General features: G+C 41.1%; 1 protein-coding gene across 1 annotated transcript; it reads left to right on the forward strand.

Moving 5' to 3' along the window:
* Positions 1-20,416: 20,416 nt before the first annotated feature.
* Positions 20,417-119,243, forward strand: LRRK2 (leucine rich repeat kinase 2). The gene is made up of 51 exons (XM_063134126.1): positions 20,417-20,588; positions 20,886-20,971; positions 23,700-23,809; positions 28,433-28,521; positions 29,956-30,090; positions 34,996-35,130; positions 37,887-38,018; positions 39,009-39,128; positions 41,237-41,361; positions 43,141-43,220; positions 44,381-44,487; positions 44,962-45,091; positions 46,164-46,288; positions 50,151-50,272; positions 52,645-52,789; positions 54,085-54,224; positions 57,135-57,263; positions 57,390-57,560; positions 59,159-59,417; positions 60,310-60,489; positions 63,014-63,132; positions 65,516-65,582; positions 66,555-66,775; positions 69,354-69,604; positions 71,070-71,218; positions 72,469-72,562; positions 73,534-73,720; positions 75,245-75,426; positions 76,644-76,873; positions 77,811-77,938; positions 80,681-80,899; positions 83,613-83,814; positions 84,841-84,929; positions 86,600-86,787; positions 87,031-87,185; positions 89,932-90,078; positions 90,214-90,405; positions 92,603-92,749; positions 93,875-93,975; positions 96,295-96,485; positions 97,904-98,064; positions 99,097-99,267; positions 103,411-103,511; positions 105,480-105,674; positions 107,081-107,274; positions 107,692-107,764; positions 109,938-110,122; positions 112,094-112,246; positions 114,654-114,862; positions 116,206-116,280; positions 117,974-119,243. The coding sequence occupies exons 1-51, from the start codon at positions 20,417-20,419 to the stop codon at positions 118,093-118,095; spliced, it is 7,590 nt and encodes a 2,529-aa protein (XP_062990196.1). The 3' UTR covers positions 118,096-119,243.
* Positions 119,244-121,896: the final 2,653 nt, after the last annotated feature.

A 121,896-nucleotide genomic window follows, 5' to 3' on the forward strand; every position in this document is an offset into this window, starting at 1 on the left:
ATTGCCAGTGCAGTTGAACCCACATGAGAACTAATGCTTTTTCCTTTATAACTCTTTCTCCAGGAAAGATACGGAAGCTTAATCTTTGTTCACCCTTTTAAGAACGTTAAATGAAGAACACCAGGCAGATGTCTTGAAGAGGGAATGATGACCTGCAATTATTTAGGCTGTAAACACAACTGGGGCTTCTCTCTCTCTCTCTCTGTCCTTTGCTAGACTTACCATTAAATCCGCGATGGAGGAGGGGAAAGCCCATGATGCAACTATCGCGGGCTGTCGTGCTAGTCCAGACATCACGCGTGGTGAGCTCAAGAAGAGAGCAGTCACGTCTGCCATTTTTTTTTTTCTTAAAGGGATGATGCACACGAACGCTCGTGCGCACAGGTAATGGTTTTTAAAAAAATTAAATTGATTTTCCTGCTCCCCCCACCCTGCCCCCGATGGGCGCAGCACTCCTGGGGAGCGCTGTGCCCTGTGCGCGACTCCCAGCTACCTGCGAGTAACTGCACGGGGCCGGGGTCAATCCACAGAAACGGGCCACACCTTCCGCGGCCCTGGGCTCAGCTTGGGACTGTGGAAAAATCGGGCCCACAGGCCTTTGCTAGACCAGGCTATATCCCTGGCTTATAACCGGGATCACCCCTGTGTGTCCAGATGATGCACAGGAGATCTCAGGCTCAGGCAAGGATCAACCCTGCCTTGCCTCAGGATATAGCCCTACACTTTGGGACTGCTTTTTCCATGGTGCCGGGCTGAGCCCGGGACCACGGAAGGTGTGGCTCGTTTCCGTGGCTTGTCCCTGGCTCCACGCGGTTACTCGTGCGAGGCTGGGAGCCGCGCACAGGGCGCAGCACTCTCCAGGAGTGCTGCGCCTATCGGGAGCAGGGTGGGGGGAGTGGGAAAACCTATTTAATTTCTAAAAATAAATTACCTGTGTGCACGAGTGTTCGTGCGCATCATCCCTTTAAGAAAACAAAAAAATGGCGGACGTGACAGCTCTCTTCTTGAGCTCATCACGCATGACGTCTGGACTAGCGCAACAGCCTGCGATAGTTGCATCGTGGGCTTTCCCCTCCTCCGTCGCAGATTTGGTAGGTCTAGCAAAGGCCTCTGTCTCTGTCTCTCTCTCTCTCTCTCTCTCACACACACACACACACATGCCTGACTCCAAGCAGAAGCACAGCCTGACTTTGAAGTGATGAAGCAATGTACTGCATGTATGAAAAAAATTATTAACATGAGTAACAACGTGTTATATTGTACATTAAAAAAATATAAAGGTTTTATTGACTTCAGCTTCATTCTGTTTCATTATTACTGTTGGATCCTGGATTGGATCTGGTTTTTCTTTTTCCACTATTTTTCCAATTACCTGGAGACCTGAAGAAAATGAGGAGTCAGCAGAACGTGCAATTCCCTTAAATGTCAAGGTGTCAGCTGGACAGTTATTGAATTGAACACCACAGGAGTTAACAGAGGCCAGATCAGAGTTAGAAACACAGCCAGAACAGAAAGAGGAGGAGGCATTTATCCCCTCTCACGCTCAGAGAGCAAATAAAGGAGTCCCGCCAAAGCGGTTTGCCTCTGAAGCCTTTAATATAAGCTTTGAGCCGAATTCTTATGCAGATGTACAAAGATTAGGTTCTTTAGAAATGCAGAGATGGCTAGAAGCCATGGAAAGTGAGTTGAAAAGCCTAAAAGAAATTTTTCAAGAAACAGTTTTGCCTCCAGGGCAGAAGTCTGTAACATGTCGATGGGTTTTTAAGCACAAACAGTTAGAGACAGGGGAAGAAAAATTCAAAGCCCGACTTGTCGCAAAGGGTTTTAATCAAGTTAAGGAGGTAGACTATGACGTCATTTCCCCCCAACTGTAAAAGCAGAAACTTTAAGATTATTTTTAACTATTGCAGCAAAAGAAAAGTTAAAAATTAGGCAATACGATTTCCAAACTGCATACCTGAACGCCCCAATTCAGGAAAAAATATACATGAGAAAACCTGAAGGTTTTGAGTCAGATGACAACAAAGTTTGGTTCCTGAAGAAAGCAATTAATGGCCTTAAACAGAGTGCCAGGTGTTGGAATTCTGTCCAAAACACCACTTTGGTAAGTGAGATGGGATTTGAAAGGAGCCTGGCAGACCCGTGTCTGTACACAAAGGGGAGTGGTAAGAATTATAAAGCTCTCATCGTTTTTGTTGATGATGTTTTGATTGCTTGTCCTAGAGATGCAGAGGTCCAGAAAGTTGCAAATCAGCTTGGAAGCAGGTATAATTTGAAATCCTTAGGTCCAGTGAAGAATTACCTAGGAGTAGAAGTTAAACTAGCAGAAGATGGAGGTTTTTTGCTCAGTCAGAAGCAAAAAATTCTAAATCTGCTAGAGGATTGTGGAATGCAGAATTGCAAAGGGGTCAAAAGCCCCATGGAATTGGATATCCAGAAAAACCTGCAAGGAGAAAGTTTCAGTGATCCAAGCCTGTATCACTCTGTGGTGGGTATGTTATTGTTTTTTGGTAAGCTGGTCAAGGCCAGATCAGTCTGCTGCGGTTGCTATCTTAAGCAGGTTTGTTGCCAAGCCAACAGTGCCTGCTTGGCATGCAACCAAGAGAGTGTTAAGGTACCTCAAAGACACCTTAAATTACAATTTGAAGTTATCTGCCAAGCCAGATAAAAAGCTCTTGAGTTATGTGGATTCGGATTGGGCAGGCTGTATAGAAGACCGGAAGTCAACGTCTGGAATTGTGCTAATGTTGGGAAAAGCACTAACCTCTTGGAAGTCCAAAAAGCAGGCTTTTGTCTCCATATCTTCCTGCAAAGCAGAGTATGGGGCACTGTCAGAGTTGTGTGGAGAAATCACTTGGCTAATGCAATTAATAAAGGATTTCAAAATCCAAATTGAAACGCCAATCACAATGTTCTGTGACTCTCAGGCATGTATTGCGTTGGCAAACGCAGACATGTTCAAGTCAAAATCCAAACACATTGCTATTAAGTACCAAAATGTGAAAGAACACATAAGTAGTGGAACTCTGAAGTTGTGTTATTGTGAGTCACAAGAAAACATTGCTGACATATTCACAAAACCTTTAGGAGCTACAAAACACAGGGAGATTTGTGAAACACTAGGTTTCAGGCAGGCTGAAATGTAAATGTCTGTACAAGTGTTGTGTTGTAAAAACTTGTGTAAAAATCAAAAGAAGGGGTGTTGGATCTTGAAAAAAATGAGTCAGCAGAACGTGCAATTCCCTTAAATGTCAAGGTCTCAGCTGGACAGTTATTGAATTATTGAATTATTATATGGAAGCAATTTCTGCAATTAATCAATTAGTGATTGCATCATTGTACAGGACTGCCTATATAAGTAGCTGTGTTTTTCATGTTTCTTATTCTTCATCTTACCCCATCTTGATGTATATTGATCGTCTGTGAGTATTTGTATATATGCTGCCATAACTAAATTATTTCAACTGTCAGTAAAGGGTTTGCTTTTAACTTACAAAGAATCCTTTGCCTTATCGAGTCTTTGCTGCGTCCTAAACTGAGAGCTGCTGCTACTTCTGCTCAACTCTGGTTCAGAGTGTGATTTCCCAACAATTACATATATTGGTTTGGGTATTTTCTTGTTTTGGTTTGCTATGCCTATTGGTTTTATATTTTTTAGGAATTATTATTATTTTTGCTCTGAACCACCTTGACAACTAAAGAATGAATGAATGGATACATACATTATATTTGCACAGGAATGAATTGAAACAGCAACTACAGTTGCTTTAATTTGCTTAACAGCCCACTTCACATGCATATGGAAGAGGGATCCTTCCCATTTAACATAAAAAATAATTTAATTATTACGGCTGATTTTCCATTTTAATTCTGTGTTCTCCTAAACTCTTAAGTTACTTTGAAGCTGTTGCTTTTATTTAAGCTGGGCTGAATATCACACCCTTCCCTTCCACAGGACCATTTGTCCCCTGCAGAAGGGGGGAAATGCCCTTAATTTGGGAGGGCAGGAGGGAATTAAATCAAATAACTTTCTGCAGTGTTTCCCATATAACTTTAGACACAATACTATTTCATTATCAAAACACGTGTTGGTTTAAGACCAGGGTTAAGGCTACCTCATGTTGCTCGAGTTTTGCTAGAGAAATCCTGTAAGGTGACCTCTTCCTGTTTATTACTTACCTCAGTAGCTGCAGGATGGGTTGCTACCTCGGACTAGAGTGTAACCTGTACCTTTAAGGTACAGGTAGATAAAGGCTAAAGGAACACACCTGTCTGCAGAACTTGCCACCATTGAATCTGTTCAATAGAGTTGCTGGGATTGAGGGTTGAGCTCCTTAACGTTCTTTCATTAGGCTGTTAATTTTATCATGTTTCTGAAATTTTGTATTTGTTTTGCAGCCAAACTTCCTGGGGTGGGACAGATTCTGGGACAGAAAGATTACTTAAGGTGTTTCAACTTTCCCTTACTCCCACTGCATTGCTTGTGAATTTCAGTGAGTCCTAACAGAAAAGTCTCTGAGCCTTATCTGTTGCTATTTGCCAATAATTTTGTCTTATGCATGTTTTTTTTTCCACAGATTACGTTGCTTTTCTGAAGAAGCCAAAACATGGCAAAACAGGACTGAAATGGGTGCATGTTATACTTTGCCTATCTTGTAGAAAACCTGTGTTCAATGCATGCTCTCATGTTCTCACTGTCGCCCAGCTGTTAAACCTCATTGCTTTTTGCACTTTATTTATGTCTTCATTTCATACTGAGTGTCTAGCATGTTTTGTGTAGACTCGTTCAATTTACTATTTTCTGTTTAATTGCATCATTCCTATGTTATGGTTTGTCGCGCATTATAATATTGTTTGTAGAGTTGTGTGCTCTTTAGCATTTATTTTTAATTGCAAATTCAACTGGTGCCCCCCTTTTATTGGACTGATGATTGGTCCTCAAGCCAGGAACGGGTGGGGGAGGAGGACACTGGAAACTCTGTGCTCCCTCCTTGGCGTGAGGATTACCAAGCGCAACCCTGTAGGAGGAAAACTGCGGGCTTTAGGGGCAACATGGTGTCAATGTGGTGCCGTCAAAGCAGCCCTCTTTTCTAGGAAGGAGCTTTATTAGTAGCCTCTCCCAGGCAAGCTTTTTCATGTTACTGGAGCGGGGTTGGAAATGACCATGTGGGAGAAGCTCCTCTGCTCTTCTGACTTAAGGCCAGAAGAACAGTTCTTAAAGAACTAGAAGCCAACATGGATTTGTCAGGAACAAGTCCTGTCAGACTAATTTGATCTCATTTTTTGATTGGGTAACCTCCCTTGTGGACTGTGGGAATGCTGTGGATGTCATATATCTTGACTTCAGCAAAGCTTTTGACAAAGTGCCCCATGAACTAGCTAAAAGTGGGCTAGATGGAACAAGTATTAGGTGGATTCACAGTTGGCTACAGAATCGGACTCAAAGAGTACTTATCAATGGAACCTTCTCAAACTGTGGAGAGGCAACAAGTGGGGTGCCGCAGGGCTCAGTCCTGGGCCCAGTGCTCTTCAACATTTGTATTGATTTGGACGAGGAGGTGCAGGGAACACTTATCAAATTTGCAGATGACACAAAATTGGGTGGGACAGCTAATACCCTGGAAGACAGAAACAAACTTCAAAGTGATCTTGATAGGCTGGAGTGCTGGGCTGAAAACAACAGAATGAAATTTAATAGGGATAAATGCCAAGTTCTACATTTAGGAACTAGAAACCAAAGGCACAGTTACAAAATGGGGGATACTTGGCTCAACAATACTACAAACGAGAAGGATCTTGGAATTGTTGTAGATCGCAAGCTGAATATGAGCCAACAGTGCGATATGGCTGCAAGAAAGGCAAATGCTATTTTGGGCTGCATTAATAGAAGTATAGCTTCCAAATCACGTGAGGTACTGGTTCCTCTCTATTCGGCCCTGGTTAGGCCTCATCGAGAGTATTGCATCCAGTTCTGGGCTCCACAATTCAAGAAGGATGCAGACAAGCTGGAGCGTGTTCAGAGGAGGGCAACCAGGATGATCAGGGGTAGGGTGACCATATGGCTGGATTTGCCTGGATTTGTCCAGGTTTTTAATGGCAAATCTGGGAGGGGGAATCTGGATTTTCTTTCAAAGAACAGCTCTAATGGGAATTAACAAAAATGCTTATAACTCCGTCATTTTTTTTAAGATAAAGACATGAAACTTGGCACAATGGTAGGTCTTAGAAAGGGCTTTAGTCATACCAAATTTGAAACACATCCATTCATCCATTGATTTTTTAGGAATTTTTTAAAAAATGAGGTTTTAAAATTATTATTTTTTAAATCATCATTTATAAAGATAAAGAGATGAAAGTTGGCACCACAATAGCTTTTAGGCAGAGCTTTAGCCGTACCAAATTTGAAACAGATTTGGGGCAGTAGCAAACCCTGTTAACAACAACAGCAGCTTGCCATGAGTGAAGATACAGTCAGAAAAGATATTTGAGGGAAGGGGAGAATGTAACACACAGAGTATAGCAAAAGCTTCAAAGTACAGCAAAACCTACAAAAGTAGGAGTGAGTGAAGTTAATTTCAGATACATTGAATCTCTCACTTGTTCTTTATTTCAGTGGTTTTAACATTAAGATGTTATGTAGAACAGATTTGTCTTAAATGTGTGCTGTAAAATCAGACATGTGACCAAGGCTATGTTCAGGTGGGCACGCCCCCTTGGTATTGGACACGCCCCCTTGGGGGGCGACCATGTTGTCCTCCTTTTTGGTTTCCAAAATATGGTCACCCTATTATATAAACATTCCAGCAACAACTGGTTGTTGCTTTTTAATCTGTCACCACATGAGACCTGTGATCAGGTGGCACCGTTGATAGGAACGCATGCAGAAAAGAGAAGCACCACCCACTAGCTACCACATTGAGTATGTGGACTGTGCATATGTATGAAAGAGTGGGATGTGAGTCGCAGCTGAGAATATGTAATAAAAACTATGGTTCCGTATCTACGATGATATGGTAGTGTCAGGTTGTCTTTGGATTTTTGATGTTCTGTTGAATCATAATTTCTGTTAGGATCAGGCCTGTTCATCCTAGTGTGGGGAAAGGGTTTTCTGGAGGTCAGCCAGACTCAGAATATGAAGGAGGACCAGGAATTTACCAGCCAATACAGGAAGGAGAGGAAGAGATTCTCCAAGGCTCATCAGGAATCAAAGATTAATCTTCCCATGAGCTTATCGACGAGAATGCAGACAGCTCAAAGACCATTCCCCTCTCCTAAGAACATAGCCTCTGTCTGAGGGGAAGGGGACATCGGGGTAGACAGATCCCAAAATCCACCGCAGGGTCAAGCGGGTGGAGTTGAGAGGAGGTGGGAGGCAGTCCCTTAGGGTAGCAGCTTGCAAGAGGCTTCTGCCGAAAGACCTTCCCTGAACTAAAGTGTGTGAACAGAGTGCTGGACTAGATGGATCCTTGGTCTGATCCAGCATGGCTCTTTTTATGTTCTTATGTAAAGTGTCTGTTAGACTATAAGAAAGAGTCCTGGTTTAGTTGAAAGCAACTGCCAAGCTTTGTTGTCAATTTAAGCTTAGAGGATAGTTCCTAGCATTCACACTCCCTTCAGGTGTGAAGAGATGTTTACTTGTTGAATAAAACTTTGTAGATTGCATAGCAGACGTCTTTATTGTCTCGCATCAGCAGGAGGGCTTGGAATCACGACAATTTCTATGCTGTGAAGTTCGAAAGTGGGGCTAGAATGTTCAGCAACCCCCTCTCTTGGGCTGCCATATATTTAGCTCTGAAGTTGGAATTGTGACCATTTGCTGAATTAGAATGCCAATGCTGCCAAGCTCCAAATTGTTCCTGAATGAGAGGCGGGGGCGCTCAGTACCACCACACTTGGTTCCCCTTTGTATTTGTCAGAGGTGAATGGCAACTGTTAAAAGTGTTGCACTGGGGATCAAACTCATCCCAATGAATGAATCCAATTACCACAATTTGAGGGACGAATTGTGGGATTTAGTTCATGAATAGCATTGCTAGCATCGATAGGTTTATTTTGCAAGAAGTTAATAAACAAACCTATTGATATAGCAATTATTATTATTTATTTATATAGCACCATCAGTGTATCTTAGCAATGCTAAGATAGTACCATTTTAGTAAACTAACTATAACCCCACAAATTATGGTAATTGGATTCATACTATCAGAACTTCTTAGAGCCTTGGACAGCTACCCCATGTGGTGAGCCACTGAACTGAAGGTGGCAACTTCCCAGTGAAGAACCTCCGGGCCCTGGACTAATTCCACCTATCCAAGCAGGCTGCCTGCCTATTGGATTCTCCTGGACAGGAAGCAGTAGAAGAGGACTTCCTGTACCAGCTGAGATTTGCTTAGGCAACAAGGTTTTTCTGAACTCTAGTATGTTTCTTTATTCTTCATTACACTTTAGTCCTGGTTTGTTCCTCAGTCCTGTCTCATGGCTTCTCTTCCAGCACCTGACTTGAGGTGCTTTCAGACAAGGCCTTTATTCTGCAATCACCTTACTTCGAACACAGAATTTTACAGGAAGTCAAGATGTAGTCATCTTCCATTTGTAACCTGCTCATGTTTTACCACTGTTTCTTCCAAACTTTGTCTTACTGGTAACGCTGAGAGCCCACAGTCTGGAAACACCCTTGATCTGTGGCCCTGACATCTGGCATGCTTCTCAGTCCTGCCTCCATGTTTGTGCTGTGATTTTGACTTCCCTTTGGTCTTGACTCCTGGCTTGTCCCATTGCTCCTCCTTTCCAGCTCCTGGCTCAGCTCAGACTGCTATCTGTGGCCCAATCCTGACACACTCATAATAATTCATGTACATAGGCAAGCACTTCCTGGGACTTTCCCTGAGTTGCTAGACAGTTTCAGCTCAGGAAAATATGTTTACTTTGGGAAAGAGATGGTATCCTTGAATATTTTCCCAATGTGGGAACGGCACACCAAATGTCATTAGTCCCAGGCCTTCAGTGTGAATGTGTGTGGTGTTGAATGGGATATGGGTATAAAAACAGGGTATTAGACACACAAATCACATCTTCACATTTTGGTGGGTTTCTATTAATACAGAAATAGGCAACTGGTCAGGCACTAGTACACGCAAGACACTTTTGTCATGCTTGCTGGGGATGATGGGACTTTTATTCCACCACATCTAGAGGGCCTGAGGTTAAAGAAGGCTATCTTAATAGAATTATCTAATATGTACCATAATGGATAAATTGTTCAGTGTTTTTTAGTGGAGAATCTGAGTGTGATCTCCCCCTCCCCGTCTTCTGCTAGGAATCTTGCTTTTGGCAAATTGTTACAGGCTGAATCTATCCAGGGTTCTGGCTTGCTAGTATTGCCTCTTTTCAAAATTGTGCCCGAGGGCAAATTATTGACCATTGCTGACCCTTGCTACTTTCCAGAGCAGCTTCCTATCTAGATCTGTTTAAAAGTCCTCATGTTGCCCTCATCATTTCCTTAATGTTACAACTTTTGTACAACAAAAATAATAGGCCAGAGGTTTTTTACATGTTGAAAAAAATGGAGCAAACAGAAAATTTTTGGTTGTTTTGTTTTTAATTAGGCAGAATACTGCATATTTTACAAGTTTTCAGTCTTCTTTTATTATATTTATGAAAGATACAATTTCAATATTGATGGATTTAGGATTTTTTTTTATGGTTTAGGTCAAATTAATTCACTCTGGTAGTTAAAAGATATTTAAATTGTCCTACTATTAATTTTGCAGATATATTATGGTATTTATTATATGTGTCTTATTATCATGATATTAAGAATTTGGATGGTAATTGATTAATCAAATAAATGGAATATGAAGAAAATACCAATGTGCTTGCCTGGAAAGTATTGCTGGGCTGTGAGACGTTTGTTTTATCCCACTAGATTGCTTGAATCACCCTGGGAATCTATACCGTATTTCTTCAATTCTAAGATGTACTTTTTCCCATATAAACATCTCTAAAAACAGGGTGTGTCTTAGAATCACGGGTGCGTTTATTAATTCTTAGGATCAAAGCTTTTTTTCTGTTGGTGGTACTAAAATTAGTGTGAGTGTTACAATCGTTGGCATCTTAGAATCGAAGAAATACAGTAGTTCCAATAATACTCAGGGGATGTATATTTTGCATATTTATTTATGTATTTCTTCAGTTTGTATGTAAACATTTGTAACTTTTCCTCATGAATGGCACTTAACAAGAACTCTTAAATGCTGCAATCCTTTACACACTTACCTGAGAGTAAGACCCATTGAACTCAGTGGGGCTTACATCTGAGCAGATGTGCATAGGCTTTCACTGCATGACAAGTACAACAAAGTAAAAATATCAAGCATAAAAAAGAACATTAATCCAGCACTAAACTGCAGATAAAACAAATCAACATGGTTCTAGTAGCCTATCTGTCAAACTCAAGCAAAAAAGAATTTTTTTTTAAAAAAAAAACCAAGCAAACAATAAATATACATTGAACACCAAATGCCCAGGTAACTAGGATAGCCTTCTCATGGCACTGAAAACAAAGAAGGTACCAGGCACATTTCTTGTGGGAGGGAGTTCCACAGATGCAGAATGCAAGCAGGAATTGCACAGTTTGTCCAGATATTAATAGGCAAAGCATCATAATCCACACCATTAAAAAATGCACGCATGAAACACTAGGTGTCACTCCAAAATAAGACAAATTCATAGACATGGGAAACACACCTTAGTGGTAGTTTTATCAAATTATCTGGTTCAAATTCTAAATCAACTTTTAAAAAAAATCCCTGGGGTTTTTGTTGTTATTGTTGCAGGCAAAACATAGTGTTTCCTTTGCCTACAAAATTGGATACACTGAGCCTTTCTACCCTATATGTCTGTGCTTTAAATCCAGATATGTAATTTTGTCACATCTATTTTCAATATTATGCATCATTGTCCAATAAAATACATATACTGAGAAGAGAGACTGTGGCTGTGTTCGTTGGCCCATGAGGTGCAGTATTTTATGGGTCAACAGGTTTTTCTTATCCTTATCATCCAGTCCTCATAACAGAAAAAAGTTACAGAGAGCCTGATTTCTTTTACACAAAAGGAGGCTTACATGTAAGAGCTGTATACCCAGAAATCCAGGACCTGCCAAAACATCTACCCTCTCTGTTGGTAACTACTGAGCTCCAAAACTTCTGAAATTTAATAAACTACGTTCGTAGCACCTTTGATTACTTGCTGATGAAAAGAATGCCCCCACCCCAACTCTTCAAACAGGTGATTCACAGTGTCAAAGCAGAGAGCATGGCCAACTGCTTGACAGTCAATGAGAAATGGTGGATCTCTCTATTCTAGTACTGTGGAATGGATAGTGGGGGTCCCTCTTTCTGCATCTTATGATACACACTGGATCCAATCCAGACTGACAGATTTCCACATTCAGATCTCTCCTATTGATCAGGGTGATATAATTTTAATAAAGCCTTTGATTCAAAATAAAGGGCAGTATCCTTTTGGACACTACCAGGAACATAAATTATGTTGCACTAGCATAAGTGCCCCTAATGCAACAGCGAGTTGGCATGACAAGTTTCCCTGGAAAACCCATTGTGCCAGCAAATGTTAATTGTGTTTGTGCTAGAGATCACTTACGCTACCACAATATAATTTACCTTAGTGCTAGTGCCAAATAGGATACTTCCCAAGGACTATTTATGATAGACCTTTGATAGAAATTGGTTGTATTCAGGTTAGCTCAGTGGGGACATTTGACTTTTTATATCCTTCTGTCTGCTTTGCCTGGTAAAGAGAACAGACTATGAATGGAAATGTTTAAGATGACACCCTGTTTATATATTTTAAAATGTTTGAAGTAGGAACACCCATGGCTGAAACAGCAGAAAGGACTTTCTACCAAAGTCTGATAGATTCTGTTTTAACTTTTGGGTAAAACATGTTTGTGCTTGGCATGCTGTAGTGATCTAATTGGAGCACATTGTGCGATCTAATTGGAACACATTCTGGCTTTGTCCCAAAAATATAAGAACTTACATTGCTGCTGTCCAAACATTCAACAAGGTCTGTTCATTCAGTTTCACTTCTTATATGAATCCTTGCCTAAGTATTGTAGACACAGGTTTGTTTTCTAGCACTTGAACAAATAAATAAATGTAAAATAAAATTTCACAAATTTAGTCGCCATTTATGGACTCTAATTGTGAAACAGACAAGCATTCTTTGTGTTTCAAGCCTTATAAATGTGTGATGATGAAACAAAACTGTCCCACTTTTCAGAAATGAGAGGACACTGCTTATGTAACAATATCTGCAGACAGCAGCCATTTAAACAGCCACTGACCAAATTTCCAGCTTAAAAGAAACCCCAACCATTTAAATACAGGAGTCATGGTGGAGTTTTCTCAACTGGATGTCCTAATGACTTGGGATAGGACTGCATTTAAAAGGAATAAACCAGCACTTTACATAGTATTTTTTATCATACACTTATCTCTTTTACAGAAATCGATTCAGGAAATACAGTGGATAATTATATTTGACAATGTTTACTTAGTAGTTTTAATTACCTTCTGATCCATTTTTGATGTTACTAGCGAACGGATCTGGCTTTGCATGGGTTGGAATAGTGAAGCCTTCAAGCAAACTTCCACAGCTATCAGAATTGGATACATTGTACCCACCATGTCTGAGTGAAGCCATGTCACTGGCACCCCTAAGCACGGTCCCTGCCCTGGTGTGTTCCTATAGCCCCCTGATATAGGCATCTGTCCATTGCATTCCACTGAGGGGGGCTGCTGAACAGCCTGTTGGTGGTACTGAAATTAGTGTGCGTCTTACAATCGAAGAAATACGGTAGTCCACTCCACAGATGACTATAAGCATGTCCTGTTGTGATACCCCCAACTTTGCGAAGAACAAGTGTGGGGTGCAGGAGGAGATCCCTCCATCTTTCCCATTAGTGGGTATGGGGTACATGAAGGAAGACACTGTCAGAAGAGCTGAGGAGCTCTTCTGATAGCATCCCCCCTCGCACACCCCATACCTACCAATGGCAAATGGAGGGCATAGTGGAGATCGATGCTGTCCTGACATGCTGTCAGGAGAGCCTCCGCCTCCGCCATGCCCTCCTTCACCATTTGTGCATCTCAGAGCCTTTTCTCTCCTTCACATCATCCTGAGATGCAGAAATGGCGAATGGGATGCAGGTGGACGCTTTCTTCCTGAGCCCCACCCTCATCCTCTGCAAAGAGCTGGAGAATGGGGATGCTAAGAACTCCTGATGCTGCAGTGAATGATGGTGGGGGTGCAGGACACTCTCAGTGGAAGGATATTTCCCACAGTTTGATGTTACACATGTCAAGCCGTCGGAGACAACCTTCCCCCTCCCCCACGTTCAATTTTGATATAGGCTTGAGGGGATGGAAGGAGCTGATATCCAGATGTATCATGGGCCGGGGGGGTGCAAGGGATGTGCACATCCTTCTAAACATGTGGGGCACCGTGATTGGTGGCACCCCACTCAAGGACGGCATGTGCACATCCTCGGAAGTGTGCGGGGAGCCACCGATCGCAACGCCCCACCAAGGGACAGCACAATTGGCTGGGATGGGATAGAGCCCTGCTGGGCAACAGCTGCACGGGTTTCTGCCGCTCTTGCCTTGTGACTCTGTAGGCATGTGAAATAATCAATGGAGCCTGACACATGACACAAAAATCAACGGTTGTGCAGGTAGTAAACTCTGCACACCGTTGATTATTTGTGTTGGTTATTTGGGGGAAATAACCAACTGTGGCATGGAAAAGGCTCAAAAGACAACACAATAGTCAATGGTTGACTATTTAAGCAAACATTGACTATGTAATCAACCATTGACTATTGTGTCATCTGAACCCAGTCTCTGAATCCTGGTGCTGTTTTTACTTTTAGTTTTATTATCAGCTACTGCTAATATGTAGTTTCTTGCTTTTATTTGGCTTGTTTTAGTGTTACTTTGTATATTATATTTTTAATTTGTACACCACTGGGAGAACTTGGCTAGGGGCTGTCTAAAAATGTAATAAACAAATAGAATGAGATGGCAAACTGGCATAGTAACAACTTCGAAATTATATTGCAAGCATAATGTTTAAGTTCATTAAAACACTTACTTAACAATTTAATGGCTCATTCTAACAAAGTCAGCTCTTCTGAAAATCCCTCTATGGGCCAATCTTAAAACCAAACTCAACAATATACAAGAAGGCTCTTATATTATCGGGGAGAGTAATGTTTAATCTAGGAAAGAGTATAATGTATAAACCTAGTAGGCAAGTTCATCAATTGCAGATAAGAATACTATAATAAACAAATAAGACTTCTGTTTACAAGGAAAATAGCAAGACATGTATTAAAAGTATTTTTTTACTATGAACAATTGACACAAACTTTTAATAAAGATACACTACAACAAACTTTTGTCAGTTTTGAAAGAGGCCCCTTGTGGCTCACCAAATCTGATTTGAAAGCAATACAGTACAATCACATTATTATGCAAACCCCATTTAAATACTCCTTAAGAGAGATAATATTATCATGTCAAAAGATTAGTCAGTGGGCTCTCACTTCCTTCATACATTGTTACTGCTTAAAAAGTGGTGCTATTCTGAGAGTACTAACTTCCTGTTTCATTTTAAGTGCTTAAAAAACAGGTATACAATTCTAGCTACAATTTCATTAAAATATGGGAAAAGATTGACAATGCAAATCTTACCTACTGCAAGATGTATATGGAAATAGAGTGATTGTATAGGGCAGAATTCCCCAACCTAGTGCCCTCCAGGTGTTTTAGACAACAACTCCCATCATTGCTGATCATTGGCGATGCTGGCTGGGGCTGATGGGAGTTGAAGTCCAAAACATCTGGAAGTCAGCAGGTTAGGGAAAGCTAGATTAGGTCGTGTAAGGTAAGGGGTTATTTCCACAACCATTTCAGTACATAGTGTCACTCACTATATGCAGAGGATACTGTGTGACTGAGAAAAATGGATTTAAGCCTATGTCATAAACCTGATTATGCCAAATTAAACATGGGCTTAAATAGTAATGTGGCTCATTCTGGATCATGGAGATACCTAGCTAGAATCCGCCCCCCCCCCCTTTGGTCTTAGCATTCATGCCACAGTGATAGCTTTTGGACTTCTGAAATAATACATTCTGATATAATACATTCTGGGATATCTCAGGAGATTCAAATCCTCATTCTTCTTACAGAAGACCTCTATTAGGCACAACACTAAATCTATATTACAAAATCAATCCACTTTGCCAAGGCACCGCACCTAACATGGTTGTGTGAATAAGCTCTAACCTAGGACACATGAAACTGGCTTATATGCAGTAAGGCCATCTGCTGTACGGTCTACTTTAAGGTCCCTTTTGCTCTCTGAGAATCTTTAATTGGAGATGTCAAGGATTGAACCTAACACTCTCGGCATACACCATATGTGCTCTACCACGGTGGCTCACTCCAATATACGTTTATAATATATTTGTTCTGCAACTGTAACCAAACCCCACCTCATGTGATCTGTTCTCCTTACTTCAGTTCCACTCATCACATTACAGAGATGGTAGGGCTGGTATAGGTTGGGAAGCTGAGGGCCCTCTGAGCAAGTTGGAATGCCTGAACATAGCTATTTGTGTGTGTGTGTGTGTGTGTGTGTCTGTGAACAAGTTAATGGCCTTAAGGTATTTTCCTAGGATAATAATGATTTACTGTTCTGTTGTATGAGAGTCCAAGATGGCAGTTCTGGATCACTGGTTTGCACTGCTCTCTCCCCTTTTTTTCTGGAACAAGACATGGGGCTTATTGAACAGTCCTGAGATTGCTTCTCTCAAAGGAGAAGTCTCTCCTCTCTGGCTACTATTTTCAGTTCCTTTCAGGTGGACTTAAAACACATGCACAAAATGATTATATCCTTTACATGGATCACAACATAGTTGTCTCTCGTAGATATCATAACTGGGCCCAGCTCCTTAGAACTCTTGAGACACATACTACATTTAAGTGCTAATACTATTTTTTCACACTTCATTTGGTGATTGAATTGGACTAGGGCATCCTTTAACCAAAGTTCTCTTCCTATCTGAAACAGCACCATGTGGAGCTTGTTGAACAGGCTTCAGATCACTCTGACGTGCTTCTCCCACCCTGACAGAAAGTCTCCTGTAGGCTGCTTGTCCATTTAAGAATTGAGCAGGCTGTTCTTTGGAATTGTGCTCCCCCAGCTTGCCTCATGGCAACTCATTTTAAGTATATGAGTTAAACTGCTCTCTAAGAAAGCTAATGCCTTGGATTCTGAAGTGACCATGTATTCCCTCCCCCCAGTCCAAACACACTACTATCTCAGTCTTCTGTTTTGCCAGTCAACTTAATTGCATATAATTAAGTAAAGTAAAATGTTTAGAATTCCGTTTTGCTAGACAATGAGTGGGTTCAGTAAAGGGGACAACAAAAACATTATGCAGCTGATCTACCAATATTACTGAACTTATACTTATCTGGAACTATAGCTTATTTAAATGCTGTATACCTTTCTGTATACCTTTCTGGGTTTTTTAACGGTTAAAAAGTATTTTTGTACATAATCCTAGTTTCCTGGCTAAAGGAGTTAGTAAAATGGGATTGCCTTTAAAAGGTTTGTTTGGTTGAGAACACAGCAATCAGACTGCGGATGGGTTTGACTGGTGTCAGCATGCTACAATTCAAAGGGCTTGTTGTGACCTTTAAGCTGCAATCTTATTATTTATTTATTTATTACATTTAAATCCTGCCTTTTTTACTCCAAGGAGCTGTACATAATCCTCCTCCTCTCCATTTTCAGGGTGCCTTCAACTACAGAGGTTAAGCAGGTTGCTACCAGAGGGATGGCATTTTCTGTGATTGGGCTCTATGGAAATCTCTCCCAAAGGAGATTCATCTGGCACCTTCTCTGCTATCATTTAGGTGCCAAGCAGTTTATCCTTTTTATTTGGCCTTTGGGTATGTGTGTAATTTATTTTATTGCTTGTTTTTTATATTTCACTGTTTGCTCCTGCTTATTGGCTGCTGGCAGTATTTAACAAATGCATTTTCTTTGTATTATTAATATGTAATGGCATGCCTTTTTTATCATGTCTGGTCTTTTTTTATGGTTGTTTAATGTATGTAGATATTTATTTTTATATAGATTTCTTTATTATACCTTCTAGCCCCTATGCACAACTCGGGGCAGCTTACAACAATTTCTAGAGGAGTAGCTGTATTGGTCTAATGCCGCGAATAGCAAAATGTCTTGTGGCACCTTAAAAACTAACACACTTATTAAGTTTTAATGGACTATAGCATCTGATGAAGTGGAAGGCTTTTGCCATAATAAATTTGTTAGTCCTTAAAGTGCCACAAGGCTCTTTAAAACAATGTAAAATCATAATATATAAAACAATATATTCAACAAAATAGAATAAAATACAACAGAGGCAGGGACCAAGATAAAGCATAACCTTTAAATAAAATGTCAGTTACGTAACAAGGAAAAATCTGCTGAAATAAAAATATCTTCACCAACTGGTAAACGATAACCTGCAATAAGGTCACCCCATACTTCACAGGGAAAGGTGTTCCACGGTGACTGTGCAGCCACTGATAATTATGAATGTAATTACACATACAATCCTGTATGTGTCTACTCAGAAGTAAGTCCCAATGAGTTCAATGGGGCTTACTCCCAGGAAAGTAAGTATAGGAGTGCAGCCTAAGCCAACTTGAATTTGTTATGGCAGTGGCGGGCAGGTTGTGGCCCTCCAGATAATTTGGCTATAACTCCCATCAACTCTAGCCAGCATGGCCAATTGCGAGGGATCATGGGAGGGCCAAGTTTCCTATGCCAAAAAAGACAACATAGCCATTTACTCATGACACTCCTTGACAGTTATTTTGCTAATATTTTAGAAGTAGGTGTGTGTGTGGTGGGGGGAGTAGATAGGAGGGGAGTGGACAGAAAAGCATGGAGTAACAACTAATGATACTCTGGCCTGATAGCAGAGAACCCCTGCTATTGTTGGATGTTCATTGTGAACTGTTTGTTCTTATTCATGTCAGTCTTACAGTAAGTAGAGAAAATAAATCATGGGACAGATACACATTGCCCATCTAAGAGTGTCATCAGATGGGTGAATTTTCATATTTCCCTACCCTCGCTATGGCCCCCTGCTGCTGTCCCACGATAGTGACAGGCTCTTTCCACAGGGAGAAAAAGGAAGCAGCAACGACCAGTTGGCCCATTCAGGAGTGTCGTTTATATTGTGCTGCTTTTCTAGCACACAGCAGGAAATAGCAGCACATTCAATTTTAAAAAGAAAAAGACAGATTAAAAAGGGTCTATTTTGTTATAAAATATCTCCCAATATTTTAACAGTCTATAAATTAATTTTAACTTTGCTGTTTTAAATTTGTATTTTAAATTTGTATTTTTGCATTGCTGTTTTTTTATCTTAGTTGTGCTTTTATATTGTATTTTACAATATGGTTTATTATTGTTTTGAATTGCCTTAAATTTGTAAACCGCCCAGAGAGCTTCGGCTATTGGGCAGTATAGAAATGAAATGAAATAAATAAATAATAAATACGTAAAAATGAGCAGAAGGAGAGGGAGGTGGACGTCATCTAAAGGACATGCGAACATCTGTAAGTGGGCAGTAGCGAGCGTGTGATAAAACGCTCATCTGATGATGCTCCAAATCTACTCCCTTTCCCAGCTCCTGGCAGAAAACTTCTTATACAATGTGCACATCAAAAATGAAAAGGGCTTACACAAGCATCTCGCTTTAGATGCAAATGCTTATTGACTAATGAATTATTCTTCACATAACAATTTGTCCTCTGATACAGATATCAAAGTCTAAAATACATATTCATCACTTGGGAAGGGTTTATCTGTGTAGGAATTGCCATTTCCCCCCCTTCATGCTAATAGCAAGAAAACAGAGGCTCAGCTGTTTCATTCGCAATTCTGGCAACCAGTCAAGAGGATGAAAATGTGGCCAGCTGGCAACCATATTCACTGTTCATTTGATGGATGCCCCAGTGGTTTTTAGCAGAGAAGGACATTTGACATATTACAGAGGCAAGGATAGGACCCCTTTTTAAAAAAAGATACCGGGTCAAAGAAGGCAGGGGTGTCCTTTATAGCCAATAAAGAGCCATGTTGTGACACTTTAATTTATCATTGCTGCTGACTAAATTAGCATCAGTAATGAGACAGAAAACCATTGCCACTTTTCAAACCCAAATGAACAGATTTTAATTCCTTGATAAATTGTAATCCAGCTGTTTCACACTGGAGTTTCCCTTTGAATTTAAGATCAGTAACAGAGTGGTCTGGTGGGTTGAATTGTTTTCCTACTAGTCGTGTCTGAATATTGCTATATCTGATCTCAGAGATGTCCTTTATGATCAGGAATACCTGGCGGTGCTCTCTGGGTGTTTTCGACTACAACCCCCATAATCCCTGCCCGCTGATTGGAGCTGATGAGAATTGCAGTCCAAATTATCTGGAGGGCACCCTGTGGCCTATTCTGGTGGATTACGTCGCCTTTCCTCACGGGCAGCAGCAGCAGCAGCAATGATTCATCGGAGGCGAGAGCCATCCGACCTGACGCCCTTTCCCTTCAGCCTCGACACTCATGACCACGAAACAGAAAGCCTGGGCTGCCCCCCCCTTCCAGGAATGGCCGGACATGGTCACGGCCTGCCCGCCTCAGCGAGGAGGCCACCCTTCTTGTGACACACACACGCCTCAGTTCCCCTCAACTTTCCCGCTCTCCTTAATTGCTAACTGGTTCGAGCTGAGGCTCTCTTCTGCTTCTCCTCCTTCGGCGGTTTCGCCTCATGGGAGGCACGGAGGAGGCTGCCAGCGGCGGCCTCTGCTCCCCCATCTGCGACCCAGAGGCTCCGGGGAGCGCAGCTGTCAAAGCCGTTGGACTGATTTCCCGCCCCTTTCTGCGGCCGCTTCTCCTCCTCCTCCCCCCCTCCCTCCCTTTCCCGGCCGTCCTGTAGCGACAGTGTCAGCGCCATCTATGGGCCTTTGGCGCGCATTGCACCCCCCTCCTTTTCCCACCCAAATCCTGGCACCGTGAGGGGAAGGAAGGAGGGAGGGGAAGGCAAAGGCAGAGCGAGAGAGGCTTCAAAATAGTTTGAAGCCGCCTCCTCTGGTGTGAGTGAGCTGCCTGTGTTTACCAGGGTTCGAGTTGGGCTGATGGGGCGGAAGGCGAGGCAAAGCCTCAGCGCCGGCCAAGGGAGGACATGAGCTGCCCAGCTCGTCCTTAGCCGCGGGCGCGTGGCGAGGAAGAGCGGGTGGCCCGAGAGCCATGGCCAGCCACAGGAGCAAGAGCTGCTGCGAGGACGGGGACGACGAGGAAAGGCACGAAGCCGCTCTCAAGAAGCTGATCGTGCGGCTGAAGAACGTCCAGGAGGGCAAACAGATCGAGACCTTGGTGCAAACCCTGCAAGACCTCCTCTCCTTCGCCTCGCTGCAAAGCGGTAAAAGTTCGGCGTGTCCGTTTCAAGTTTGCACGTACGCTGACGCGAAGCCGTGGGGAAGCCACAGCCCTCCAGATGTTGCAGGACTACCAATCTCATTATCCGTGACCACGGGCCACCAGAGCTGGGGCGGATGGGGAACTGTAGTCCGTCGGCATCTGAAGGGCCGCGGCTTCTCCGCCCCTGAAATAAGCGGTGTTTTCCAGCTCCTTAAAGTCCCATGCGTGAGCTGTGAGTAACGTGGCAGATTCACTTTTTTCCCTCTCCCTTCATGATCTTTTTCTTCGTCCCACTCAGGTCCCAAGTTATTCAGTGGCAAAAATATCCACATGCCTTTGTTGCTGGTTTTGGTTTCTTACATGAGAGTGGCAAGTGTGCAACAGGTAATTAACTATAAGTTTTCTCTCCCCCCCCCCACAAATTTAATTTCTCTAATCCTGACTTACTGTGGGGTAATACCCACTGCCAAGCTTAATAAAGGATACAAATTAATAAAGGAGCCCCTAATAAACGTGTGTGTGTGTGTGGTGGTGGTGGTGGAGGTGAACTGAATTCATCTCAAGTCTGGATTGCTAAAAGGAATTAAACTTCAGCTCTGGAAGCTTACTCCTCTGAAATAGTTCCTATCAGAGTAAATGCAAGTGATTCGAAAATGGGTATGCTTCCAAAATAAGGGACTTGAGCATTGTAGGCTAACTATCTACAATTATATAGTACATGGAGTTGACCTTACCACCAGAGTAAGATTGTCTCCTTGTTACTGGTCAAGGCTCCTGAGCCCTTTAGCAGTTACATAACAGGCAGAAATTCGACAATGAAGGTTTTGCCTTCAATTTATTTCCATGTCAGAAAAAGGTTTAACTCTTAAATAAGTAATACCATAGTATACTTAGGCATGGTGGAACGCCAGAAGGAAATGATCTCATACTTAGGCAGCTACTCTCCAATTTTGATTAAGTTTAAAAAACATGTAAGATTGGGAAGGGGGTGTGAACTTTTCAATTTTATGTCTTATTAATGGCATTTGCTATTCTAACAGATTAGCCCACTTTGTTAAAAAAATGCATGAAGTATTCATTTATTTATTTATTTATTACATTTTTATACCGCCCAATAGCCGAAGCTCTCTGGGCGGTTCACTTTCTTTTAAATAAGTGTTATTTAAAAGAAAGTTACTTGACTTTGCTTGATTTACAAGTATAATTTGTCATTGAAATATGAAACAAGTCTTTTCAAACAAAATTGCTGGAAAACATGCATGTGAAATTATCTGAGACTGAATGTTATGAAATTAACTCATGTTTCATCCAGTGTGCCTCTCAATGAACTGAATCAAATGGTTTCTACTTTAAGAATGTATTTGTATGACATACTGTTTAATGAGCAAAGAATATTACATCTCGAACAGTGATTTGAAATACAGGAAACAGCTGAAATGCAAACCATGCATTTTAAAATGAAAGTGGTGTGGGTATGTTGTTAGCATAACAAAATTTTATTTATTATTTATTTATTTTATTTATTGCATTTATATACCGCCCCAGAGCTGAAGCTCTCTGGGCGGTTTACAAAAGTTAAAAACAGAAGAGGATTTCAAACTAGAGGCTGCCTTGCCCCCACTTTTAGAAAAAAACCACGCTTTTGCTGCTGCGGGAGGGGAAGCATTCAGCTCTCTGGGCCCGCCCCCTCCCTCTTACCCGGCTTCCGGAGACCAATCCCAGGTTGCCTTCTACCCAGGAACATCCCCAGTGTGACACTGGAGTGAGGATAGATGGCGGAAGAGCCATAGTCAAGTCGCACTGGCAGGAAAACTCGGGGTGAGTCCCCAACTTTTCCATTGTGCAGCTTCATGGGAAGGCCCTGTGGTAGCTGCGAGGTGACTGCTGCGTCATATAACCGACATCATACCGCTGCGCAGCCACCATGGAGTTTTTAACCCGTATAGACAGCCCTGTGACACAGTAATAGGTTGTGTCGTAAAGTCAAAGGAGCATCCTGCATAAGGCAGTCCTGTCATTTGTGATTTTAAACTCCCATTCAAGCCCTTTGTTGGGAAATCAAGTGGTAAAGTTTTCCTTTCAGAATGTGAAGGGAGGAGTCTGAAGGAAGATGGGCCAAGACATGTTTAACCTTTACACTGATGAAAATAACATGCATAAACATAGTATGTCAGGGAGAAGGCTAGACTGAATCATTTCTCCAACCTAGTTTTTCTTTATGTGCAGGAATTTACTTTTTGTAGCATACATACATGCAAACAACCCACCTGCAGCCTGAAGTGATAGATTCCAGGAGACATTTTACCCATTGATTCTGCTGACTGTATGAACTGCCCCTAAGGTGTGTTGTCACTAAGGGAACAGGGCTGCCTAGAGGCTCCTTCAGTTTTATACAAGGCATTTCTGGCAGCCCTCACAGTCACTTTACACCCTCGCCATGCACTAAAAGCCTTTGGAGTAGCTCTCTTGAGAGGCACCAGGGCTCTAATGCCACAGTGCTTGTAGTTCAATCTTCCAACGCCCAGCCTGTTCCTTTGAAGCCAGAGCTAGCAGCAAAGCTCCTGATGCTGCCACCACTGCACAACATAGAATCAACATACCAATACAGAAAAACAACAACCCGTGGGCCAATGTCACAATATTGTGTGACCAGTTAGCTTATGTTTATTGGAGTGTAGTTTTAAAAAACCCAAACCGTCACGCCCTCAGTTTTCCCCTGCTATCTGTGACCTATATCATCAGTAAACTATCATGCTGAAGCCCCTGTTACAAAATATTGTGTAATGTTGGGGAAACCCAATACATTTGAATGAATTCGTTCTCCTAGACATCATATGACTGAATAGAAGTGGCCATGAATAACACAGTTGATGCTTTGGCTATTTATCTAAATGAATATGCAAAGGCAGAATAAAAACATATAGATTGTGCTACAGGAAAAAGTCTTGAAACATGTGTTTGTGAGAATAAATATCTATGTCAGTTATAATGTATATGAACGGAGACAAAAATCAAGAAAACTCGAACTGGTACCCTAGTTCAAAGTATGTAGACTAGCGCATGGTTCTGATGAGTTCTTTAAAGACTAGATGTTCTGTTTTTGTTTTTTAAGATGGGCTGGTCACTTCTTTGCAAACTTATTGAAGTTTGTCCAGACACTCTTCATAACTTAACAGCTCCTCAAGGTGTTGGAAAGGACTGGGAAGTGCTTGGTGTTCACCAGTAAGTATATTCATGTTTGAAAAACTGTAAGGTATGGAAGTCATTGTTTCTACAACATTGAAGTAGAAAGGCCCCAACTCATTACTAGAGGAATTGTAAGATTCTCTCCTCTAAACCTTTGTAATACCATTTCAGTTGCTTAGCAAAACCTAGTGAAGCTTGTTTCTGACATTGTATTTGGGCCAAGTAGTGTTTAGAACAGGATGCAATATGCAAAAACCTCATTAACAATTATACAACAATAATCAGATTTGTTGACTTTTGAACTGGTACATTATATATGATTCCCCCTTCCATTTGAGCGTTTTGGGCTTGTTTTCTGGGTTTGGAAAGGAATGCAGTATATTAAGAAATCCCTAGTATAGCATATCACTTACCATGAGCAAATGGTTCTAAGTTATGTTTCGTTCTTCAAGCTTTGGAAAATGTCTTCTGTATAAATGTCCTTTTCCATACTAAAAAGAAGAGGAAAATGCATTGTCATAAACTGCTGGCAGCAGAACTATATCTTAGTATGTCAATATCAAACGGTGACGTGAGCTAGACAACTGTAAGACGTTTTTTTAAAGCAACACTACAGTGCTGTACTGCTGTCTGATGATAAATCTCACAGAAGGCATCTATCCCTTTCATCTCTTGTGGCATTAGGCTTAACTGATTGAAAAAAAAGTTTACCAAAATGAACAGCAATGTTGTTACTTCCCAAGGCTGAAGATTTGTGGTAAATAATAATCATTTCTGGGAAGGGGGAAATAGGAAATTATCCTAGCATTTCCTAGTTCTTACTGAATGCTGATAAAAATTTCAACACCTATTTGTCACATAGCTTTCAGGAAGTAGGAGAGGTCTCAGTGTTTCACTTCTCTCTTTAAACTGCTTTTGAGAAAGTCTAGTAAAAGTCAGTGGCAGCTTCCTCATTATATTCTATTGCAGTGATGGGCAACTTGTAACACTCCAGCTATTGGTGAGGGATGATGGGATTTGGAGGCCAAAACATCTGGAGAGCCTCATGTTTCACACTCCTATTCTACTCTGGAGCAGCACTGGAGACAGTATGGGGGAATCAGTGAATATCACCTCCCCTATTTCTGCTTGCAGAAGCTTTCACTTGACCCAAGCCTTTTCTGTTGTCAGAAGTGTATGTTTGGATCCAGTCCAGAATGTTTTACGAAGTAAAATAAAAGTCCACTTCCTGGAAATCAGGGAGACCATACGTGAATCAATCAAATGAACATAAGGAAATTCACCAATAGAAAGATCGATCCAATAAGCACTAGCAGGTTGATGCTTTAGCTGTGTAATTCAAGAGAGAAAATTGCTGTTTATACTATCTTAATTACCCACTCTGTATTCATACCAAGATAAATAATGTCAAGTTTGACTAGGAATTCAACTTCCATGTTTTGTATATGTGGCATTAAAATTTGAAGTTAAATTGCTGCACTTACACAATTTTCTGGATGTCCATTGGTCTTGAGAAATTGCAATACTTACTATAGATGTCTCTGTGTTTGTGTCATTTTAAATAAAGAAGGCAGCCCGCCTAAAGCGTTAAGAGAAGGGTAAGGCTAGTAGTTGAACAAATTGGTATATGTGTGAGGCAAATAGTGAATCCAAGATCACACTGCAGGAGAAGGCTCCACTGTGGGATGTGGCCACTGTTAAAACATTATGTCTGTATTAACCCTAATAATAATTTAAAAAAAACAGAAAAAGTACAGTGTACTGTTCATAATTGGGAATAGGCTGCAATTGTCATGAACTTAGAATACATTCTCTGAAGGGATTAGAAGAGCTCTAACATATGTCTGAGCCTTGGCACCCATCTTTTTAGAAATTAAACACTGCCTCTCCTTCCTAGATTGTATTTGAAAAGAAATCCTTTGTATGTAGTCCAGGGGTAGGCAACTTCAGGCCCGGAGACCAAACCTGGCCCTGCTGGGGCCCCATTCTGGCCCTCGAGGCTTCTCCAGATGGCCGCATCCCCTTCCCCACAACCACCAATAATTTGGTGGTTTGCCAGTGTTTGTGCAGCATTTTCCCCATTCAAAAAGGTTGAAAACCTTTTTCTTAAAACTCAGTTACTGGTAGTAAGAGCTTTAAGTGATAATATGCTGGATGTTGTTGTTGTATTTTTGGCCCCATGCCTTTTGCCTCTGGACGTGCCCAGCACTAGAATGTGCCCCCCCCCCCCCAGAAGCTTCTCCAAAATTGAAGTCATCCTTCGGACTGAAAGAAGTTCCCTACTCTATGCATACCAGTTGCTGTGGAACATGGGAGGGAGGGTGTGGTTGCACTCATTTTATTTATTTATTTATTATGTTTTTATACTGCCCAATAGCCAAGGCCCCCTGGGCAGCTCACAATTAAAACTCATATCCTGCTTGTGGGTTTCCTCTTGACAGCTGGTTGGCCATCGGATGAAAGGAATGCTGGACTAGATGGTTTGATCCAGCATCACTCTTTTTACGTTCTTACATACCCCTGATGTGGCTTATAATGCTGCTGTCTTCACTGCTGCTTAACCTTATACAAATACTCAATTTCTGACACTGTCTGCTGGTGCTTCACAGTTACTGCACATGATCTGTCAGAAGGGTGAGTTTAAGGGGTGCACTACTTACGTTATCCCAGGCACGGGGATCCATAGCCTGCCCAGATTGACTCCACAGATTTGGGAGGAAACTTGTCCTTTTCCCTTTCTTCTGTCCTCTCATCCCTTTGTAGTTTATTGAAGCTAAGCTAATAATTGGACCCTTTGGGGAAATTTCACCCTGGTATGTGACATGTTTTTCTGCGGCATTGACTCTCTGTTTGGAGTGTGGCAGTACAGTGCAGGGTAATGATACAAGGCAGCTGCCCAGGTGACAATTTTGCCCTTGGAATATGCTGTGCAGCGTAATAAATATTGACAAGACACTATGGCAACTTAACAAGTATCGCGCTTAATTAGTGCGTGAGCTGAATTTTTCTTTCTAAATGTCACAAACCTCTTTAACAATGACTAAATTGCTCCTTCACTAGTTAATGCAAAGAGCAGCTAAAAGCCTACGGATGCTCTTACTGAAACCTCACAGTGATTTTAAACATGAATAACTTCATTGCAAGACAGTATGTACGTACGTGTCATGTAGGTGCTTTCAAATACATTGTATTTCATCAGTGTACACAGGTAATTGAGAACCATCATTTTATGAATACGCTGCTATGTAGCAATTCGTCTGGTGGACTGTGGTTAAATCTGGGCCGGGTGATTTGACTGTGAGCTTCTCCACCTCCCCAGTGGCAATACCAATTTATTCCGCCAGAACATATTTTGCTTCAAGGGTGTCCGTATGTTGTGGCACAGTGGGGGAAGTGGTAATAGTTTGTACAACATCTACCTCTGATTATCCAGCAGCTCTTTATTACTTACCTTATTATTGTCATCTGAATCAGCTCCCTGTGAGTAGCCACATGTGTCGACAAAAGAAAAACTCCAGTGGTGGTTTGAAAGAAACTTTACTTTAGGAATACATAACTTTCCATCCTAGGGTAGGATGGTTCAGTTCAGCCATGTGGTCAACAACCCATCAGGCAGGGAACAACAAGAAGAAGGAAGTAGAGGGAGGAGACAGGAAAGGGAAAAACAAACATCCCAGCAATTCCCTCCCACCTTGTTCAGGTACATCTTAACTCTTTAGCTCCAGGTTCAATGACCTGTAGCCTGAGTTCTGCAAGCACTTATTACGTTCATAGCACACCAATTATCCAAAGAAGTCAGGTGGAGTACATAGTATGCCCTTCTTTTAAATACTCACAACAACCCTGTGAGGTAGGTTAGGCTGAGATATAGTGATAGATTGGCTTCAAGGTTTTTGAGCTGCATGGCTGAGTAAGGATTTGAACTCAGGTTTCCTTGGTTAGGCCACATCTTTTGTTCACATGGGTACGTGAACTCACATGTCATGCTGAAAGTGAGAAGGGATCTTTTGCTGAAGTGTCCTGTAAGTGTAGCAACCCCCTAGCACATGGGCCAATATACTATTTCTAATAGTGGTAGCATAGAGACAGAAAGGCAGAGGCAGGGGGATTAGCTTTTGCCAAATGAGGCGTGAGGAGAATGCTATTGAAGTGGCAACGCAGAATTTGGAAGGCTGTACGATGGGGAGCTTGGCTGGGGTTGTACACATGTGGGGCAGAAAGAATAGATAGAGGCACAGCAGGAAAAATAGAAGGAAATGGCATTGAAGTGGTTCTATTTACCTTCCTTCAGAGTAGGGGGAGCACAAAGGACCTCATGTCTTGGTTGGTCATGGATATTTGGAGACTTTGGCTGGTTGCAAAACAGAATTTGGAATGGAGAGCCAAAACAAAAGGTGTCTCTCTAGCGGTCCAAAGTTCAGTGTATAGGTCCAGATTTGATGACGATTGCCTGATCTAGCTAGTGAGATTTGTGTGCAGAAGGATGTAGATGCACATCAGGATATCCATCTTGTTTGTGATGCTCACTCAAATTCAAGTGGCTGGTTCTGTCTTTTGTAGCATATGTGCATCTCCATCTGGGGCTCATAATATGGAGAAAAAATATTTGCCTATTGCAGTAGTTCACCTAGTATCATTTCCCCCCTCTTTCTAATTTAGGCACATTCTTAAGATGCTTAGAATCCACAATACGAACATACACCTATCAATAATTGGCCTCAAAACACTGAACCTGCTTCTCTCTTCAGGTACCATTTTTTCCTAAAGTGTATAAATTTTATTTTCAGTGTTACGAGTAAAACACCTGACTTTGTTTTAGTTTTAATGTCTCTCTCTAGATAGATAGATAGATAGATAGATATCTAGTATTTGTGTGTGTACATATATGTGTGTGTGTGTGTGTGTGTGTGTGTGTGTGTGTGTGTAGGGGGGGGGTTAGTACGTATTCTGTATCATAATCCATTCCCTTTTATTCTGGTCTATTGCAGCCCAAGGCATAAATAGGAGTGAGAAAAGTGTGTGTGTGTGCACGAGTGCCCAGACTGTATCCTATTCCTGAGTTTAGCAGTTGCTCTAGTAGCTTGGGCGGATCAGTTTATTTCTGGTCAGTACCAGTTTTGCCTGTGTCCATTTGTGTGTCAATTCCATCCTCTTTTCACGATCTGCAGTTTAAAAAAATTAAAATATGCATGAAAATCTACAATTAAAGATTATTTTTGATCATAGTTTCCTACAAAATACATCTTTTACTGCAATCCTATATATTCTTACAGCGCCTTACTTACTCAAAAGTAAGTCCCATTGAGCTCAGTGAGGCTTACTCCTAGGTAAATGGGTATAGGATTGCAGCTTAAATGTTCTTTATCAAAGTATGTTTTCCATTTTATCCTAAAATACACATTTTAAAATGCATTTTGGTACATTTTTGAGCCAAGAACTGCACTATAAATTTGGAGAAGTGTGAAATCCAAAGGGTAGTTACATTCTGAACCACACATTAGTCCTGGAGTTACAGATCAGGTCAGTTTGCATCGAAATTCGCACAGATTGACTTCCTCAAGCATCCCTAACTAGAAGGAGGGGAGTAAACAGCAACTCACTTCATGCTCTTAAGAGAGAGGAAGGGGTGGGTCCCTTACAGTGCCTCTTGGCATAATAAAAAGACACATGAGATGTGGGGTGGAGCTTTCATCTCCCCTACTAAATGGTTCATATTTCTTCAGGGAGGGTTGTCTCACATTAGGTTGTACACACTACAATGTAAACAGTGTTAATCTGCTAGGGGGCACAGGCTTGACTTTTGCTTTCTGTACAACTGGAACTGTTTGTGTGCCTTCGTTAGTGCTTAAATCCTGTATTGCAGATTGTCAGATTATGTTGGTCTGCGAAATGTGTGCAAAATGCTACTAACAGTTTTACTGTTGAGAATATTTCTAGTACGTTGATTTCACTCTGCCTTCTGATTAAACAGGATGGTAGTGTAACCTAGACTGCACTCTTATGCATACTTAGCTGGGAATAAACCCCATTTAATTATTGAGGTTTACTTCTGAGTAGACATGCATAGGGTTGTGCTCCTAAAGGCAAAGCGAGGAAATTATATTATGAGATAATGTTGCACTTTTAAATGGATTATGATTCCAAAAAGCTAGTGACCTGCAAATTTTCTCCTATGTTTGTAGATGCAATAACACTTCTTCTCTTGGAAGAAGGGACGGATGTATTTTTATTGGTATTTGATGCCATGGACACCTATTCTTACAATGAAAAGATCCAGCAATACGGATGTAAAGCTTTGCACATGCTTTTAGAAAAAGGTAAATAATGTGATTATATACTTTTGCTCTTCACGTTTGTGGTGTTGCGTGGAGAAGCAGGAAAGGGGTTTATAAAATAAGGCGTCCAGCAGAGAAAACAGTTCTGAAGCTAGATTTTCATTTTCATTCTTTCATTTCCAAAGCACTGTTTTGCCTTGTCAACCAGTAAAGCAGCAAAATTATTTTTTGGAAGGTAGCAATGCTAAACAACACGTTTCAGGGAAGGGGAGATTAATAGTCAAGCCGATGTTAATTAAAGAAATAACTTTTAAATAGTCTGACAGCATGGAATCCAAATATCTTTGACATCTGTCTTAGGTTGAGAGCTTTATGGGTGTGCAGATTTCAGCACAATCCACCATCACTAAAGCAGAGAGCTATGGACTGTCCATTAACTAGGGATACATATTCAAGATCACTTAATGTTGATTAGGTTCCACGACAACCTTTAACTATAGATTCCCCTCTTTCCCTTTCTAATACATTCCTGGTGCTGCCAAGCACTGACAAGCTAAAGGCATATGAGGGAGCTGGGTACTGTGTGGTTTTCTTTGGAATTCCTTTGTCGGGGAGCAGTCTGGTAATCTCTAATAATTATGCAGCAGTCCAATGATCTATGGTTTGAAATTAGATAGTTTGAATTTGGATTATGGCCCTGACTGTTGCTAAATGAAAAGTCATTTTTATAGTGATGTGCTTATTTTAACGGTTTCTAGCAGTGCCTAATTTGTGCCAAATCCCCAACAACTGCCCTCAGTATCAGAGTTGAGTCTTAAAGTGTAGTAATAGTGCCTTTTACAGAGTGTCTTTCCCTCACTAATGAGTAAGCACTACTTGAGTTCAAACATTTAGAGCTGTGTTTCTAATGGAAAGTGTGCACCTTAAAGGCAGGCTTGAGGCTTGAAACCCTTCTCTTTAGAAACTGATTGGCTCTGGGACACCATCTTTAAGTCAGCTTTGCATTTAACAACTTGCCCGGTTGCCACTACGACTAGGAATTCCATGCAGGCAAGTGAGAGAGCTGGCTGATGAGGGATGGATCAATGCATTCCTCCCTGGCTAGCCTACTTGTTTCTGTGCTAGCTGCAGAGGAAGGAAAGTCGCTTCCTCCACCCTGCTCAGAAACGCAGCAGGTTGGCAGAAGGGGAGCAGATCAGTCTGTCCCTTCTCCGGCAGTCCACTCAGTAGAAGGCAATTAGTAGTAGTAGTATTTCTACTTCGTTCTTTGCCAAAGGCCACCAGGGTGAAGCAAAACAAATTTAAATGCTGAAATCATTAAAAAAAAACACCCAGCCAGAAAATCATTAAAACAATTAAAACATATTAAAGATAGTTTAAAATGCTGGATTAAAGAGGTGTTTCTTAACATCCTTTCTGCATTCCACAATTTGGAGCAACAGAGAAGAAAGTCCTTCCCAGTGTGCCTGAAAACAGGCCTCCGTGGGTAATGGCATCCTCCAAAGGTCCTGTCCTGCAGATTTTAATACCTCGACAGGTTTATAACAAGATAGGTGCAGTCCCTTAGTTAGCCAAGTCCTAAACTGTTTAGGGAAGCCTTCCCCAACCTGGTGCCCTCCAGATGTTTTTATTTTTATTTATTATTGCATTTATATTCCGCCTTTTCCCCCTCTAAGGAACCCAAGGCGGCGTACATAATCCTCCTCCTCCTCCTCTCCATTTTATCCTCACAACAACAACCCTGTGTGGTAGGTTGGGCTGAGAGTTTGTGACTGGCCCAAAGTCACCCAGTGGGTTTCCATGGCTGGGTGAGGGCTAGAACCCAGATCTCCCAACTCCCAGTCCCACACTTTAGCCTCTACACCTCACTGGCTCTCATGTTTTGGAGTACAATTCCAAGGATCCCTTACCATTGGCCATGTTGACTGTAGCTGATGGGAGACTAAAACATCTGGAGGGCGCCAGATTGGGGAAGGCTGATTTAGGGCTTTAAAAGTTAAAACCGGCACCTTGAATTGAGCCCAGGAAGCAACAAACTCTTGGTGCGCTGAAGCTTAGCTGCTGCATTTTGCACCAGTTGTAGCTTCCAGACACTCTTCAAGGGTAGCCTGACATAGAACATATTGCAGCAGTACTACTAGCCTGCTAAGGAGCCAGTGGCTATGTGCATCCCTGTGCTTTCCATCCTCTGACCAGCATGGAAGCACAAGCTACTTGCCTCTTAGGAGGCAAGTTTTAAAAAAGCAGCCTATAACTTTTTGAGCTTATTTACAAAGCTGTTCCAAGTAATCTGCACTGTAATTTCTAGGTTTTATTTAGCCCTCTGCGGTAGAAATACAGCATGCCTTAATGAAGGCAGTTTCCTGTTCTAAACTTCGTCCTGCTCTGCTGTAATGCTCCTAAATAACCCTTTCTTACAGTACTTAAGCAAATATAGTCTGCAAATAAGAGTAGGACATGGCAGTTGTATGTTTGAGAGGTGTCACTGCTTTGCAGGTTTGAAAGCGTTGCTCAAGGGTAAATTCTTTGAGTTTTGAGGACGCCAGTCTCTTTATTCTGCCTCATTCATTGCATTATTCCTAGTCCCCACCCTGATCTTGTTCTGTAAAGTAAGACCCACAAAAGCAAACATGCAGTTTGCTTTTAATAACTATTGACTTAACCATCTGTTTTTCACATGATTATGTAAAGCCATTGATTGAAAGCTAACAGCCCAGTCACCATTTTACATGGTGTTGCAATCCCAGTATGCATAGTTCAGGTTCTTGACAATATTCCTTCCCCAATTGGAAATTAGTTCAGAGTTGGGTAAACAGTTAATATCATGAGCATACCTGGCGCTAAGTCAAATTGGCCTGCTAAGGAGCCCAGAGACCCAGGAAAAATCTGTTAGTAGTAGGGGGGCATTTTTTGTGGATAACAGGGAAAGTGGAAAGCTTCGTGTGTTGAGCAAAAAACATGTAGTTCCTTTAGTTTTGAAAAAGAACAAGTAGCTCTCTAACTATTTTCATTAGCTTTGCCCTTGCTCTCTACTTAGATGGGAATTAAGGATGATAAAATCAAGGGTTATGGGTGAGTGGCTCAACAGCAGGCAAGTGCACATGTAACCGTGTTTAAGGAATTAGGACAGGCCATAGGACTGTGCACCCTTTCCCTGATTTAAGGGATCAGGAGTGTTCAGTGTGCTTTATTCCTGTGAAGAGAACTCAGTTGCACTTCACTTAATCATGGGATACAGAAGGAAGAAAAGGTAAAGTCTACTCTGACAATGGTGTAAGCAAACCTTCTCTCCAGATGTTTTGAGCTACAACTCCCAGGATTTCTGACAGTTGGCCATGCTGGCTGGGGCTGTTCGGAGTTGAAATCCAAAATGTCTGGAGGGCACCAGGCTGGGAAAAGCTAATTAAGCACTTTGCAGTATTGTGCAGCAAATCTTTACTTTATCATGCCGGCATTTATGGGAAAGTTGCGTTACATTTCTAACATGGAGTGTTATTGCTTTAACTTTGCCAGAAGGCACAAGGGACAATTTTTAGGCGGCGGGTGCAGAATAAAGAGGCATAACTATATTTGGAAAAATGTTTTGCTGTGATGTCTGCATAGATGTAGGATTGACAATGATACAGTTTGTACAGGAAGAACCAGACATTTGCCTCACCCCCCAAAAGGGGGGTGGATGAGGCAGGAAATGCAAACACTTCACACTTCCTTTTCTTCCACATCTTTGTTGTCTACAGAATTGAATGTTTTCCCTTTACAAGAAATGTGGATATTCCCACTGAAACGACAACAGGCACACATATAGGCTAGGGGAAGATACAGTTTCTTTCCTATCCAAAAGAAGAAGAACAAAAAGTGCATCTTCCAGTGTCTGGAAGGATGTGCAAGCTCTCATCACCTTGAGAGTTTATATATTTCTCGTGGAAGAGATGGAAAAGTTTTTTTTTTCCTTTTTTCTTTGTACAAAACACAGAGCCATTCAGTGCAGAGGTTACTGCAGCTGGCTCATTTTCCAGTCACCCAAGAAAGAACTCCTCATGTACGGGGTCACACTGGAAGACTGAACTCGTTTTGGCTGAACAGGAAAATACCTGTTACAATTTTCCTTTTTATAAAAGAGGGATTATCACCAGCTCAAAGATATTGAGGATCAAGAAGCATAAAACTGAAAAGTGCAAAGGAGGGGAGGGGAAGAAGGAATGGAAGGAAGGAATTTGGTCCAGTGAGTGTAAGGCAAAAATGGGTGAAGATAAAAGGGAGCAGGGCTGGAGCTTGAAATGGGCATCTCCTTTACTCTGCCACTCGTCGGGGAAGTTTTTCTTCAGTGACTTTTTTCAAGGCTTCCTCTCAGTCCCCCTGCTTGAGGTTTATTTATTTATTTATTTATTTAATTAATTACATTTATATACCGCCCCACAGCCGAAGCTCTCTGGGCGGTTCACAACATTTAAAAATAGTAAACATTAAAAGTATACAATTTAAAAACACACACACACACACACACACACACACATAAAAAACAGTATAAAAACAACAGTATCCATTTAAAAACAACAATTGTGGGGTCCATTAAAAACAAACTTAACGTTGTTAAATGCTGTTAAAATGCTGTTAAAAATGCCTGGGAGAAGAGAAAAGTCTTGACCTGGCACCGAAAAGATAACAATGTTGGCGCCAGGCGAGCCTCATCAGTTTAGGCCTAGTTTCTTTTCTCTCCAGCCCCACTTTTAATTTCTCTTCCCAGGTGTTACTCACCTGAGCCAGGACCCCACCTCTTTTTTCCTCCTCACATATTAAAACACTCAGATTTGCTTTGGTGGGAGGCAAGAACTTCTAGGAACCATGCTCAGAAGAGAGCAAATAAATACTCTTCTGCTGTCTCAGGGATACCTTCCATGAATAAAAATGCTGTTTATGCTGTATTTATGCCTTTGTTTTTCAATTCAGTTCCAGAGGAGCAGCTGATTGAATTTGTTGAGGACAAGGATCATATGATCGTACTAAATGTGTTTAAGAAATTCCCAGAGAAAGAGGACCTAGTCCGTCTCGCACTTTTGTGTTTACATTCACTGGCTGGACCACGTAAGTTAGTAGTGCCATTTTAATATGGGTGGGGTGAGTGTGTGCACCATTGAATTAACATCCATTTCCCTTTTTAGCATTGTGAACTGTGGCCTGTGACCATCGGTAATTCTTGAAGGAGTTGTCATTGGTGAACTCTGGTCTGCATGTGATGTCTGACAATGACTTCTGAGCATGGGGATGGGTGCAGCCTTTTTATGTATAGGCACAGTTCCTGTGTCCCAATTTCATTTCATGACTTCTCCAAATAGGGCTGAAACCGTGGACAACCACTGCTGTAGATAATACTGAGCTAAATAGACCCATGGTCTGACTTGATAGAAGGCAGCATTTTATGTTGCAAATGCAGAAAGTGTGCAAGCAAAGCTTCTGCTGACATGTAGCTATACGGTGAAAAAAGCCTTCAGCTGCTTGATTTTTTTTGTTAGAGGCACAGAAGGAGGGCCAGTAAAAAAGGTGACAAAGCTAAAAATGAGATTGGCAGGGAAGGGAAGCACATCTGGAGGATTCTGTTATTTGAAAGGGAAGGGAAGCATTCATCTTGAGTAAGTCAGCACAGTGACACACTCCCCTGCCCAACACACTTTCTCTTTCCCTCTGCTTACATTTTGTCCAGGGGGAAAAAAATCAAGTCTTTGTATTGTTTAAAATGAGTAGCTTCAAAATCTGCCTTACTGGAATTTAATTTCTCTCCTTGATAACGGTTGCAGCCCCTTTTTAATGGCACTTCCTTGTTTGTGAAAGGAGAGCAGAAAAGGCCATTGGGGTTGGTGCCATCCAGTTGCTCATAAAAACTTGAGGCTGGCTGTTGCATTATACTTCTGAACAAACGTGGTGTAACGCAGCAGCGTGTGAAACAAAGCTTGACACAAGGGGCTGGTTCAAGAGAACACGCTGAGATTATTTCTCCAGTGGGCGTGAACCATAGCAAGGATGGCTGCTGCCACTGTGCCTTGCCCTGCCCACATCTGGCATTCCACAGCTAAAATGGAAGACATTTGAAAATAAAGGTTTCTCAGAATTCTGCTTTGAATAGTCTAGCAGTGCAGTGGGACTCCGTGTGCTCCTAAGATATTGTGAAGGTTTTGTGCAGACTGGTCTAGCAGTAAAAATACATGAATAAGAGCGCAATCCTATGTATGTTTAGACAGAAAAAACTCCCACAACTCCCAACATGACTGACTGGGGCCGGGTTGCCACTGAGTTTAAGGAATCCCCACGCTTTCTCTGCTACATGGTGTCAGTGGCTAATCCCGACACAGAGGAAGGGTGTATGATTTCCGGCGGCCATTTGGCTTGCCCCTTGTCCTCTGCCCCGGCGGACAGCAACCAATCAGGGGTTGCCATCCGCCTGGGAACGCCTCTGCTGTAGCGCTGAAGTGAAGTTAGAAGGTGGATGCATGGTACTTGCCTCAGGAAAGCTCTGCGATGGCTGCGAGGTGGCTGCTGCATTGTATAACTGACACAGCTCTACCGCACAGCCACCGCAAGGCTTTCAAAGTGTATAGAAAGCCCCCATGTCTTTTTTTTTTAGATTGAAGTACACCAAAATCACAAACTGGATACTTCATACATTTCAGTTTATGAATTATCGCCCTATTATCCTAACGTCATATGGCTGAAAATATTATGAGAATTCACTCTTGTTTTTAGTGCATTTTACAATAGTGATTCACTGTGTTGGGTTATGGTCATAGCAAAGAAATAATAAAACGTTTTGTTTTTGCTGCAAGTTATAGTCATTTTAAAGACATTTTTCTTTAAACAAGCCTTCCCTGACTGACCAGCCACAGTTTAGGTAACATAATTTGATCTAAAATACTTTTAAAATTCTGATTTCTTTCTTTCCTTCTTTTTATTGTTCACTGCTTGGAAATCATGTCAGACATAGAGCAGTAAAGAAATACTGTAAATAGATTGATAAAGGGTGGAGATAAACATGATATAAAATTAGAACTCGCAGCAAGTCCCTCAGCCACTTTGTGAGTCTGGATTCCACCTGGCTTGCCATTTAAAAGTCAGATTTTCTCACTAGCAAATCAGATGCTACTTCAGAAGTCAGTCTTGCCTCTTCCCCTTGCTTTAGGTAGGCTGGCCACTTCCATTTTTAAATAAAAGAAGTGCATGCACACGTACTGGTTTATCAATTCATTAGTTGCCTTATTAAAAAATAGAAAAAGAAACTTTTTAAAAGTGATTAATGATTTGCTTATGGTGGTAGCAGATTTGATGAACAGGCAGTCCAGAATTAAGCATATTAATTTGGAAATATATTTCATTGATTTCAAGATAGCGTACTTCATTGATTTCAAGATAGCGTACTAGAACCTAGTACAAAATGTTAAAAGGAGGAAATACAACATTCATGTAAAAACTATGAGATGTGCAGTAAGTACGAGTATGATGAAAAAGTTGTAGCTATGTTCATCTACAGAATAGGAGACAAAGAAATGTACTCTTATTTAAAATAAAAGATAACTATTTGTTCTCTTTCAAAGCATTCAAACTTGTCACAATTTCATTTTTATTTTCATTATCTGCAGATACATTTTCTTTAACGTTATTTATTCTGCAACCACAATAGGATACTTACTATAGTTTTGTAGGTTTTCCTAATCCTCTGTTTGAATATACCCCTACAACATTCACATGTGTCAAAGCATCAGTCACTTTAAAAGCAAAACCTGTGTATATTAAAATATCAAGAACCTTTTTTTCTTTCTCCAATATGCTTGTTCCTTTTATGTTGTTTTTAGCTAGCAATGTGGAAGTTCTGATGTCTGGAAATGTGAGGTGTTACAATATCATAGTTGAAATGATGAAAACATTCCCCAAGAGTGAGCCAATTCAGGAAGTGAGCTGCCGCTTGCTGCACAAACTTACCCTGGGTGAGTCCTAAAGCGAGAATATTATGCCCTTTGATTATTATACTTGGTGGGAGAAGCGGTAGCCAAACGGGTGTGTGATCAGCTCCATGCTCATATTGAAGCTTCTGTAATTCCTCGCTTTAAGACAGATCTCTCTGCTTTTTGGCAGCTCTGGAATTTCAGAGGAATTTGGGGAGCAGTCTCAAATGCTACACAAAGCGCTGCAGTTAGAAAAGAAGTATAGCTGTGAACCCCTTAATGGAAGGGAGGGAACCAGTTGCACGGGAAGAATAAATTCAAAGGGACCTACTCACATTTGGGGTGTGTGTGTGAAAACATTACTTAGGGTGCAGTTCTATGCATGTTTAGTCCTGGGCCATGCTGGGAGTTATTAGTATTTTTTTGTCTAAATATGCATCGAATTGCACCCTTAATGTGTAATACCTGTGTCTGATATTTCTTGGGGGATTTCCCCTATGTAAACACAACTTTGATTTCATGATATTGAATTTGACTTCTTGAAACTACAATCCTATATGCTTTAACCCGGGAATAAGCTGAATTAAACATGACAGGTCTTACTTCTGCATAAGCATGCGTAGGATTGTGCTGAGACTCTAGAAAGAAGACAGTGCCCCATTATAGCAAATCACATTTTAAAACAGTTGTGATTCTGCAGAAAAGTCAGAACCAGACAGGGGCTAGAATAGTGCTTTCCTCGACTTGGCTTTTCCCTAAAGCACCAAGGTTTTTCTATAATTGCCAGTCCTTAATCACCCCAGTTGATGGACACACACACACCCCATACAGCTCCATCCAAATCTAAACAACTCACAGGTAGTTTGAGAGGAAAATTGAGATGCCACTGATGAAAATGTATTTCCTTGGCATGGATATTTTTAAAAGAGGGTTTTCAGACTACAGTCAGTGCTGCACACAGTATGTGTGTAAGATGCATGCATTCTGTGTTATGACACTCAGATATATTTTTTAATCTCCTCTCACCCCCAGAAAACTTTTTCAATATCCTGGTATTGAATGATGTACATGACGTCATTTTGAAAGCTGTCGAAAAGTACCCTGAAAATGCAAAGCTACAGGCTGCAGGCCTCAGTTGCTTGGCTCTTCTCAGTAAGTAACTATATAAGTTACAATGAGTTAGGTTTCTCACCACTCTCTGCTATTTCCTTCTAGGATAATCTTTTTATCTGTGACAGAAAAGCTAGTATGGACAAGGGCATATCTACAGCTTTGTTCAAAAGGGAAAACTCCAAAGGACTCTGAACACATTGCCTAGCACTCACAAGATCATTATTGTGAGCTCTACTTATATTTTATCTTCGGGTTTCTTGAACTCATGGTTAAATCTTTTGTATTTCCTTAGCAGCCCGTTCTTAGCTTTATTGCTACTTTCCTACATTTTGGATTGTCATGGGACTGCTACTGAAAATAGCTACCCTTTGGGGAATCACCCATGGCCTAAGATGGTTGAATCTATCAATTTTGTTTCTAATTTTCCCAACCTTAAGATCATTTTGTCCTGAATTTTGAGAATTTTCCCAATCTTATGTTTAGTTCATCCCGAACACTGAGAAATAAAAAATGCAAGTTTGCATGAAGATTCAAAAGTACTTTTGAAGACATTTCTTCTAATACACGTTTATTTTTTTAAAGCAATTTTACTTAATATAAACAATTTTGAATGTTGTTTTCATTAATATATTCATTTTTGTGTGCACTTTTCCCTATTATACAAATTCTTTGATTGGAGAACTCCATCGCAAAGGATAACCGAGTTTCAGTTCACGTACTGGTTTGAAAGCGTGAAATTAAGTCATTTGACTGTGGATTGTCATGGTGCTCTTGGATTTCTTCCCCATCCCTAATCTGTTCCTGTTCCTCTGGAATATTGTTGAAGTTTCTATGTTCCAAGCTGAACAAGGCTTTCAACATGATAGCCCTGATTTGTGTGATTATGGCTGGAGCAGGATATTGTCATAGGGAGGTAGTTCCTAGCAGCATACCCATGGAAACTCATAAGAAATAGTCAAGTCCTTAGTCTCCTGTTATCTTTTCTGACTCCGAACAGTCCCATTATCTCTACATGGGTCTAGTTACCAAAGTTACCAAACAGATCACCCGCAATCATAACCTTGCATACAACCTGACCACCTGCTTCCTTTGTTCCCTGAAAATTTCCTCAAGCCTAACCTCTTTTCTTCCCTAGCTTCCTGCTTCCTTAGTCAGTGGTGAAGGCACCACCATCTTGCCTCTTGTTTAAAGCCATCCACAACCAACCCTTGAGTTCCAATATGATCTCCCTCACTCTTGTTGCCTTCTCCTGCTCTCTGTGCTTTTCCTTGATTGCAGGGCAGGACCTTTTTTTGGGTCCAGGTACCCAAGAACAGGGGCACATGTCATCTCCTGGGATAGAAGTTTTCCCTTAAGACCCAGGCTGCTTTTACCTTTTGCAGGAAAGCCCCTTAAAGGCTTGATTGATTTGAGTTTGCCATCTTCCACCTCCGTGAAACTTCACAGTGCCAGATCAAAAACTGTGAAGGGCTCACAAGGAATTGACTTGTGAGATTGAGATTCTGTTCTCCGGTGGTATGCAACTATTTGCTCATAAGATGAAAGAAAACCCCATAATGTTTTATCTAGGCAACATATTAATCTTATTAAATAATGTCACATCATCTCTGTTTGAGACTATAATTCAGTTGGTTTACCTCAGGACAGTCAAGCAAACAAATTCTTGAGTGGGAGGCAGTCCTAGTACATAGTCTTACTGGTCATGAGATTGCGTTGGATTTTAAAGAATCTTATTTATTCTAACTGAAAGTAAGGCAAACTATAGACAGTAGGAATATGTGGGCTTAAGTATACATAGTAGTGTAGGCCAAGATGCACATTGTAACCTATAGAGAGAGGCTTAATTATGCAGTGCTGAAATGTTCTGATATCAGAGACTTGAGTTTCAGGTTTAATAAAGATATATTCAAAATTTTAAAACCCCAAGCCAAATAGAATTTTGCTCAGCTCCTGCCAAATGCTTCTGCTGTAAAAATATCGACTTTTTCTTTTCCTAATGACAAGCAGGTGCCAGGAAAAGAAATGTAAATCTTTTGCAAATGATGATTATCACATTTCATCACCTTTGCTAATCTGTGCTTCAGTGTGAAAACAAGTGGATATTCACATATTCAAAATACAAATAAATTATAACTTTTTTCTCCAAGCGGAAACAATATTTTTAAACAGAGACTTGGAAGATAAAAAGGAAGATGAAGAGGAAGAAACATTGAGTTGGCTGGAAGCTTCTTATAAAGCACTTAAATGGCACCGGAAAAATAGAGATGTACAGGTAAGAAATTCGGAAACATGAGAAGGGAGTCTCAAGACGTGTAACTGGAAGAAAGAACCATCAAATTGGATAAGAAGACTCTTAGGAGTATTTACTTGTTGCTAAACTCTAACCTCTTTATATATTGAAATCTTAATTTGCAAATCTTGCTCTAAAATCCTCAACATATTTTGTTCTTACAAGAGGCCTGGATAGGGACTCATTTTACTGTTATGCTCATTTTTGCGGGGTGGAGAACTGAAGCTCAGGTTGTAGCTTGCCTAAGGGCACACTGCAGTCATAGTTGGACCTGGTGTTAGTGCACGCCGGGGGTAAAATTCAACATAAGTCCCACTTAGAGTAAACGAATTGAAATGAATGGGATTTAAGTTAGTTTTGACTAACTCAAGTCCCATTTATTTAAATAAGTATAAGTAGGACTTACGTTGGATTTTGCCCCTGGAGATCCAGCAGGGTCCTGGGTTTGGAGTCTTGGGTCAGTATCCAATGTTGCCACTGTACTCCAACTGTCTCTCTTGCATTAGCGGAACACACTGTGAGTGCAACAGGAACTAGTGCTTCCGACAACAATAAATAAATAAAAATGCTCTTTTCTGGAACTGGCCACATCAGTGGACTTCCCTTCAAGTTCTGCTGACCTGCCCTGTTTTGGAAACAAGCATTTTGATCCGCAAACATCTGTTAGCTTGACATTGCGCTAGTGGAGGGTCCTGCTAGCGAGTGGGCAGCATTGGATACTGCCCTTGGACTTGCAAAGGAAGACATGGGTTTAAATTCCATAGCTGCCTTAGTTTCGCACCTATGATCTACTTTACAGGCTTGTGGACACTGGTTTGAAAACTAAAACTATGCAGTTGTTACACATACCACCTTGTTTAGGGTGACCATATGAAAAGGAGGACAGGGCTCCTGTATCTTTAACAGTTGCATAGAAAAGGGAATTTCAGCAGGTTTCATTTGTGTATATGGAGAACCTGGTGAAATCCCTCTTCATCACCACAGTTAAAGGTGCAGGAACTATACTAGAGTGACCGGATTTAAGAGAGGGCAGGGCACCTGCAGCTTTAACTGTTGTGATGAAGAGGAAATTTCACCAGGTTCTCCATATATACAAATGACACCTGCTGAAATTCTCTTTTCAATACAACTGTTAAAGATACAGGAGCCCTGTCCTTTTCATATGGTTACCCTAACCTTGTTATCATTTAAAAGAGGAAAAATTCTACTGCTTCAGTTGGGCTAGGAGTATAACAACGCAGCTGTACATAGGCATAGATTTCAGTTTGCAGTGGTTTCATGCAGTGGTTTCTAGGTGTGTGATCTCATAAAAGATTTGATCACCATCTGAATGGGACGAAGGAAGAGCTGGTTGCAAAAGTAACACATAAATCTCACCAGAGCCACAGAGATCTGTTGGTGTTCGCTAATGCCATCATTTTATATCTGATGTTAGCTCAACTTCTATGGTTAAAGGAGTTCTGGGTCAACTAAGGAGTTTTTTGTCAAATGAAATTAATTTCGCTACAACTGGGATGGATATTAGCTAATCTTCAGTCAGAAGCAGTTAGGATTCTTGTTGCTAATAAAAGATTGCTGATTAGACATTTGCTTGACAATTATTTAAAACCAAAACCAAAATAGAATGCCCTTTTATACGGGTTTTGATGCTTTCACTGTTGCCATGAATTATACAAATGATTATTCTTAGCATAATTTGTAAATGCTTACATTGAATATATTGATCAGATATTTTTTTAAAAAAACAATGTTTTCATTTAGGAGGCTGCATGTTGGGCTTTGAACAATCTGCTTATGTACCAGTGCAGTCTTCATGAGAAGATTGGAGATGAAGAGAAAAAGTCAGTAGCCTGAAATGAACGTTTCAAAATGAGCCTCTTAAATTATAGTTGAAGATATATTTTTCTGTTTGTCTTTGATATCTTAAGCAGTAGAATCAAAACTGGGAGAAGTTTTGATTCCGCCTTCAGAGAGATGGAACTGGCCTTGTTGCTTCACATGTTGCACGTGCAGGGTTTTTTGTTGCTTCACACGTGGTAATTGTGCAAGTTTTTTTCCTGATCTTTTATTTTCCTTGATTTGCCTCCCTCCCCAGCAGACCCCCATGCTCCACCTCACATTGTTGAGGAAGCCCCCTAACCTCCAGAGAGGTGGGGGGGGGGTGCAGTCGAGAGGAGGGGATGGGCAATTTTCCTTCTGTGCACTTCCTTATGTTATCTTCTCATAAAACTTCTCTACTTTAAGCAAACACCCCCCCTCCCCGCATCCTTCCTGGGCCTTTCTGCTTTTGCTTTCTTTGCGGGATTACGATGGGTTTCTTTACACGGCGGACACATGGTTTGAATTGAGGAAAGCCCTCCCGCAGCAAGTTCTATAACAGCGCTGTCATTATAGCGCTATGCTGGCTTTTCACACAGCTGATAGTTTGAAATAATGTCCCTTTTCATGTTACCTCTGATCTCTTTGAAAGTGGGATAAAGGGGGGGAAAGCACAGGAGATGTCCTGGAGGTTGACAATGTTGTGTAAAGGTCCTGATAACTTCCATGAGTGACCAATCACAAGTGTGCAATAAATCACTTGTGTAGAAAAGCCCACGGAATCCAATCCATTGCATTTTACATGGTTTTCCCAAGATCAGCATTAGTGACCAAACCAGAAGTAGTAACATATAAAGGCAACCTTTGGACTAGGGTTGGTGCAAAGAGCTTGAACCTTCTGGCTTCTGTAGTTTTTATTGAGAATATTCCCGTTCCTCATCAAACCTAAAGGAAGGGCACAACTGTTGAGATCTAAGCAGGAGAGATAAAAATCTAGCCTCCTAAATTAGACATAAGAAGTATCCTTATGTTGCCTCTAATTCCTGTTTATGTTGGAATGGCACTTCTTCCCAAGTATTGAATAATGACTGAATAAAAGAACAGAATAATAACGAAGTTTATCGGAATCTGTTTTTTCTCTGAAGGTTTTTGTAGTTTGTGATTCTTTTTCTATTTCTGTTAGGTTCCCAGCACACAGGGAAATGATGCTCGCCATGTTGATGCATTCCTCTTCAAAAGAAGTGTTTCAGGCAGCTGCAAATGCCTTGGCAACTCTATTGGAGCAAAGTGGTAAGGGAATTGAGTGACACTAAATGGGCACAAAGGGGAGCACGATATCTGCCTCTTACACTGGATTTGTCCTAGACTGAGATAAATCTTAATATAACACTAAACTAGGAAGGCAAACAAATGCAGCTTGGGGCTGTGAAGAAATTTCTTCTCTGAATAAAATGCTAGGGAGTGGATCTTAGTTTAGTTGCACTTAGGTGCCCTTGACACCAGTGAGACTTAAAAGTCATAACTTAAATTAAGTCCTATTGATTTCAGCGGCAACTAACATAGGGTACAATTCTAAACATACCTGGGAGTAAGTCCTATTGAACTCAGTGGGACTTCCTTCTGAGTAGATATACATAAGATTGCTATGTTAGTCTGGATTCAACCCAGTGTATCTGGATTAACACCCATCTCTTTTCTACTGGGATCACCCTTAAAAAGCTTGCACCCAGCATACATGATTTGTTTACCATTTTCTTATTGCAGTAAGTATTAGAACAACTCTGTTGGCCAAAGGAATACACATGAATGTGCTGGACATGATGACGAGACACCCCGACTCCCCTGAAGTTGCAGAAGCTGCTTGCAAATTGCTGAATCATGCTTTTGAAGGAAGGTAACTAAGTTTAGTCCGATGAACACCTATGTCCAAAACCAGTAGCACCATTTTGCATCCATATTAGTGTTCAAGGATGAGGTAGGGCCAGTTTATATTTTACATTTGCTACAGAGGGGCCATTTGTGTTGGCTTGTATGGCATTGCAAAAGCTCTTTGCGTGGCTTGGGGACTGTTTTTCACACTGCTGCAAAGCCTCTATTCCTGTGATGAGCCACTGCGCAAGAATGGCTCACCATGTGATAGGCGCTGCTGTGCGGAACGACTAGAAGTGCTTCTGCACGGCAGCATGCCCACAGTGAAAGAACCAATGTGTTCAGTGTATATTACTTAGTCCTCTGCTGGTCTATGACTGTAATAAATTTGATTGATTGATATTACTTAGTCCAAATCTTCTGTGGCAGTGGGTAGGATTCAGAGCACTACTTTACAGAAGCCCAAGGCTTGCCCACTGGATATTTGATGTTTTTAAATTAAACAACAGACCCTCATCCCATATTGCAATGTGTTTTGACTGGCACCTCCGGTTTTGGAAGTGCCTTACTATGTGGCATGGAATGAAATGCCAGAAGAAAACATAAATAGTTATGCATAAAACTTGAAAATGGTGTGTTGTAGGCATAAAGCAGGGATGGGTGAGGGTGGAAGGCCCCCAGGAACCCCCTCATGTGGCTGGTTGCACTCCATGGAGTGCCGTGAAGTCTGCAGGGCATCTCCCCGTCCCCAAGTTTAAAAAGAGGCGGGGGAAATACACTCCAAGGAATAAAATGAGCTTGTTAAATTTAAACTAAATTTAATCCCTTTGGTGCTCCATAGCTTCCATAGGCACCTTTGTTTTTCGCAAAAAATAGTCCATACTTTTTAAATTGGGCGGGGAGTGGGGCAGAGGCAGGGCTCACATGCAGGCCATGTGGTGTCCACCCTGGCAGAAAGGCTTGAAAATTGTTTACTGTTTTAAAATACATAATCTGCAATGGTTTATAGGAGAGCAAGAATAATGCAAACAGTTATTTCATAAATGCATGTGTAATTGAGAGCGTGGTCTTTATTGTTTGCATGATTGATCCTCCAGTTTCCCTCCTCTGGATATAATGACAGTAGCTGCATCCAGAATTGTAAAAACTATGCAGAAGTATAAAACACTGCCATCGGTACAGCTGGAGGCCTTCAGAGTTATTTTACATTTTATGACTCCAGGTAAGAAATCTCATGAAGAATATTAGCATTCTTCGTAATTCAAATGAGGGACTGTAAATAAGGAGTCTACGTTCATGTATTCTTTGAAATATTTTATATTAGAATTAAAAAGGGGAAAAAACCTAAAGTGATCACAAGTTAATGTGCCTGAAGCCGAGTTATTTTGCTGCATGGTTTCTTATTAATTATACTGAAGCAAATTAAAATTTGATCAGTCTCTGCTGATGAGAAGACAAGTTAGTTGATTTGAGGTGGGGTGGGGGGAAACTAGCTGATGGAGGAAATGTTTTACAAAGTTGAGCATGTTTAAGCCCCGTTGGGTTGTACCTGGCTCTGATCTGGTGGAGGCATCTGTCCGTGGTATGGAGAATTGGATGACGTTCACCAATTCCTCCTCCCTGCTGAAGCCCCTGGTCTTGCCTCTCTCTTTTCCCTGATAGGCTCCACGGGTTGGGGGAGCCTCTGGAACAGAACAGGAGGTGGATTACAGAGCCTTCCATCATTAGAGAGATACAATGTATACAACCCATTGGTTTCTGTGGGAAAGAGTTAAAGTGTATATGGGATTCTCCTTTTGAAATGAGCTAAGGGGTGTTTTAACTTTGGATTGATTATCCATGTAGTAAATAATTATAAGTCAAAGCAAGAAAGACAGACCAATAGAGACTAATCCGTGAATGCAAATAAATCTAGAATGTGTTTCATATTTATTTTAGCTCAAGTTTCAAACACTTATACTCAAACACCCCCAACCCCAAGAAACGTCATCATATACTAAACCACTCATTCTAAAGCTATGTAATTGTCCATCTGGATTATTGGTTGAACATACACATAGCCATTGCATAGATGTTCCCCTGTGCCAGCTTAAGCCTCACCGCAGGGGCAAGGTTGCAGTGGGTAGAGAGAGGCTTGATGCAGCGAATGTCTATGTGGGTGCACCCTGTGGAATGACTGGGGACGAGGCCTGGTGATTATGTAAACCAACCGGCCTTGTCTTTGGGCGTCTTTCAGTTTTCAGTGCCTGACCATCCTCTAGCAGTGTAGGCTTTGCTGGTTACTTTGGGGCTGAGTAGGAATTTTTTACCTGCTGCCAAATTAGCCCTGTTGGCTGGCTCCCATCCCCCCCAGCCTACTCTTCTGCACTGATGCAAAGGGACGAGGTTAGTTGTTGCTGAATTAGGTGTGTTGCTGAATTAGGCAGGTATATTTATTATTTAGTTAGTTAGTTAGTTATTACATTTTTATACCGCCCAATAGCCAAAGCTCTTTGGGCGGTTCACAAAAATTAAAACCACAATAAAACAACCAACAGGTTAAAAGCACAATTACAAAATACAGTATAAAAAGCACAACCAGGATAAAACCACGCAGCAGAAATTGATATAAGATTAAAATACAGAGTTAGAACAATAAAATTTAAATTTAAGTTAAAATTAAGTGTTAAAATACTGAGAGAATAAAAAGGTCTTCAGCTGGTGACGAAAGCAGTACAGTGTAGGCGCCAGGCGGACCTCTCTGGGGAGCTCATTCCACAACCGGGGTGCCACAGCGGAGAAAGCCCTCCTCCTAGTAGCCACCTGCCTCACTTCCTTTGGCAGGGGCTCACGGAGAAGGGCTCCTGTAGATGATCTTAAGGTCCGGGCAGGTACATATGGGAGGAGGCGTTCCTTCAAATAACCTGGCCCCAAACCGTTTAGGGCTTTAAATGTCAATACCAGCACTTTTATGTGGGAAATGCAGGTAGGATACAGATACATGAGCACCTTGAGACATCTTTATGATGATTGGCGATTCCTGAGGTTTGCCGCTTGGGGGACCCATGGGCAAGAAGATATGACTCAGCTTCAGGGCTTGATCAATTCACCTGCTCAGAGTTGTGGGACTCCAGGAGAGGGGTGACACAGGGTAGCCTCCCTAGGCTACTGAAAAGGTGTAGACCTGAGGTAGGTTGGTCAAATAAGTTCACCTCTCTAAAGTGCCAGGATGATCTTGCCCAAATAGAATAATGGAATCATAGAATAGTCGAGTTGGAAGGGGCCTGTAAGGCCATTGAGTCCAACCCCCTGCTCATTGCAGGAATCCACCTTAAAGCATGCCTGACAGATGGCTGTCCAGCTGCCTCCTGAGTGCCTCTAGTGTGAGAGAGCCCATGATTTCCCTAGGCAATTGGTTCCATTGTTGTAAGTTTAGTTGCCTGATGGATGTAAACCTCAGCTTCTCACACAGTCATCGCAGATCCTGCTTGATTTAATAAATGTAGCCCTAGTTCAGCCCACTTACCTGTGTCTCACCGTTTTATTTTCATCTCCAGAATATGTGAAGCCTGATCCTGTGTACATTTTGCTCAAAAATAAGCTCCATTGTGTTTATTGGGACTTATTTCAAAGGAGTGTTCAAAGGATGGCAGCCTTAGGCTGTAATCTCTGAGAGAGTTTATTTGTTTTTGTCCCTATCCCAAATGCATACTTTGCCATTATCTGTTGTACAAATACGCAGTTTGCCCAGCGTGAAAACAATTTTAGCAGAAATTACCAGTAGTAATTTATCCCCAACAGTAACTTATTTAGCCTGCATTTTTAGCAATTTTTTCCCCATGACTGAATAGTGGGGATGCTCTAAATGCTTTATTTTAACAGTCTGACGAAAGCGTAGCCTGTATTAACGTTATAGCGAGTGTTATAGTTTGCTGTATTCCGGTACTCATTGATGAATTCATTAGTAAAAAAAAAAAGAACCCCAGATCATGATGCAATTTGTGTTGTGAGAGGGTTTCCCCTGAAAAGCAGGCTAGAAATCAACTAATGTTGTTGATGATGATTTTGTTACTAGTACCTCCACCACCACCATCATCAAGGCTTGCTAGCTGAAGATCTTTTTTAAAAAATGCTATAATTTTGTAAGGTTCAGAATGTGTGAAACTGAAAACTAATTACTTGATTCTGTGCATGTTTGTTGAGAAGAAAATCCCCCTGTGTTCAGTGCAACTTGTGTCTAAGTAAGCATATTTAGAATTAGTCTTTTGGAATGTATGTTCCAAAGAAATATGCGTGACATCCAAAATACGTTATACTTGTGTATTACCCATCAGTAACACATCATCTATTGGGGAAGATTGTTTGAGTTTGTTCAATATTTTATTTATTTATTTATTTATTTATTTATTTATTTATTTATGTATTACATTTTTATACCCAATAGAATACCCAAAGTTAGCAAAGTAAATAACAAATTATATAAACATTTAAGAGTGCAATCCTACAGGCCCTAAATAGCACCTGAGAGTCTGTAGAATGTAGTGGATCCCCAGAGATAGTTCTGACCTTGGAGAAATGACTGGATTTCCCCCCATCACTCAAGCACTTCCCACCCACTGCATAAAGCTCTGCAGTGGCTCCCTTTCCCAAGGTCAGGTTGGGGGTGGGCCAATGGGCAGGGAGGGGAGGAGCCATGGATCTGGTGGATCCAATGGCCTTTTAATCTGTCGTGGAGAGAGTAAGTTAGGCAGGCTCAGAGGCCAGTTTAATGAAAAATGCATTTAAGGAGGACGGAAAGGCAAAAAAGTCAGATGTTCCTCCCAACTTATTGGCAACAGCCCAGTAGCACATAGGATGTTTGGTTGTCACCATTATCGGACTGCCCCATCCTTTGGGCTTGTAGACCATAGGATTCTGTCTTAATGTAAAAACAAAAACAAGGCCTTTCTATGTAGACTTAGGTCATGTGTCATCCTAAGAGACATGGGTAGCGAAAACGTTGAGGAAGCAGGTCTGAACTTTGGATTCATAGATGTAGATATCCTTGCCTTATTTTCAGTATTTCCTTTTACAAGGAGGATGTTTCTGTTTTCTGTATGTTATAGGAGTACTGAAAAACCAGCAAAGTTGTCCTTTGGGAGATGCTGATTTGGTGCTGTTAAAAGTGATTAAAAACCAATGTTTGTTAGAAGGGACTCATTCACTTGTCCTTGATGCTCTCAACACGGTATGGCTAGATTTTATTCCCTCATTACAGATTTTATCCTATGTAAAATGAATTATTGTATAACTCTTTAAAAAAAAAAAAAAGGATGGTAATTTTGGGGATGACTATTCCTATATTCATTTTTCTGTAATCATTCAGGTTTGTGAACTGCTTCGGGGTGTTTAAGATAACAGTTTGTTTCCTTAGTACTGGTTTACGCAATCACTTCCCCTAAATCCAGGTCAACCCTTCGCTCATAGCTCAAATGGAGAAATCCTTGTGTGAGCTGGGCAGTACATGAATACAGCTACAGGAAGTCTCATGATTGTGGCATCCATTTGTGATCACAGACATTGCTACAGGCTCAATCTGCGCATGGCTTGGCTTACGCATCTGCTTCTCCATGGGTGTGTCTCAAGGGTAGGCAGCAGCTGCTCACCTATAATGCTAGTGAATGCGTGAACCAGCCCATATGCACACCCATTTAAAGACTGGGATATAAAGAGAGAAAAAGATGTACCTCTGCCTGTAAAGGGCTTAAAATAGGGGTGGAGAACCTCAGGCCCGGGGCCCCCCAAATCCAGCCCTCTTGGAGTCCCAGTCTGGTCCTCTGGGGCTGCACAAAAGACCACACCCCTTCCTCTGCCGACCCCTCCCCCCCCCCGGTCTTTCCACCAAACTTTGGGTGGTTTTGCAGCTTTTGTGCAGTTCTTTCCCATGCTAAACAGTTGCAATGCTTCTCCTCAGGCTTAAAGCCTCCATCACACCAGGGGTTAACATGCTCCCTACCTTCGCTTCTCCGCCGGTGTTTTCGTTCCTCAGTTACTTCCTCTTTTCAAAAGAGGAAGTACAGAATGAGCACGAGGCCCATTGAGTCCTCTGTTATAATGGCGCTGCTTCTCCTGCACACAGCAGGAGAGAGCAGCAATTCCGTGTTTAAAAATACGTCAGACTTAAGCAGGTTTTTTTTGTTGTTGCACAAGGAAGGCCAGAAGGGGTGGGAGGTGCACGGGAGGCAGATGACGTCATATGAGGAACCAGAGCAAACTCTGTGAGTGCCCAGTAACGAGCGTGCAATGAAACGCTCGTTGGATGGAGCTTTTCGTTACTGGCAGTAAGAGCTTTAAGCTACAATATGCTGGTATTTTGGCCCCAGACCTTTGGCCCCACCCCCTTTTCCCTTAGGCCCTGCCCACTTGGAATGCAGCCCCCAAGAGCGTCTCTGAAAATGAAATCGACCTCGGGCTGGTTCTGCGGCTCTGGCGTAAAATGATCCTCATCTTATATAACAGAAAGGGACTAAATGCAGCTGAAGGAGTAAATGTTGTATAAAATTGGGAAAGATGATTTTGGTGCTGCCGCCTACCCTTGTGCCATGTGTATGCTATTAATGGAGAACCGTTCATGTAAGCCAGGCCTTGCATAGATTCTGTTGTGCTCTGCAAATTGGATTCAGGGACTCGTGATTGAAGTTTGGCTGTCTAAACGAGTGAAAACCTCCAAATTAACCCCAGTCACCTTTTCCCCTTCCTATCCAGTTATTTTCCAGGTCTTCTCCACTGGAGTTGGAATGTTTGGTCCATGTTGTAAACCAGGGGTGGGGAACGGGTGGCCCTCCAGACATTTTGGCCTATTGCTCCCATCAGCTTTAGCCAGCATAGCCAAGGCCGAAGGATGCTGGGCATTGTGGCCATCCAGATGTTTTGGCCTACAAGTTGCCCACACATGTTATAAACTATCTAAAATTGTTTCGGCCCCCTTTCTGTAATGATTTTAGTTTTTCAGTGACAAAATGATGATTTTAATCATATAAATTGTTGTGAACTACCCAGAGAGCTTCAGCCATGGGGTGGTATAGAAATATAATTAATACATAAATAAAACCATATCAATGCTCATTAAAGTCACCTGTCATTTGAAGGTGATGCTGCTCATCTGTTACTTGGAGCTCTCCCAGGGCGTGATCCGCCTTCATGTGCTGAAATGCACTGTCCGTGCCAGCACAAACTGACTATCTCCAGGCTAACCCAGGTTTCTCTACAGCCTGGATTGCTGTTTGGCTCCGCAGCTGAGCAGGGCCATCGGCCCAAGCAATATTCCAGCTCCCATGTAGGACTATTGCCACAACTTTGTAACCTGCCCCAGTGGCCAGGGGGCTTTAGCACAGCAGTGCAGGGTTTATAAATTGCAATCCAAGTGTTGAAGAATTCATCCTGAATGATAGATGTTTTGAAATGGAACCCCTGAAACTGAGTGGTGTTTTTCTTTTCTTTTTTCAAGTTTCCCCTTTAATTTTCAGTTCTACAGTAATTGATCACATTTGCAAGAGTGAATCAAAATACTTATCATTTAGTTTTTGCTATAACCTTAGTTTCTGTCCTGTTCGTTTCTAGTTCATTGGGAATCCTGGCATTCAGAAATGTGGATTTCAAATACTTTCCTCCGTAGTGGAATGTTCGGGTGCTCTAGAAATGTTGTCCCAGCAAGGGATGACAGATACTGTACTCCATACACTACAGATGTATCCTGATGATCAAGGTACAAAGTAAGGTATCTTATTTAGATAGGACTTGCAAAACTGTAGACCTGGAAAGGACCTTTCGTGTCACTTAAACCAAATCTCCTGCCCTAATGCAAAGCAGCCAGTGATTAAAACAATCTCTGCTAGATGCTTGTCCATCCTTGCTTGAAGGGACTTCGAGGGAAGCAATGCCCCTCTTTATTACCTGCAATGAAACAAGTGAAATGAAAGCCTTCAAAACACCATATTGGAGGCATTCTTGCAACCCCAACTATTGGAATGAGAGGATTTGCATGTAATGCTCCACCCTGGTTTGGCACTACATGCACACAAGCAGGAAAGAGCCCAAGCAAAGCCTCAGGCTCACACACTCTTCCCTGCTCTCTTTACCTCCTGCATGGCTGGGAGAAGGACTTCACTAACATTTAGTTCCACTTTCAAGGAATCCTGTGTCCTTGTGATGTCCATACCAGAGATTGTGGTTTAAAACGAACTCTGCTCAGTTAAACCAGGCAGCTTTACAGTTTGAAGTTGGCTTGTTTAGAAACCGACCGGGGTTGTTTTTAAACCACGATTTCTGGTTCAACAATGTGATAAGCTTGGATTCCTTGAAAGGGAAGGGAATGGGCAGCATGCAACCCCGAGGCTCTGCTGAGCTCATTCTAGTTCAGGTACATAGGACTAAACCACGGTGAGAGAGTGAAACATATTAGCAACTTGTAATGTTTTGTATCTAGAAGCATTTTAAAGAAAAGTAGTAGAAAAGTCATATGTGGAAGCCATTAAATACAATTAGTTATTGGGATGAATGTTTTCTTGTAACTGTATGAAGAGGAAGTTAGTCATTCAGGTAACTTACAGTGCAATCCCATGCATGTCTACTCTGAAGTAAATTCCACTGAGTTCAATTGGACTTACTTCCAGCTAAGTGCATATAGGATTGCAGCCTTAAAACATTCAACCATTTTATACATCAGCTAATGGGATGGGATCTTGTCCTGTTTTTCCAGAAGCTATACTATAACTAGAAGAATATAGAATATTGTCCTCCTGTAGAGATGTTTCTTTTCATATTTAAAATATAAGAAAGATAATTCTCTGGAGTGATGTTTTGTAATGACAAAACCCCTTAAAAACTGGTGCAGGAGTAGAGTTGGGAGCAAGTAGGAAGACTACTTGCTGGTCCATGAAGTCACGAAGAGTCGGAAGCGACTGAATGAATAAACCACAAAGGAAGACTATATTCTCTGTCAAAAACTCCTCTGTTTTAATATTCCTGGTTTTTTTCTCTCTCTCTCCTCTTTCTTTCTAGAAATACAGTGCTTAGGTTTAAGACTTCTGGAATCCTTGATTACAAGAAAGAGCTTGTGTATTGCAACTATACATGTTCTGGCAACAGTCTTGGTTTCTACTTTACGACGCTTTAAGGATGCTGTCGAAATACAGGAGCATGTATGTGATGTGTCTAGTATAAAAAAGCAGCACTTTTCTGTTTGGGAATGAGTTATTCAGAGACATATTTTCCTCCTTTGGAATGTAACAAGGCTGTCTACTCTTAATGGGCTGGATTTCTATACCACACTGCTAATTTACTAGGGTGACCATATGAAAAGGAGGACAGGGCTCCTGTATCTTTAACAGTTGTATTGAAAAGGGAATTTCAGCAGGGGTCATTTGTATATATGGAGAACCTGGTGAAATTTCTTCTTCATTACCACAGTTAAAGCTGCAGGTGCCCTGCCCTCTTTTAAATCTGGTCACAGTATAACTGCAGTATAGCTCCTGTAGCTTTAACTGTTGTGATGAAGAGGAAATTTCACCAGGTGCGACATGCATACAAATGACACCTGCAGAAATTCCCTTTTCAATACAATTGTTAAAGATACAGGAGCCCTGTCCTCCTTTTCATATGGTCACCCTAAATTTACCCTTGGCGCTAGGTCTTATAATCAAACCCAGGAGATTTTGTTTTATTTTAACTTTTCAGTTAAATTTCAGATCCCTGCTGTAGCCCTTCCCATTATCATTTGTGAACCCACTCTTCTCCCCCTGTTAGATAAGAGGTTCCAATTTTATGTTAGCTTTTAAAAGAAGGCCATTAACATTTTTTTTTAAAAAAAAATCTAGGACCTCCTTTGGACATATTCATGTGACACTGAGAATATAATTCTGCCTGAAATGCTTGTGTCTTTGTGGAATATAACAAGTGAAATAGCAAGGACAGTTTCAAATATTATGTACCACACAAATGATGTCCCTTGAAATGTGAAAGATAGTACCTTGAAAGACTGGTTTAAAATTACAGTAATCTTGGCAGTACTTTCCCCACGAACAGATGTGTAATCTCCAATCTCTGCCTCTTTACTACAGAAAAACCTGTTATCATGGCTCTCATTCTGCACTAGAAAATGATGGGTCTGATGTTTCTAAAAGCATGAAAACAAGAGCATGCATCACAAGACAAATGTGATAACTTTGTGCAAATGCAGAAAGTTCAGAAACCAGCTTAAGTTACTCTTGTGAAAGTGATGTTATGCCACAGGCCTGTTTACTTGGAAGCAGGTCCCACAGAATTCAGTGAGGCCTGCTTTCACTTCTAACTAAGTAAGGTTGGGATTAGGACCTTAGTTGCATTGTCAGTGGAGATAATATTGAGGTCAAGAACACCAACATTAAGGTATCTCTTCACAACACAAAATGATGAGTGGCCTGTGTAGATGGCCCATCAGAAAATCATAATATGCATATTCCTTCCCATCATCTGAAATAGAGTGCTTTTCCGTGCAGTCCGTTCATATGCCAGTTTCCAGTAATCCAGTGTAGAGAATTCAAGTGATGTTTATGCAGGTTTGGTGACTAGCATTTGAATGCATGAACTGACTCCATTTGAAGTCTGAATTGACACAGTAATATGAAAGTTCTGGGATTCATCTTTGATAAGTCATTTGCATACCCAAATCATCACTTGATCAAGTGATGAATATGCATATGTGAATCAAGCCTAAATCTTGAGCAAATAGGGAATATTACTTCTCCCTTTAAGTAGGATTGCATGTAAGTGGGGGTCATGCCTTCCTTTGCACTCTGGTCTGCATACAGTAATAAGTCTTGATAGAGCATGTCCTGGAACTCCATTCATACAAAAGTGTTCTCCTTTGTGTTTCAGCTTTTTAGGGAAATGGTGGCAGAGTTCATGACAGGCCCATTCACAACTGATCTTCACCATGAGAGGATTGCTCGAAATTTGACTTGTGGTGGGATTGTCATTGATTCCCTGAAATGTGGGAGGTGGTATGGCTTAGCTAGTTGAGAACTTCTGGGTTGTTGTTGTTGTTGTTGTTGTTTATTTATTACATTTTTATACTGACCAGTAACTGAAGCTGTCTGGGTGCTTAACAACAATTAAAGCCATAAAATGCAAGGAAATAAAATACAATATAGAAGTTGAAAATTACAGAGTAAAAATAAAAATAATAACCAAACAGAAGCTAGCAGCAGTGCAAACATTTTAGATACAATACCAGATATAAAACAAATTGTATAACTAAAATGCTTGGGAGAATAAAAAGGTCTTCACTTGGCACCGAAACAAGCCAGGCCAACCTCTCTGGGAAGTTCATTCCACAATCTGGGAACAACAGCAGAAAAGGTCCTCTTCTTAGTAGCTACCCACCTCACTTCCTTTGGCAGGAGCTCCCAGAGAAGGACCACTGAAGCTGATCTTAGGGTTTGGGTAGGTGTAGAGCTGTCTACTTAGCTTGCAGTGTAGAGAAGATGACTAGCTGAAGAAGCAGTCCGTGAGACTATTAGTCCACCTTGGAAAGGTTTAGAAGATGTGCACTTTTTAATCTGGATGTCCTTTGGTCAAAGCTTACACACACATACACATGCCTCTGGAATCTATTGAGTTTTTGTGGGAGCTCTGTTTTCACTTCAAATGTAGCATGATCCTTTGAATTCTGTGGTGGGAGCTGACAGCTTCTTTGACGTGCGATGGTGCTATTCTATCTTAGAGCAGGAAATGTCTGCTCAGGCGCAGCGAGGTTTACTATTCCAAAGAATCTTCCAGGATGGAGCTATTCAGGATTCCAGGATGTTCTGGCCCTGTGGCAGAACAGCATGACTGAAGCTGTGACCCCATACACACCTCCCGGGGATTAAATCCCATTGAACTCAGAGGCGTTACTTCTGAATGTTACTTCTGAATGTTTCACACTGTACATTTACCAAACGGGTTGTGGTCCTTTTGGTCTTAAATATTTATTGTTCTTGCACTGCGTTTAAAGTCACGTGTAGCGTATGCTTTTAACAACATGCTCTCGGTTCCAGTCCTCATCATCTTGGTCTCTTTTTATTCTGTAGGGATTTAGCACGATTATAACGATCCTTGACCTGTCACCATGTTTTGCCAAGCTGCTAATACAGGAGTCATTTGACGCAGCAATTTTCTATCAGATGTCCATGTGTTTCACTGAACAAAGAGACCCGCAGGTATGTCTTATCTTTCATTCTTCTCTCTTCCTCTCACTCTCTCCCTGCCTGTTCCCCAGCACATTTTAATCCGATATGTTCTGGAAGGTGTTCACCCTGTTTCAATTGCCTGTCTTCTCAATTTAGTTTCAGAGCCTTTGCTGCAAGTGCTTTGCGAAAATAGCTGACAATGATGATTTAAAAAACCTGATGTTGGAGAAAGCCTGTGCTGAATACAATAGCATCATGGCTGAATGTTTGCTGTTGCTGGGAGCTGACGTGAATAAGAAGACAAAGGCAAACTCCTTAATTTATCAAGTATGTTTGTTAAAATGCAAATCATTGCATTGATTGGAAAACATTGATTTGATTTAAACAGCAGCAACAACAACTTCATCCTACAAAAACAACTGAAATGCAGATGGACCCAACACATTTTGAGTGTGTTGAGCAGAACATTTCTTTTTTTCTTTTTTCATTGCAAGACTGCCTTTTGGGGAAAAAGGTCATTTAAGCCCAACCATGTCAAACACCCTAAGTGTGCTTGAATGGTATCTATGTATTCAAAAACCAGTTCCCAATACCCCATCTCACTGTCTTCATATTATGTCTCTCAAGTGTGATCACAAGCTATTTCCCAGGCCCATACAATGCAGGTAGCAGCAGACTTGATTATCAATGTCCAGAGTCACCAGAGATGATATGTGGGCTTAGCTTGCAACCTTATGATGTCTCTGTGTGTTTTAACTTTCTGTTATGTAAGTGGCTGCTATTCATTTATCTGGGGGAAGCAAAGTGCTACACTTGGGAACGATGGTGTGGACAAAACCTGCCCCAAGCCCAGCCCTCATCAGGAGGGAGTCCCCAGAAGCCCTTGAATTAGACAAATCTTTCCTCTTATCTTAATAAGATAAGCTTTCACTTATCTAAATAGGATTCTCAGTGGTGGAGCACATGCTTTATATGCTCCACCAGGTTCAATCTGCTGGAAAAACTCCTCCGTGAAACCCTGAAGAGGTGCGGCCAGTCAATGTTGATCTGTATTTCTCCTCGCCCCTCATAACCATCTGTATTAAAGCTGTATTTGTATGATGAATCACTACTTCTGCAGTGGAATTGACCCCCATTCTGCTTTACATGTTGTTTTTATTTTGCTTTTTCTAATTGTACAGTGTCCTGAACACAACCTCCTCAAATAATCTGAGTAATACAAATTTCCTCATGGATTCCTGCAACTCTTAACATCCTGAGGTTTGAATGACTAAAATGGGTCTTGAGAAGAATGTTGTGCAAGGAGCTAAGGAATCTTGCTTCCAAATAGGCACTGGGATGAATTTATTTATTTATGGTTGCATTCTGAACCATATCAAACTCTTGATGGACCGGTCCGCTTTGTAAAATGTCCAGGAAACATGGAATTAAAGCCTCCAGTCCGTCTTCTTGGTTTTAGAAAGAGACATTTTTGGAAGAAATTGAAGCCTCTTGGCCCTTCATAGACCGGGCTCCTTTTAATCTTCAGTGTATATAGATTTTGGAGCAGAGTGATGTGAGAATAGGAAGGAGCCTTCTGCAACTAGTTTTAAATAAAACAGCAAAGTAGCTACACTTTCACTGAATGAATTTAGGACAAGTCCCGTGATCGTGGTAAATCTATGTTTCTGGCAGTTTTCCTAAACTAGCCTGCTCCAGAGGCTTTGTGCACTGAAGGCAAAAATGTGGGTTTTAATTTTGTGCAGCTGTAATTTTATGTGTGCGTACAATAAAGGAAATAAGCATCAACTACTTGTGTAGAAATGAATGTGCAAAACCATGTACATAAGAAATGCATACATTTATTTCATTGGGAGACTTTCCCATCAGATTGTCGCTGTCATAAGTGTGATTGATGCTGCGTTCTTCTACTTCTCCTGTAATAGGTTTGCGAGAAAGGAAGCAATCCTAAGTTGCTAAAACTGCTCCTCAATAGTGGTGCTCGAGAGCAGGATGTCCGGAGTGCTTTAACTGTCAGCATCAAAAAAGGAGATAGCCAGATCATCAGCTTGCTCTTAAAAAAGCTTAGCCTGGATGTAGCCAATAGCAGCATCTGTCTCGGAGGATTCGGCATTGGTAGAATTGAACCTTCCTGGCTGAGCCCCTTATTTCCTGATAAACGAGCATCCCTCAGGAAACAAACAAGTACGTGGCTGTAGACTGAATATTGATATTAAAGCATGGGCTTTGATGTGCCAAACCACCTTGCAGCTTTGGTTGGTTCAAAGGTAGCTGCTGAACAAACGGTGTAAGCGGGGGGATCTTTTATGTGGCACTGATTTTGTGTGTGTGTTGGGAGTACTTGGCTAGCTTAGCCATCACTTTCCATGTGAATAGGTATGAAGATTTTTAATAGCCATTTCTATTTTGCCATGCTTCGTGTCTTATAAATCTCCTGAGTGTTTTAAATCTGAAGCATTAATGGCTTCATCCTTCTTACATCAGCTTTCAAAGTTCTGGAAAAAACCAGAATTACCAGGAGTGGGGGTTGTGTAGAAGGATATTAGTTTCAGGTATTTTCTTGTATTCACTGTCTTGTAAGGGTTAATATTTTTGCATCTTTTCTCATTCGGGTTCTCAGTTGGGGTTATCATATCTCAACTTAATAAACTGAGATATGGATGAGCCTTCGGCCTGAAAATGCAGCGCTTTTTCTCATTCTCTTGCATCATGCCTGAATGCAATGGGAATGTCTTCAGTTAACCATAGTTTCCTGTTTTGTCCTAACTGGGAAACTATGCTTACCAGTTTCTGAACAAGCTATGGAATTAAACCACAGTTTGAAGTTGGTTTAATATCCTGGCTTGTTCCAGAGTTGTTAACTGTAGCTTCCCAGTTCAGGCTCCCTGTAGTAGAGGCTTCCTTGTTTAGTTACCGCTCAGGCAAAAGAATGAGCAAAGATGCTACATGCATAGGCAAAAGGCTCATTCATATCTCTGCTTATTATCCTGAGATATGATCATCTGAATATGGCCACTGTATATGTACTTTGTCCAGTGTTTCTAAAAATGGTACTTTGTTATTTTTTGTGCATTAGATGCAGCTTCTGCATTGGCCAGAATGGTGCTTAGATATCAGAGGACAAGCAGCTATGAGGACCAGTCAAAATCCAGTTCTGATGTAAACCACTGTGAAGATGCAATGGAGAAGTGTGATGATTGGGCGTTCCTGCCAGACCTTTTAATCGACAATGTTTTCCGCTCGAGTGATAGTGAAGGTACATAGATAGTGAAGATGCATTTGCTAGTGAAAAGGAAGTATTTGCCACCCTATTACAATGTTAGCCTAGAGCTAATCTAAGCCAACCTATTTGGTTATGACATAGGGAGTTTCTTCAATATTGAGTGCATGTGTGTGTGTGTGCATGTATTTTACACACACACCTTAATTGGATCTGCGGTGCATGAGAAAGATAGAAAAGGGGGCTAGGAGAATGTATGGGAATCTACTCCTCTCTAGTGTATCTCAAAAAGGTTTCTATCTTCACAATTTTGAAAAGATAGAAGATAACTTCCTCTCTGCCATCACTCTCCAGACACATTGAATATGTTCATATCTTCCCACTCTCATGCATTGTTGAAAGATTCTGCTTGCATTTGGATAATCACAATCAGTACCATCTCAAATATTGTACATTGGACGTGATTTTGTATTTTAACATCCTGTCTACGATGGGAAGCGTTCCTGCAAGCACTTATGCCATGAAAGGACTAGACCGAATAAAAAGGCATACGCTACCCTCTCACCTTTGTTTGCCAACTTTCATCCATCATCCAAGAGAATACAAGAGAGAATTTAATACCCTTGAACAGTTTTTTCCCCTTTTTCTCTACAGTAGAGACGCGTAACTGAAAGCATCCAAAAGTTCTTTTTTTTTAGTTTATTGTAGGTTAAATCTGACATGTTCAAAATTCTTGAATGTGTAACAAGCTCTGGCTTAGAAGTAATAGATTTTTAAAATATTCATAATTCAGACAACACGATAGTCGATAGTGGGGTAATAATCAACTCAACAGTTGTTTATCTAGGGGGTACTCCCCACACTACATGATAATAATCAACTGTGGTGTGGATAAGGATCAGCGTTGTGTTGACTGTTAATCCACGCTGAGTTGACTCACTCATCCCCTGCCCTCTCTCTCCCCTCAGTCCTCCCGATAGGCAAAAGCATCAGCCATTGCTGCTGAAAATCTAACCCTTCGGCTGGCCTAGAGTGGCAGCCATTGCTTTGACTGCTCTTGCCTTGCGACTCCATGGCTGATGAGATAACCAGTGGTGGGTGAGGAAACAATCAATGGTGCCCTCCACACAATATGATAACCAGTGGTGGTTCATATAGCCAACTTTGCACAGCTTTGGTTAGTTGCATTGGTTATTTTGGCCAAATAACCAATCGGTTAAAAAACTCCCTCCACACAACACAATAACCCATGGTTGGTTAAATAACCAACCGTCGACTGTTTAAACCACCATTGGTTACTGTGTTGTCTGAACCCAGTTACTGTGTTAATTTATATTTTCTGTTCCTGCTTGTTAAAAAGACCTCAGACCACTTTGTATTACTGTTTAAGTTTAAAATTTTATTTATTTATTTATTTATTTATTACATTTTTATACCGCCCAATAGCCGAAGCTCTCTGGGCGGTTCACAAAAATTAAAACCACAATAAAACAACCAACAGGTTAAAAGCACAATTACAAAATACAGTATAAAAAGCACAACTAGGATAAAACCACGCAGCAAAATTGATATAAGATTAAAATACAGAGTTAAAACAGTAAAATTTAAATTTAAGTTAAAATTAAGTGTTAAAATATTGAGAGAATAAAAAGGTCTTCAGCTGGCGACGAAAGCAGTACAGTGTAGGCGCCAGGCGGACCTCTCTGGGGAGCTCATTCCACAACCCGGGTGCCACAGCGGAGAAAGCCCTCCTTCTAGTAGCCACCTGCCTCACTTCCTTTGGCAGGGGCTCACGGAGAAGGGCTCCTGTAGATGATCTTAAGGTCCGGGCAGGTACATATGGGAGGAGGCGTTCCTTCAAATAACCTGGCCCCAAACTATTTAGGGCTTTAAATGTCAATACCAGCACTTTGAATCGGGCCCGGATTATTACTTTGAAACTCATGAGAACAGAGAACTTTGGTCCAAACTTAAAACATTGGATTTGTAACTTGTTGAGCAAAGTATGAATTATGATGGGGTCAGTTCTCCCTCACTGCTTTTTATTAGCATTACAAATGCAGGCCACACTTTCGGTCAATCATGACATCTATAGTCCCGGGGATGGGGAATGTGTGGCCTTCCACATGGTTTGGCCTACAACTCCCATCAGCCCTTGCCACCATAGACAATATTGAGGGCTGATGGGGGTTGCAGGCCAAAGGAGGGGCAGAAGCTGCCTACCTCTGGTATAGCCAGTACAAAAGGTAGCATGAGCAGCTGCTCTAAAGAATTAGAATTCAAAAGGAAAGGCAAAAATGGTATTGGAAAACCAAGAAGTGGAAGCAAAGGAAAACATTGTGCAGACCAGTAGTATGTACTAAGTTATATATGCAATTTTAATTTTATATATATTAACATCAGTTTCTCCTATGCTACTGTTTTTGTACTGGTAACATTTCTGACATAGAGGCTGCTATTTGTTACTTTGAATGGTATTATTAATATTGCAAAAAATGTTGGCTACAGTGTTATGTAGCCATTGTTATAAGCCTATTTGATCATCCTTTTTTTGCTACAGGGAGTGAAAGCTCATTTCTTTTGAAGAGGAAATCCAACTCTGTGGCAGTTGCAGATCCCCCCAAAGACATGACTTTGCAGTTGTCTTCTCTTACCCTGCAAAGGCATTCCAACTCTGTGGTAAGATAAGTAGCTTAAGTGGGTGTAGAACATGCCAGAGGTTTATCTGTCAGTGATGACGAGAATCGCTAAGTAATTCTGTTGGTTGGCTGGGCTTCCAGTGCAGAGAGGGTGGGGCTCCGTCCAATAGATCTGGAGGGCACCTGGTTGGAGAAGGATGGACTAGAAACTTTCACCAGCAGCAGTGGAGCCCTGCATCAGCAAAGTAAAGGATAAAAGCTCCATCAGTAAATGCGCAGGGGTGGGATTAGTTTGTGTCTGTCTGTTTGTTTTGTGTGTGGGGGAGGGATTTAAAAATTCCTAAAAATCAAAGCATGAACAGAACTGATTCAAACTTGGCATGTCTAAAGCCCTCCTTAAGAGCTATCACTGTGCCAAATTTCATCTCTTTATCTTTAAAAGTTAGGGAGCTGTAAGCATCTGATTAATTTCCATTGACTAGACAGGTTATTCTAAAATGGGCGGTTCTCCAATGGGTAATCCAATGCAGCGGAGTAAAGGGAGCTGCTCTGAAATCCAGGGCTGTGGAGTCAGAGTCGGAAGCAATTCTTGAGTTACTGAAGTCGGAGTCGGTAAAAATGTACCGACTCCGACTCCAACTCCTAATAAATTTAAATTGTATATAGAATTGCGGTATGTCCCTGAAAACCAAGATTGTCCTGGATTCCAGCCAATTCCAAAATATTCTGGCTGGTTGGACAAAAATCCTGGATTCACAGTCCAGCTGGCCAGAGAAATTCAGACCCCCTCAGCGGATCGGCAGCAGCAGTGTTGGATCAATGTGCTGCCTTTTCCAGAGTGCCGCTGCTCCTTCACAGGCAGGCTCAGACGAGTCACCGTGACTCAGGGTCTCCAAGCATGTGAGTTCCAAGCACAAGAAGGAGTTTGGTAATCTTGGCTGGTTGTGGTAAGCGCTGGGCCCTGCTGGGTTGTTTGTGGGGGAAGAAAGTTTTTTGGGGTGTATGAGGGAGGGAGTGGGGGGAGCTAGAACTGTATATATGTATATGTATCGTTCAGCAATGCAGCTAGAACTGTAACAGCAATGCCACTCACCCAAGTCAGTGTTGAAACACTGTTTTCGGCACTGAAAATCAAATCAGATCTAAGGGCTTCTATGAGGGAGGATTTGGCAGAAGCAATTCTGTTTCTAAGAGCAATATGTTAGTCTTCAATCTTCTACAATATAATGTTTATTTCATTAAATGTATATTCACTTGAATTTTATATTCAAACGATACTTTAATCTCGAAAAAGGTTTATGTTACTTACGTACCTAACTGTGTTCATTTCTTTTAAAATGGTCATTTGTTAAGTTGTTTTAGGTGTTCAATTGTTTTTTATTTTTTTGTAGTTTTGACTTTGATATCAAAGTATATACTTTAGATTTTTGAACTAGTAGAGAAAGTTGTTCCTGATTTTCTTTTATAGTTTCATATCCTATTACTTTATATTCTATAGTCTTTTGATAAACCGCCCAGAGAACTTCGGCTATGGGGGCGATATAAATGCAATTAAATAAATAAATAAAAATATAACCTAATGGTTTTCATTTTGGGGCTTCTTTAATAAATAAAATAAAATGAACCAGAATGTCTTAGCTATAGCCTTTAGACCCGGGCTTTAACAGGTTAGGGTTCTAAAAAGTCGATGTAGGAAATATATAGGAAATTTATTTCCTATATCGATATATAATTAAAGGAGTCGGAGGTGCCATGAATAAAGGAGTCGGAGTCAGAGGTTTCATGTGCCGACTCCACAGGGCAGAGAATCACCTCAACATTGCTCTGGCTTGAATTTCGAGGCGGAGAAGACCCACTTTGCACACCCCTAGTGCTTTATAGTTGAATTTTGTGAACAATCAGTATAGGAAATGGCTCTTTGATTCACAGATTGTTGCTTGAAGCATTAGATTAGACTGTGCATTGGGTTAGATAGGAACATAGAACATAGGAAGCTACCGTTGCTCCATCTTGCCCAGTGTTGTCGACACTGGCTGGCAGCGCCTTTCCAGGGTTTCAGGCAGGATTTTTTTCAGCCTTACCTGGAGATTCCAGGGATTGAACTTGGGGCCTTCTGCATGGAAAGCAGGTGTTCTACCCCTGAGCCACAGCCCCTCTGTCAGAACATCTGCCCTGAAATCTCCAAATGCACAGTACACACACATACCTTCCTTTTGTTAGCACAGTCCTCTCCGTTGGTGGGAAACCATCTCTGCTCCGTTTAACTTGCTAGTTAAACGTGAAACATCTAGGGACATCTAGGGACAAGGATGTCTCTCTGGTCATGTTGATCTGTTAATAACAACATTGCAACAGTATGATGTTTTCTTAAAAGGCATGCAAATGTTCATAACTTTAATATCTGAAATTTTGGCATTGTCCAGGGAGCTGGGTCACATTACGAACCATTAAGGAACCAGGGAAGAAAAATGCCTTCCGAAGAATTGCATAGTAAGTGGAAAATTTATAATAGATTTTAAAGTTTAAACTATGTATCCAGTTAGAACATGTCTGATGAAAATATATTTGTGTGTCAGCTAGAACCTGAGAATAAGCAAAACGGTCTGTGTGTTTGCCCATAGCTGCTCACCCACATTATCGTAGTGTAGTTTGGACCTTTTAAAAATGCAGAAGAGATCACAAATAGCAACACATGACAAGTATTTGGTCCATTGAACCCAATATTATCTATTCTGACTGGTAGCAGTTCTCCAAGGTCTCCGGTGTGTGTGTCTTTCTGAACAACACTACATGAGAGATCCTTTTAGGTAGAGTTGAACTTGGGCCGTCTACAGGTAAAGCAGGCAGAGTCACCCTGTTGGCCCAGGGGCCACATTTGGAAATTTGAGAAACTATCCTGAGCACAACCATACAATGGCTGTAGTGGATATACAGGGCTAGTCACAAGGCACAATTAACGTGCCTGGAGGCATTTATGGCAATTTCATATAGGAGCAGCTAGAAGCTCCCACTTCACTTTGAAGCAATCCCAGCTGCCAGAAAGAAAATGCAAAAATATTTTTTCAATAAAAATTGTGAGGACTAGGGTCTTGGTGAGCACCACGGAAGTTGTCTAGGTGGCGATTGATGCCTATGGGCACCACATTGCCTATTCTTAATGTAAATAAAATGTGAATTATTAACATTGCTGTGGCGCTGTGCCAATATCCACTTGCAGAAATGTATTTTTGCAAGTTTTGTATAAAAATCTTTCCCTTTCCTCTTACTCCCGCCCACATATAATATTTAAGTGTTTGGTGGATACTTATTGTCAGCACGCTAAGGCGACTTCTCAACCTGAAGGCTCTTCAGTCCATCAATTTAAAAGTCCTTAAGTGCTCGGCACTGCTGGTAACCAATAAACGAAATCCACGGCCTATCGGGCCATTCCTAATCTGCTTCTGCATTTATTTTTTAAAATAGAAGGCATCTCTAAATTCCAATCAAACCTAAAGCGATCAGACAGTTTCTCTTCATCAGTCTCGGACAAGGAATATATCAAATCACTTGACCTTTCATCAAATGAGCTGGAGGATATAGACGGCATCAGTCAAAGCTCGCCCTTAACTACTCATTTGGAACATCTGGAGAAATTAGAGCTGCATCAAAACGCCCTTTCACGCATTCCAGAACAACTGTGTGAGGTGGGTCTACATAATGCTGGAAAATGCTGGCTGTGACTGTGACATGTTCCCTCAATCAGCCATATTTGTGTAATACAGAGAAATGTTTCATTCAGATGTTTATGGCTGTTTAACATTAAGCCAGTTATAGATGAGAGGTTCATTTTTTAGTAATGTATTGGTGGCTAGAAGGTCATATGAGGGAAGGGTGGATTGTATGGTGTGATGGATAGTCTGTTGGCCTTGGGCTGGTGAGAGGGAGGTTCAAATCTGCACTCAGCCATGAAGCTTGCTAAGTGACCTTGGAAGCGTTGCATTGTCCTGGCCTAATCTGCCTCACAGGGTTGTTGTGAGGATAAAATGGAGTCATCTGTGACCCATCTGTGACCCTGTTCAGACAACACGCTAAACCACGATGGTTAAGCATTTTGAGCTAAACATTATGGCTTAGTGCGTCGTGTGAACCATTCCTAACCATGGTGGCTACATAACCACAGTTCAAATGAACTCACTAACCATTCACTGCAAAATGGTGACTGCAGCACGGGGGAGACCCTCTCCTCTGTGCTCCGTCGGTCCTGCTTTTTCGGCTAGATGGATGGTTTTGGCTGTCTAGTTGGGGGTTTTGGAGCGGGAAGGGAGGAGGCCACGTGGGGCATTGGAAGCTGCCTAAACAACCTTCTGTGATCTCCTCCCCTCTCTGCCCCCTGGGATTGCCCCCTTTTCACCATCTTCACACTCGTTTTCCCGAACACGGAGAGGCACTCTGCACTGGCGGGGAGTGAATGGGGTGCGTGGTTTCCTGGCTCCACGCTCGGAGCCAGACAACTGAAAAATCCTATGTCCTATGATGCTGTCTAGGGGACGTAGGATGGCTCCCTTAAAAATGTCTCTTATTAATATAATAATTTATATACTGCCTTATAAATATGTAATGAATAAATAAATATTTATTAAAAAGCTGTCAAAGCGATGTACATCAATTTAAAACCAAAAAATCTTGTCACAATAAAAAAAAGCCCAAGAACATTAAAAAAAATATATTTAAACCAATTTAAAAGGCTAAATCAAAAAGGTGTGTCTTTACACCTTTTCTAAAGGCCAACAGAATGGGGGGCTGATCGTAGTTCTTGAGAGAGTGCATTTCAGAGTTTAGGAGCAACAGAAGAAAGCCAACTAACAGGGACTGGCCAATGAGACCACATTACGCCAGTCCTTTTCCAGCTTCGTTGGCTGCCAGTCCAGCTCCGGGCCCAATTCAAAGTGCTGGTATTAACATTTAAAGCCCTAAACAGCTTGGGGCCAGGCTATCTGAAGGAAGGCCTCCTCCCGTATGTACCTGCCTGGACCCTAAGGTTATCCTCAGGGGTCCTTCTCCACGAGCCCCTGCCAAAGGAAGTGAGGCAGGTGGCTACAAGGAGGAGGGCCTTCTCTGCTGTGGCACCGCGGCTGTGGAATGAGCTCCTTAAGGAGGTTCGGTTGGCACCTACATTATATGCTTTTAGACGCCAGGTGAAGACCCTTTTATTCTCCCAGCATTTTAACAGTCTATACATAAATTTTAACTTGGTGTTTTAAATTTGTATTTTTGCATGGCTGCTGTTTTTATCTGGTTGAGCTTTTATATTGTATTTTAAATTATGGTTTTATACTGTTGTTTTATACTTTGAATGTTTTTAATTTTTGTGAACTGCCCAGAGAGCTCCGGCTATTGGGCGGTATAGAAATGTAATAAATAAATTAATAAATAAAACTCATGTGTGCCCAACAATCAGGCCTCTGTGGGTAACAGTGCCTTCAAAAGAGTCTCTCCGGCAGATCTTAAGACCTGGGCAGATTCATAATGGGACAGGTGGTCAATGGCCAGGTCCTAAGACATATGGGGCTTTAAAGGTTAAAACGGACTCCTTGAATTGAGCCAGGAAAGCAGCTGCCTCCCAGTGCAGGTCCCGAAAGCATGCACCTGTTCACAGACTAGCTGCCACATTTTGCGCTATTTTGAAGCTTCTGACCAATGTTCAGGTAGAATGCATTGCAGTAGCTTAAACATAGTGATGTTATGGGAGCTACCCAGGAACTGCTCAAAACGATCACACACACCATAACAAATGGGGGCTGCCTGGACAGTGCCGGGTTGCCGCTGCATTTAAAGAAACCCCACACTTTCTCTGCTGCGGGGTTGGTGGCAGCTAATCCCGACACCATCTGCCTGGGTACACCTCTGCCGGGACGCCAGAGCGAGGTTAGATGATGGATGTGCTGTATTCGCCTCGCTCCAGAGAAAAAGTTAGGTTAAGTCCCTGACTTTCTGAACTCACAGCTTTGCAGGATGCAGCGCCATCATGCACCCACTGTGGGGCTTTCAGAGTATCTAGGCAGCCCCCTTGTATGTGGGAAGACAGCATTTCCCCAGTAGCAAAATCTAGAGGTTTGAGTTGTGGGAATATGTGATAGTCCCGCAACAATTGCTCAGGCACAGGATCTGGATATATCTGTATTCTATTAGCTAACCATTCACTATATCCTATTATATTATTTAGTCTAACAAGCTTATTTTTTTAAAAAAAGAAAAATCAATCAACTGTTTCCCCCCTTTCAGACCTTGAAATCTTTGAGTTACTTGGATCTGCACAGCAACCGGTTAACATCTTTTCCTGCATACCTGTTGAAAATGCCACGCATAGCGCACCTCGATGTTTCGCGCAATGACATTGGCCCGTCCTTAACTGTGGATGCGAAGATTGTCTGTCCCACTCTAAAGCTTCTGAACTTATCCTACAACCAATTGTCATGCTTTCCTGAATTTTTCGCCAATGTCACAGAAAAGCTGGAGCACCTCATATTGGAAGGGTAGGAACAGCACGCAGTGGTTTTGACAAATGTTTCTCTGCGCAGAACTGCAAGCCGAGGCATCTCTGCAAAAGTGTGCCCTGTGGCCATACATTTCCCGGATCCATATGGTATAATCTTCCTTCTGCCTGCTCTTGCATAACACACTTGGAGGCAAACCTGCAGGCACTTTTTGTCCTGTCCTGCACCACTGTATAGCTTGTGCATGGGGCTTTTGTTCCTTTTGATAGCCAGAATTCCAATGCTACCGTTTTACACAATATTTCCATGCCTGCCCCATCATATACTTACTTATAACACCTACCTACGGTTGAGCAATGGGCATTTGAAAGAAAATCCATATAGGGCAGGAATACGCTGCTTTCTACACAGATGCATGTGCTGACACTCAGGCTGCATCAAGATAGCTTGTTTGATTGGGGTCTTTCTCTGTGGCACACTTTGAAGTGTTAATGCAGCCTTGCTTGCAGGAAATGTGTGAACATATGTCTGTCCGAAGAATCAGTTGCACTAATTTCTTATATGACTTGTCTATTTAAGAATGAACCTTATCACTGTAGACTACAGTTACTGGAGGTACTCACGTGCGGGTCAACGTGTTTAGAGTGAGGGACTTGGCTATTTAACCTGTAGTCTTGTGCCCATGACCTGTGCTACCTGACTCCCTTTTTACAAGTGGAAAGAATGGAAACCAAAATGGAAACACCCGTCTTGTGTAATCTCAATGGTTCAGCAAAGTATAATCCTGAACATCCTATTCATACTGAAATTTAAACTGAAGTCCTAAGTGCACTTACTCAGGAGTAAACACCTTTGGACGCGATGGAATTTGCTTCTGAGTAAACCTGCTTTGGGTTGTACAGCTGAACATAGGTAGGGATGTGGCCTTATGTTTGCAGATTTGGCCCTTAATGAGCAGTTCCTCTGTGAGCAATAGTTCCTGCCTCTTTCCCTCCATCCCTATTGCTTTTCCTCCTCCTCATAGCTGCCAATCCTCTATCACCAACTACTGGGAGTGAATCACGGGCCAGGACATAGCACTGTCTTATTTCTTGCTTTGATAGCTGATATGGAAGGTCCAGTAGAATCCTCTTATTTTCCTTCTATTCGTTTAATGGAGTGGTGGGTATTTCTACTATACATTTGAGGCTGGGTCCCTTGCTCTAGTGTTCAGAGTTAGTTTCTGTGTGCCTATCTGAGTTTCCTTTCCATTCGTGTTTCATTTCCGTTATCTTGCGAGAGAGATTATGGAGGGGATTCTCCCATGGTTACTGATGGTGTAGTTAGGTGGAAAGGTTGTGCCTGATGGCATTTACCAGCCAAACCGTGGGTGTCTGGTACCTTTTCGTTTTATAAACATGCAGTTGTTCATTCGTCTTGTATTTATTCTATTTATTTATTGCATTTCTATACCGCCCAATAGCTGAAGCTCTCTTGTAACACGCTCATTTTTCTTTTTTCTTAGGAACAAGCTTTCAGGTATCATCTCGCCAATACATTTAAAAGAACTGAAAGTTCTAAACATTAGTAAGAATACTATAGCCTCGCTTGTTGAGAACTTTCTGAAGGACTGTTTGAAACTGGAGATACTCAGTGCTGGGATGAATTTACTTGGTGAGTAGACAGTACTAGAAGGAGGGGTGGTGGTTGGGACTGGGAGCAAGGAAGTGAGAAATGTGTAGGAAAAGGGAAAAGAAAACAGCTCATATTTACGGTGTGGTGGTTTTTATCATCTGTGCTATGGTGGATTTATGAGAGCAGTGCTGTCTTAATTATTTGTAGCTTTTGATTTCAGTGTGCTTGTTTTATTGTCTTCTTAGGTTGTGTATTTTTTAAATGATACACATCTCTTCCTTTGTGCAGAGGCATTATTGGAAACACTATAAATTAAAATAAATTACACATCAAATATAAAAAGCAGTCTGAAAAAAGAAAGCTTTAATAATTGCTAGAAAGTGAAGTGTATAGTTTCATTGCCAATTAGTAACTGTTAGTTATTTTATTGTTTTAATGTTGTGTTTTACTGTTATATTTTAATGGCATTGCTACTGTATGTTCACTGCTTTGATAACTTTGTGGAAAGTGGTATATAAATTTCTACAATAAAGAGATAAGCCCTACCATATACTTTTAAAAAGATAAAAACCCACCATGATTTTTGGAATTGTGCATTGATACAATATTATGATTTTTGTGTTCACCTGTCTGTATCGAAGTACAAAATATTTTATTAGAAGTGGTCCTAATGTTGCTACGTTATAGATGGGGAATTGAAGCTGATAGCTGATAAGTTACAGAAAGCTGCTCGTTCAGTTCATGACTGAAGTGTCATTTGAGTCATTGAACCACACTCTTTTTTAATGTGGTTTTTCCAGGTGAATTGACTGGTTGCTAATCTGTCACATAAAATCTAGATATCTTCCCTTCTGTTTTGAAGATATCTCCTTTTCAAGCTTTCCATGGCTAGAGAGGTACTAGTGTATTTGCAGTGAAGTGTTACAAGTACCTGTTGGGATAGCCCATTATGTCCCCACAGAACGATGCAACTCCCCTTTTTCCACCTGTGCCATTTTCTTTGATCTTTTTTTTTTTTTAAAAAAAAGTCAGCCCCCACTGTGTCGCTGCAGGACTGGAGCATTCTGCCAACAGTACTTTTAAGTGAGCTTACTAATTCCCCAGCCATTTTCAAGGCTAGGTGAAGGTGACTTAAGAGAAGAGGTATTCTCTGCACGAACCACCGTGAAATTAAGAAAGGGGAGATACTTCAGAAGGTGTGCTTAGAAGGTGCGCTTTCTTTTTATTGTTTGTTATTTAGTAACTTTTACAAACTTCTAAAATAATTACATTTCTCTTTTGTATTTTAGATGCCGTACATGACTTGCCATCAAATATAACTACCTTAAAATTATCTCAGAATAATTTTTCTAGTATTCCAGAAGCAATTCTTCTTCTTCCACAGTAAGTTACTACAGTATTTTCTGTCCTCGAAGAATTGTATACATAAGCCAAAAGTGCACCTAATATTCTTGCTAAGTCTTCATAATAACTTTCAGGAAAAGTTGTTGTTGTTTCATTGAATCAATCAAAACTACTCCATTCATTGTTTGGGAGAAGACCATTCTATTGACATTCCAAGATGTCATAAATCACCGACATTAGAGAGATAAGCAGGCTGGAAACATCAATGAACAGTCCGAGGTCAAAAGCCAAAAGTATCCATCAGAAACCGGGTCAAGCAATACTGGGCTCAGGAATGTGCCAAAGAGTAGTCAGAGTCTGGTCCAAGATCAGATTATGTTCAGGAACTGGTCTTCAAGGAACAAGGGCAAAGACACAAAAGAATCATAGAATAGCAGAGTTGGAAGAGTCCTACAAGGCCATCAAGTCCAACCCCCTGCTCAATGCAGGAACAACTGCTTCCAGCACCGGTCAGGGCCCCTTGCATGTCTTAAATGGGGCTGGTGGTGATTACGGATTGCAGTCAGCTGCATTCACCTGCAGCTGGCTTCTGCCTGTTCCTGTGAAGGGCCACTTCCTGGCTCAGCTGTTCCTCCTTCCTGCTCTATCCCAGGCTGAGGCACAGCAGTGGCTATTTTGCTTTGAATCAAACAAATGTTCTAGGAAAAATGGATAACTCCACAAACAGCCTGATGACCACTGAGCATGCTCAGTTAGCACAGAATGCTGATTGGCTGTTCCAGGTTTTGTTTGGTTTTAATTATCAAGCTATTTATACCGTCTGACTGTTTCTCTTCTCGCTCTCTGTTGTATACATTTTTCAAAGCCAATAAAGGTAGAAACATGTTGAGGCTTCCATATTCTCTCAGGCATTTGTTCCGTGTGATGTCATGTTTTTTATTCTTACATTTCAATTGCTTCATTTCATGGCAACCCTATTAACATTCCTCCTTTTTTCATATTTCTTTTAGTTTGCGTTCAGTGGATCTAAGCAGCAATAAAATTAAAATTCTACCTGGTCCTGTGCACTGGAAATCCTCCAATTTAAGAGAGCTGCTGTTCAACAATAATCAAATAAGCCTCCTAGACTTGAATGAAAAAGCTTTCTCATGGTCTCGTCTTGAAAAGTTACACCTATCCAACAATAAGCTGAAAGAGGTAATGTATTACCTCTACTATCAATTCAATGATGGTTGTTGAGAGTGATATTCTTCCTTCACCCCAGTGCAATCAGCAAAAATATTATTCATAGGGTCAGGATATTTCTAATGATCTCTTGTAATGATTGCTTCCTTTGTAAAATTATTCAAGCCTTCCAGTACCAATTTCTTTTCTGCCAGAGGGCTTGGGTGGACTTACCACTAAGCAACTGCCTAGAACAGGGAGTAGATCTAGATCTATCTGTAGATCTTTGGGTTATTTTCACTAGATAGGAAAGGATTTCTGACTCCCAACTATCTAACAATAGCGACAACAAAATGGCACCCCTTTCCCACACCCTGCTGAAGTGAAGAAAGCATTGCGTAACCAGGACTTGATTTTTGTGTGGAAGGACTTGTGAGCTCCATCCAGTTCTGGTATTCAAAACAAATTCCTGGGATGGTACCTTTTCAATTCTAAGTGTTTGTCTTTTGCACCAGGATCCGATTAATGAATCTTCTAGGAAAAACATAAAAGTCAATCCTGCAAGCCTGCCCAGCCCTGGCCTAGAGTAGCACTTACACCACAGAAAAGATGGGAAAGATCTTCCATTCTCAGAAGTGCCTTGATGCAGAAGCTAGCACTCCAGAGGAGGGCAGCCAACAATGCTAGAAGGACGCAGGGAGGCTGAGTTCACAGGCAAACAAGACCCATCACAGTTAACGAGGATAGGGGTCTAGTTCACTATATCCACAGCTGTGTGTGATGGATGGCAGTGGCACATGGACTGAGGCCCAGAAGCCAGAGCTGAAGGAGTAGGTGTAATGGATGCCTCAGGAAAAGTCGGCTGGTTAGCAAAGTTAGAGGCAGAGAGTAGCAGAAGGCCACTTAAAGCTTAACAAGCCGCCAAACTGTCAGCTGAGAGGAGGGAATGGAGGGGGCTCTGCCACAAGACCCATAGGCTATGAGGAGCAGAACTCTGATGCATCGTTTGCCATATTTAGTAATTTGGAGCAGGGGGATTGTTCTTCTGGGTCTATAGATCTTTTTCTTCTGGGTCTATAGGTGAAACCAGAAGAAACCCAGAATTATAGCTACGTATTTCCTCTGGGTCTAGAGATCTTTTTAAGAGGGATGGCTAAGAAGCAGTTGTGAGGCCCAGGATCTCCAGGATGGTGTTTGAGGGGAAATGGGATACCATTTAAATCACTCTCCAAGGGTACCATAATGCCAAAAGTCAATCATAAAGAGGAGTGAGTAAACTAGCACGTGGTCAGTAGAAGTGTGCATTGTTATGGGCAGGGGGTGGGGGTGGGGAGAAAAATATTTTTAAATTAGGTATCTGCAGAAATAATGCACTGTGTACTTTGTAAAAATGGTGCGCTGTTTTCAAAATAGGATCCTGAAAACTAGATAACAGTGAGACTGGTTATATAATTTCAGATTTGTTCACATTAGCTATTTAAATTGATATTCTTGATTAATTATGTTATTCTGAAGAAGAAAAAGCGTTTTGTTAATACTTTGCCTTTCTCTCTCTAGATTCCTCCTCAGATTGGGTTCCTTGATAACTTGACATCTTTTGATGTAAGTTACAATCCAGAGTTAAGATGCTTTCCCAATGAAATGGGGAAGTTGTCTAAAATCTGGGACCTTCCTTTGGAAGGGTTACATCTTAACTTGGATTTCAAGCACGTTGGATGGAAAGCCAGGGACATTATAAGGTTAGTTTCCTGTCCTTGTGTATGTGTTTGTGTGTTTATGGGAAGTGCTGGTGGTAGTGATATGGAAATGATGCAGGAGACGAAAATTTGCTGTTCTACTTGAAAAAAGTTTTGTATAGGTCTGGGTTGGCTTTATGAGCCAAGAGACAGTCAGCTTCCTAACATTTGTCTCCTTGCATGAAGGCAGCCAAGTAAGTATTACAGATAAAGAGGCAAAACATTCCTTTGCTGTTGTTTTTATTTTAACCTTTCAAAGATATGAATAGTTCTTCTTTGTGCTCTCTATGCATCACACATATGGGCTCTGTGCCTGTGCAGAGCCTCGATTCGGGAAGCTGATGAATTTGAGCAGGAACCCACCCCCAGTGCGCATGTTCCAAGCGGGTTTCTATTTTCTCCCTCAGTTCTCTTTCAGCTGCAATTGAGTGTTTGCCGTGTAGCGAGCTTCTCTTGACATTCACTCTGATTAGCGTCTTTTTTTAACAAAAGAGCTGAGGTTTTATTCTTTTCTCTCTTCTATCAAAGTTTTTTTTTCTATCTTTCTGGTTATTGTTTTTATTTTTGTTTAAATTTTGTGACTTTTGTGATCGTCCTCAGGGGAGTAGGGCCCTTCAGGCGCCTTTTCATAAGTGCACCCATTGTAGGGCAAAGCTGCCACCCTCAGATGGGCATTCTCTCTGCCTGTTCTACCTCAGAGAGGGGCACGTTACCAACAATGCCCTCATTGCCTGTTTTGCTTTCAGAATGAGTTTCTTTGTCCACTTTCAGATGTAACAATAGAAGAGAATGAACCTAGTTGAGCCTTGGGCTCATGTACTCCCCTCTCCTCCTCTGGCATGGTCAAGAGGAATCACTTCTTCTTTAGCCCAACCACAACTTAGCATGCTTTCCAAACCCAGCTCAACCGTTGAAACAAGCCATGATTTGAAGTTGGCTTGTTTCAAATCGCCCTAGTTAGGACTAACCACAGTTGATCTGGGGGTTTGGACATTATGCTAAGCTCTGGTTGGGCTAAATTCCTCCTCCCAGCCACGCCACAGGCTGCTGGTGGTGGAAGTGTTTGGCTGGTTGGAAGCCTCCCCCCCTCAATTCCATATTTGAAGCAGGGCAATTGCACACTAAAAGCCACCTGGAAGAATCCTTTATATATGAAGACTTTTAAAATATATATATGATTTTCTTACAAAGGTTCCCCCCACTCTGTCCCCATATTCCAGGTTTCTTCAACAACGTTTGAAGAAGGCTGTCCCTTATAACCGGATGAAGCTCATGATCGTTGGAAATACTGGCAGTGGTAAAACTACACTGTTACAACAGCTAATGAAATCCAAACGACCCGATTTGGGGATTCAGAACGCTACGGTTGGAATTGATGTGAATGACTGGAGAGTTCCAGTGAAGGGCAAAGTAAAGAAAGATCTTGTGTTAAACGTCTGGGACTTTGCAGGTATTTCCCTCACACGGACATTTAATATGGGGCGAGAGTGGATGATTTATTTATTTATTTATTTATTTATTGCTTTTCTATACCGCCCAATAGCCGAAGCTCTCTGGGCGGTTCACAAAAATTAAGAACATTCAAAGTATAAAACAGTATAAAACCATAATATAAAATATAATGTAAACACTATTTATGGACCGGAGCAACGCCAGGCATATCAGCTAGTAGACTATAAAAAGACTAACAAATTTATTCTAGCCTAAGCTTTCATAGCCATGGTCCACTTCATCAGATGCATCAGAAGTGGGCAGTTAGTGTCCACGAAATTGTATGCAGAAAAAAAATTGTAATAAATAAAGTCTTCAAGGTGCCACATGATCCCTGTTTTCGTAAAACTTATGCATGGTGGGAAAAGGGGTTCACAGCTTATCCTTCTTTCAACCCCGCTGCACATCATGTTTTTAAGCTTTTGTAAATTTAGACTACAATTGCACAGCTATTTTCTGGATTTTATGTGGGTTAATTAATGCATGTTGTGAGCCTACGTGGTCCAGGGCTTGGATAATTGCCAGGTTCCAAAGAGTGGTTATGTGCACATGACAGAGCAGTGCCCTTAGCCCAGACCTTCCTTTCCCCTTTTTCCTTCAATTGATTCTTCTCTTAAACATACAAAACACTTTGCAATATTAAAAATGATCTTGTTCAGCATTGGGAAGTGCTGCAAAGGAAAGAGAAACCGGAGCCCTTCTGGGCTTTACAAATATATGCATATGAATAATGGAGCACAGATCAGGTTATTTTTCTAAACATCATTCAGAAGTCACAGGATTCTTGAGTGTTTGGACTTTCTTCTGTCTAATCTGGACTCCTAGCGCCTATATTAAGCGGTATGTAAATATCACAAATGAATAAATAAATAATGAAACATCTTGTTGTTATTTAGGCCAGGAGGAATTCTACAGCGCTCACCCCCACTTTATGACCCAGAGAGCTCTGTACCTTACTGTTTATGATCTTAGCAAAGGAGAGGCTGAAGTGGATGCTATGAAGCCATGGCTGTTTAATATCAAGGTAAACTATGTATAAGTAGACCTTGAAATGATGGTGTTATACAGCGTTTTAAGTCTGTCTGTGACCTTACAAACACTGTATAAGAACATGTTTAAGAACATAGTAAGGATAAAAGAAAATTATTATAAATTGGTTTGGAGGTGGTACTTAACTCCAGTAAAATTAAATTTAGTAAATAAGGGGAATTTGGCATTGGAATTGTGAATATGTATAAAAACTAAAGAACATAGTACGAAAGCATTTTTTGGTTTTTGTCAGTAGCCCTGCCGCCTGGAAATTGTCATTGAGATCCTTCCTTTGCCGCTGTCTCATCTCTAGCCTTGTTCACGCCTTCTACCTGAACACAAAACAGGGTCACAGGGCCATGCATGCCAGCCCTGATGCCAATATCCTCAGTCATCCCATGTTGAGCAGGAAGGTCAGAAGGAGAGTTCCCTGCATATTCATATGAAAGGAACTGGAAGCCTCCATGAGTAGAAGCTTTTGCACAAAGATGCATAGAAGCCCAAGGCTGGCATGCACACGAAAATTGGGGCTAGGGTCAGGGCTAGTGTGTATGCCTCCCTGCGCCCCCTAAATTCTTAGCTGATTCCTGTTCAGGCATAATGTCTGTGCAGGGTAGCTGTCTCTACAACTTTTGAGTGCTCAAACAGCAGAAAGTCACCTGGGGGAAAATAGTAGCTGTCCCAGAACCTTTGAGATCTTTTTTTTGAAGGTCTCAACAATCACTTCTGAGGAAAAACTGTAGAAAATTGCCAATTTGAGCTTGGGGAAAGACCTGGACAGTGTCTTGGACTTGGACGTGCTTTTACAGATGTGACTTTCAAACTTTGCTCATAGGAACCCCGTGGTATCTGTAAAACCCAGAAACTTATCAAAGGTTCCTTAATGGAAGAGCTAGATATGTTTAGCCTGGAGAAGAGAAGATTTAAGGGCTGACATGGTAGCAGTCTGCAAATATCTGAAGAGCTGTCACATTGAAGATGGGTCAGACTTGTTCTGTATATCTCTAGAGGGTGGAATTATAACCAACGTTCTGAAATTGCAGTGAAGCCACTTTTGGCTAACCAGTGAAAGAAACCAGTAGTAAGCGTTTTCAACTGTGGAACAGGGTGCCTCTGGAGGTGGTGGGCTCTTTTTCACTGGAGACGTTAAAGCAGAAGCTAGATGGGCATCTGTCAGAGATGCTGTATTTACATCCTGCACTGAGCAGGTGCTTGAATTAGATCATCTCCAAGGCCCCTTCCATGTCTATGATTCTATGACTAATGTAGGACAGCTACATTACAGCTGGCAGAGGCGGCATCGAGGGCAGGCATAGTTGAACACCTGCTGACGGCCCACTGAGAAGAGGACTTGTTCCTTCTCTTCATCATTGCAACATGCTTGTTTACCTGGCTCTCACTCTGGCCCAGACAACAGTGGTGGGGAGAAGGAGAAATACTAGATACCATTGCCTATTTGCTCCCTGCCAGTCAAGCAGGCAGTAGCAATGATGAGAAATAGGAGAATGAGCAATAGCAGCTGGTGGCAATGGTGGTGAGAAAGTAGACTCCCTGAGGGAGGGACCCATTGAGGGTGTGTTGCCCAAAGGCCCTTAAAAACCTGGCCTCCAGTTTCTAATATTTCATTGCGAGGCACATCCTCAGGGAACTGTTGGTCTCATTCTAGCGGTGAGTGTCCTGTGGCCCTCCAGGTTTTGGACCAGTTTCCATTATCCCTAGTCATGCTGGATGGGGCTGGTGGGAATTGGAGTCTCAAAACATCAGGAAGGCCACAGGTTCCCCACCCTCGTGTAGAGCGAGGGCAGCCTCTGGTAGGCCTGACTGGCACCCAATCACCTTCTACCCCGAAGTGAGAATCCACTTAGAATAAACCCCAGAATCTCCTGCAGTGGACAAGGATTCAAGAGCCTTTGAAAGTGTTTGGCTTAAACAACTGAGGCCCATCTTATTATTATTATTATTATTATTATTATTATTTATTTATATAGCACCATCAATGTACATGGTGCTGTACAGATAACACAGTAAATAGCAAGACCCTGCCGCATAGGCTTACAATCTAATAAGTTGTAGTAAACAATAAAGAGGGAAGGAGAATGCAAACAGGCACAGGGAAGTGTAAACAGGCACAGGGTAGGGCAAAACCAACAGTGTAAAGTCAGAACAAACTCAATATTTGAAGGCTATAGGGAAAAGAAAAGTTTTGAGCTGAGTCTTAAAAGCAGTGATTGAGTTTGTAGTTCTCAAGTGTTCTGGAAGAGCGTTCCAGGCGTAAGGGGCAGCAGAAGAAAAAGGACGAAGCCGAGTAAGGGAAGTGGAGGTCCTTGGGCAGGCGAGAAGCATGGCATCGGAGGAGCGGAGAGCCCGAGCGGGGCGATAGTGTGAGATGAGAGAGGAGAGATAGGCAGGAGCTAGGCAGTGAAGAGCTTTGAAGGTCAGTAGGAGAAGTTTATATTGGATTCTGAAGTGAATTGGAAGCCAATGAAGAGATTTCAGAAGTGGAGTGACATGGTCAGAGCGGCGGGCCAAGAAGATGATCTTAGCGGCAGAGTGGTGGACAGAGACCAGCGGACTGATGTGAGACAAAGGAAGGCCAGAGAGAAGAAGGCATTGCCTAACGTTGGCACTGTTATTGAGCTCCGAGGTGGACCAAATCAGCAAGACCACCCAAACCTAAGCATGATGGGTACTGGATAAGCATCCTAATCTGAGCTTTGTCATCCATTATGCTTTGCAGGCCCGAGCATCATCCTCACCTGTCATCCTCATTGGTACTCATTTAGACATCTCTAGTGAGAAACAGCGAAAAGCCTGTGTCAGTAAAATTACCAAGGAACTGATGAATCAGAGGGGTTTTCCAGCAATCCAAGACTATCATTTTGTGAACGCTACAGAAGAATCTGAGGCTATGGCCAAACTTCGAAAAACCATCATAAAAGAGAGTCTGAATTTCAAAGTAAGCCATGTCACTTTTTAGAAAATGTGTACACACTTAGGAAAGGTTTTAACTGATTGATTTAGTGCTTCGTTCTCTAAAGCTTGCACATTTGTATCAAAGCTTTATGGTGTTATCAATCACAGTTACCACGCAATTTCAATGTGAATTCTTCAGAATCCTTAATGTGAATTTGTTGTTCTTCTCAATGCACTTTACTATAAAATCCTGATCTCGTATCCTTGCAACAAAAAGGAAGTTCATAAATTGTCATTTTACAGGTACAGCTATAAAGGCTGATGAACAATTGTAAGCGATGGAAGGCATCCCGGTAAAGTAATGTGTGTGAAGACATTTGAAGCTAGGCTTCTAATATTAGTATTGCATCACATGAGTTGTCTGACATATCAGTAAAAATAAATCATACAGATGTACAAGATGGTTAAATTTGCATGACATAAAACATATTCTCATTTTCTGTTAAGATGTGGCTGATACTGTGGATCAAAACACAAGGGAGATTGATTTCCTCTGTGTGTGACTTTTGGAAACTAGACAGCTCTCATTGAAGTCTGTGACATTATGGGAAACTGCACTGTTACGTGCCAAAGATTAACCCAAGATAACTAAGTAGCAAGGAAAGTTAAAAGAAGTGTTTTTAAAAGTTGTGTTTTTGAATAAAGCAAACAGTGTCAAAAATAAGATCGTTTAACTAAGTAAATATAAGATAATATCAGAATGCTATTAAAAGTGATTTCTGAAGCTGTTTGTTCCATTGGACTGTATGATGCCTGGAAAATGTTAACGGACAAGGGCCTGACAGAACGCCTCTCCGGACATGAACCTACCCGTACACTACGCTCAACATCTAAGGTCCTCCTCCAAGTGCCTACTCCGAGGGAAGCTCAGAGGATGGCAACAAAGGAGAGGGCCTTTTCAGTGGTGGCCCCTAATTATGGAATGATCTCCCCAACGAGGCTCGCCTGGCGCCAACATTTGTTATCTTTTCGGTGCCAGGTCAAGTCTTTTCTCTTCTCCCAGGCAGTGAACAACATGCTGAGTTTTGTTTTGTTTTAACTGACCCCAGAATAGTTGTTTTAAATGGATGTTGTTGTTTTTATGCTTTTGATGGTTTCCTTGCTTTTCATCTCTTAAAAAAATACCCCAGGCATATACACTTAGTGTAGCCCTTTAACTTGCAAGAACATGACCATCAGTGCAACTGTACCCCTTAACCATGGTGGTTAAGGGAGCAGGAGTGGGCAATGGGCTTGTATGCTGCCTTAACCCAGCCTCTCCCTTCTGAGTGTATACATACTCCCCACCCTTGCTTTTTAACCAGTGTTCAAAACAATATCTGCACCAAAGTTGGCCCTGGTCAAGGGAAGCTGTGGATGTAACAGAATTTGCATGCAGAAGAGTAGAGGCTGAACGGAGGGAGGGCACGGTCCCAATAGCCTGCTTATTGGCAGTTCTATGAAGTGTTGGCTGATTTGCCCAGTTTTGTATTTCCAACTCACATTATGTTTGCCTCCAGATACCTTCTCTGTTGTGACACCCACCATTTGGAGTGATCTCCTTCCCCACCCCCGCCCTTAGATAAGGCCATTCCCTAATGTGCAGAGTTTCTGCTGACAACTTAAGGCACAGTTTGCCCAGGCATTTCCTGACTGCGTTGCCAGCGCCGCCTCAGTTATTTTAATTTCAATTTCCTGGCCAGTAGCATTGCCAGCTCTCCCTTGTTGTTTTAATAATATTTTATTGTTTTACTGCTGTTTTATTGACTGGTTTTATGGTATTTTATGGTGTTATTTTTATCTTGTGAATCACATTGGGATGATGGTTATTTTTTAATGAAAAGTAGTATAGAAATAAATAAATAAAAACGTGGGCTGATTATTATAACTCTGAAACCTTTTCAGATTCCAACCTGAGTAGGAGAAGTCCTCCCTCCCACCTACACACTTGCGTACCTCCAGACACCTTCCTTCTCTTTCTCACCCACCTGCTTTCCTCTCTTGCTGCTCTGGCAGTGGCAGGGGCGTGAGGGAGGTTTCTTTCCCTTCCCCCTTGGGCATCTGCTCTGGCTGCAAGCCATAACTACTGAGATAAGTAATATTGGGAAAGTGACATTTGCTAGTGCTCTGTAGTACCAGGCCAGAGCTACACCAAGCAGGATATGAAACTTTGAAAATGGTTTGAAAACTGTGTATGGAGTATGTCCTGGGCTTAAACAGTTGTCACTACTGTTATAAACCATTGTAAAGCAGTAGTGTAGATCCTGCCCCAATCACGTAGCAGCAAGCAGGGCATTGGTGTGTGTGTGTGTGTGTGTGTGTGTGTGTGAGAGAGAGAGAGAGAGAGAGAGAGAGAGAGAGAGAGAGAGCAGGGGGCGGGGGGGTGGTGGAGAGCATCCCTCACCCAGCTGCTGCGATGGTAGCAAGCCAGGCTAAATGTTGGGCCAACCGATAGGTGGGTGAAGATTGGTAGTGAGGAGTTTGGGCATCTCATCACGGGGGTGCGTGATAAATTATATCCTATTACATTCCCAGTGACATCGAGAATGTGATGGGGTCTAACTTGGCTTGGAACTGGAAACAGATTGAACCAAAGTATTTCTCCAGTTTTAGGAGAAATGGTGCGTTGTTGTTTTTTCAAGCCTAGCTAGGGAAGTCTGACCCATCACTAAGGCTTTCATAAAAATATCTGAACAAAATTACGTTTTGTTCTGCAGATCAGGGACCAGCCGGTTGTTGGGCAGTTAATTCCAGACAGCTATTTGGAACTTGAGAAGAGAATTTTAGAGGAGCGCACAAACGTTCCGATTGAATTTCCTGTGATTGACCAGAAGCGGTTATTTGAATTGGTGCAAGAAAACAAGTTGCAGTTGGATGAAAATGAGCTCCCCCACGCTGTTCACTTTTTGAATGAATCAGGTAATGTGCTATTTCAAATACTGTGGTCTTCAACCTTCGATGGGCAATACACAGAATTGGTCCACATTTGCATTTTATGTTCTGTGATAAACTCTTAAGCTAGCTACTTGGGTTGGTTCAGGCAGCCAAGCTTTTTGAATTTTCTTAGCTCCCTCAGCCGTTGCACTGTGGGCTTGCCTGGAATTAGGTGCCTGTGGGCACTAATATGCTCCTGGGCACCTTTTTTTGGTTCCCTCTTAGGTTCCCTACTCCTCCCACTTTTTAAATTAATTAAATTAATTAATGCATTTTCTTACCAGCAACTGGGATTGCTGTGAAATAAGTTTCTGTTGGTGCTGAAAACTGGGTTCAAATGAATTGTTTATTTATTTTATTTATTTATTAAATTTATATACAAAAGTTAAAAGCAGTGAACATTAAAAAGTATACAAAATTTAAAACCATCAAAAATATAAAAACTACAGTATAAAACAGTATCCGTTTAAATGGATAGTTCATTGGGACTCAGTACTCTATCTTCCTTGTGCTCAGTATCTTGGGCATGTGTTGTCCTTTGCCATGCCTCCCATGGCTGCCATTTTATTTATTTTATTTATTTATTACATTTATTATATCCTGCCCCATAGCCAAAGCTCTCTGGGCTGTTTACAAAGATTAAAAGACTAAACATTAAAAATCAATATACAAAATATAAAACCAGCAAAATATAAAAACAGCTAACATTTTTTTAAAAATTAAACACTCAGCCATGACCCCAAAAGGTTGCCTACCCCTGTGTTATGCCGATTGTATAAAAAGAGCAGCTATATTGGATGCTGCCCAATGTGTCTGTAATGCATTAGGAATCTAAAATGCAATACAAAGCAAAAACATAGATGTGTTTGTTTTTCTGGTAACTGTCTACGAGGCACTTCCTGTCCTTCGATAAGCAAAAGGCTGGTATCTACCATGTATTAACCAAGCCATAATATTTTCTATATGTACCGAATGTGTTTATATATATTAATTGCACTACTCTTCACCCAGGTGTTCTGCTCCATTTTCAAGATCCAGCACTTCAGCTAAGAGACTTATATTTTGTTGACCCTAAATGGCTGTGTAAAATCATGGCACAGGTCAGTTTATGTGTTTTCCAAAATGTAGAACTTTCTGTTCCACCTCATTTCCACATCCTGTTCTTACCCAAATTTATCTTCACTTTTTGTGAGCAAGTGACTATGTAGCTTCTAGATTCAGGCCCCACTTTTCTCAACAGCTTCTCATTTGGGATCTCGGAAGGCAGAGACAACATCATGACACCTTACGTGTGCAGGATTGGGGACTTTGATGTCAGATCATGCTTTTATACACAGTTCCATCTCTCTGTGGCCATTTTCAGGCCGCCATTAGCGGGGGGATACGCAATTTTATTCGTTTTTATTTATTTATTTATTTAGTACATTTTTATACCGCCCAATAGCCGAAGTTCTCTGGGTGGTTCACAAAAACTAAAACCATAATAAAACGACCAACAGTTTAAAAACACAAATACAAAATACAGTATAAAAAGCACAACCAGGGGAAATCACACATTTCTCCCCCACCCCAGACCAGCTGATGGGGGCCTTAAAAGCATTAATGCATGTGTTAATAGGGCCTTTGAGACCCCTATTGGGGGGAGGGGAATGCGCAATCCAGAAAAGGGTGCGATCCGGAAGCTCTTGGGGGGCTTGTGAGCACTTGGGTGCAGGTATGCCTCAGCACTGGGTGTGTCCGCCTGGGCCTGTGAGGTTCAGACCCAAGGGTGTCTTCTGCCCTCGCAAACCCGGGCAAATTTTTGCTACATTCCTAGCTGTAACCAATAACAGATGCTGCCTGTGTTCACCCATCTCAGCCCATGCATAGTTATTGCTCCTACATCTCACTCTCACTGCTGACACAAATCCTGAAAGGAATGTTTTTCCCTGAATAATGGACTATGAAGCCTTCAAAGTAAGGGTGAAGTAGGGTGACCATATGAAAAGGAGGACAGGGCTCCTGTATCTTTAACAGTTGTATTGAAAAGGAAATTTCAGCAGGTGTCATTTATACATATGGGGAACTGGTGAAATTTCCTCTTCATCACAACAGTTAAACCTGCAGGAGCCCTGCCCTCTTTTAAATCTGGTCACTCTAGTATAGCTCCTGCACCTTTAACTGTTGTGATGAAGAGGGAATTTCACCAGGTTCTCCATATATTCAAATGACAACTGCTTAAATTCCCTTTTCTATGCAACTGTTAAAGATACAGGAGCCCTGTCCTCCTTTTCATAGGGTCACCCTAGGTGAAGGCAGATCTAAAATGCAGGGTGAGCCTAACTTTGCAACTGAAACGGCAGACATGCGTAACCCTGAATCAAATACCGGCTCAGCAGATAGTCTTGCTCATCCTGTGCTTCAAGCACACTGTTTGCATTTTTGTGTTTAAAATGCTGCATGAACCCTTTTACCCATTCGCTTGTCCCTTATCAATTTCTTTTTAAAAGACACTTGAAAGTTTAACATTGCTTCTGGGGCAGGGGGGAGTTTTCTTATTAACAGCACAGGGGCCAGCCACTCAGCTCTATGCACAGCCACCTTCAGTTGCAAACTTACAGAATCTGTTGTTGTTGTTTGTACAGTCATACAGAGGTAGAGATACTTTTGGGATAAAAACAGGGTGATTTCAGAATTTCCTTGATATTTTAAAAATGTTATATGCAACTTCCCTCTAAAACTAAGCCCAAAAAAAGACTAGAAATGTTAGTGAGCTCTTTTTCTTCCCTAGATCTTGACAGTGAAGGTTGAAGGTTTTCCTAAATACCCAAAGGGAATCATAAAGCGTTCCGATGTAGAGACATTCCTGCTAAAGAAAAGCAAATTTCCTAAGATTTACATGTCGCAGTACTTCAAACTTCTGGAGAAGTTCCAGATTGCACTACCACTAGGAGAAGATCAACTCCTTGTTCCAAGCAGGTAAATAAAGACCTGAAAGCATACCTGTATCAAGGAAATATAGTTCCAGAGATTCATGGCTTTTTCCCCTGTTTGTTTGGGGGTGTTTTTTTTTGGGGGGGGGCAGTTTAGAGTTGTCCATTAGTCATAACTAGAGAACACTCAAGGAAGATACTCTTTGTACATTCTAGCTGCTCCCAACTCCTGCTGTCAAAAAGTAAATTCAGTGGAATTAAAAACTACTTTCTTTCTTTTTTCTTCCAGCTTGTCGGATCACCGACCTGTAATAGAGTTACCTCACTGTGAAAACTCAGAAATCATCATTAGGCTGTATGAGATGCCATATTTCCCCATGGGTTTCTGGTCCAGGCTAATAAACAGGTTGCTAGAAGTTTCTCCTTATATGCTTTCAGGAAGAGGTACATTCATTTCCACCTTGCTCCATCACTGCTCTCCTTCCAATTGGCAGCAAAAACATGATTAAACCTGTTTCAGAGGGCCTTTAGAGGAAAATGCTGACAGACTGATTTACTGCCCGTGCCATTTGGTTTGGGTATTGTTTTTTTGTTGAAAGTTCACCGATCTTTGTCATTTAGACTTTTTTGTTTAATTAGTGTTACAGTTACAGCATCAGAGCTGAGAGACAAAGGGTCAAGCTATAAGCTACACTGAACAAGTCACAGGAAATTGAGTGTCCTTTTTTACTCGTTGGGACCTTTTTTACTCGTTTCAAGTATACACAGGCATAGGATCAGGCTGTTGTTACTTGAAATGCTCAGATTTTCATCTTGATCTGGAAAAGCAATCTACTTTTGGGAACTTGGTTCAACAACTAGATCTGCTCAATAAACATACAAAAGCCCGTGTGTGTGTGTGTGTGTGTGTGTGTGTGTGTGTGTGTGTGAGAGATGTGGAACCTTTATCTAGGGATCCAGAAACGCAGGGGATACTATGAGTCTTAGCAAGTTGGTATTACACTGTTTGGATTCATCTCTGCCATTCAGCCTTGTGGGTTTCAGGACTGGAGTGATGGTCTGCGACCACTTAGGGAGCAATCCTATGGCCCCTCTACAGGGGGGGGGGGCGTAGGATAATTTGGGTTCCTGGATCCAAACCACAGATCCAGGGATCCGCCCTTTCCCCTTTGCAGCTGACTCTGAGGTCCAAAGGTGACCTCAGAGATGGGGTTAAGGGAAGATGCCAGTGGGCAGGGAGAGGAGACGACTGGGGTGCCAAGATATAACATACCTGAGGCCTCCCCAGCTGCCTTCTCTCCTGTTCTGATGCACCCCAGCTAGGTGGACAAAAAAGCCCTTCAAGTCAAAATGCAGAGCTGGAGGAGCACGGAGGCAAAAATCCCTTCTGCTACTCCTCCCGCTCTGCATAGGATGCCCGTAATCCTTTGAGTTTGGAGCTTTACGGACCTCACCATAAAATTGCTCCCTTATTCTTAAACCTTAAGATAGTAAGATGAACTGTATATTTGAATGAGGGAGCTTGTGATGATCACACATTGGCCAGCTGTAGTACCTTTCTAATGCTCTTATGAAATCTTTGTCTTTCTGGCCCTCCTCCTCTCCAGATAACAGGTTTGCAAACCCATTGCAAAATATAGGCTAACAAATGTGCTACTTGAAACTTGTCCTATATCCGCTTAGGGGAGTAGGCCCCACTGAACTCAGTGGGACTTTCTTCTGAGTTGACATGTATAAGATGGCACTGTCAGACTCACAAATTATTAAACCCTCAAACTACCATTTATTTTGCATCTATTCGTGTTAAGATTTTACCCTTTTAAAATACATCACTTTTCTCTCTCTTCTGCTGTGATATTGATTAGACATTTGAGTAACTTGGAAGTCGAGTATTGAAACTGCTGACTTGGGTGTTTTAAAGATATTTTTCTCATTTAAATCTTGATTTATTTGTTGCATTTTCTGTTTATTTATGATATATTTTACAGTGTGTTAATGGAAGTTCATGCAGAAGTTCCTAGATGGAATTCCTGCCATCTCCAGTTAAAAAGATCAAGGTAGCAAGTGATGGGAAATGGAGAGCCCCTGCCAGTCTTAGGAATGTAGGAAGCTGCCTTTGATTAAGTCTCAGACCATTGGTCCATCTGGCCCAGTATTGTCGACACTGACTGGCAGTGGCTCTCCGGTGTGTCAGGCAGGAAGTTTTCCATGCCAGGGATTGAACCTGGCACCTTCTGCGTGCAAAGCATGTGCTTTCCCACTGAGCCATGGCCCCTCCCTTTAGTCAGAGTAGATAAAACTGAGCTACATAGAATCATAGAATAGTAGAGCTGGAAGGGGCCTATAAGGCCATCGAGTCCAACCCCCTGCTCAATGCAGGAATACATTTTGAAATCAAATCATATCTTTATTTTTAGCTAGAACTTTAAAAGGGTCCAGAATGTCAAAATAAATGCTGGAAGATGGTTAAAAAAATAGGAAGAAGTGATTGACTTTGGCTAAATTGTGCTACAGGTATTTTAATCCAAATGAGGTTTTCTTCTTTCACCCAATAGCTCATAACTATTATCGAAGTCCACAACAGCATGGTACAGACATAATACACCTTTTCTAACCACAATTAGCTTAAACTAGTTTGAAAATCTTCTTCTAAACAAGTCGTCTGACCTAGTACAAAGCAGCTTCCCAAGATGTCAAAATTCTCATTAAAATTGGGGGTGAGGGGAGAGGAAAAGAATTAAATACCCGAAGTTGCTCGTTTCATATTACTTACAGCACAATGGTACAACACAATCATACAAAAGTACCTCGCTTGAGTTTAATGGGCCTTAATTCCAAGTAAGTTGCTAGAGGATTGTAGCCTTTCTTCCTTATTTTTTAATGTGTTGTAGTTGAACCTTAGTCCTAAGGATTTGTTTACCCAATGAGTCATGATTTAACTTAAGTTTTCCCAGATGATTCATGAGAGGTTATGTGTGTTCTCACCTCTTGCAAACTTGTAAACATGCAGTGTGTTACTTGCAAACACGCAGTGGCTATTGTGCTTATGCTTTACACATTCCAACAGCAATGTAATGAAATTATAGCAACACACCGGTGAGAGGGTCCTGCACTTTTTAAAATAACCAGTTATGTTTCACAGCAGGAAAAAAGCATTACAAAGCAACCCTTTTTCTTTTTTTGTCTCTAGAACGAGCTCTTCGTCCTAACCGGATGTATTGGAGACAAGGCATATACCTGAACTGGTCCCCAGAAGCCTACTGTTTGGTGGAATCTGCGGTTTTTGAAAATACTCCAAACAGTTTCCTAAAAATTACTGTGCCTTCTTGCAGAAAAGGTTAGGCTTGCATCAGAACCTGGTGGGAGGGGGGCGGCTTTTGACAATTTTTCACTTAAACAAAACATATAGTATATTTATAACTGTAGATGTAGCACACCACCATTCTAACAACATTTTCTTGGCTCTCTTTAGGTTGTATCCTCTTGGGGCAAGTTGTCGATCATATCGATTCTCTTATGGAAGAATGGTTTCCTGGCTTACTAGAAGTAGATGTATGTGGCGAAGGAGAAACACTCCTGAAAAAATGGGCATTGTATAGTTTTGAGGATGGTGAAGAACATCAGAAAATACTACTTGATGACCTACTTAAAAAAGCAGAAGAAGGTATATCTTAAAAAAGCTATCCTGAAATAGTTTTTCACGTGTAGATAAATGCATGTCTATTATCATCAATATCCTAGCGTTTTTAAGAATGAATAATAAGCCTAATTGGTTATATTAATAATATAGTGATGAGTAAATAATTCCACCCATACCCTGCTGCTATTGTTCATTTAGTTGTGAGACAGTTCCAGAGGACTAATTCAGGATCCGTCTACAGAGGCTTTCCGAGAATTCCTAGTCAAGTCTCTATTGACCTCTAGGCTGGATCTACATAGGGCAGTGGTGGTTCCCAATTAGCTAAGTACTGCAGACCCCTTGTTTTTCAAATGCCAAGCCATGGCCTCAAGGAACTTTTGAAAATTTTGTTATCTCTATGGTAGTTACCTGTGCGAAGCAATTTTTTGGAAAAAAATAAGGGGTAGTCCCTAATAAGCAAAGGATTTTAGGTATACTAAAAAACAGACCATAAAATTTGTGATATTACCACGCAAAAATGACAATGATTTCGTTTGGAATATAAAAACAAATTTAATTTTAGTAACATCTAGTTTACAATTGAACAAATTTTGACATGTCTACTAAGCCTAAATGTGATGGGAGAAATCATGCCTCTCTTTGTCCTGAACAATCCCTTCCACATCCGGTTCAATATTTCCTACTTTTAATCTCAAATCTGGATCAACATCGAGCCAATTTCTGTGCTTGTTCTTCATATAACAAAATGTCGAAAATGTTTGTTCACAAAGATATGTGGAACAAAAGGGAACTAGATGTTTCAAAGCTTTTTCACCCTAACTTCTTATAATCAGGAAAAACCTTCACCCAGAATTGGTCCAGTCTATATTCTTTGAAAAATGATTTCAATGAACCATCACAAGTCACGTCAACAAGTGCATCTTGCTCTTCCGCAGACAGAGTTGTTAGTTGTACATCACTACATTCAAAAGGATTCCTTCTCCATGAGTTTTCAGGATTAGGTGCAGGGAAGTAATCTCTCAAGCTAGTCGCTAAATCACGCAGGTGCTTTTGCGCATGACGTCACCGCCGAAGCAAACGGAGTGCAGGAGATGGCATATTTTCTTTTATTAAAATGTGGACCTTGCAGAGCTAATAGGTGAATGGTGCCTGGATGGGTTACATGGACCCCCTGGGGTCCGCGGACCACCAATTGGGAACCACTGACAGGTGGTTTACTCTGGTGCTGCTGTGCCTCACACATGGATGTAACATATGACGTAACCCCTAATCTGCATTAATCCTGGGTCTTCATGCCATAAAAAACACATTTTTGCAATCTGTCGTTTTGTGACAGATTTCCCCGTTACTCTGTCTTCAGTGCAGTTTGGGAGTCAACTTGTGCTACTGGCTTTAGCAGCACCTGAGGGGAACAGTTCTGTGAGGAGAAAGGGAAAGTTGCATCAGCAAAGGGTGGACCCAGAGAGAGGCTGATCGTGTTTTGTTTTTTCCCAAATGAGCCTTACTCCCAAGAAAGTCAACACATTGCTTTTGGGTTGACTTTTCCTTTTTTAAGATCTCCACTTCTGCACAGGAATACATAAGAGTAATGTCCTCGAGGAACAACTAGCTCAAAACAGCCCGGATAAAGATATCTACTCAGAAGTAAATCACATGGTTTTCAATTGCACATCCTCATTATGGGAGGAAGGGAGGGATGGGGGGTTGGGAATCGCTTTGCCTTTTGTTTTAAAGCTCCGCTGACCTGCTGAAAACAACCTGATAATGTCTACTCAGAAGTAACTCATATTGCCTTCACTTGCACTTACTCAGTATGGACAGGAAGAGACAGGTGGGGGATTGGGAATTGCTTTACCTTTTGTTTTAAATCTCTGCTTATCTGCTGTAGTGGACCTGTGCATAAGTTTAATAACTTAATAAATAAATTGTAGAATGAATATGTTCAGTTATAACTCCACAAAGTTTCATGTTTCAAGCACTCTCACGTTACACAAGCCCTCTGTCCACATGACATTTGACAGTAGATTGGTGCTTTACATAAGTGTTTCGGAGGGAAAGTGGTACCACTTACTATGTTGGGGAAACACGTGACATTTATTATTCTATGGTGCACAATTTAAGCATAGTTGAAGTAGTGATGCACAGAATAATGGGTGAAATATATTATCTGAACTTTCATTCAGTTCCACTTCTGTGTCTCTGTTAATCTTCCTCCGCATAGGTGACCTCTTGGTAAATCCAGATAAGCCGAAATCTACCGTTCCAATAGCCCAGATTGCTCCAGATCTGATCCTGGCAGATTTGCCTAGAAATATCATGTTGAACAATGACGAACTAGAATTTGACCAAATTCCAGAATTTCTCCTTGGTAACTACTATTTTTTGCTTTGCTTCCTGTAGCTAAAAATGATAAAGAGGCTTGTAGCCCCTTTCAAAGTTAACAAATTTGCTATGGCATAACCTTTCATGGTCAAAAACATAAGTTTATTTAAACGCAGCAAGGAATCCAACATATTGTCAACCATATATTAATATGGGGAGAAATATCAAAGCAGAACATCTATGCTTAGCAACCACCTCAACTTATTGTTCATTACGCTCGTTGCCTTTAATTGCTTAATTTTAAAAACGTCTACTGCAATATCTTAATGCAAATGAAATTCTTAGGCTGTTTAATGAAGATAGAAATGTCATTAAGCTAAGTAATGCATAATTGATTCAGTTGCCACTCAAAACAATTTTGAATGCTTAAGGCTGCAGTCCTATATCCATTTACCTGGGCCCACTGAATTCGATGAAACTTACTTCTAATAAGTAGACATATGTAGCATTGCATTCTAAGTTTTATCTGTCTCATCCTCCTGGTTCGCAGGTCTATTTGCTTACACTTTTTTGCAGCACAGTTTGCATACGCATGTGGCTGATTTGAGTTTCTGACATTCTTGGCATGAGCACAAAATTGCCGTTGAGTTTTCGACTGCTCAAACCACGTGGGATTGTTTTAGTGGGGTTCTTCACCTTGCAACGTTCTTTTAATTGAGGATGCCAGTGATGTGTTGGCCACATGCACAGTCCTGGAGAGCAGGTGTAGCAAAAAGCAATAGTCACGTGCATCAGCCATGTATGTTGCTGGAATGTATGATTTTTCCAAATAATCCTGCATTGGGATCAATGTACACCTCTTTTAGGAGAATGAGGCTATTAGAACTGGACACCCTGATGCAAACATGTAGATATTTTACCATCTAGCCTTTTCATTCAGAAATGAATAAAATAGTGAGTTTGGTTGTGCTGATTAATTATTAATTTGTTGAGCCCTAATTTGTTCAATTGTGCACTGATTGCTACTTGGAGGGCTGTAAGGAGGAGTACCTGTAACTTAGAACACAGAGAAATAATTTTTCAGCATTTTTGAAAAACAGATCCCATCAAACTCGGGAAGGATCACAGTCCCTATATTTCTAATACCTTATCCTATTTGCTTTTGGAAAAGGTGATGGTGGGTTTGGATCTGTATACCGTGCTTCTTATGGTGGAGAAGAAGTAGCTGTAAAGATTTTTAATAAGCACACATCTCTTAGGCTTCTAAGACAAGTAAGTAAATTACCTTGGTTTTTATAGAGCTGGTTTGGGAGAGGCATCAAAACAAAAGGTCTCTGCACTTAAAAAGAAGAAACACAAATCTATCTAGCTATTTTATTTATTTATTTTAAAATAAAGAAAGTGAGGGCAGTGATGGACTGGATGTAGGTTAACAAATTTAACCCCTCTAAGAATGAAATACTATTGGTTGGGGGATCATTCATCCCATGGTTTAGGTGCATAATCTGTATTGGATGAGGCTGCGCTCTCACTTAAGAGGGAGGCCTGATTCGGAGACAAATATTAACTGAGGCCTTTAACACTGCCCACCCCCCAATGCTACACAGGGCTTTCTGCGCCTGCAATATTACATCCCAAATGCAGTTTTTTTATATACTTACGTTTGCTCATCACTATCAGGTAAAGCGAGTGGCATGTTTTCTCCCGCCACCCCTATATTTGAAAAGCCTTTCTCCTCACCCATTCCCCATCTGCAAGTTAGAAAGGTCCTGCTTTTTTGCTTTGTTTTGCTCAGTTTCATGGATTACCAATGCACTGATCAAGGGGAAGATATTTCTCATCCGTAGTGAGGGTTATGTTTATGATACAATGCAGGTGTAGTTAACTACAAAACAAGAATTATGTACCAAATAATACATTCTTTAATTTTAGGTATGTTGTACTACAACCAGTAGCAAGATGGCATAGAAACAACCCAATTTATATGTTATCTGTATACTTTTAAAAAATCCAAACAATAAACTTGTAACAATAAGATAGCATTACAGTAGGCAAGAGCTGATTTGCACTTCAGTGGATTTTGTTTCCGCAAGTATGTTACAATATTGCAGTGCTTCTACACCTATTGTAGCATGAGTGAACTGCCCAGAGAGCTTCGGCTATTGGGCGGTAAAAAAAATGTAATAAATGATTCATTTGCTTAATGGATCACTATTTAGCAATATAAATTGCAAATGTGGGGGAGGGGCAATCCAAATTCGGACTGCAGGGAAGTGTTAAAGCCCTCCTCTCCCCACACTAGGGTTGAGATCAGGGCCCCCCATGCTTAGTCTAGAGTAGAAAAGCTAAAGTGTAGCTGCTTGCTATGTCTGTAAAGTACCGTGTGCTTTGGGACTCAGCATTCCTCCTGGATGCCCAGATGATGATGGTTTCTAGGAATGCTTTTTACTAGGGTGACCATATGAAAAGGAAGACAGAGTTTCTGTATCATTAACAGTTGTGTTGAAAAGGGAATTTCAGCAGATGTCATTGTTATGCATGCAGCACCTGGTGAAATTCCCTTTTCATCACAACAGTTAAAGCTGCAAGCCCCCTGCCTAGCGTGAGCAAATACAAAAGAAGAAAGGGCTCCTGCAGCTTTAATTGTTGTGATGAAGAGGGAATTCCACCAGGTACTGCATGCATAAAAATGACACCTAATGAAATTTCCTTTTCAATACAGCTGTTAAAGATACAGGAGCCCTGTCCTCCTTTTCATATGGTCACCCTATTTTTACAGTCTTAAGCTAGTCTATCAGCTATGCCCTTTCCTGGAGTAGATGGACCTGGCTGCAGTTCTTCATGTCTTAGGAATGTCTAGATTAGACTACTGTAATAGCGTTCTAGGATGGGTTGCCTTTGAACAGTCATAGAATCATAGAATAGTAGAGTTGGAAGGGGCCTATAAGGCCATCGAGTCCAACCCCCTGCTCAGTGCAGAAATCCACTCTAAAGCATACCTGACAGATGCTTGTCCAGCTGCCTCTTGAATGCCTCTAGTGTGGGAGAGCCCACAACCTCCCTAGGTAGCTGGTTCCATTGCCGTACTGCTCTAACAGTCAGGAAGTTTTTCCTGATGTCCAGCCAGAATCTGGTTTCCTGTAACTTGAGCCCATTATTCCGTGTCCTGCACTCTGGGAGGATCGAGAAGAGATCCTGGCCCTCCTCTGTGTGACAACCTTTCAAGTATTTGAAGAGTGCTATCATGCCTCCCCAGTTATACCTATCAGTGTTCAGAAACATTTTCAAAATACCGCTGCTACCCTGATGGAGCATGTAACTCCATTACTGCTCCATCTGCAGTGGCTGCCGATTTGTTTCTGGGCCCAGTTGGAAGTGCTGGTTCTCAGCTTCAAAATCAGAGTTTGTAAACCCCAGGCATACAGGCCATATTTCTGCTTCCTTGCGTGTGTAAGACAGAGTTTCCCCCTCAAATCGATTTTGATCTCCTGCCCACCCCCAACCCACCCCATCATAAAGTTGAAAATGGGGGGGGGGGTGCAAATCCTTTTAAACACTTATGTCATTTCACTTTGATTTTACTGTCTCCAGGAACTTGCAGTGCTTTGCCATCTTCATCATCCTAGTTTAGTATTTTTGCTGGCTGCAGCAGTGCGTCCCCGGATGCTTGTCATGGAATTGGCCTCGAAGGGGTCTCTAGATCGATTATTGCAACAAGACAATGCAAGTCTAACTAGAACACTCCAGCACAGGATAGCTCTGCATGTAGCTGATGGCTTAAGGTAAAACTATCAAAAATGCCTCTTTCAGCACAACAATTAACCCCACAATCCTACACATGTTTCAACAGAAAAATGGACTTTTTTACTGTCTAAACTTGCATAGAATTATGCCCTAAAAAGCCTTTTCATTTCGAGGCATATGATTTAAAATGTTTCCATCTATTTCTATTAAATCATTTCCCCTATTTAATTATGGATTTCTTGGCTTGAATTTCACTCCATTTCTTGCTCATTAGTATTCATGGGCTATAATCCTCTGAAATCTTACCTAAAAGTAAGCCCCATTAAAAAAAATGCTTTCTGAGTACACATGTGTAGGATTCTGCAAGTTTTTAAGTTACATAAAGTGCTTTTTAGTAGAGTAATTTTGAATAGAGTCTTATTTCATATAAGCTAATTTTATTGTACGCTATGACCGTTAAGCTAAAATACCAGAGTATTCATATATTTAATATACTGCCCATAGCTTATGTCACAATAAATGTGTTTAATCCTTAGAGAGCGTCATCAAATGAGCGTTTTATCGCATCCTCCTGCTCCTTCTAGCCTGTTTTCCATCACAAAATGGCCCCCTTTTAATCCCCTCCCGTCTGATGACACTTAAAGTCACACAGGACACTCTGACATGAATCCGTCAACATTGATGGCTGTATGCTATACAGGCATGCTTATTAGGGGTTATTGTCCAAAATATTACTGTAATTTTTTTTAAAAAAAATGCTGGTGCACTTTTTATATGGGGTACAGAATGGGAACAAAGAAAGACTTCAGATAATGTGTGGTTGGGATAGCTAAGGTTAGTAACCCTCCCGTGCTGTGAGTTCAGCGCTTATCGCTAAACCTGAAGTGTGAAAAGCATCCTGAATAAATGTTGGTAGGACATTAGGTAATATCCAGCTGTGACATTCTGCTAGCACAAATGGTGTTGTGCCAGCGGAAGCTAGGTTCCAAACTCCAACTAAAGTTATGTTTGCACAAGCCCAGTTGTGCATACAGTTGCATATTATGCTTGCACAACCAATTTCACATTATGCTTTGCAATAACGATTATGCAGCTGGTTGTGCGCAAGTGAAATGCACAAGCATGTGTGCAACAGAAAAAAAATAGATGAAGCTCCGCTAACGCTATGTGAGTTTGTGGAATCGCACTGTTCGAAACTGCCCAATATTGCCCCAAAGACTCTTGTGCTGCTGTTGGTCACAAACCCACAATGACCCCCCACCCCCCTCTGCAGCAGAGGGGAAAGGGGTTCAGCATAGATTGAAACTGTAATTAGTCTGAAGTGTTGTGACCTGGGTGCACATCTGACCCATTTCGAAGCTGCATTATGGGGAGTCCTCAAACCTTTACTTATATTGGGGCTGCTGTAATACACACATCTCACTTTTTAATATTTCCATTTAATATTTCCTAATAGGTATCTGCATTCGGCAATGATCATCTATCGTGATTTAAAGCCCCACAATGTGCTGCTCTTTACGCTGTATCCCAATTCAGCAGTCATTGCTAAAATTGCTGATTATGGTATTGCCCAGTATTGTTGCAGAATGGGAATAAAAACATCAGAAGGGACACCAGGTATGAGAGATGTAACAGTCTTTAATCAAATCTGGGTACCTCAAGTCACTCTGTGGTACCAAGGTTAAGCAGCTGCTGTGCATGAGAAATGTTATTTCCCAACCTGACTCTTTCCTTTTCGAAGGGGAAAACATTTTTAAGTAAGTGATTCGTCTTCTCACTCTGACACACCTGGATAACACCTGCTTTCTGGAAGTCTGCCAGGGTCCCAGAGGGTGGTGATGGTCATTGTTCATCTTCACAATTGTTCTTTTGCATGAATGTGCATGCTTCCATCTTGTCCTTTCTCTTGTTTAACACACACACACACACACACACAAATTGCTGAGCAGGATTCAATAGAAAATTGTGAGAGATTCTGTAACACATTTTCTTTTACTAAGCTGGGTTAATCAGGCACCTTCCAATCACAATGCTTTCCAGTCCTAGCAAGTGTTTTGTGTGTTGTCTTGACTGAATTTGATTTTAGTGTTGCCGTTAGGATGGGCCAGCCTAGGCCACCCTTCCCATCCAGTGTGGCCATTGGTCATGCTGATTGTGATGATGGGAGTTGTAGTCCAACAAATCTGGAGGGCACCAGGTTGGAGAGGCTGGCCTAGAAGTTCTATCATGACCCAACAGTTCCCGCTGCCCAGTTTTGGGCTTGGGCTTGGGCTTGGGCTTGGGCTTGGGCTTGTGGACTCCATACCTACCCTAACCCACATATTAGCACCTGGAGTGAAAAATAGAGACCCTGTGCAAAAAAGGTCCTTCAGGGACTCTTCCATTTCCCTGTGTATGTTACGTCTTTGGTCGATGGGCTGTGTGTGTATGTGTGCTTATACTTATTAACTGGTCCATCATCTTCATTTCATAATTGCCTTCTAGAAATCTGTGTCTCTTCGAGGCCATAAATATTATTATTTTTGTTGAATTCCTATGGCACTTAACATTATTTAAGATTCTGAAATTAAAACAAGTACAGCAACTGCCTGGCAAGAAGCATAACAATTAAAGACTTGTGCTGTGTTTTTGTGTGTGGTTTTCTTTTAGGATTTAGAGCACCAGAAGTTGCAAGAGGAAATGTTATTTATAACCAACAAGCTGACGTTTATTCATTTGGCTTGCTCCTGTATGACATTTTAACAGCTGGTGGGAGAATATTAGAAGGCATGAAATTTCCCAATGAATTTGATGAATTAGCTATCCATGGAAAATTGCCAGGTAAATTTCACTTTCCTAGTGTGTAATGCTTGGATCCAGAGGTTGTTACATGCACAGTGTGATTCTACTTTTGAAATATTTCCCTTATAGTACATAGTCCTGCAGACAGAAAAGGCAAAATATTGTAATGGAATAAAGGTTTCAAATGGTCAGAAAACTATCTTGAGGCATTGCCAATTTAGTAAATGCAATCCTAAGAAAATTAAGTGTGTATTGTTCTATCAATACCAGTGAGCCTTGAGTGCTCTTGGGTTCTGGATTGTGCCTATTAGGCATTTTAGAGATTAAAAGCTCCATGATGTAAAGAAGCAGGTCAAGTCTTTTAAAATGCCCTAAAGGGCTATTGATCCCTCACTCATGCTAATGCTTCTTCCTTAAATTCAATGAACATTAGTTTCAAGTGTGGAATGGAGAATAATTGCAGCCACATTGTTCTTGTACTTCTGTAGTTTATGCATCTGAAACTAATTGGCAAATGCCCACCGTGGCAGTATAGTGAAAACACAACAAGGGAAGATAAACAACATTTTAGCTGTTCATAGGCCAGTAGTATAATATCCTTACAGTATCAGTACAAGAACTTAGGGCAGTATCCAACAGGTGCATTCCACAAATTTGAAATCGCACTATTGGAGCTCTGTGAAATCTTTCAGTTATGCAAGTGAACATAAGAAGAGCCAAGGGTCCATCTAATCCAGCATTCCGTTCACACAGTGGGCAACCAGCCTTTGATCAGGAACCTACAAGCAGGACACAAGTGCAATAGCACCCTCCCACCCATGTTCCCCAGCAACTGGTGTACATAGGCTTACTGCCTCTGCTCTGGACTAGTAGCCACTGATAGTTTTCTTCTTCTAATTTATCTAACCCCTTTTTAAAGCCATCCAAATTGGTGGCCATGACTACATGAGAGCGAATTCCATAGTTTAACTATGCACTATGTGAAGAAGTACTTCCCTTTATCTGTCTTGAATCGCCCACTATTCAGCTTCATGGGATTACCTCGGGTTCTTGTCTCCCTGTCGACATTCTCCACACCATGCATAATTTTGTACACCTCTATCATGTCTGCCGTCAGCCTCCTTTTTCCCACAGCTGTTGTAACCCTCCTTCGTAGGGGAGATGCTCCAGCCCCTTGATCATTTCAGTTGCCCTTTTCTGCAAGTGCTGGTGCACTGCACTAGCAGAGCACGCATTAGTGGACCACATGGCCCACTCGTGAAAGAGGTTGCACAATTGAAACTTTATAGGGTTTTGTTAATATGTAAAATATTTTATTAAATTTTCATGTGAGTAATGCAAATCCATACAAACAACATCAAAGAAACACGTGGGACATCTTACAGTTTGACAAAGGCAGCACAGATCTTTAATGATTGAATTACATTCCACGCTCATTTTTCAAAAGGAGCCTATCAGTATAATTCAGTGTGAAGTTGGTGGTATTCTTTTGACATCCTCATTTCTGATGTAATCCATAAAGCCATACCAGATACTGGTAAACGAATCTGATCCCTGTTACCCAAATATTTTAACCTTGTGGATGAGATTTTCAGTTCAAGTGGAACTTTAGTTGGATTTTTGCCTTGGGCCTAGTTCAGGGCCTAGTTTCCACTAGTGTACCATCATTTGCACTAGTGGAATGACAGAGCTGGATACTGCCTTTAATTTCTACAGTGAACGTATATCAGTTGCCCAAGATAACTGTTTGGATCCTGTGGTGGTGTTCCTACAGTGGAAGGGCATTGGTGGCGGAACAGATTGCAGTTCCTCACACATATCCTAAATCTGCTCCGGAGGGTTGGGAGAACCTCCAGAGCAGATTTGGGGCACATGTGGTGGGATGTGCACAGGAGGAGAGGGGGAGTCCCATTGTGCAAGGGCTTGATCCAGCCTTATATAGCCATCAGTGACCCCGTTCAGACAACACACTAAACCATGCTGCTTAACCATTTTGTGGTTAAGCAGCGTTGTTTAGCATGTTGTCTGAACCAAGCCACTGTGGAAGAGGTCTGCGGGGATGGGGGTGGGGGGAAATGGGACAGTAAAATTGTGTTTGTTTGTTAGCTATTATTTAAATTTCTATGTCTTGCCTTTCCTCACTAAGCGCCAAAGGCTGCTAAGATAATAAAATGTTATCAAATTACAATGTAACAAAACCCACATAAAACTACCACCAACAGCAGGAAAAAGTGATCAGTCTGAGTGATCAGAGGCCTATCTAAACAAGGTCTTCATCTGCTGGCCGAAGGCCTGCAGGGGTAGGGTCTGGGCCTCCCTAGAGAGGGAGCGGCAGAGCTTGCATACAGGCAGTGAGAAAGCCCCTTCTCACATTATGATGTTGGCACGTTATGGAGAAGATTATATTCTGAAGATTTTAACACTTGGGCAAGTTCATATTGGGGAAGACAAGTATTGGGCAAAAGGCGGGATATAATGATGATGATGATGATGATGATGGCCATCAGGTAATCTAGTCCTAAGTCATTTAGGGCTTTAAATATCATAACCAGCACTTTGAAATGGACCAGAAATGGAATGGAAGCCAGTAAAGTTACTGTAACAGGGGAGTCACTTGCTCCCAGGGCTGGCCCTCCCATGAAGCGAAGTGAATCCCTCGCCTCAGGTGGCAGATGAGAGGGCTGTTGCCCTGTGCTCCGCTCACCTGCTTATTGCTGCTGTCTGATGCAGGCCACCTTGCACCTGAAGAGAATGCTGGGTGCATTCTGGAAGCTGTGGTGTTCCCATCACAGCTGGGCTTCTCTAAATTGGGTTGAAGCATGTTGCCCTTCAATCTGTAGAGAAAGAGAAGGGCAGCAATTCTTTATCCTTTTAGTTTGACAAACTCACAATTGTTAATTATTTGATTATTATTGCATTTTTACTGCCAAGGAGGGGAAGAGATGCTTGTGTGATTTTCTGTCTCACCTGCCAAAACAAGTTGGCCAGCCTTGGGTACTATGCATCTTGAATGGGTGGATGGGGGGCACCATTAGCTGTTCCGTCTCAGGCAGCAAAATACTTCGGCCGGCGCTGTGTGCTCCCAATAACTGTCTCCAGTAAATACTTGGGCCGCCGCATTCAGGAACGTCTGGAGTTTTCAAACTCTTTTCAGAGGCAGCTGCACGTTGAGACCATTATAGTAATCCAGATCAAAATGCAATTAAAACATGAGCCACTGTGGTCAGTTCCAAATGATTGGAAGCTGAGGGGTATATCATCTGAGGAGCTTTGATCACATTCTCTTGCTTGGTTTCTCCATGACTTCCCCAAAGTTGTATTAGTTCTGATCTCATAAGGAAATTAAGGTTGTGAGTTTACCATCTAAGTTAGCAGAGCAAACAGAGTGCATCCTTAGTTTTGTTGATATGCTTGTTCACTGGTTCCATTTTTCTTTGTTTGATGTCCCTCTTGTATAAGATGGTACGTGGGACACCATGAATATTTCGAAGAACAGAACGCAGTGGCTCTGGTATGCATGCAGGGGCTCCATCATGTACACACAGCTTGTGTGAGGTGTGAGCTGACCTCAAGGAAAGGTCAAGGAAATCTCTATGTAAGCAACTGTTGTTTGCAATGAAAAGAACAAGGCTACAGATCCTGTTAAAAATTGTGATAAAATCCACTGATTGGAGTTCATGCCACTTTGAGTTGCTGCCAATATGTAAAGAACTGTAGTTCGGTTTAATTCTCAGTGTCTGCAATGCTGAAGCTAAGTAAGAGCACAAGCTTATATCTGGGAATATAGTAGATCACTTTGCAGGGCACTAAAATGAACCCCAATGATAAAAGGCAAGTTCTCACCCTGTGCATTGACACTTCGTTTTCTCAGTATGCAATAGTTACTTCTTGAACACCATGCACTGTCATTTCCCTTTATTAGGCTACTTTTTTCTTGAGAGTTACAAGTGACATGCAGTTTAAGGTATCGTTGGTATCTCCAGCTTCCCTTTGTGAAAGTTGTGTGATTCTATTGTGGTCCATAAACAGGTGGATCTCTGTGCCTCACAGGTTTTAACCTTACATGAACATTCTTCTAAACTCCTCTGATTGAAGAAATCCTTGCAAGAAGTGCCTACTACACTTAACACTGCTCTGTGTAGTTCTCTTTCTCAGACTGAACCTCAGAACCTTCCATTCTAGATCCTGTCAAAGAATATAATTGCACCCCCTGGCCAGAAGTTGAAGATTTAATTAAGAAATGTTTGAAAGAAAATCCCCAGGAAAGACCTACATCTGGTCAGGTAGGTCAGACTGGCATTTTCTCTGTGGCATGTATTTATAAACTTCCATCTGTCTCTGTTACAAGGATGCCACTAATGTTACAAAGGTGATCTGATCTGTTTCATAGGTAAATTGACGAACTAACAATGTAAATCTATTCACGTCTACTCATTAAATGCAGTGGGACTAGATAGGTTCTGTGCACTCATTCACATCTACTCGCTTACTTCAGTGGGACTTACCCACAGTGTGTATAAGATTGCGACCTTAATTAATCAGAGAGGGCACTTTGGATTCAACCTTTGGAAGTAAGCCCCAGTGAGTAGGAATTACTTCTAAGTAAATTTATGCAAGATCATAATGTAATTATGTACCAGAAGGGCTTCTGTATGCATAACTATGCATGATTAGCCCTTTATCTTCTGATAATTAGCAGCTGTGTGATACATAATTAAACTGTGCTGGCTAGTGCCATGTGCATGAATTTGTAATATGTAGTTATCAGTCCAGTATTAGGAGAGTTCTCATGTAACGCTAAACCATGAGCCGCAGTGAGTCTAGGCCTTGTGTACTCCCCCTGGTCACCGAGAGGAGACTGGAAGCTACCACTTCTGTTTTAGGTTAGGTACAGCTTAGCATGGTGCATGAACCCAACAAACCCAACAAATCTTAACTATGATTGTCCATGGTTTGAAGTTAGCTTGTTTTGACAAACAGTAGTCAAGATTGACCACACTTTGTCAGATTTGAACATCACAACAAGCCATGGATAATCCAAAACCAATCTAAACTGCTCACAACTTTGCTTGAGGCTTGCTGCAGCTAAAATATAGTTTAGCATTACATACAAATCAGCTCATTATATGGTACAATCTTAGCATATTGCTGATTTAAAATTTTATTGCTTGGCCCAGAGAAATATATTTTCCATTTGCCCTTCCACTTATTAAATAACCTTATAGTAATACTTAGCATCATTTAATGATTTAAAATATTGAAATGGCTTGCATACATTATCTCAGTAATCCTTACACGAACCTTTGAAGGCTAGTCAATATTATTTACCTCCTTATTGCAGGTGTGGGGGAGCTATGACTGAGAGATAAATTGCCTGCACCAGGGCCACATTGTGAATTTTTGTCAGAGGAGAGTTTTGAACCTGTCAGTATGTTATACTAGCTCTCAGTTAGTTAGTTAGTTAGTTGGCCACTATATTTTCATCGTTCCTGTCCATGACAACTCAGGCTGACTTACAAGTGTAGAAAAACATCAAAAAGAATTACCACAATTTGCAAAAAATTATATATCTGAGAAAAAGTCTAAATGTAATACTCCATAAGAGGTATTTATGATTCAGGTATTTAATGCATATTTCTTTATTTTATTTATTAAAACATTTATATCTCGCCCTATATCACAAGGATTTCAAGGCGGCGTACAGTATTATTATTATTATTATTTATTTATATAGCACCATCAATGTACATACAGATAAAATAGAATAATATACAATTCTAAAACAAATTAAACCATTAATATGTTAAAAACAATATGACATTTTAAAACAGTAAAAGCCAATTAAAACAATACAGTGTGCAGGCTGGTGGATTTAGCCATCAAAGGCTTTGTTAAAAAGCCATGTCTTAACCTGGCTCTGAAATAAAGCCAATGCCAGCACCAGTCAGGCCTTCATGGGGAAGGCATTCCACAGCCGGCGCGCCACAACAGAGAAAGCCCTCTCCCATGTCCCACCATAGCATATACCTCACGTTGGTGGGGCACAGAGAAGGGCTCCTCCCACAGATCTCAGGTCTCGGGCAGGCCAATACCTAATAAATCCTTGTCAATAAATACCTTCCTAAACAGAGCAGTGCTATGTGACATTGGCAGTGTATTTCAGTACATGGCTTACAGTTAGGAACATTATGTGTAAAGGAATCCTGCCAGAGCCTTCACCCACTGTTGTTACTAATATGGTGTTTCTGCAGGTTTATGAGATTTTGAACTCTGCAGAACTTGTCTGCTTGATGAGATACATTTCAGTGCCCTGTGCTTCTACATCGGAATGCATGGTTGCTACGAATCAGAGTTCTAAGAAGACAGGAGTCTGGCTAGGTAGCGGGAACACAGAAGGAGCACAACTCTCATTTATTGATTTAAATACAGATGGACGCACCTGTCAGGTAGGTGTCAACGTTGCATGTTCTTCTCATGCTTCTGTATTGGATACAGTATGTAATCAATTGAAGACTTGGTTACGTTATGTTAAAAGCCCCCATCGGTGCAGGGGGGTTGTTTAAGCATGCTTTCCAGAGCCTCTGGGACGTGCGCATTTCCCCTGCTGCATTAATGATGGCTGCCATTAACGCAGCAGGGGAAAGGGCCGAAACCAGGCGGGCAGCTGCCGAGTGCTCAAGAGCCCTGTGAGTGCTCGACAAGGGCTTGCGTGGCCTGGTTCATGGGGACAAGCCATGCGAGTGGAGGGTGCAAGCACTCGCGGGGCAGACCTTGCCCCATCCGTAACCCCCTACATGGTATAAACCTGGGCATTTTAGAATAAATCTTTTGCAATGAACCATAAAGAAGCTCATGGAAGCTAGACATTAGTTCTTGGATGGAATTGTTTGATTTCAAACATTATATAATGCCAGAGAGAGAGATACTACTTTGAACATTTTCCATTTTAATCTCTCCCACCACCCCACCTGCAAAAACCCAGAGTAGAATTCAGGCAGGAGGAGATGTGATTTGATTCAAGTGTTGATTCAAGTAGTTGGGTTTTCAGACTTCTCTTGTTTCCTGTTCCATTATGTTAGGCATGGAACCTTTCTAAAGTCCTACCTTTTTAAATATCTTTATACAATAAAAAGTCATAGGAGCAAACACAAATGCATGTAGTGAACCCTGAGTCATGTCCCCTCCCCCCCCCCCACTATCTCTCTCTGGCCTCGTTCAGAAGTCACCTTAAACCACGGCTTTAACCACGGTGGTTAAGTCAGAAAGCTGGGCTGTGTTCAGAAGACACATTAAACCATGGCTTTAACTAAGCCTTGAGTTAACTAAGCCAAGGCAGCCTTTTTACTGCCTTGAGAGAGTGACCCTGTTCAAACGGCACACTAAGCCATGGTGATTAAGCATTTTGAGCTAAACATTATGGCTTAGCGTGTCATGTGAACCATAGCATGTTATTTGAATCATTCCTAACCATGGTGGCTACATAACTGTGGTTTAAACATGCTCACTAACCATTTGCTGCAAACAGCTTAGTAGCCTAACCATGGCTTAGTGTGGAGGGATGGCAGGAGGAAGGAGGTTGCTTAACCTTGTTCTTCCATGTATTGTTCCTTCTACAACAGTGTAATGAGGACAATGAGAGAATGAAAAATGCAACCTAGGATATGTCTTTGGGGACAGAAATAACCTCGACACATGTTGTGTAGCCACATGGTTGTGTATCTTCTAGAAGCTTCACTTGGAGAGGGGTCAGTGAAGAAAAAAACCAATAAAGGCCTAGAAGGATTAATGCGTCTGTTTTGTATGGAATCGAGGGCAATTACTTGCTCTTCTTCCCTCCCTGCTCCCACCACAGGACATTGAAGACACTAGAATATTGTGTTTGGCCTTGGTGACTCTTCCTGTTGAGAAGGAAAACTGGGTTGCAGCAGGAACACAGTCCGGTTCCCTGTGGGCCTTTCATACGCAAGATGAGAAGCGCAGGCACCAGCTTCAGAAGATGACAGATTCTGTCACGTGTCTTTACTGCAACTTTTTTCCAAAGCAAAAGTATGGATGAGTCTAATGATAGATTAAACATCATAAAAAAATTTTTTTTTTCGTTATGGCAGTCTTTCAGAAAAATACAGTAAATTATCATCCCAGGAAGAATTTTGCATACCCGTGCATCCATCCCCTGCATGTTACAGGGTAGTTTGAGTAGTGGGTGTTGCCAGAATTGCTACTCCCTTTGGGCATATGTCTAATTGCAAGCCTGCTTTTAGTATAACCTACAAAATGGGAAGTTGAATACACTTGATTTGTGCATCCAATTACGTAATTTTGCACTTGCATATTATTGCAGGTCACTAAAAGTGATGGAAGTGGGATGTTGTTCTAGTATGCAGTAAACAAAAATATATACTGCATTTAGTGTGATAAACCTATTTTAAGGATACACTTATACAATTCCCTTTTTCATTTCAGCAAGCAGAAGAATTGTTTTTTAGTGGGTACAGCTGATGGACAACTAGCAATTTTTGAAGACAGAGCAATAAAGGTACATATGCAGTACTATCTTCCAAGAATTATATAACAATTAAATATATAGATTATGTTTTAATACACTACCAATAGATATTTGTCTTTAGAACTTCCCTTCCCGTGCCTGCAAGTTGACATGGGCCCTGTTCAGACAACACGTTTATTGCAACAGGGTTAGTGGCCTAACCATGGCTTAGCTTGTTGTCTGATCAGGACCATTATGCTTTACCTCTAGGCCCCAGCACACACACGTACACATAATGCCAATTTTCTAGTAGCTCATCCATAAAGCTCACAATACTCCATAAATGTCTACTTTTGAATACATCCGACTGCCTTGTTTGTCTTGTAGAACTACTTGTTGGGTCTATAAATCGTTGATCAAAAAATCCGTTGGCATTAAAAAAGATGGAAACATTGGCCTGGATCGAAGGAACCATGTGACTAGTTCTGCAAGCTCAAGGGATATGTTCCTTCAAAAGCATCCCCTTTGAAAGAGTGACACTCCATAAGTACTTCGTTATTTGCCATGTGTATCTGCTGTTCAAAATAAATAACATCAAAAAATTTCACTTGGGCCATTTTAAATCATGGGCACTGCTAAGAGCTGAAAATATTCTGGCTATTGCCTCATCATCATGCAGGGAAGCAATGCCTGTATTTCCAACTTGAGCTAAATGCAGAGCAGTTGTACTGTGCACGTGCCAAAGGATTTAGATACTCTCTATCGCAGACTATTTTAGAAACAGGTCAAGATGTATAGGAGCAAGGGAGACGGTCTAAATCGAGATATGTAGGCGAATTCATGCAGATAAGAAATTCTAAGATATGAGAAGGAGTGCCACAAATTTGTTCTTCAGTGGACCTCCTTGTCTTGGCCCTGCACTGGAAGTGACTTACGAATAGTCGCAAGGCCTCTTCACATTACAATATGAGACCAACCCAAGATATTTTGCTGCCTACATTGAAGAACAAAATGGCGTACCCTCCAATTCCATGTACAAAAATTGACTGGACTGGCAGTTGATTGTTTCTCCAACACTGGCAATCGGACAACATCCTCCCGAACACCTGAAGGCAGGAGGATAGCTTAAGAGGCACAGGGCAGGCCCTTTGGCATGTAGCTCTGTCCTCTAAAACCTTTTTGCCACCTCCCAGCAACTGCTGCCTGAAGCCATTGTCTCACTCTGCTTCATGGTAGGGCAGGCCCTACTACAGCATGTCTGCATGGTGGACACTTGAAAAGTTCTCAGCCCAGAGTCAGCTGGCAATGTGCACCTGCCTCTTTGGATTCAGTGCACCTTGGAAAATTCTATAAAAGATGAATTTTCCAATTGCCAGTGTGGTGCTAAAAGTCATCTCCTGCACATGGTGATCGGTGTGCATAACTTTCGTTTCCATGGGCCAAGAGCCACCATTGGGAAGCATCTCAAGTAATCATGTCTGGATGGTTGTGTGAATTGGGCCTCAGTATTTGCTTTGGTGCAGCATCCTTTTTCAATGTGCCTTTTTCTAATGTGCCTTTTAAAGCATAGCGTGCTTTCCCCCTCCCCCAACACACACACTTCTTTTAGCTTTCAATATATATTACAACTCCAGGCAAATAAATAAAATAAACTGTATGAATAGTTCAAATGTTATAATTTATACAAGAAATATATTAAATTCAGTTTTAATGCAAAATATTATATTAAACTTGTTGAAAGCATATAAGAATAGTTGTAAATCATACACAATAAATATCCTTCTTTCCCTATTCATGTTAGGCTCTTTAGCATTTGCTTTTCCTCAGTGTATCTCAATTTGCATAAATCAATGAATGCATGTTGATTGATATTTAAGTGATTTAGGATGCAGTCTTATGCATGCTTAGACAAAAACTCCAAGCATGCCTAGCTGAGGCATGCTGGGAGTTATAGAGGATTTTTCTGTATAATTCTGGGAGTAAGTCCCATTGTTCTCAGTGGGATTTACTTCTAAGAGGACATACATTACACACTGATCTTCTAAACTCTGCGTAGCATATGAATGGTGTCCCAATAAAATGTAAAATAGATATTTGCAATGTCATTCAAAACAGTAAGCTGATTAGGTTTTTCTACAGTAGCAATATACCATTTTTTCATAAACTACTGATATTGAGTTGATGTCTATCAATTTTTCCACTGTTGTGTTATCTATCTTTTCAGTGCAAAGGTGCTGCACCTTTGAGGGTTTTACTACTTGGAAACATCAGCACTCCACTTATGTGTTTAACTGAATCTAATTATTCATCTGAAAAAAATACCATCTGGGGAGGCTGTGGGACAAAGATTGTATCACTGTCCAGCGATTTGACTGTCCAAAAACCCATTGAGACAAAGACAAGCCAATTGTAAGTTTGTTTTTTAATGATAACAGTGTGGTTTGGTTTCTCCTGGTTGATTTCTCCAAACTATGTCCATTATTTGTAAGTATCTTGCTTTGCTTTTCAATTATTGCTCTTCTTTACAATTATTTGTGAACCGCCGAGAGAGCTTTGGCTATTGGACAGAATAGAAATGTAATAAATAAATAAATTATCTGATCTGCATATTTTTGGCAGGCTGAAGGGTTCCACCAACAACAGCAACAATCTTAGGAAACCTTATTTGGCGTCATCAATTGGAAAATATAAATGTGATAAGGTTAACTTAATTATTTGTTGTTTTCAAACAAATGTTGTGTAACTTGCATTCATTTGATTGAGCTCCATGAAGTGCAGGTACTTTTTATGTTTGCATAAATCCTGCATGATTTTCTTCAGTGTATTTATTTCCATTTATTCACATTTTCCAATCTAAGTGGGGGGTTTTAAAAAAAATTGCTTTGGAATACATTTTTGCCACCAGTGCAACTTCTACTGAGTTCCCTGGGAGCTGTGTATATCCAGAAACTGATCTAAAATGCATGGATATCCTGGAGATACTCTAGGTAGGACCAATTGTCAATCAGTTAAACCCTTGTTGGGCATAATACATGTAGCTATTTGCATAACTCTATAGTAAGATTCCTGGTGGCACAGGAACCACTGTCCAAAAAAGACTGTACGCAAACACAATTTATTACAGTAGATATACCATATAGATGACTTGCCTTAAATATGTCTTTTTAAAATATAACATGTTTACATCAGTGGTGGGTAAGTTGTAGCCCTCCAGATGCTTTGCCTTTGAAAATGATCCAGAAAGTTCAGCTGGTCCAAAATAGGGCAGCGGGGCTATTAACAAGGACTAGCCAACATGGTCATACTATGCCAGTATTCTTTCATCTGCACTAGCTGCCAGTCCATTTCTTCGCCTGATTCAAAGTGCTGGTATTAACATTCAAAGTTACCTTCCATACACACCTGCCTGGACTCTAAGATCAGCTTCAATAGTCCTCTAGGATTCCCTGCCAAAGGAAGTGAGGTGGGTGGCTACTAAGAAGAGGGCCTTTTCTGCAGTGGCACCCCAGTTGTGGAATAAGCTTTCCACAGAGGTCTGCCTGGCGCCTACATTGTTCTCGCTTTGGTGCCAGGTGAAGCCCTTTTTATTCTCCCAGACATTTTAATTTTTCAGTTTGCTTTTATCTGGGACTGTATTTTAAATTGCTTTCTTCTAGCTTCTGTTTGGTTATATTTTATCTTTATATTGTAGTTTTAAACTTTTAAACTTGTATATTGTATTTTATTGTCTGTATTTTATTGTTTCGTATTTTATGGTTTTAATTGTTGTGAGCTGCCCAAACAGCTTTGGCTATTGGGTGCTATAAAAATGTAATAAATAAATACAACTCCCATCAGCCTTAGCCAGCATAGCCAATGGTAAGGGATGATGAGAGTTATAGGCCAAAATATCTGGAGAGCCACAAATTGCGCATTTGTGGCCTGCCTTGAAATTCAGGCTTTCAAACAGGAAATACCTACATTTCACCAAATCTCTGTATGGATTCTGAAAGAAACATCCTTTGTTTTCTTGATTGGTCAAGTTGATTGAATAATTAGGATCCACATCTTTATTGCAATAGTTAACATCACCAGAGAGGCTCAGAATTAAAACAGTTTTCCTCAAGATAAGCTGAATCCCATGGTGACGCAAAACATGTGGCTGAAGTGTGTGTGGGGGGGAATCCAGACCCTCAGGAGCGACCATTGCAGTGGCAAAGGCGCATATGTGGAAGCTCTGAATGTGCCACTTTGGATCTCAGGCCTTGGGTCGGTGGGGGAATGTCCATTGAGCGTTTTCAGACGTGTTCATTTGCTCACTAATTTACCATTTATGCGATGGTGAGACATGCACTATCTGAGTCATAATGAGTCATTCTGATTGTCTTTTTTGCCCCTCAGATTATGCCACAAGGCTTACAGCGATGCCAATATTATTTCAATAGCAGTAGACAAATCCATCTACTTGGCAAAGAAGAATAGCTATTTTGTCGAAGTTTGGGATAAAAAGACAGAGAAACTTTGTGAACTAATCGACTGTGTGCATTTTCTAAAGTAAGTGTTAGATGTTTTCCATAGAACTGTTACAGAGGAGACAAGGATGTCTTGGGTGGCCAGGCTGATTTTTAAAACTAAAATTCTGGTTTCAAAACAGCAAAACAATCCTTTTCCTATCAGGTTTGCGATTTCCAGCCAAACAACCCAAGAAACTACAGTAAAAGAACATGAATTTTTCTCTTTGTTATACAGCTCTTAAATCCTTGGTCTTCTCTTTCCTGGCTGTTTGACTGGTCCATTTATTATTATTATTATTATTTTTATTTATTTATTTATTTATTTATTTATTTATTTATTTATATAGCACCATCAATGTACATGGTGCTGTACAGATAACACAGTAAATAGCAAGACCCTGCCGCATAGGCTTACAATCTAATAAGTTGTAGTAAACAATAAAGAGGGAAAGGAGAATGCAAACAGGCACAGGGAAGTGTAAACAGGCACCGGGTAGGGTGAAGCTAACAGTATAGAGTCAGAACAATCTCAATATTTGAAGGCTATAGGGAAAAGAAAAGTTTTTAGCTGAGTTTTAAAAGCAGTGATTGAGTTTGTAGTTCTCAAGTGTTCTGGAAGAGCGTTCCAGGCGTAAGGGGCAGCAGAAGAAAAAGGACGAAGCCGAGTAAGGGAAGTGGAGGTCCTTGGGCAGGCGAGAAGCATAGCATATACAGTCAACCTCACCTAATTCACTTACAAGTTACTTTTCTGATTTAAAAAAAGTGATTTATAAAGTGACTTAAAAAGAATTAATGGTATAGCTGAAACTACTTAAAACAGCCATATGAAATACTTCATTTAAAAAATAAGACTTGTTGGTTCTTTGGAATTCTACGTATCTGGTGTGTCAGCTACCTAAAAGCCCATACACATAAGGCCTGTTCAGATGACACACTAAGCTATGGTTAAGCTGCTAACCCTTTTGCAGCAAATGGTTAGTGAGTGTGTTTAAACCATGGTTATGTAGCCACCATGGTTAGGAATGGTTCACACTACATGCTAAGTCATCGTTCACACTACATGCTAAGCCATAATGTTTAGCTCAACATGTTTAACCACCATGGCTTAGTGTGTCATCTGAACAGGATCATTGTAGCTTTCGAAGATTTTGGATGAAGTGGGATGTAACAGAAAGAGACACAAAGCACATATCTTTCCTCACATGTTTAAAGCATAACTCTGTGAAGACCAGAGATGAGGACATAGGCCTACACAGATCCTGCCTCTGACCTCATCTGTAGACTTCATAGAAGTCCAGCATTAGCAGAAGTCACCAGTATATGTGTGAACTGCACAGATTAGTTACATTTTTGGACGCAAATCAGTTCCCATTCCAAAATATTATAAAGGCATGCATTTAAAAAATAGCAGAGGAAAAACTTTATAATGAAATTGATGTTTTGCTATTCAGAGATATTCCACATATACTTATCCTTACCGGATAATAAAGATGGGTTGGGGTAGGGGAGGAATAAAGCATGTTACAGGAGCATAATTTATAAGCAACAATCTGTGCACACTCTGTAAACCAGTCTTCCCCAACTTTGTGCCCCCCAGATATGTTGGAGTGCAACTTCCATAATTCTCAGCCAGCATGGCCACTATGAGATTTGCAGTCCAGCACATCTGGAGGATGCCAAGTTGGGGAAGGAAGGCTGCTATAAATTGTGCAATGCTCAAGTATATTCGAAGCCATGCCCTTCGACCTGGAAACCCTCTCTTCTAATCCCAGATGTGTGAGGGCAATTTGTGCTTGCCCACTACTGAGGTAAAGGGTTGTATCTATTATCAGTCTAACTTTAGCCCCATTCATTTCAATAGGACTAATATTGGATACAACCGAATGTCAAAGAAATTATCTCCTTTTTTAGTTACATCCATATGTTCTTTGCTGGAAATAAACGTTATGAGGAATATGGGGCGGCTGCTGAAACCGGCAGGCCTGGGTCACGTGCCTTGTAACGTATAATAATAGAAACATGTGATATCACTTCCTGTGTGGAACCATGCCACCATTTGACATCCTTGGCTGTCATAGGGTGTCAGGAGGAGGGTCACAAAATGATGACATTTGCATTACTTCACTTTGCAAGGTAAGGAGGGAGAATTTGGCACCGGCTTGCCATTTGGCGTAACTGCCCCACATTCTTTATTGGTTCCATTTACGCTGTTGGAAACAGGTTCCACAAAATAAGCTTTAGTAGTAATGGAGTCTGCTGGATGTTTGCTTGTAATATTCTAAGTAATCGTGGGGAAAGAAGTGGATGAAGCCAGTGCAGTTCAAAGCATTTCTATCCTTCAGTTAAGAATGGCCTTTTTACATACTTCCAAGAACTTGTATCGAAACCAGCAGAAAAGACACAGTCCTGTGCAATTTTTAATATAAATGCCATCCTATTTTTTTCAGAGAGGAGGTGCCAAAACTGAATAAAGAACCCAAACAAAAACTCGCTTATCTTGGGAGAGTGAAGAGCCTCTGCCTGCAGAAGAACACGGCCCTCTGGATAGGCACAGGGGGAGGGCACGTCTTATTGCTTGACCTCTCCACCCGTCGGCCCATAAGAATCATAAGCGACTTCTGTGCTTCTGTTAGACTCATGATGACAGCCCAACTAGGTAAGTGAAGCATTCACAGCAGATTTTCATGGTTCCAGGAACGATATGTTTTAATTTTAGACCGTGTGTGTGTCTATGTACATTTGCCTTTTTCTCCCTCCCCACCCTCTTCCGAAGTGGTTGTTGCAACTTAGGAGTAGGAGTTTTCCATGGTGGTGGTGGGGATCCTCACTTGGATTTCCCCTGTTCACTCCCCCCCTTTTTTTTATTCTGAATAATAACGAAACAGAACAAAAAAGAGTCGTGAGGGGGGGAAAGAAAGGAAAAAAACCAGAAAAAACTACATTATATACATAAGAATATCGTTATTTTTTTCATAAAGTATATGATTCATAAAAAAGAAAAAGGGAGAGACTTATACATAGGTTTCAAGAAAAGCAGACCAAATATCCATATATTTATGCGCTTGCAAGTTGCACCTATATAACACCCGTTTAAATATTGATAGTGTTAGTCCATTGCATTATTGGAGGTGTGCATTTATCCTTCCAACATGATAATAGAAGTCTTTTGGCTGTCATAAGGGCTCTGAAGATCCATTTGCGCTGACCATATGTTAACTTCCAAGACGCTGGTGTCAACGAGGGTACTGTGGGTTCCTTTGTCGTGGAATGGGAGGCCAGCAAAGCCTTTATCCGGGGTCAAATCATTGCCTATGCTGCATATAAAAAAAGACTTAGAACAGTACACAGGTGCTTTTAGATAAGAAGTTGAAATCTCTTATAACCCAGTTTGCCAGTTCCCCATCACCACAGCTGTATCAGGAGTTACAAAAATATGGCCGCAATCGCTTTGAAGTAAATGCTGTTGAAACCAGTAGGGCTCACAGGTAAATGTATTTATTTTAAAAGTTTTATCAAGCATTCTTCCACATATGTGCACACAGTGATGTACAGAGCAACAGCAGGACAGCAACAGCAGACTGAGGTAATAATGTCTGCAGCTGCAATGCTTTTTCCACTTACCTGGAGGCAAGCCTCATTGAACTCAGCGGGTCTTGCTTCTGACTAGACATTGCGCTGTAAAGGACTGGTGGATCCAGAGTTGCTTCCAATTACATAAAGAGACTTTCTTGCTGGGCCCCCAAAGCAGGTGAAAAGAAGGGAGAAACAAATTCTCAGGATGCTGAACTTTTTATTTGTCGGTTGAAAAGCCCGACGCGTTTCGGCCTGTGTCTTTTCAAGGCCTTCAGAGGGCTGTAAACATTTGAAATACTTACTGTAAAAATTGGTAGGGACAACATGTAGTAAAAAAACCCTCCCTCCCCCTGGTGCAGGCATAGGTTGGATCCAAGCCAGTGTTTTGTTAATACTTATACACCTTTTTTTCCTTTCTGGTAAAAGGCAGCCTCAAAAATGTTGTGTTGGTACTGGGCTACTGCCATAAAGGTGACAATGAAGATAATAAATATGCTAAAGGTAAGAATTAATTGCTTCCATTGTGTAATAAAATGTTTCACTCTCACATTTCAGTTTTAAAGGTATTTGTGAAGGTTTTATGAGATTATCCAATATTAACATTTTCACTGCTGTTTTGTTCTGTCTTCTGTTTCTGTAGGCTCTTGTAAAATTCATTTTGCACAATGTCAATAATACACAATAGGAGGCTATCTTACAGTTACTCCCAATTCATTGAATCAAAACCTTTGTAAAGAGCATTTCCATGTATCCAGATTCTTAATATGCTGTATAACATGCTAATTAACTGACAGCAAAATCCTATGCATGCGTACCCAGAAGTAAATCCCATTTGGTTCCATGGGACTGATTTCGAGGTAAATGTGTGCAGGACTGTGGCCTTCAACTTTACTTGTAGATGAAAATATCCCCCCACCAAGATTACCTTTTATCATCTTCACCAGTGGAGGACTAAGATGTAATGGGAAACTATGGCAACTGAAAACCTCGGACTGTTCTTCGTTTTGTGGAGATGGTTGTGGGGAAGGAGATGCAAAGATCCCACTTTCATTTCTAAAGTAACCACAGTTCCCTTTAATGTCCAAACTCAAGGAACTGTGCTTTTTAAAATAATAATAATAATATGAAACCACAGTATGATCTTGGCTTGTTCTCTCTAACCATAGTTTAAACAAACTGCAGTGCCCTGGGTTCAGATGTCATAGGAAATTATCAGTAAAACATGTGAAAGTGACTCAGGTAAGAAATATACTCAGCCATCCCTACTCTCAGGCCTCAGGCAAGGTTCTTCCCCAGTCAACCTGCATCCAAACCCATGTTGTGTATCCTGTTCGTTTCTTTAAAGCATTAATACTCCATTCTTCAACCAAAAGGGCTTTCAGAGCAGCCTAGGGAGAATCAAGAAAACCAAGAAAAGGAGGATGGAAAAGGAAAAAAATGAACTCCAGCACTAGTTCTGAAAGTTAAAAAATTGCTCTTACTTGTTGGAATGGAAACTGTTCAGGGAGAGGAGAAGCCAGCTGGTCTCTCAGCAGAGCCCATGAATTGGCCCTGCTTCCCATCTCTTCCTCTGCTGTAGCCTGTTAGAAGAGCTGCTGCCAGGGGACCACTTACCTGTGTCCTCCCCTGAAAAGACTCGTTCTGCCACGTTACAATCTGGGGACTTTTCTAATGTGAGGCCACCATAACAGTCACTATATAAGACATCACAGCTCTCTGGAATTAAGAATACTTCTTATTTATTTATTTTTGCATTTATATCCCATCAGTCTTCCTCCAAGGAACCCAAGGCGGCATACATAATCCTCCTCTCCATGTTATCCTCACAACAACAACCCTGTGAGGTGGGTTGGGCTGAGAGTTTGTGACTGGCCCAAAGTCACCCAGTGGGTTTCCATGGCCGAGTGGGGACTAGAACCCGGATCTCCCGACTCCCAGTCTGACACTTTAGCCACTACACCACACTGGCTCTTGCATGTGGGCCTTACATATGCTAGGCTTGATTTTAAAAAAAACCAAGCTGGATCTGTTGCCATCATGCCTATTTTGCCCCCTTCATTACATCTCTCTCACTCAGTCCTTTAAACAATGATCTCTTATTAGATACCTGTTTTATAGTTCTTGAGGTCTTGTTTTAAAGAATAATTCACACGAAAAATGCTGTGGATATTATTTGTGTGTGTTTTATTTGCAGGAATACAATCGTGTGTGTCTGTATGGGACATTAATCTGCCACATGAAGTGCAAAACCTAAGAAAACACATTGAGATACGACGGGAGTTAGCAGAAAAAATGAAGAATTTTTCTTTGGATTAATCGGCCATGTGGCAAAGCGTCCTTTCAACAACCTGGATATTTATTTCAAAGGACTTGAACGGGGATTCTGTTCTAGCTCAATTGAAATGTGCCACAGAAATGCTTGTCAGAATATACCACCATTTGTTTGGCTTAAAATATGAAGAATATTAGTGGCAGAACAGTGTTATAATTTTCCCGGGCCACAAATGATCAGAAAACAAATATTGTAATATTGAGCTTGAGCCCCGGCCAGCTGGTTTCTGATGTCATGTATAGCACTCCAGGTTTAGAGTAATTTCACTGTATCCTATTTTTATACTGTATTTATGTATGTATATAGAATTCCTTTATATTTTGTATGCACTGTAACTTTTTTGAAGTTTTGTTGCGATATTAATGAAGATGTATTTTAGACCTGATGAGCTATTTAAATACAGGAAGTCAAACAGGCCATGTCTTCTATTTTTGTGTGTGTGTAAAAACAACAAACATATATGTGCAGTATTATTCATTTGCATATAGGAACACAACATTCTGGTTCCTGGTCTGTTGTAAATAGAAAAGTTAATGCCAATATGCTTAAGGTACCCACAGTATAATCCTCCAACAGAATTTTGCTAGTTGCTTTTCCTAAACGTATACTGTTTTAAGCACTTTAGATTTTTGTGAAGGCAAACATGACTCGGTCCTCAGTGACCTTATTCTCTGACACATACCACTAGCACATCTCTCTTGGGATGCTCTTTTCCCCTTTTCACATTTTCCACTGCCAAATTTTTATTTAAGTGTTCACAGAACCAGAGAGATGTTCTCATGTATGTCACATATGTTCATACCATATTCCTTTCCCCTGTAACAGCCTAGAATTACAAGGAGAATCAACCACTTTGATTTCAGTGCTGTAGCCTGAAGGGCAAGGTGTTCCCATAGGAGGACTTGCAAACTGAAACAACCCTTCTCTCTAAAGAAAATAATGGTTTACCGTGGAGATGCTAAAGAAGAACTGCTCTATGCTTTTATCTATCTGTAATGCAATAGCTGTATAATATTGAAGCTCTGCTTTAACACATTCTTGCCATGTTATAAATGTTCTATTTATATGGGAATTTATAATTTAAAAACTGTACATGTCCATTATATAAGAAAAATAAACATTTTGTATCTTTTGCACCAGGCTGTTCATTCTATAAATCATTTGGGATGTAGCCTTTGCACTTAACAAGTGTTTGTTTTATCATATTATGCTTGAGTATTCTAAACTGAATGGAACATGCTGTTCAAATGACAATATTCCCAGTAATTCTCAGATTACTGTGATTATGTTTACTTATGTAGTACTTTGAATACTCATTAAACTTGTATTAATGATATCTTTGGAATCTATAAGCCCATCACCATTTTCATAGAAGAAAGTAGAGTATTTGATGCAGATTCTAGAAGATGGGAAAATGTAACAAGGATATTAACGTAGTCTAATCTGAATGGACACTGCTTATTCTATCTTTTTCCTTAAATTTTATTAGTTTTCCAAATACAAAGACAAACAGGAAACAAAAAAACTTGGTTTCATCAAATTTCCCCTTTACATGCAAAAATATGGGTGAGATCCATCAGCTACTTGGAGGTGTGTGTGTTTTTTTGGTAGTTTTTCATAAGAGCAAATGATATTGTTACGTGATGTGCTCTCATTAGACCCGTGTATAAACTTGCACATGTTCTAATGAGACTTACACCCACTTATAAGGAATCTTTTGACATTGGCAATAGAGCGTCTGTGGCTAAGTAAGGCGATTCTTACTCAAGAAACTTACAGCACTGAAGGGGATAACGCCACAATGGCACATTTATTGAGGTTGAAACAAATACAAAAGCACAAGCTAGTTTTGGGGAAATTAGCTGAGCAAGTAGAGGCTTAGAAGCAGTTTCAAGACTGAAAAATAGACTTTTTGAGACTTAAGAGCATACACACAGAGACAGCAGGGGAAAGAGTAGAGGGAATCTTTAAAGGCAATATACCTTTCCTTGGGCTGCAGCCCTTTCCTGTAGAGCAGAACTGGGGAGCGTTGCAACTCTTGGTCTTAGGTGAAGAGGAAAAGAATACAGCGAGGCAAAGCACTCACCCATGGCAGCTTGCTCTTGCAAGCTGGAATGTGTAGTATGCTCTGTGTTTCTGGTTCAAAAGAGAGAGAGAGAGAGCTAGCCTGCCTCTTCCCCCAAACTTGAGGGTTTTTGTATGATTTTATCTAAAGATCTACTTGCTATGGGGAAAAGAGGGTGATTTGGGATGATGGCTGTACTTGATGCAGCCTGGAGTTCAGCAACAGGGCTGCATTAGCATGTGTATGACCAGGTATGACTCTTGCCATCCAGCATTCATATTCTGCTTAGTTTTACCCCTACCTTTGTCTCAGGAATGCATTTGAAGAAGTCTATCAGGAAATGGTTACTTGACCAAGGCCTTTTGTGAATGCTCTCAGTCTGTAGGTGGGGTTTGGGGTCGTTTCAAAATGGAGTCAGTACTGCTCACAGAAGCTACCTTGTAACAATATTTAAAATCTTTTCCATGATCTGAGGAAAGATGCTTCTATTTTTGAGATGCAAGCTTTGGACTAGAAATTCTACTGGAAACAAATAAGGGTTTGCTTTAGCAAGAACAACATTGCATACCCTTATATCTTTATCAAAAGACTACTTAAAGAGGTCATAAACCTTTAGACAGTTATATTATTCCTCAGTGGTAGTTACATGTACCTGCTACATAATTTAATTGATGGTAGGACCCTTCTCATCATGGGATTCAGTTAGATTATACATTTGATCCATTTGAGGGGGATTTTGGATGATAAAGAGATTTAAACCATAAATTGAATAGACTCATTGGCCTGGTTCAGACAACACGTTAAACCATGCTGCTTAACCACAAAATGGTTACCATTTCGTGGTTAAGCAGCATGGTTTAGCGTGTTGTCTGAATCAGGCCTTTGTAGTTAAGTATCTCTGAGCAATCTGCTTTGACCTTGCCAAGGGTGTTTTCTGCTTGTACTTTCCTCTGGACATGTTTGAAGTGGTGACTTGCATGGCACAGTTGAACATTCCTAAAATCTTTGACTGTTCCTCTAGTAGGGCAAGCTGTCAATAAAAAGGCACCACCCGTTCCCAAATGTGCAAAAGAGTGAAAGGGAACCATATGGAAAAGCTTTGACCTTTAGTGCAATGAGAACTCTGTGGACAGAACCACCTAGCCAGGATGTCCCTTCCTCCATCACCTTGCCTTGTCTTCTTGCCAAATCCTGCGCTGTTTATTTCAATCTTCTTTAACTTCTTCAGCACCTTATTTTCATCTCTGACACCATGGCTCCTAAACCTCTCTCTTGCCTAGGCTCCTTCCACAACATCTGTCCTATGGCCCATTCCCACAGTCCCTGATCTATGTATGGTGTGTCATGGAACAGGACTGTGAAATATTAGAAGATGCCTCTTTCATATCTTTACATGATTCAAAGCTGTACAAAATGGTAGTTGCTTGTGCGTCATGAAATATCAATTATCGAAAGAGGAGGCCTGCAACTGTTCATATAGATGCTTATAAGGAACATCAGAATATACAAGGTTATTTTTTAGCACCAGAAAACCAAATTCTCCCATTTATGTTATTATTATTGCTACTTCCATCTGTCCAATTTACCATGCCACCCCAAAGCCACCAATTTCATACCCTCTGCTTAATATGCATTGCACTGTTAGTGTACTTGATGTTTATTGTAATATTTGCAATGTTCGTAATATTTATTACAAGGATATGTGCTGGTTTATACAAAC

Source organism: Elgaria multicarinata, chromosome 9, assembly GCF_023053635.1.
Source record: "Elgaria multicarinata webbii isolate HBS135686 ecotype San Diego chromosome 9, rElgMul1.1.pri, whole genome shotgun sequence".
Lineage (NCBI taxonomy): Eukaryota > Metazoa > Chordata > Lepidosauria > Squamata > Anguidae > Elgaria > Elgaria multicarinata.

Bases quoted from the DNA above. Each gene is read 5' to 3' on its own strand.
- LRRK2 (XM_063134126.1), top strand. From the start codon at position 20,417: ATGGCCAGCCACAGGAGCAAGAGCTGCTGCGAGGACGGGGACGACGAG. The intron at 39,129-41,236 runs GTAAGTAACTAT...TTTTTCTCCAAG, and splicing joins CAGTTGCTTGGCTCTTCTCA to CGGAAACAATATTTTTAAAC. The intron at 65,583-66,554 runs GTAAGTGGAAAA...TTTTTAAAATAG, and splicing joins GCCTTCCGAAGAATTGCATA to AAGGCATCTCTAAATTCCAA.